We start from the raw sequence: 109430 nt of genomic DNA on the forward strand, positions 1-109430 counted from the left end.
AGCACCAGCCGGGTCTTTTATTCTGCGGCTGCGACGAGCGGCCCCCCTCGTGTCCGTGCCCGGAGGCGCAGCGGGCCCCTCGTCCCCGGCCCGGCGGCCGCGTTGTCCGGGCAGCGGCGCTCCCGGGCGGCCCGAGCCCCGCGCGCCCCGGGAACGTGTGTGAGCGGCCCGCGGGCTCCGGGCGGCAGGCGGCCCGGCGCCCTTCCGCCTCCATCGCTCCTGGGCGCGCCCCCTCCCCCTCTCCCCGGAACCCGCGCTCCGCGCCGGGCGCGCCCCCCCGGCCGCGCTCCCGGAGGGCGGGGCTCGCAGTTATCCAGCTCGCGGGGCGGCGGGCGGGCGGCGGCGCGGCCCGGGGCTCGGGGTGGCGCCGCGGCGGCCGGCGCGGCGCGCGGCCGGGGCCGGGCATCCAGGTTGCGGGGCGGGCGGCGCGGCCCGGCGCTCTGCATGGCGGCCGGCAGCGCGCAGGCCGCGGGGCGGCGCCGGGCGGCTTAGGCAGGTTCCGGGGCCCGCCGCCCCCCCCCCCGCCGCCCCGCCCCCCTGTGTTGTCGCCTCTCCCTCTCGCTGCTTCACTTCACGGGGCGAACATGGCGCACAGCTGTCGGTGGCGCTTCCCCGCCCGACCCGGGACCACCGGGGGCGGCGGCGGCGGGGGGCGCCGGGGCCTAGGGGGCGCCCCGCGGCAACGCGTCCCGGCCCTGCTGCTCCCCCCCGGGCCCCCGGCCGGCGGCGGCCCCGGGGCGCCCCCCTCCCCCCCGGCCGCGGCGGCCGCGGCGGCGGCGGCGGCGGGAAGCAGCGGGGCCGGGGCTGCAGGGGGAGCGGCCGCCGCCTCGGCAGCCTCGTCGTCGTCCGCCTCGTCCTCGACTTCGTCATCGTCCGCAGCCTCCTCCGGGCCGGCCCTGCTCCGGGTGGGCCCGGGCTTCGACGCGGCGCTGCAGGTCTCGGCCGCCATCGGCACCAACCTGCGCCGGTTCCGGGCGGTGTTTGGGGAGAGCGGCGGGGGAGGCGGCAGCGGAGAGGTAAGGGGGCGAGGAACCCCCAGGCCCGGGGTCTCGACCCTCTGCGAGCCTCCTCCCCTCCCCCATCCGGCTTGCGGAGCATCCCGACCCGGGCACCGGCCTGGGGTCCCTGACCCGGGCAGATGGCGCTCCCATCCCGGGACCCGCGGCAGCGGCCCGGCCCCAGGCGCCCTCCGCGGGGCGGGGACGCATCTGGCGGAGGGCGCGCGCCCCCGCCTCCCCCTGACCCTGGCCCGAATGCCTTGGCACGGACCCCTCGCGGGGCTTCCCATCCCGGGACCGAACCCCTCCTCCCCTGCGCAGATTACCTCATCCGAGCCCGATCCTCCCACCGCCCTGCTCGAGACCTGCTCCCTGCGCATCCCGCCGCCCGCTCCGGGCAGATGCTCGCCTCTCGGGCGGTCTCGCGGGCATCTCGGCCGATGGCCGCGTCCGGGCCCCGCTGCCCTCTCCGGGGCCCGGGCCCTCCCGGCACCACGCTTCTGGGGACCTGCGAGTCCCCGCTCCATCCCGGGGCCAGGTCCCGCACCCCGGCCACTCCCCCTTCCTTCACCTCCACCCCGCCCCCCGCCCCCCGCCCCAGCGGTAGGTGCTCGCTCCTCCCGCCCTCCCCCCGCAGGAAAAATCCACTTTCCTTTCCTGCTCGCTCCCTCCGCTCCCTCCGCGGGCCACGGCGAGGAGCCCTCTGCCGCGGTGTTTCCCCGTCTGGGGCGCGCGTCTCGCCCACGGGCAGCGGGGCCTGACTCTTCGCTGCACCCTTCCTCCTCGAGCGCGAGGGGTCCGGGGCATCTTTGGGGGGAGCGTCCCCTGTCCCCGGGGCTCCGAGGCGAGCAGCCTTCCCCCAGTCCCCTGCGGAGGAGGCAGGCTTGGCTTTCCCTCCGGCTCGGGGGAAGGGGCCCCTGCGCGGGGAGGTGTTCGTGGGGGGCCTGGGGCAGCTCCCCCCGGGGGAAGCAGCTGCTCTCCTGCCCCACCCACCGCGCCGGAGCGCGCCGTCCCCAGCCCGCTGCTCCCGGCTCCTTAGCGCCGGCATTCCATCCTCGGGCCTCTTCCTAGGCCGCCCCGGGGCGGGGCGGGGGCGCGGGGCGCAGCGGCGACGGGGCAGCTCTACTGGACTGTGCGGTGGCGGCTGCTGGTGGCTGGGGAGGGGGGCGCGAAGCAGAGTCCCTCCTTAGAAAGACGTAGGGTTCTCTCTCTGACTCACGATCTCTGCCCCTTCCACCCTGGGACTGGGGTGAGAGTGGGGATGCTTTGATACGCACTGCTCAGCCTCGCTCAGCCGAAAGAAAGTTGCCCCTGGGAGAGGAAGTGGAGTTCGGGTTCGGCCGCGGCCTTCACGCCTTGACTCCCCCCTGGATGCGGCAGGGAGAGGTGGAGTGGCAGGGGAAGGGGAAGAAGAGGATGAGGGATGCAGGAGGAGGAAGAGGGGCTGCTGGGGGCCAGAAGGAGGGAGGCATGGGGCTGCTGTTCTGGAGTGCTCTTGATTGAAACAGAAAGGGAAAGATAACCAGGCATTTCCTGCGTGCTCTGCCGTTGGTGCACACAGAGTATCCTGGGCAAACCCCTACCCCTATTGTGCCCCACACCCCTTTAGATAGATGCAGAGGTCCTGGGAAGAGAGGGGGGGGGGGAGACCCCAGCTATCCTGGCCCCTCCTTGCAAGGAGCTGGCATTTTTCAGTGGTTAGTCTTCCTGCCTCCTTTTTTAAATCCTTTCTAAGGCAGCCTGATCAGGAGGCTGACAGCCACCCGCCTTGTGATGGAGCAAGGAGGACATGATGGGGGCGTGTTCCTTGCTATGTAGCTAGCTGCAGCTCCTCTCTTCCTGCTCTCTGCTCTCTCTCCACCTCCTTTCCCAGCCTTCAGGAGGCAGCTGCAGGCAGCAGGGTTGCTTGAGACTATTTATTGGTTGCTGTAGATTATTATTTTTTTTTGAAAGGCCAATTCTGTATTTTTTAAGCTAACAACACAGATCCCAGGTAGTTGGAGAACCAAAGGCCTCATACATGACAAAAAGACTGAACCGTTCAGGTTACTTGCATGGAGTTGGTGCTTAAATGTGAGTTGATTTTGCTTTTCTAAAAGATACAGCAGCAAAAAAAAAAAACAACAACAACATTTCATTTACCTGCTTATTTTCAAAATTGAGACTTGCCTGGTTATTTATAGAATTTTAGCCCCATGTATATATTTCAGTATAATGAGAAAGTCTCCTTTAGGAGAAGTCAGTCTATTTTAAGGGGATCCTGAGAAGCATTTTCTTGTGTAGCATGTATGTATTTCCTATTGAAGGACCAAGTGTACACATTCCAAATGTTATCACATGTTAAAAAGCAAAGTTCTACACCGAGTTTTCAATTATAGCTTTTTAAGAGACTGGTGAGAAAGAGAGCCACCTGGATTCAGGGACCTAATGTCTGGGCACCAGAATATGTTATCTGTTGGTCTTTGATAAATCACCTTTCAAGTTTTAATCAGGTACTAACACTGTCTTATCTACTGGCATTATTTTGCTTAGCCGTAGTATGTAGTAGGTAGAGCCGGTTAAGGAATTGCAGTTATTTCAAAGAAGGTCATATTAGTAAGTTTTTTCTTCTTTTAAAAGTTTTGCCGGAACAGTAGTTGCTACTTCATTATGAGAAGAGTGGTTGACTGCTTACTTAAACTTGAGTAAATTTTCTGAATTGGGCTTAAATGAGCTGTTGTTTCATTGGTAAGCTATTTATGGGGAAGCCTGAGGCAGTCCAGTATGGGTCGGCGGTTCTGACTCGGGCTGGCTAACCCATAGTATGGTTTTTCACTAACTCATAATGATGGTGTTCTTTGCCCTGGTAGTTTCCAGTGTAGAACCCAAGCATTTTGTTACAGGGTCTTACAAATCAATAATAAAGTTCCAGAAGGGAGGTTTAGGATGTCCCTGTACCAATATACTTACAGCGTTCTAAAGATTGTCAGAATCCACACACAGCTCTGTATCAAGTCTTGCCTGGATTCATGGGCATGGTTTGTGACCCACGAATAATGGCTGTAATTGTCCACAACAAAACCTCAGTTAATACTTGTAGAACTGATAAGTTAAGGTGGTTGAAAGGTAACAGGACTCCCAGATCACTTCCCTGTGTGAACTCCCTTAGCCACAGGCTTGTCCTCCGCTGCTTGCTCCTAATTTCCCTCGTTGAATGGCCGTCTTCATAACTGCATGGAAGAGTTCTTCACGGCCAAATCCTGTCAGGCTGGGCTCATTACAGACGTCGGTGTTGCTGGCCTCCTGTTCTGGCTTTTGTGTGACAGGAAGTAGAATTAAAGTTGGATTTTTAAATGTTTTTATTGAGCACTGTAAGAAATCACAGCGATCTGCTTCTGTGCCTTCCTTCCGGCCTGGTCAGGGCCTCCCTTTCCTGGGGACGGTCTCGCTAGTGTTGATGTTGTTCTACTTTGCCATCTAAATAAACAGCACAGCATCTTCTCTGTTCGCTAGAATTTGGGCTGTTTTCATATGAACCCCAGAAATGGTGTATCCGCCACTAGTCTTTGTTTATTAATTTCGTAATCCACTTACCTTCCCTACCGCCTCACAAAATGTGGAAAGCAGACTTTCCACCCTGATCATAAACTGTGGCGAACTTGAACTAGAAATAAATGGAAACTGAATTGCATGTGTGTCTAAGAGAGAAGCACTGATAGGATGGACACTAGAGGGAAATACACACGTTGACGTGTATTTGCCTTCATTTGAAGTGGCGGTTTAGTTGAGGTAGACTGAGGTGGGCTCTCGGGTTGGGCTTCGAAAAGATGGTTCTGTCGTGGACGAGTTCTGTGATTTTTTTTCCATTCCTGTTTATTGGGCACATGTACCAAGAGTGGGAGTTGCTCCTTCATTGCCTTCAGGGCCAGTCCTGAGCCTGGCAGAATGCAGTGGAGACCCCAGTGGACCAGAAGAAGCCTTGCAGCGGGAGTCAGCCGATGGGGACTCGCACGCACCTCTCACTGTTCAGTGGGGGGATCTTGGGCAGCTCACTTTTAACCTTCCTTCTGATCCGGACAATGAAAGGGATGGCTTAATAGTAGCTCATTCATTCTTTTCCACTCAGTGTTAATTTGTTGGTCAGGTCAAAACTACTTTTTCTGAGTTTCTTTAAAGAGAGTCAGGACCTCGCTTTGGTTATTTTTAATACCAGGTTGTACATTTGCCCATATCGCCGGCATTATTGGGACGGGAAATAATCAACGTGGTGGGGAAGTGTCATTGTAGGAACAAAATATAAGGATTTGACTACGTGGAAAAAGTTCTTTGCTGAAGTTGACCAATTTTAATTGCAAGAAAAACGAAGATCAGATTTTAAAGATAACTCATCTGGTGTTTGGAGTCCCTCTTGTTTGGCTGAATTTGTTTTCATTTTTCATTGTAGTAGATTTATGGTTCAAAAGGGAAGTTATTTTCAGACTAGGTGTTGTATTCCTCTAGTTGTGTGAGCTTTTAAATGTGCTTTCAATTATTTTTTGAGAGAAACACTGATGTGAGAAACATCTATTGGCTGCCTCCTGCACGCCCCCTACTGGGGATCAAAGCTGCAACCGGACATGTGCCCTGACCAGGAATCTAACCAGGACCTCTCAGTCGGTGGGCGGTGCTCAGTCCACTGAGCCACACAGTCTGGGCTAGATGTGAGAGCTTTGAAATGAACAGGAAGATCCAACATACTCGTGTATTTATAAATCCAAAGTGACAGTACCTACATTGCAAGGAGTGATTATTATGCTGTAAAGTGTAGTACTTTCATTTGTACTGAACTTTTTTCATTTAGAACTTTTCCTCTGTCACTGAAAACCATGTGAATGTAGTTTACCTTCCATTTAGTTGTCTTAAGGCACAGGCTCCTAACGTTGAGAAGAGGAAGTCCTTGCATCCTGCCTCACTTCCCACCTGTTCGTTCACCTTGGCGCTGTCTCTCCATTGAGCTGTGCCGACTCGTGCCCACTGCCTTCCCTGCCCTGTGGCCAGTGAGGTTGCTACAGTGCTTTGCCTGCTCTGAGGCATCACTTTTCAGTGCCTCTCTCTTTTGGAGACTCACTGTATTTTCATTGTAAGTCTCCTAATTAAGCTCTCTTTGCACCTGCCCACGTTCCACTGGTGTCGGCGGAGAACTTCAGCTTGCTTCTGGGTTTAACTGAAGGCCTTCTTGTCTCTTTCCATTCTTCCTCTGCCAAGGTGGAGAGCCCAGTGGTACAGACCTTGGAGAAAGGGGGAATCGTTGTCACTCCTTTGGGGAGGAGTTTATCCTAGGCTTGCTGGGATGGAACCTCCTTTTGCATGCCTATGTTATCTTTGGTATTAAGAAAGGTACAATTACTAATGACTTGGACATGTGGCATCTACATTTTAATCAGATTCTTAATCCTGCAGGTACGAGTTGGAAAGGGAAGCCGGAGCTCACTGTTAAAAGTGTCTGGGTCTTATCTGGAGGACTGGTTGGAAGCTTGATAAGTAGAACCTGGTATGGAGTAAATCACAGACTTGTGATTTTTGCGGACTGGTAGGTTGTGAAGACAATCAGCGAGATACGGCTTGCTCCTGAGTTGTGTCAGATTTTAAAACATTGAATGAAAGTCGACTGAGGTTTGAATGGACTTTTCTATCAGAAAAGACTTCGGGAAGTTCTGGAAATCATTGAGCTAATGAAGAATACTCTTGTCCACGCCAGGATTTCTTGGGAAGTGTGGGAATTGGCTAGGTTTCTAGAGCAGTGTTGGAATAGGTAAGATGATTTCTCTGGAAGACGGAGCCCCACTTCGTTTTCCATAGTATTAGTGCACAAAACAGCACGTCTTGAGTGGATCGATACGTGGCGTGCTCTTTGTCAGGGAGAAGGGATCCTAAATCCTTCACCTGGGCCCAGACGGTTGCATTGATCACGCCAATATGAGGCAGGCAGACAAAGGGCCACTTTTTTAGTTGTCCTTTCCATGGGTTGTGAAGACGGCCTGAATGAATGGATGGACCGGCCTTTATGGCCTACATTTAAAGGAGCCGGAGGCCTGCACAATTACACCTGAGGACGGGTGGGTTTATGGCCTCATTCCCCAGCTGCTGGCGTTTACGACAGCGTGGGTGCCACTGGCCCTGTGGCCGAGGTGGATTATGTTGGGACTGGAGAGAAAAGGGGTCCTTTGTTGGCCTTTTCGTTTTCCTCCTCAATACGGTCTCCCCCGAGGAAACGCAGACACTTGGACCGAGGGAATGACATCCCATAAAATGGTTCTTTATGTTTTTAAAACGGATGAGCTGCTTTTCTTGACCTATGCAGAGAAATCCATACTGCCGCTGTTAAATATTTCAGGGCGCTTCTGCCTCGTCAGGTTACACAGCAGCCGGCAGCAGCCTCTGGAGGCACGCACCCCAGCGCCCCGGTGGACGGGGGAGAACTTTGCCGAGCGACGTGTAGTTGTTTGGATGACCCGAATGCCTTGTTAGCGTTAGTGTAACGCTTGGTAGAGGCCAAACTTGGTTTCATCTTTCAGATGTTGAGTGTACTACGCTAATGAGTTTTAACAGTTAACTACATAAATGTAAGAGTTAGTAGGCAGTTTTCTGTGCTGTGTATGAAAATTCCCCTTTCTTTGAAATGAGTAGTTGTTTTTCTATTTGACAAATAGCCCGAAGGGATTTCCCCTGATATCTTACCTTTAATTATTGCCATAGCAATGCCTTGCATGGTACCCAGGGTAGGATCGTCTATTCCATTGGCATTATTTCTGGAGTTGGAATTTCTTCCATATGTTTTACCTGTGTTCTTGCATTTCTGCTTCTGTGTTTGGTGAGAATGTTTGGGCATAGATATTTTGCTGTCTCTCAGCAGTGAGAACTAGGAACCTTCCTAACGTTGGAACTGTTTTAGAGAGATCCCACCCTTAGGATTCATGCTTTGCTGAAGCATAGTTGTTTCTTACCTTATAGCATCAGAGTAATTGTGGCTTTCGGTCTTGAACTAGGAAAGTAATGTTATTTGTGAGGAATGTTTTTGGAGAAAATTTTTTTCATTAAGTTCTTTGTACTATCTCAACTCTAAAAACTGGGGAGAAGTTAATCACAAATATCTAGAATAAATATCTGTACTGAAGAATAAGTATTTATACATGCCTGTATTCAACTTCTGTTCGTCTGTGAGTATTAACACATTTTTAATTCAAACACAAGCGTGCCACATTGTCCCTAGATTATTGCCTTTAATTATAAGCAGTAAAACCATGTGGATAACATCTCTTTAAGCTTAGTTAATGAGGAAATCCTTTTGTAATCTCTCCAGCTAGGATTTTTATTTATGCATATATAAATACCTTCACAAAGGAGGGGAGAATCTCATGCTCTCATCTGTAGTCGTATGAGACAATATACACAGTAGTATAATTAAGATCTATTAAAACCATGGGCTCTGGATCTAGACTGCCTGGTTCCGGCCTTGGCTCCGCCCTTTATTAATTGAGTGACATTTGAAAAATTTCTTAACCTCTACATGCTTTAGTTTCTTCATTTGTAAGTTACCATCAATCACGCTTATTAAGATTATTAAGATTATTGTGAAACGCAATTGAAATTATGCCTGCAAAGTACTTAGCATTTAGCCTGATACATAGGAAGTCCTAATCATTACGAGGACTCAGATTGACATGATGTTGCCGCTATAATCTTGTTTTCACCAAAATAACTGGTTTTCATCATTTTGAGGTATACATCAATATCTGCTTGAATGCTATAATCTTGACGTTAGAATGTTCTTGATTTTAGTGTGGGTATTACGTTCATCCGTAAGCTAGAACCAAACTGAAGGCCAGCCGTTGATCTTGGTAACAGTAGGTATCCTTGGTCTTCACCTGGAACACAATCAGAGATACGGCGGCAGAAAAGGGACAAGGGAGCACTAGACAGCGAACAGCAAGGCGGACCACCCAGGAGCACAGTGCGCCCAGGAGCCAGGGCAGCTGGCCTGGAGTTGCTCCTTCGGTCTCAGACCAGCTCTTTGTGTTGTTTTGAGATGGTGAGCGCTGGGTGACCCCTACAACAACACGGAGGCTCTTCAGGGTTCTTGGCCCCCAGGTTCAGATCCATTGGTCCGTCCTTGGGAACTATTTGACATTTGTGTTCAGGTTTCTGCTTGGGAGAATAAGTCCACAGAAATCAGTGCAGTTAATAGTTTAATTACAGAAGAAATTCTGAGTTGTTGGTTACAGTTTCTGGTGGTTGTAACTTAACTTGAGAAATTAAAAATAACCACAAAGAGGACAGTCAAAAACAGGTAAATGTTTTTTGTTTATTTTTCAATTATAGTTAACATTCACTCTTATATTAGTTTCAGGTGGATAGTATAGTGGTGAGATGTTTGTATGACTTATGAAGTGATCCCTGTGATAAACCTAGTACCCCTGACACTGTAAATAGTTATAATGAACTGGCTACATTCCCTGCACTGTGCTTTATACCCACAGATTAAAGTTTAGGGATAAAATACAGTTCTGCTTTATCGCTCTTCAATAAAAAGTTTGCTCAGATGTCTAATGTACCATCTTTTACAGATGAAGAAAATGAGACAGACAAGTTCAGCTGTTCTCCTTAAGTCACGTGGCTAGTGAGTGGCTAGGATGGAAATCCGAACTGTATTTATTTGAAAGCTCATTCATCCTGTCTGGACTTTAACTTCTTTCTCTTCCCACGCAACCCAGTCAATATCGGAGGCTCCTCCGTGATATTTGTGTAGTGTTTATTTAATCTGGCCGTGCTTTTCTGTTTTCAACACCCTACTGTAAATTTCCATGACCTTTGCATGGGTGATTATCATCATCTGCCTGTCTTCCTGTTCACTGTATACAGTGTTACTCGTGGTCCTTAAATTCACAGCTGATTATGTCACCTCACTCTTAAACTCCTTTGACCTCTCACTGAATATGAAACAGGACTGAAAGTCCTGCCTTCGCAGTCTGGCTAGCCTACCTTCACTACCTCCGTGCGTTTCGAACATCATCTCTTGAGCACATACTCTCGTGTATGAGCTTCAGCCAGGTTGTGCTACCACAGTGCGTGTACCTGCTTTCACACCTTGGCTAATGCCTCTTCTCAAAGCTTTTCCAGTCGCGCCCTCGGGCTCCGATCCTCAGATGCCTGCTCTCCTAGGAAGGTTTTACAGAAACCCCTACCAGCTGAGACTCGGCTTCTCACTTCCTGGGGTTTTGTTTGTTTTGTTTTGTTTCTTTGTACTTTACACTCACCCTTAAAGCATTTACTCCAAGATATTTTTCTTTCTTTTTTTAAAATTGGTTTTAGAGAAGTAGGAGGGGGAGGGAGGGAGAGAGAAACATGGATATTAGGCAGATACATTGATCGGTCGCCTCCTGCATGCTCCCTGAGGGGATCGAACCTGCGACCCAGGAATGTGCCCCGACTGGGAATTGAACACATGGCCTTCTGGTGCACCTGACAGTGCTCCAACCAGCTGAGCCACACCGGCCAGTGCTCCGGGGTATTTTACATTGTAAATACTTTTCCTCTCTCCTTCCCCATTTAGACTGATTTCTTTAAGACAGGGGCCATTTCTAAGTCATCATTTATGTTTTATATTTGCAGTGGACGCATGGAAGGTTATCAGTGAGCGTTGAATTGGAAATTTGATATACTTACAATTTTTAGGAATGTATTGCAAGGGCATACTACATGTAAGCTATTCATGTAGTACAAGTCTATTAGCAGGACAATTTTGAGAAAAATAATTATTTTTTTTTATTTGAGAGAGAGCGAGGGGAAGGGAGGGAGGAGGAGAAACATCAATTTGTTGTTCCGCTTATTCGTGCATTCATGGGTGTCCTGGGGCAATGCTCCAACCCACTGAGCTACCAGGCCACGGCGAGAAATTAAAAAAAAAAAATAGTGAACTCACTTAAGTATCACAGAGGGAAGCCCAAGAGCCACCTCAGGACATTATGTACAAGTGCGGATCAGGCTTTAAAAGTGATGAGTGATGTCCTGATGGGATGGCGTCCTTTCTTTTATAGGTACCGCTGGGCCCTCGGCTCACAGGGGTTCAGGGGACCTCGGAGGCGGTTCCGGGCTCGCAAGGTGGTTACAGGGTTGGAAGTGCGTCCTGTGAGGAGGGTTGGGAGAAGGAAAGGTTGAGAGGCAACTTAATAACTCTTCCAAAAACATGAATGGGTCCGTTATTAGGAACGGTAACCAGCTGTTTTCCAGGTCCACTGATACTAGAATAAGAGGAAAATAGATCAGAACTGAAGCAGAGGGTAGCTGTGCAGATACTTGCTGCTGATGACGGTGGTAGCGAAGCGATGGTCCAGAGGGTACCAAAATAATTTTTTGATCTTCTCTGGAGGTGAATTTTACAAACACAGTTTTATTTATATATGTAGGTATATAATGACCTTTCAAGCTACCTTCTCATTCTGTGGATCAGTGAGTGTGTTTCTATTCAGATCCTAGAGGGCTCGATCATGTTTTGTACCTTTTGATGTTACACAAGGGGTCCCAGGGCCTCTTTGGCTCCCCAAGAAGTATTTGATTTGAATTGTCAATTTATGGCAATAATTAACTTTCAGTAGTAAACGCCAGAGAAATGTCGTTATGAAATGATTTTATAGTGGTTTTATAGGAGAATAAAATTTTAGTAGATGGAGCTAAGAGAGAAGTCCTCAGCATCAGGAGAAACCAGGGAAAACAGTAGGCGTGGTTTCAATATAGGAAACAAGTCAGCGTTTGTAGCTTTTTGTCCATTTTCAGTGGTAGTTTAAAGAGATGTGCTTCAGAATATTGCTTGTCAAGGTTCTCACTGCGTGAGGACGTATGATTGCCAAGCGCTTTGTAAACCCTTCCCCATCCAAAGTAAGTCTGCTTCGTGTGAATGAGGATTACCGAGTTCTCTGACCCCTAGCTTTGGAGGCTGTGCGGAGGGCTTGCATCATTCAGAATGAAACCTTTGAGATATGTTGGGTTGCAGAAAGCATTTCCTGTACAGTCAGAATGAAAACTGAATTGGGATTATTCATGTAGAGTACCAAAAGTCTGGGCAGGCTGCTGTTAATACCAGCTCTTAGTTCTCAAACCTTGATTGAGTTACTGAAGCTTTAGGACTTTTGCATTTAGTCCTGGAATTGTGTCTAAATCCCTTCTTTTACGTGAACTGATACTTGGTTTATTTAAGGTTATTTACACATGATGACTATTTGCTACGTTTCATTATAGGAAATGCTGTTCACTCTTAACCAGTTAACCTCATAAAGTGACGCGTTCTGAGCTGCAGGAATTCTGCAGGTGGTGGCAAAGCGAAGGCAGCTCGGTCCTGATTGTAAAAGTGGGTGTCATTGGAGAAACTCTGGGAACTGGGAATCTAAACGATTCGTAGTTTCCCTATAGCCGAATTGCTGCTGGTCATACAGGTGTAATTCAGAAAGCAAGAGGTTATAAAAGCAAAGAATAACTCATATGCTTCTTCATTCTACTTGACAGACCAGTGCTGGACGAATAAAAAGCACCAGGGACTTTTTAAAAATAAAATAGGTTAATGCCACATAATGTGGGCTTCTCAGAATGTGATGGCAACCTTCCAAATACGGTTTGGTGTCAGGAGAGAGAGTCCTTCGGTTTCTGAGATATTGAGAACATAACACTTCCAAACTCATGTATTGACATTCATCCCTAAAGAATATCGGGTCAAGCCTGGCTGGTTTTGCTCAGTGGTTAGAGCGTCGACCCGAGGACCAATGAGTTGCAGGTTCGATTTCAGCCAAGGGCACGCACCTCAGTTGCAGTTTGTCCCCAGCCCTGGTCAGGACCCTGGTTGGGGTCCTGCGGGAGGCAGCCAGTCGATGTTTCTCTCTCTCCCCCTTTCTCTCCCCCTCTCTCCTTCCCACTCTATCTGAAGATAAATAGTAAAATATCCTTGGGTGAGGATTTAAAAAAAAAATTTTTTTTTAAATTGGGTCAGTTTTTGTGTTGGCTGACTTGGTAGCTTTGTTTTGTTGTCCAAAGAAATGCTCGTTTTTGTCGTCTGACTTAGCCAGGGCTCCTTCAGAAAACGGACTGCGGGGAACCCCACTACCTGCAGAGGAAAGGAGGCTGTGGACTCCTCACTGTCGCTGTCGGTCATTCAAAGCACATCTCCCAGGACAGAGCAGCCTGAGTTTTGCACCGAGAGAACAACAAGCTGGAAGAGAAAGATAGAAAGTTATGGTAGGACCTTGTCGTTGAATGAACACACAGTGCAAAATGAAGTTAGCTATGTACAGGTGGCATACGGGGGAGTAAAACCTCTCATCATAAAAAGGACCATCTCTGAAAAGTGTTGGTGGTGTTTAATCTTCCCAGCCTGCTCAGGTGGGTCCGGCCCCTTTGTGGTGCTTCCCTGTTAAACAGCAGAGCGCACCCCGTGAGTGTGCAGATAGAGCAGGTCAGGCCTGAACCTAGGAGTCTGAAATAAGCCTTTCTTGCTATTTTGTTTTGATTTTTGAGATCCTACAAAGTGATTTGAGGCATTGCCAAGAATCTGCATAGCTTTCCATCTGATGTAGTGAGTTTCTTTTGCCGTTGCTTTTCTCTAAGACAAATGAGCAACTTCGTGGCTACTCCTTTCGGAAGCAGGATGGGCAGAGCACACCTGTGTCATTGACGAGCTGTGTGGAGCATCTCTGCTGCTTGCTCATGTTGACATGGAGGGAGAATGAGGGGGCGCGGGGCAGTTGCTAGGCAGAATTCAGTTAAATATTTGGAAACAGATTTCACTCTTGTGTGGGTGAAAATTTCACCAGCCATTGTTATTGAACAACAGTAGGTTGCTTTTCACTGTTTAATTCTAGGTGACTCTTTGGGTTCTCATTTCTCAGTATCAGGCAGGAATTATATTTAAAACTATTTCAGTCTCTTCTTGTCTGTTATGTGTTCAAACAAGCACTGTTCTTTTTCATGCACCAGTAACAGAACCTGGGATTGACCTGCCCCTGCCCGCCTGTTGACTAGACGGGTGTTCGTTCAGTCACTGCGAACCTCTCTCGAGGACCTGGGTTTCAAAACTCTCTTGGCTTAAGAAGAGTTTAAGATGTCCGTGCATTTGACTGTGCTCGAACATATCATACTTTTCCTTTCTGTAGATTCAACCCCATTGTTATATTCCACTGTTTGGAAATGACAGACAGATGTCACTATATTTTCTTCCAAAACAAAGGATGAAAGAGTGCGTGCAGAGGCTGATTTTCCCCCTAAATGGCATTCATAAATAGGGAACTCTACAAATTAAAAAATGGAGCCGGGCTGGTGTGGCTCAGTGGTTGAGCGTTGACCCTGCACCAACAGGTTGCAGGTTTGATTCCTGCTCAGGGCACACGCCCATGTTGTGGGCTCGATCCCCAGTGGGGGGCTTGCAGGAGGCGCCAGTCGATGTTCTCTCTCATTGATGTTTTTCTCTCTCTCTCTCCCCCTCTCTTTTCCTCTCTAAAATCAATAAAGAAAAAAAATTAAGAATAAAAAGAAATGGAGAGATTGAAAACTGGAATCATTTTTTTTTTTTTCTTATCCTCACCCGAGGACATTTTTCCACTTTTTGTTGCAGATAGAATGGGAGGGAGAGAGAGGAAGAGAGAGAGAGAGAAAAACATCGACGTGAAAAGGACACATCAAGTGGCTGCCTCCTGCACGACCCAACCAGGGCCAGGGACAAACTGCAACCGAGGTACGTGCCCCCAGTGGGAACCGAACTGGGCTCTCTCTGGACCACAGGCCGACACTCCAACCACTGAGCCAAACCGGCCAGGGCTGGAATCATTTTTTTAAAAAAATTTTTTAAGAGAGGAAGGGAAAGAGAGAAACATCAATGTGAGAGAAACATCGATTGGCCCGCCTCCTGCATGACCCCCCAGGGGGATCAAGCCCACAACCTGGGCATGTGCCCTGATTGGGAATTGAACCGACACTTCTCAGTCCATGGGACAATGCTTAATCCACTGAGCCACACCAGCCGGGCTAAAATTCATTTTTTAAGAACGTATTTTGCCCTGGCCGATTTAGCTCAGCGGTTAGAGCATTGGCCTGCGGAACAAAAGAGTCCCAGGTTCGATTCCAGCCAAGGGCACGTACCTTGGTCATGATTCGTCCTTGGCCCCAGTTGGGTCGTGCAGGAGGCAATCAATTGATGTGTCTCTCTCACATCGATATTTCTCTCTCTCTGCCTCTCTTCCTCCCTCTCTTCTTCCCGCTCTATCTGAAAATAAATGGAAAAGTATCCTCAGGTGAGGATTTTTTTTAAAAAAGGAACATATTTTATGTACCAGGCGGATGACCAAGTGCCGGGCATTGGTATTGAACAAATTCTTTCCCTCATGGAACTTACTATCTAATTTCTTTTTACGGAGCTCATCTGAAAATATAGCATGACTGTTAGTACTAAAATTATAATGCTTTGCAAGATGCTTTGGAAATTGAATGTTAACAGTTGTTCTTGGGAGCATTGCAAGTAGTGCTCCTCATTTACTGACTCTTGAGGCAGTTATACCAAGTGTAGTATATGAATCAAGATATTTTTAATGTTCTTAAGGTGTTTAATAGCTTTTTCTTGCCCAGCTGGTGTGGCTCAGTGAATTGAGCGCTGCCCCATGGGCTGAGAGCTCGGAGTTCGATATCTGGTCAGGGCACATGCCCGGGTGGGGGCTCGATCCCCAGTAGGGGGCGCACGGGAGGCAGCTGATGATTCTCTCTCTCGTTGATGTTTCTGTCTCTCCCTCTCTCTCAAAAAAGTCAATAAAAACATAATTTTGAAAAATAGTTATTTTCTTCCTGTTACAAGAGAAGCTAAGTGCCACCTGGCACTCTGGGTTCCTTCCCTCCTCCTCTGCCCAGGCTGTTTCTGCGGTCTGCTCCTCTGCCCTGTGTCGCAGTGCTCACGTCTGGGTGGACCTCACCAGCACAGCACTGTCTGTCTCTGCAGCCCTTCCAACACCCTTGACCCCACATCCTCCTCTAGCTACGGCCCAGATCTCTGTTCCTTTCACAGCAGAACTTCTCGAAAATGCTGTCTCCACTCTCGCCTCTTACCCCGTGTCAGCCCCTCCGCTGGCTTTTATCCCCGTGAGTCCTGGAAAATCTCTTCTCGAGGTCCTTGAGGGCTCTGGCCAGGCTGAGTGCACCAGTCTCAGTTCTCATCCTATTAGCCCTTTGGGCGGCGTTCAAACCAGCTGACCGCTGCCTTCTTGAAACACTCTTTTCTTGGATTCTGTAACACTACACCCGACCTGCTGCTTTCTGAACGCGCAGGTTATTAATTTTCAGTATTCTGTATGGCCTCCCTCTGCTTGGGCCACCGTCTCCGTCTACACACTCTCCCTGGGAGACCTCATCCCAACGCCGAGGGTCGCTGCATCTCTCTCTAACCCTGACTGCTGCTGCTCGGCCCAGACTGTGTGCCCAGGAGCCTACTTGGCATTTCCGTTTGGCTGATAATACCAGCGGTGAGCACTGGTTGAGTGTTTGTTGTGGGCCAGGCCGTGTTCACCTGTGTTACTCCAGCTGATCTGGACCACCCTCCGAGGCGGCACCCCTGTTCCCAGGCCAGGAAGTAGGGGTGCACCTGGTCGTTGCCTTAGACTCGGCGCCTCCAAAAAGTCTTCACTTTCTCCTTTCTCCTGGTTTTGGGCTGACTTTGCTACTTACCCATTGATCAGGCCTGAAATTTAAGTTATCCTTGATTTCTTCTCTATTTATAGTCCAAAGAACCCATCAGCAAAGTCTTTCTACCCGACCTCCGAAATACCGTAAATCCAAGGTCCTCTCGTTGGTTCTCCCACCGGAGCCCCAGACGTGGGCCTTAGACTCTTGGCTACCTGGTCGTCTGCTTCCTGCGTCCTTCCCTCACTAAGGGTGGCTCTTCAACAGCAGCTGTGTGCTCCAGGAGCGAGCCAGGCAAAGATGATTATTCCCTCTCTTTTTAAATCCTCACCTGAGGGTATTTTCCATCGATTTTTACATAGACTGGGAGGGGGAAGGGGGAGAAAGAGAGAGAGGGAGGAACATCAGTGTGGGAGGGACACATCGACTGGTTGCCTCCCCCAGGACCCCGACCAGGGCCAGGGATTGAACTGCAACCGAGGTACGTGCCCTTGGCCAGAATCAAACCCTGGACTCTGACCCGCGGGCCGATGCTCTAACCACTGAGGCAAACCGGCCAGGGTGCTATTCCCTCCCTCTAAAACCATCCCTTCTCCACCCCCAGGAACTCTCAATTCGTTTCTGTGGCCAACACTGCCCGCATGGCCTGGCCTCTGCCAGGTCCACAGAGCCAGCCTTTCGGCCTCCTCCACGTCGTGTTTGTTGCTGCCTCTGGGCCTTTGCACTTGCTGTCAGGCTAGAACACCAGTAGACCTAGGTCTTTACATGTCTGTCTGCTTCTCATTGAGGTCTACAGCAGCACTCAGCAAGTTTTCTTCTGCACAGGGCCAGAGACTCTGCTTAAATGACTCAGCGCTGCTGTTCTGCAGAAGCCGCCACAGACGAAACAGGCACAAATGAGTTGGCTGTGTGCCAGTGAAACTTTATTTATGGACACTGAAATCTGAATTTCATGTGGACAAATTTTTTTTTTTTTAACCATTTTTAAATGTTAAAAAACCATTCTTAGCTCACTGGCGGAACAAAAATAGGTTCCGGCCTGTGGCACACAGTTCGCCAGTTCTTGGTTCTGTCACCTGAGAGAACCCGTTCCTGACTGCTTAGTGAAAATAACCCCACAGCTAACCCTTCTTATTCCTCATTGCCCTAGCTTCTTTATTTGTTATAGATTTACTTTCTGTCTCTACTAGCTCGTAGCCTCATGGAGCAGGGACTTTGTCATTCCTTCACCTGTGTATCTTCAGAGTATAAAACAGTGCCTGGCTGTCCTCAGTGAATACTCGTTGAGTGAGTGAGTGCCAGTCACGTTTGCGTTATGGCTGTAGACTGCTCTCTGGCCTCCCTTTATTCAGTCTCTTTCCTACCCTCATTCCGTGTGTGTGTGCACGCGCATGTGTGCATGTGTGTGTGCATGTGCACGCACCATTTCCAGAATAAACTTCAAGCACAGTTACGCTCCTGTTGTTTATGGTATCAGCCTTGGCCACGCCATCCTGGACTGAGCACGATTCTGATCACTCATTGGTCTTTTAACGTGGCCTTGCCGTGGCCACCCCTTTCCGATCAGATCAGTTTCCACAAATCCTTGCATCTGGTTTTCCACGTCTCCCCATTATTCCCCTCTCCCTTTATTATTTTTTTGTTAATCCTCACCCAAGGATATTTTTTTCCCATTGATTTTTAGAGAGAGAGAGAGAAATGTCAGTGTGAGAGACACATCGATTGGTTGCCTCCTGCATTCACCCGGACCAGGGCCGGGGATTGAACCTGCAACTCAGATACATGCCCTTGACCAGAATCGAACCCACCACCTTTCTGTTCTCAGGCCAGCACTCTAAGCACTGAGAAACACCAGCAGGACCTCCCGTTTATTCTTCATCAGCCGTTGTCCATGATTCATCCCCTTCAGGGCTACGTTTTAAGAAACTTGTAGGTTGTGAACCTTTTGGAGAAGCTGAAGAAGTCTGTTGTTTCTCACCTGACAAATGCCCGTTTTATCCAAGTTTTGATTGTGAGTTTACAGGAATGTCTAAGCTGACTCCTGCCTATGATCTGTCCTGCAACTAAATCCACGCTCAGTCCCTTTCCTAGTGGCAGTGAATTCCCCTTCATGTGCTTTGTATGCATTCCCTCCTTTTCCCTTCCCCATTTATTGCTGCTTTGCTTCGAGGGCTTGAATGTCTTCCTCATTGGACTAAAACAAGAACCCTCCCAGGCTGGTCCTTCCCACCTTGTGCTCTCTCTCCTTCCCCGCATAACTGCGGTTCTTCCAAAGGCATCGATACCTACCATCATTTTGTCACTTTCTAAACACACCTCAACCCACTGCATTTTGGCTTCTCCTGCCTCTAACAACGTGGCATTGAAATTGGCTTTGTGTGGTCAGTTGCAGGTGACCTCCGGTTTTTAAAAAATATGTTTCTATTGACTTTAGAGAGAGGGGAAGGTAGAGAGAGAGAAGCATTGACGAGAGAGAGAAACATCGATCGGCCGTCTCCTGCATGCCCCGTATTGGGCGTTGAGCCCGCAACCCAGGCATGTGCCCTGACCAGGAATCGAACCTGCGACCTTTTGGTGCATGGGTCCATGCTCAACCACTGAGCCACACCGGCCAAGGCTGACCTCCGGTTTTGCTATCCAACTCGGCCATCCCTTGGTATGTGTTCTTAGCTGTTCTGTGCTTACCTATGTGTGATTTTCCTTGGTCATTCCATCCCTGTCTCCATCCTTGGCTTACTGTTTTCATGGACATTGTCAAGTGTAGGTCTTCCTCGGGTATGTGCCGTTGACCTCCTTTTCTCCCAGTGTGCTCTCCCTGAGACATTGCGTTCACGCGTGATTCCAGCATTCATATATTCAGTGGGTCAGATGGATTTTCTCCAGATCGTTGTATCTTATAGACAACTTGCATAAGCATTTCAAGTTCAGCTGTATAAAGTGGTCTCTCTTCCCACTCCTGTATACCTCTCTTGTATTTCCAGTCTTGGTAAGTATCCCCACAAACCTGATCAGCCTGAACCAAACACCTGCAAGTCTTGATGATTTCTTTCTGTTCCCTTAACCCTTGATATTAAAACTTTGTCCATTTTGCCTCCTGGCTGTTTATGGAGTCTGCCCTTCCCCTGAGTCCCCATGGCCACTGCAGTCATTTTATAACGATTATTCCTGCATCTGGTTCACTTTTTTTTTTTTTAATTTACTTTAGAGAGAGAGGAAGAGCAGGGAGAGAGAGAAACATCGATTCGTGGTTCCACTTTATGCATTTATCAGTTGCTTCTTGTGTGTGCCCTGACTGGGGATCGAACCCACCGCCTGGCATAGGGGATGATGCTCCCAGCAGCTGAGCCACCAGCCAGAGCCGTGCATCTGGTCTGACAGACAATCTCCACTTCCCCACTGCAGCCACAGTGATCATTGAGGATGGAAATCTAACCATCACGTTTCTCTTCTGCCTAAAAATGTCCCTGGTGATCTTCAGCCTTCAGGATGAGGCCCGTACCTCCTTGGTGGAGAGCTCCAAAGTCGGGGAGGCAGTTGAGGCCTTCCGTGAGCTGCATCTTCCCCGGCCCCGTGTCTCGTGCTCCTTGCGGGCAGCAGCACAGGCCGTGGCCGTACTGACTGCTTGTACCTTCACTCCACCGTGCTCTTGTCGTCTGCCTCTTTGTGGCGTTCCCGCTGCCTGCAGCGCCTCCCTCCCAGCCCCGTCCGTCCTCCAGGAGTGAGATGAAGTTTTCATTTCTTCTGCAGTGGCTGTCCTGACCCTTTCTCCTTAACTGGGTGAGTCACCTATCTGCTGTGCTTCCGTGGCCGTTCCTCCAGCACAGAGGCACTGAACCGTGGGGCACTGATGACTCATCTGCTGTTGATAGATGACCAGGTCCTTAAAGGCGTTGTCCTTTATCTCTGTCTTCATCCCTCAACCCCGAAATGACTCACATATACTGTAAATGGGTGGACGGACGGACGGACGGATGGATGGATGGATTTAGTCTCCCCTACCAGCCTGAAGACATTCTCCCTGTCCATTCTTTTATGTTTTAATCCTCACCCAAGGGTATTTTTCGATTTATCTTCAGGTAGAGTGGGAGGAAAAGAGAGAGAGAGAAACATGATGTGATAGAGCCACATCGAGTGGCTGCCACCTGCAAGGCCAGACCAGGGCCAGGGACAAACTGCAACCGAGGTACGTGCCCTTGACTGGTATTGAACCCGAGACATTGGTCCAAGGGCTGACGCTCTAACTGCTGAGCCAAATGGGCCAGGGCTCCCTATGTGTTCTTAAAAGTGAGTGTCAAGCCCTGGCCAGTTTGGCTCAGCGGTTAGAGCGTCAGCCTGTGGTCCAGAGAGACCCGGGTTCGGTTCCCGCTAAGGGCATGTACCTCATTTGCAGTTTGTTCCCGGCCCTGGTTGGTCGTGCGGGTGGCAGCCACTCGATGTGTCCCTTTCACGTAATGTTTCTTTCTCTCTCTTTCCCTCCCTCTCTCTCCCTCCTGCTCTATTTGAACAAAAAATGGAAAAATGTCCTCGGGTGAGGATTAAAAAAAAAAAGTGAGTGTCATGTGTCCAGTTCTTTGGAGCCCACTAGCATATTCTGCTACCAGCCCATCACCATGGTAGATACTTAATATTTTTAAACTGTTAATGTGTTACGTTTTCTTTTACAAACATTTATTGAGCACCAGATTTGTGCCAGATACTAGAAATGCAAAGGCGAATGAGTGAAACTGCCCTGCCTCAGAGAGGGCGTGTCCTAGAGACGAGCACGTGGGCACGACTCCCGGCTCGTGGGCACTGACTCCGTGCTGAGCTCTGGCCATGGTGCGGCACAGCCTTGCGATGCAGATCTGTGGTCAGCGGGAGCAGATTCCCACGGGAGAGGGTTGCTCTTTCCCAACGGGAGCTGCCAAGATGCCAAAGGTGTCCTCCAAAAGGTATCGGCGCTTTTCCGTGGCGGTTATCTTAGTTCTCCCGTGGCCGCCTCGCGTGGTGAAGCCACACGTGATGCCACAAAGCTGGAAGCCTCCAAAGCAAAGACTGTCGAACAGGATCAGGGTGGTTCTGATGCTTCGTCGTGTGGTTATTGATGTTACTTTCAGTTGATTAGTCAATAAGCCTTTGTAGTTGAAGAAATTTGGCCCTGGCCGGTTGGGCTCAGCGGTTAGAGCGTCGGCCTGTGGTTCGGAGAGACCCGGGTTCGGTTCCCGCTAAGGGCACGTACCTCGGTTGCAGTTTGTCCCCGGCCCTGGTTGGATTGTGCAGGTGGCAGCCACTCCATGTGTCCCTTTCACGTCGATGTTTCTCTCTCTCTCTCTCCCTCCCGTTCTATCTGAGCAAAATATCGAAAAATGTCCTTGGGAGGATAAAAAAAAAAGAAATTTGGTTTTTCAAACTCTGAAGACTAACATTTCATAGACACAAGGATGCGGAGATAGGTTGCCAAAGGGCATGTCCGAGGTGCCCTCGGGGTGCCCAGGGGGCTCTTGTGGAAGAAGAAAGAGGGGGTGGGTAGTCCCCGCCTTTTCTTGTCTGAGACCAGAGCGGCGAGCTCTACGGGAGGAGTTTGCCAAGTGGTCTTGGAGCCGCGTCCTCAGCCTGGGGGGTGACGAGCTCCCGGTGAGGGGTTTCGCTCTGGGTCTGGGACAGGGGAGGAACTCAAGTTGGTGTCCTTTGGTGGAGGATCTGTCAGATCACTGGCAGAATTAGGAACTGAGTCACCTCCGATCACTGCCTTCGATTTTGATTTCGATGACCTGACTGCGTTCTAGCACCAGGGCGGTGCCCGGTTGCAGCTGCGCCGTCGCGACACGTTGCATTTTGAAAGGTGTCGGCTGTTTCTCGCGGACCATGTACGAACATTAGAGGAAGAATGAACTCTTCCGAGACTTAAGCAAATTTTAAATTCCAGAATAGGAATGACATAGTATTTTATCTGCGCTGACACTTTTTAAAAATATTTTTAATTGGTGTTTAGAGAGAGGAGGAGGGAGAGGGAGAGAGAGTGAGAAAAACATCCATGTGAGAAGAAAGAAACATGGGTGAGCTGCCTCCTGCACAACCCCCACTGGGGATGGAGCCCGCACCCCAGGCCTGTGCCCTGACTGACCCCCAGGAATCCGCCAGCCACCGGCAGGGACTTCTCACTGACATGTACTGTGACTTGGGCTGTTCAAGACAGGCTGAAGTTGTGCGTGCGCCTGTTCCTTCCGGACAGAGAGTGTAACTTCCACTGACCGGTTTCTAAATGGCTTTTTAACGAATGAACAAGTAAAGAAATCGTGCTTTGTTTGAAAAGTTGTCCTAGTGGTACGTAATTTTTTTAAACACAGAATTTTATGTATTTTCCTAAAAAGGCTTCATTTTATTTTATATGTAAACATTATCTTTAATCCTTATTTGGGCCCTGGCCGGTTTGGCTCAGGGGTTAGTGTGTTAGCCCATGGACCAAAGAGTCCCAGGTTCGATTCCAGCCGAGGACACATACCTCGGTTGCGGTTTGTTCCTGGCCCCGGCGGGTTGGGTCATGCAGGTGGCAACCAGTCGATGTGTCTCTCTCTCCCTCCCACTCTGTCTGGAGATACATATAAAAATATCCTTCGGTGTGGATTTAAAAAAAAAATACTTATTTGGGGTTCTCTTAGGTTTCCCTGTGGAAAAAAATATTTCTAGTGCTTCATCACTTACAAATATAACCAGCTACTAAAGAATTAAAATTCTGTGTTAAAATAAAAATCCTCAAATGTTAAGATATTTATGAGTACCTGGCTGGTGTGGCTCAGGGGCTGAGCGTCAACCCTGCACCAAGAGGTCACCAGTTCAATTCCCGGTCAGGGCACGTGCCCAGGTTGTGGGCCTGATCCCCAGTGGGGGGCATGCGGGAGGCGGCCAGTCGATGTTCCCTCTCATCGATGTTTCTATCTCTCTCCCTCTCCCTTCCTCTCTCTCTCTAAAATCTATCAAGAAAAAAATTTTTTAAAGATATTTTGAGTGAGGTAGAATTGAGTAATCAAGCTACACTAAGAAGCTCTCAGATAACTGGCTGCCCTAGAGTTAGGGGTAGGAGTAACAAAGAAAGACATTCTATACATTTGTTATTTTCACAGTAAGACTTCAGTGAGGGAGTGGCATTAGATAGCTCCATTGCATTTTTTTCTTTAAAATATTATTTTTCAATTACAGTTGATGTATAATATTAGGTTCAGGTATACAACTGCGTGATTCGACATTTATATGACTTCCGAAGTGATCGCCCCATTAAATCTATCTCTATATAGACACTGTAAATAGTTAATACGATATTATTGACTATATTCCCTTTGCTGTAGGTTTTTTTTTGAGGGGTGACATTGATTAATAAAGTTGTATAGGTTTCAGGGGTACAGTTCTATATCCTGTATATTGCGTGTTCATCACCTCAAGTCAGCTCTTCTTCTACCACCATTTATCCCCCCTTGAACCTCTCCGACATCCTCTCTCTTCTCTGCCTTCACTTCTGGTGACCGCCATACTGTTTTCTACCCATGACGTTGAGTATTTGTTTGCTTGGGGATTTTTGCTTAATCCCTTCACCCTCCCTTCCGACAGCTGTCAGTCTGGTCTCTGTCTATGCGTCTGTTTCTGTTTTTGTTTGTTTGTTTTTAGATTCCACATTTAAGTGAAATCATAAGGTACTTGTCTTTCTCTGACTGGCTTATTTCCCTTAGCATAATGCTCTCCAGATCAGCCCTGGCCAGTGTGGCTCAGTGGGTAGAGCGTCGGCCGGTGCACCAAAGGGGTTGCGGGTTTGACTCCCGGTCAAGGGCACGTACCAGGGTTGCAGGTTCAATCTCCAGTGCTGGTAGGGGTACGTGCTGGAGGCAGCCAGTCGATGTGTCTCTCTCCACATTGATGTTTCTCTTTCCCCCTCCCTCCCTTCCACCCACTTTCTAAAAAAAAAAAAATCAATGGAAAAAATTTCCTTGGTTGAGGATTAACAGCAGCAGCAAAAAGCATCCGTGCTGTAGGGAAGGGTAAGATTTCTTTTTTATGGCCAAGTAGCATTCCGTTGTGTGAGTGTACTGTCCCATGACTGCTCTGCATCAACCAGTTTGTGCTTCTGAATCCCTTCACTTTTTTCACACATTCCCAGCCCCCTCCCATCTGGCCACCGTCAAAGTGTTCTCTGTATCTATGAGTCTGTCCCTGTTCTGCTTCTTCATCTCTTTTGTTTTTCAGGTTCCAAATAGAAGTGAAATCATCTGGCATTGGTCTTTCTCTGACTTGCTTCAACCAGGACTGTGTCCTCTAGGTCCATCCATGTCGTTGCAGATGGCAGGATCCCGTTCTTTCTCATGTCTGAGTCATTGTCTGTGTGCACTTTATCCATCTCTCGATGGACACTCAGGTTGCTTCATGTCTTGGCTGTTGTAAATAATGCTGCAGGGAACATATTGCTGTATGTTTTCTTGAATTAGTGTTTTGGGGTTTCTTTGGATAAACACCCAAAAGTGGGATCGCTGGGTCCTTTCTCTCAGTATAGCCTTTGTTTTATTTTATTTCTTAAATATTTTTCTTTATTGATTTCTAGAGAGAGAGGAATGGAGAGGGAGAGAGAGATAGAAACATCGATGAGAGAACATCAATTGGCCGCCTCCTGCATGCCTCCCACTGGGGATCGGGCCCACAACCTGGGCATGTGCCCTGACCGGGAATCGAACCGGCAACCTCTTGGTGCAGGGTCGATGCTCAGCCACTGAGCCACGCCAGCTGGGCTAGCCTTTGTTTTAAAGTCTATTCTGTCTGATATAAGTATTGCTATCCCAGCAATTTTTGTTTGTTTGTTTCCATTTTCATGAAATATCTTTTTTCCATGAACCCGTTTCTTTCGGTCTCTGTCTTTCACCCTGAAGTGGTGAGACTCCTGTAGACGGCGTGAGTAAGGGTTCTGTTTGTCACCCACACAGCCACCACGTCTTCCGAGCCTCCAGACCATTTGCACGTAAAGGAATTGTTCATAGATATGTAGTTATTGCCGTTTTGTTCATATTTTAAAATATTTTTTTCTCTTTTTAAAGAAGTCCCTTTAACATGCTTTGTAATGCTTGTTTGGTGGTGATGAGTTCCTTTAGCTTCTTCTTGTCTGGGAAGCTACATTATGTGTCCTTCGCAGGGTAGAGTAATCCTGGTTGTAGGTCCTTGCCTTTCATCACTTTGAATATTTCTTGCTACTTCCCTCTGGCTGCAAAGTTTCCTGACATATCAGCTGACAGTCCTGTGGGAGCTCCCTTGTAGGCAACTAACTTCTTTGTCTTGCTGCTTTAACGATTCTCTCTGTCTTTAATCTTTGGCATTTTAATTTTGATGTGTCTTGATGTGGGCCTCTTTGGGTTCATCTAATTTGAGACTGTGGTTCTTGAACTTCTGTATCTCTTTCCTTCACCAAGTTAGGGAAATTTTCGGTCATTTTTTCCAAATAGATTTTCCGTCCCTTGCTGTCTCCCTCCGCTGCCTCCATGATGTGAGTGTTGCTGTGCTCGCCAGGGTCCCCGATGCCCCCATGATGCGAGTGTTGGTGCGTTCGATATTGTCCCAGATGCCCCTAAACTATCCTCATTTTTTAAAAAATTGATTTGAGAGAGAGAGGTAGGAAGAGGGGAGAAAGAAGCATTGATTTTGTTATTCCAATTATTTTTTTAAGATATATTTTTATTGATTTTATTTTATTTATTTATTTTTAATCCTCACCCAAGGACATTTTTCCATTTTTTTTGTTCAGATAGAGTGGGAGGGAGAGGGAAGAAGAGAGAGAGAAACATGGACGTGAAAGGGACACATCAAGTGGCTGCCACCTGCACAACCAACCAGGACCGGGGACAAACTGCAACCGAGGTACGTGCCCTTAGCGGGAACCGAACCCAGGTCTCTCTGGACCGCAGGCTGACACTCTTAACCGCTGAGCCAAACCGACCAGGGCTAGTTTTATTGATTTTAAAGAGAGGATGGGAGAGGAAGAGAGCGAGAAAGAGAGAAACATCGATCGGTTGCCTACCACACACACCCAGACCAGGGCTCGAACCCAGAACCCAGGTATGTACCCTGACCGGGAACCGAACCTGTGACCTTTTGGTGCATGGGATGGTGCTCAACCAACTGAGCTACTCCAGCCCAGGCTGCTGTTGTACTTATTTATGCATTCATTGGTCAATTCTTGTATGTGCCCTGATTCAGGAACCTACAGCCTTGGGGTATTGGGATGATGATCCAACCAACTGAGCTTGTGGGGCAGGTTAAACTGTCCTCATCGGGAGTTTTTTTTTTCCTTTTTGCTGTTCTGATTGTGTGTTTTCTGCTTCCTTATCTTCCAAATCGCTTGTTCGATCCTCTGTTTCATCGACTCCACTGTTGAGTCCCTGTAATGTGTTCTTCATTTCAGTGAATGAATTTTTAATTTCTGAGTGGTTTTTTTTCATGTTTTCTAGTTTTATTTTTACTTTTCCTGTCTCTGTTGAAGTTCTAAGTTTCTCTACTTTTTCCCCTTAAGTTCCTTGAGCATCCTTGAAAACCAGTGTTTTGAACTCTTCATCTAGTAGATTGCTTGTCTCCATTTCGTTTAGTTCTTTTCCTGGAGTTTTGTTCTGTTCTTTCATTTGGGACCTGTTTCTTTGTCTCCTCATTTTGGCTGCCTTCCTGCGTTTGTTTCTATGAATTGGGCAGAGCTGCTGTGTCTCCCGGGCTTGGTCGAGTGGCCTCGTGTAGCAGGTGTCCTGTAGGGCCCGTAGCACAGTGTCCTGTGTCACCTGAGCTGGTTGTCCCTGGTGCGGTGTGGCCTGTGTGCACTGTCCTGTTGTAACTGAGCCTTGATACTATGGGCACACGATCGGAGGGGCTTGCCCCCAGCTGAGGAGCTGCAAGGTTGCCCCACTGTGGAGGACCCTCTAGAACTGCTCCGCTGTGGAGCAGAACCCATTTCAGTGAGCTTGAGTCCACCCCTTGAGCGTGTCGCTTGTGGAGGTGTTTGGGTGGTGCTTCAGCGTGGTCTGAAGCTGTCCACTGGGTGTGCTGGCTCTGGGACCTTCCGGGAGGTGCAGGCCAAGGTCAGCTACCACCTGTGCCCTGCCTGGGGTCACCCGACATGAGCTACAAAGCGATCTGCAGGTGGCTGCTACTTGCGCTGGCGTGGAGGTGCCCCGGAGAGGCCCAGCTGCGAGTCAGGGCAGGCTGCTGCTAGTGCCAGGCCTGGGGCCATGTATGAGAGGTTCAGGACAGGGTATGTGGAGGCCAGAGGCAGCCTGCATGAGACACGTTAGGAAAGTTGGCAGCACAAGGCAAGACAGACTGTCCCTGTGGAAAAGCCACCGGGGAGGGCTTCGGGGGGCTGGCAAGTTGGGTAGGGCGGGGCAGATGAGGAGCCAGGTTGATGGAGACTCAGACATGGCGCCCGCTGCCAGCTCTGTGGGTCCGGGCTCAGAACAGGAACGATGGGCTCTGCCTGCAGTCCCTGTGGGGGAAGCTGCCCCTCCAGCTCTCACCCCGACGCCGGACAGTTCAGCTCCTCCCCGCAGGTCCCTGGTGCCTTTCGAGCTGCCGTCCCCATGCTGGGGCTCAGAGGGAGTGAGTTCGAGTAAGTCCGTGCGCGGGCCCTTTAAGAGGAGCAGCCTGGGGCTCCAGCAGCCTGCCTGTCATTCAGCCTCAATCTCTTCCTGGCACTGGAACCCTGGGCTGGGGAGCCGTTGTAGGGCTGGGACCCCTTGCTTCTCAGGGGGGACCTCTGCAGCTGGAATACCCCTTTTGATATAAATATATTTATTGTGTATTGATTTTAGAAAGAGAGGGAGAAAGATAGAAACATCGCTGATGAGGGAACATCGACTGGCAGCCTCCTGCACGACCCCTACTGGGAATCTAGCCCACAACCCGGCCATGTGCCCTGACTGGGAATTGAGCTGGAGACCTCCTGGTGCATGGACCGGTGCTCAACCCCCGAGCCTCACCAGCCGGGCTCCTTCCTTGCATTTTAATCGCTGGAAGCTAATTATGACTTAACGGGATTTTATAGTGTTCAACTTGACAAGGAGATGAGAAAGTGTGGAAGTATTAGAGACCTATTCTCCAAGGCCGTCGAGGAGTAGGTGTGATGGCTCGTGCGCGTGCCCTGTGTTCGAATGCTGTGGTCCTCAGCCAACGCGGTATTAGACGGAAAGTATGCGTGCAGAGTGGCCGTTGGGGTCCGGCTCCCAGGAAGACTTTGTTATGTGAAGCATGGTGTCTCCTGTACCCTGTCTCCTCAGGGTACCCAGAGTTAGGGTGTTTGCCACAATACCAAATATGGATTTAATTGGGGCTCCTTTTGTTGTTTTTTGTGGACATTTTGCAATAGTCTGATTTCTAGGCAAGTCGAACTCCTCCAGAAGCCAGAGCTCAGTCTTCCAGGAGCCCCAGGGGTTAACGTGAATGGTGGGGTCAGGAGGAGACGCAGGGACAACGTCCCTGCTGGCCCCTCTCACGTAATTCTCTCCCTTGCTTGCTCAGCTTGGTTCTTCTTTAAATTTTTAGTGCTCTTATATATGGCTTGGAAGTTGAGGTAGAAGCCTGGAGACAGCTCTTCAGCTCTGTGATGGCTTTTGTTTTTGGCCAAACCGTCTGGATTACATAAACAGTGGGTACTTACTATTTTAAGCATGCTTCAGGAATTCAACTGATATTTAAAGAGAAAAAGTTCTTGGGTGGAAATGGAGTCTTTTTTGACTACTCATTCTTCTCTTATTTCAACTGCACGACCAGGGAAGGAGTTCGTGGCTTCTGCTGTCTTGGGAAGCACGGTGCTTGCAAACCTTGGACATCGCAGAGTGGCTGAAACCGCTGCGGGCAGCCCAGTGGCCCTCGGCTTGGAGCACGTTGCAGTCAGGGGCGCGGAGTTCCATTTTGCGAAAGTGTGCACTGCATAAAGGTTACTGGCCGAGGCTGCTGATAGTAAACCTAGCAGTGCGGGTCTCTTACATTTCTTTTACAGGATAATATTTCCCTTTCATCCTCACCCGAGGATATGTTTTTAATGATTTTAGAGAGACAGGAGGGGGAGAGAGAAACATCGATCAGTTACTTCCTGCATGTGCCCTGACCAGGAGGCAAACCGAAACCTTTTGGAGTACGGGACCACGCTCCAACCAACTGAGCCACCCAGCCAGGGCCAGAATAATAGTTTCTTATTACCTCACCCTGTTTCCTGTTGGTTGTTGTATGTATAGCTGATAGAACTCTCTCTCATTGCAGTGTTTGGCGCATAAGATTCATGCGTTTAGCAGTGTGGTTCCCTGGCGAGTGTGGGAAACCCTCAGGTGTCTTTGAAATGCATACATTAGCAGGTCCTTCCACGAGGATGGGGCAATGCAGGAAAAGGATGAATTAAAGCAGAAATTTCAGATATCTGAAAATGGGGATCGTGCTACTTTACTAGTAGCTGAAAGAATAGCAGATTTTGCTCTGAAGATGGTTTCTTTGATTCCTTTAAATATTTATTTGTAGTTTTTTAAATTTATTTTATTATTATTTTTTTAATTTTATTTTTGTTACAGATGTTTCTCCTTTTTTTACCCCATTGACACCCTCCTCCCCATCCCCCCCACCCCATCCCCATCTTTGTTGTCCATGTCCATTGGTTATGCGTACATGCATATAAGTTCTGTGGTTATTTGTAGTTTTAAATAGTAACTCTTTTGGTAGGAAGTTCATTGTAACTAACTGATGTTAGGCAAGTCATTTGGTCCCTCAGAGCTAAAACCATGTCAGTAATAGAACTGCGATAGGGATATTGTCTTATAGTTTACTGGGTGATTTTACATAAATTAGATAACTTACCTAATTCATTTTATACTCCAGTGAAGAAATTGAGGTATAAAAATAGTGAGTGAGGTGACTGATGTCACAGAGCCCGCACGTGCCAGAGCTGAGGCCACGGACTGTCCTTCACTCCGTGGTGCCCGGGCTGAACTCTAACCTGCTGTCGGTTTTTGCTGTTTTCTTTTTGTTGTTGTTAATATTGTTGTTGAGGGTATGTTTCCACTGATTTTTTTTTTTTTTTTTTTTTTTGAGTGGAAGGCAGAGAAGGAGTGAGACAAAGAGAAAAACATCGATGTGAGAAAGACACATGGATTGGTTGCCTCCTGCACAACCCTAACCAGGGCCCGGGATTGAACCCTGCAACCCGTTGGTCCTCAGGCCGATGCTCTAACCTCTGAGCCAAATTGGCTGGAGCTATTGTTTTTTTTTATTTCTTTAATCCTCACCTGAGTATGCCCAGCAAGTGGCTCAGTGGTTGAGCATTGACCCATGCACCAAGAAGTCGCCGGTTTGATTCCTGATCAGGGCACATGCCCAGGGTGTGGGCCCGATTCCCAGTGGGGGGCATGCAGGAGGTGGCCAGTCGGTGTTCTCTCTCATCGATGTTTCTGTCTCTCTCTTCCTCTTCCTTCCTCTCTCTCTCAAATCAATAAAGAAAAATAAATAATAAAATAAATCCTCACCTAAGGATATTTTTTCATTGATTTTTTTTTTTTCCAGATAAAGAGGGAGGGAGAGAGACATCGATGTGAGAGAGACACATTGGCTGCCTCCCACATGACCCCAACCAGGGCTGGGGACCGAACTGCAACTGACATACATGCCCTTGACCAGAATCGAACCTGTGACTCTTTGGTCCGAGGGCTGACACTCTAACTGCTGGGCCAAGTTGGCCAGGGCTATTTTTTTTTTTTTTTAAAGCATCTGAGGCAATTTATGGCCTATTTTATTTGTCTGCTTTTTTCTTAAAGTACATTATAGGATTACTATTTTAAATATCTTTTCTCCTGCCCAAAAGTACATTAAAAATGTTTGTTTATTGATTTTTTAGAGAGAGCAGAAGGGAGAGGGAGAGAGAGAGTAAAAAATACTTTCGCCTGCCTTAAATTTAGGCTTAATTCTTAAAATTATAATACTGTACAAAGAAATCTCTTTGAAGAGGATAATTATAGTGTTTTTTTTTAAATAGTTAAATAATAATTTTAACAGTCTAAGAGCAAGAACCTTTTTAGATTCTAATGAGAATTGTCTCTCAGTTGTATTATAACCCAGGTCTTGGCCCCAAATGTTTTGCTCTTTAAAGCATTTAAATTTAAGAGCCGAACCTGCTGATTTGTCTGAAAGGGTGTATGTGTCTTTTCACGTGTTCCTGGTTAGGACATGTAAACCAATCAGCACCTTCTCAGGCTTCACCCTCACTGGGAAACAGCGTCAGAAAATCCACAAAGGTGTCCACACATGTGTGGTCTCTGCTCCTGGGCTTTGTCGGGACTTAGTTTGGGGCTTATCAGTAGACATTGGAGGTTCAAGAATATCTGTCTTTCATCCTCTATTTTGTTCTTGTTTGTGTGGATTTTGTTTCTGGAATCTGAGCTCCTCATGGCTCTGGAAGGAACTCTTAGTCTCTGAATCAGGGAGCTTCAAGTTCATCAGTGTGTTTAACCAGATCATCTTTGTGACAGCTTGTTCAGAGGAGGTTCAATCCTTGGCATTATTTTAAAGGGCAGGTTGCAAGTTAGAAATAAGGTTTTGCCTTTTGCCTTTTCTCAGTATAACCGAACATAAGATGCTTCCCTGCATCACTTCTGAACGAATCCCACCCTCTGTGGTCGGTTCGTGGTCCTCTCAGGTGCTGCTGCCCACCATTACGTCTCTCATCACAGGGCACTTTCAACGAGGCCATAAGCTGCATGTTGAGAATCAAATGTACAGAAATCACATCTGGCTGTCAGTTCCTGAGTTAAGGACCTGACGATTATGGCAACTTCAGTCTCTATTAATATTCAGTAAACCAGAGATCATGATACTGTTTACGTTACTCCTTATGTGTTTGTAGATTTAACTACTTGTTGAAAAGATTTGTTTTATTGGGGCTGAATATGTCTGCCATTGTACTGATTTGATTACTTGAATTAAAGTTGTTCTTTAATTGTTTTGGGCCGCATCTATAGTTTGAAATTTAGGACTGTTCCTTGGGTACTATGCACGGAAGATGACATTTCAGTGCATTGTTCCTGTTGTCTGTAATGAAGCTGTAATGCCTGGGTCCATTGATTTCAATAACAGTTACTTTAAGTATCCATGACAACGATGATGGTTAATATTTAGAGGCTAATTTTTCAAATTCATTTGTGTCTCCTCTGGGCATTTCTTTAAGATTTGTTCACATTCATGTTTTGGTTTCTGATTTTAAAATAATTTTCCTTTGTTGTAGGATGAGCAGTTCTTAGGTTTTGGCTCAGATGAAGAAGTCAGAGTACGAAGTCCCGCAAGGTCTCCTTCAGGTACGGCCAAAGAAGTGCATGGTGCCTTTAAGTTCTGTTTGCTAAGAGACTGGCATCCCCCCGCCTGTGTGCATGTAAAGGATGTTCTTAAATACTTGGGCTTTTTTGTGTACATCCTTCCTTCTCCCTCACACTAAGTAAGAAGTGGCTTATGAAACAGACCTCTTCCTGGGGGAACCACTGGAGTCACGGGAGGTCGATGTCCACGGACTGACTGGGAACCTGGAGAGCAGCCTCGGAGTCACATATTTTGAAGTATATGGTAGTCCGCTCCGTGGGCAAACGTGGTTTCCAGTTGTGAGCACACAAAACACTGCGTTTCTTCTTACATGATTATTTATTATTGTATTATTTTCCATACAAACAACTGGAAACCTCCTTTTGCCCAGCCCCGTATATGACTTTGGGAATAATTTGACCGTTGTTTTTCACAGATGAAATTTGGTCCATATTTGTCAAAGGCTTCAAAACAAAATGTTAGCGCTGTGTGAATGTTTTACCTCATTCTTGAAAGACTGTATTAAAATTTTTAAAAAGATAGGGTGCATTTCCATTTATAAGCAATATTTTTGTCATTTTCTCACCAAGAAAATATCTAGAATGTTTTGAAATTCTAGGCTTACAGCAGGTTTCTGACAGACAGGTCTTAGTGGAAATAACATCTGATGGCTTGCAGAATTCCATTCGAATAGGAGATGGCTACAGAACTTTTGCTGAGGACAGTGAATGTTCCCTGTCTCTGCTGCTGTTCTGAATTCTTGCATGATTTTCTGTGGGTAGACTATCTAGTTAGATAAGATGTTGCCAGCTGTGCTCTTGCTCTTTGAAATTGACTTAGTTTGTGATGTTTATTAGCATTTGGGTTGTATGTGAGAGTCATTATATGTTATATAGTAATCTAATTCAAACATATAAATTGACAATTTTTCCTTTCCCAGATGGTGGTGGCATTGCCATTGGTCGGGAGGAATTAGCCAGTGGGCTGCCGGTATCTGTGCCATTTACACAGTAGCAATGTTCTCTTTAATAGGTAGTGAAATCTTAAAACTTTGTATCAAAAAGTAACTTTAGAGATCATCTGGTCTTACCCTTCATTTATAAGTGGCAAAACAAGGCCCAGAAGATGCACGATGAGTAATTACTTATAACCGATGTGTGCATTCTTTGAATGTGGATCATGGAAGTTGGCAGCAGACTGGACTCTTGTCTGTTTTGCTTTTTCTACTTCTCCACCAAAAGCTCTTTTAAAAGTTGGATTGAAGAGGGCTTCAGAATGAATACAGCCCTATGAGTGGCCAGGTTCAAGTCTACTGTGAGGATAAGGAGTCTTGTGACGTATTTCTGGAGTAGGAGTTTTATTTTAATTCATAACCCTTTCTTAATGGTTTCCCCTTAAGTGTTCTTGGCTGTCAGTCTACCTTGAATGTTGGCTGGGTTGTTTAAAACCATCTGGATATGCTTCATTGTTAAGAAATGAAACATAGTTTCTTTGCTGTCTCCTATTCTGTTACTTTTGTTGTAATTAGTGAGTATTGAGAATGGATTTGTGAACCCTTAATCCACTGAGGGAATCATTTCTCTTTAGAAAGCTCAGCAGTAGCCCTTTGTTGGTTTTTGGTCTGTTAGAAAGCTGGTTCATCCTAAAGGCAGGGCACCTCTTGTAGTGTGTGTTAGGGGAGGTGTTAGTCTCAGAAGAATGTTGAGTTATATAAAGCATTAAAAAGTCACGAGGGAAAAGAAGATATGATAGACTAGGCAACTCTTAGTACATTTTGAAAATACAGGTTTATACAAAGAATTTTAAGAAAATGTTTTCTTGAGTATTGATAAGTAGCAGATTGAGCTGATTTATAAATTGGAAACTTCCTTTTTTTTAGAAGAAATCTGATTTAATAAATTGTTAATTTGCTCTCACATCAATTAAGATTAATTTTTTTTTTTTTTTTGGTAACTTGAGACTAATTAGTTCAAGAACCTGTAGGTAGGGGAATAGATTAGTGAGTGGGTACATCATCATGTCACTTCACTGATGAGTTCACATGCTGCTGAGTTCAGTGATCGTATCTGAATGCCGCACGAATGAGCATTTTTCTACCCAATACAACTTTCTTGGTTTGCTAAGGTAAAACAGATTGAAATATAGGGGGCTGAGCTGCTCAGGAGCCTTTTTCTATAGAAGTTGGTATGTTATTGATCAAAGAGCACATTGTTCAGATTTACCGAAGCCCGAACTCTGAACTGTAAAGATGGAATAAACACGTTCTCAAATATTGATCTTGGTGGCTTAAGATGTGGTAAAGGTAGTACGGATTTTTTTTTTTTTTTAACATATTTTTTGAATTCAGAAAAAACTCCTTGCTGGCCTGATGTTGTAGGGAAATCAGTTTTGTATAATATAAATTGCTCAGTTGAAAACCTTTTATTATTATGTTAGGTTTCTTTTAATAGAAAAAGTTGTTAAATATTCTTTTAGGTGGAATATTATTTAGTTCAGTTCTTTGAGGCAAGATTTTGGGGGAAAGAAGCTAAAATTAAGATGTCATATTGACTCCTTGGACTCACCAAGTAGAGTTCAGTGCCAAGTGGCTTGTGCTAAATTATATTCAACTTAGTTAAGACCTGAACCGCAAAGCTAAACGTGTGCTCTTCGTTGTTTAATCTCTACACACAGTTAAAAGTAGCCCTCGAAAGCCTCGCGGGAGACCTCGGAGCGGCTCTGAGCGCAGTGCGGCCGTCCTCTCGGGCCCGCCTGTATTCTCCCCTCTCAGCAAAGCGGAGCCCAAGTCCGGAGACAAGGTCAAGAAGAAAGATTCTAAAAGCATCGAGAAAAAGAGAGGCCGACCTCCCACCTTCCCTGGAGTAAAAATCAAGATCGCGCACGGGAAGGACATTGCAGAGTTACCAAAGGGAAACGAAGACAGCCTGAAAAAAATCAAACGGACCCCTTCCGCCACGTTTCAGCAGGCCGCCAAGATCAAGAAACTACGCGCAGGCAAACTCTCTCCTCTCAAGTCCAAGTTTAAGACAGGGAAGCTCCAGCTAGGGAGGAAGGGGGTGCAGATCGTCCGGCGGCGGGGGAGGCCGCCCTCGGCCGAAAGGGTCAAGGCCCCCGCGGGCCTCCTGCTCGCCCCGCCGCTGGAGAAGCCCCAGAAGGCGCGCAAGGACAAGGAGGGCACGCCCCCGCTCCCGAAGGAGGACAAGGCAGTGGTCCGACAGAGCCCCCGCAGGATCAAGCCGGTCCGGATCATCCCTTCTTCCAAAAGGACAGACGCCACCATTGCCAAGCAGCTCCTGCAGAGGGCGAAAAAGGGGGCGCAGAAGAAAATCGAGAAGGAGGCGGCCCAGCTGCAGGGGAGGAAGGCGAAGACGCAGGTGAAGAACATCCGGCAGTTCATCATGCCCGTGGTCAGCGCCATCTCCTCGCGGATCATCAAGACCCCCCGGCGGTTCATCGAGGACGAGGACTACGACCCCCCGATGAAGCTCGCGCGCCTGGAGCCCGCGCCGAGCGGCAGGTTCGGCGCCGCGTCCTGCGGCTCGTCCGAGAAGTCCAGCGCCGCCTCCCAGCGCTCCTCGCAGGCGTCCTCCGACTCCTCGCGCTCCAGCAGCCCCAGCGTGGACACCTCCACGGACTCGCAGGCCTCCGAGGACCTGCCGGGGCTCCCCGAGGAGCAGGGCGACGCCCCCGACGCCCGCCCTCCGCTGCCCGGCCCCCCGGCCCCGGAGAACGACGGCAGCGACCGGAGGAGCCGAAGGTACTCCGTGTCCGAGCGGAGTTTCGGGTCGAGAAGCGCGAAGAAGCTGTCGGCCCTGCCCAGCGCGCCCCCGCCGCAGGCCTCGGCCTCCCCGCCGCCGCCCCTGCTGAGCCCGCCGCCGCCCCTGCAGCAGGCGCCCGGCCTGTCGGACCACACGCCGTGGCTCATGCCGCCCACCATCCCGCTGGCGTCCCCGTTCCTGCCCGCGCCCGCGCCGGACAAGCGCCGCTCCATCCTGCGCGAGCCCACGTTCCGGTGGACGTCGCTGAAGCACTCGCGGGCCGAGCCGCAGTACTTCTCGTCCGCCAAGTACGCCAAAGAGGGCCTGATCCGCAAGCCCGTCTTCGACAACTTCCGGCCGCCGCCGCTCACGCCCGAGGACGTGGGCTTCGCGCCCGGCTTCGCCGCGCCCGCCGCGTCGGCGCGGCTCTTCTCGTCCCTGCACGCCGGCTCGCGCTTCGACGTGCACAAGCGCAGCCCCCTGCTGCGCGCGCCCCGCTTCACGCCCAGCGAGGCGCACTCCAGGATCTTCGAGTCCGTGACGCTGCCCGGCGGCCGGGCCCCCGCCGGCGCGGCCCCCGCGGGCGCGGCCAGCAGGAAACGGAAAAGGAAGGTGTTCAGCCCCCTCCGCGCGGAGCCCCGGTCCCCCTCGCACTCCATGCGCACGCGGAGCGGGCGGCTCAGCGCGGCCGAGCTGTCCCCGCTCAGCCCGCCGGCGCCCGTCTCGTCCTCGCTCAGCAACTCCGTCGGTCCTCTCGCCGCTAGTGCCTTAAACCCGACGTTCACCTTCCCTGCGCACTCCCTGAGCCCGCCCGCCGACGCCGCGGAGAAGGGCCAGCGGCCGCGGAAGCAGAGCGGCGCCCCCGCCGAGCCCTTCCCCTGCGGCAGCCCCGGCCCGCTGTTCCCCTGGTTCGCGCCCGGCTCGCAGCCCGAGCGCGGCCGCAGCAAGGACCGCGCCCCCGAGGAGCCGTCCAAGGAGCGCGATGCCGACAAGGCCGCCGACAAGGACAAGAGCCGCGAGAGGGACCGGGAGAGAGAGAAGGAGAACAAGCGCGAGTCGAGGAAGGAGAAGAGGAAAAAGGGCTCCGACGCGCAGAGCAGCTCCGCCCTGTATCCCGTGGGCAGGGTTGCCAAAGAGAAGGCTGTCGGGGAGGACGTGGCCACGTCCTCTTCCGCGAAGAAAGGGACGGGGCGGAAGAAGTCTGCAGCCCTGGACTCGGGGGCGGATCTCGCTTCCGCGACGCTTGAGGACACGACCGCTGTCAAAACCAAAATACTTATAAAGAAGGGGAGAGGGAACCTGGAGAAAAACAACCTGGACCTCGGCCCGGCTCCCCTCCCTCTGGAGAAGGAGAAAGCCCTCTGCCTTCCCACCCCCTCACCTAGCACTGTTAAACACCCCGCTTCCTCCGTAGGCTCCATGCTGGCCCAAGCGGACAGGATGACGGACAAGCGGGTCGCCAGCCTCCTGAGGAAGGCCAAAGCCCAGCTCTGCAAGATCGAGAAGAGCAAGAGTCTCAAACAGACCGACCAGCCCAAAGCACAGGTACTCTGCGTGCCGCCTGTTCCCGTCCTGTCCAGCCCCTCTGGGAGCAAGTTTTAGGCGGAGTGTTTCGGTGACAGCCAGTCTCGGGAATCAGGAAAAGGGTAGAGGAAGTGGACCGGTAGGGTTTTGGTGGGTGGACATCAATAAGGGAGAACATTCTAAGTAGAGGGAACGGTGCGGGTAGAGAAACATTTCAGGGACAGTGAATACTGGACCGGAACACACAGGCAAGTGTGAGCTAAGACTGGACAGTGGGTTGGAGCCATGCTACAGAGAATGCCCGGTTGGTACTTAACGGCTTTGGTGTATTGGAATCCCTGACTCAATTTTGAGGGTGCATTTCTGCCGTCAAGTTGTTTTACTGTTGTTCACAGTAGAAGGCCCCGGGGGTGGGCGCAGGTTCTCATCCCCTGACCAGTGTGCGATTAGAGCAATAAATAAATAAGAGGTGTTTGCAGAATACATATGGCCGTAAGTGGACAGAAAAGCGGTGGAACTGAGTTAGTTAGGATGAAGACAGACAGATTTTATACAAAGAACAGCATGGGTTTTCTTTTTACACGGTGACGTAGGCACTGGTCTTTGAGAAAACCTACTGATCTTTAGGTTCTTTAAAAAAAATTGTCCTGTAGTAGATGCATATTCATGCCAACATCTAAAGTTAAGTTGCAGTGACTGCAAACCTCAGTTTTTAATGGTATTCAACCTAGGGCCTGATTTTAGTAATTCTGCCATTTGAGAGTTCAAGCAGGGACTCACTTCTGACACCGTTAGGGATGTTTTCTGGGTAGCCTCCCAGCTGTAAGACCAGTGGCTCTTTGAGATGTGAACCATTTCTATTTGGACTCATGGCCTTTTCACTTTGGTAGTAGGTTATTTCCTCCTCCTTCTCTGTTGATCAGGGAAATACAAGAAGCAGTCTGCAGTTAGACTGAACTTTCAGTAATACACTGGCACCTTAACTTTTGAAGGGGATTTTCTAGAAGTAGTGTAATTAGGAACAGGAACTTAGTTGATTTCTGGTTTTTTTTTTCCCCTGCCAGTTGCAGGATATAGAAATAGTCGATTCCTGTCCATTGATAGGGCTTATCAGCTGGACATAACTTGGATGATTCCAGATTATAATAAGTTAGCCAGAAAGACCTTGGCTTCATTTAATGATGTTGTCAACATGGATGGTGTTGTTTATCTGGCTTACCTCATATCTAGGGTCAAGAAAGTGATTCCTCAGAGACCTCTGTCCGAGGACCCCGGATCAAACACGTCTGCAGAAGGGCTGCTGTCGCCCTGGGCCGAAAGCGAGCTGTGTTTCCCGATGACATGCCCACCCTGAGTGCCTTACCCTGGGAAGAGCGAGAGAAGATTCTGTCTTCCATGGGGAACGACGGTGGGTTGGGTCAGCCTTGAGGTCGCAGCACACATTCTTGGGATGCCCAGGAGGTTCTTCATAGCACTCGGTGTGGGTCTGGGTCCTCCACACAGATGGCAAGGGGGGTTCAGTGAGCGAGGGTTTCATTCGAGGGAATGCCTGGGAGGGAACGGGGAGGGAACGGGGGAGGCTGGGCGAGTTGTCCGACTGCTCTGCAGGCCCGACTCCAGTGAAGGGCGGGGGTCTTCGGGCAGAATCTTCCTAGACTGCCGTGCCGGGTACAGACGTTCCGCAAGCCTGTCCTCGAGCAGAAGTGGGCGGCCAGGGGACTCTGGTCTCTCAGCCCTGCCATGCTCATCACTGCCTGGGAGCAGCCCCTGCGGGGAGGGACCGCCCTGGGTCCAGAGCACAGAGCGGGGCCCTCGGGCGGTGCTGCCCCCTGCGGCTGCAGGTGCCGAGGCACATTCTCTAGGTTGGCGTCCAGTCTTAGATGACGAGCGACTGCTCACTGAAACTTGGGGGGATAGACAGTCCAGAAGCGTTCGATTCCTCTTCTTGAACTTTAGGTCAAACTGTGTTCTGTTTTCAGTATTTGGATGGCTACTCTCTTTTTTTTTGTTGAAAAGTTAGAAATTCCTTAATTTTTTATTCCTGGTACCACTGCCACAATGTACAGGGCAATATACCTGATGTAATGAAAAGAAAAAGAAAAGGGAAAAGCTACAACAGATAAAAGACCTCGGGAATGCACATCCAGTTGACACTACGTTGCATTAATCAATGGCTGCGCTTTTTGCAAACTGTGGCTATGACAGTCCTGAACAAGAAGGGTTTCCTGTTTAAGCTGCGGTAACTTTTCTGGCTGTGGACCATCGCTCCTCCTGTGGCAGATTTTTACAGGTCCTCTAATGCATTTGGGACGACTGTCCCAAAGCAACCTGCAGCTTTCCTGACAGCTCCTCGCTCTCTCCCCTGCTAAGAACTGTAGCCCTTTGCTGCTGAGTTTCTAGAACCTTCTGCCACCATATCCACCACTTCCACCACCAGATCCGTATCCACCACCCTAGGGGCTGCCCGAGCTTCTTCCACCAAAACTGCCCCCCTTCCTGGGTCCATAATTTGATTGCTGTTGTCCACTGTAATTTCCAAAATCATTATAGTTCCCACCGCCGCCATAGTTGCCTCCAAAATTTCCCCCTTCATTGTAACCATCATATCCTCCACCACCACCATATCCACCTCCTTGGTTTCCATATCCTGGTCCTTCACCACCACCATAACCTCCTCCACTACTAGAACCAGGACCACCGCCATAGTCGCCACGGATGGCTACTTTCATTGAGCTATGTTCTAGGCATGGAAACACATTTCAGTAAGTATTTCAACAGGCTCTGAGTTCTGCATATGGCTGTTTTTATTATACTGCACTTCACTTCTGGGGTCCCGATAAAACAGTTTGGATGTGTATAGTGATAGAGACTGATTTTGAGGCCCTGCACCTCTGCTCCCCAGAAGGAACTAGATGCCCCTCTGAACTAAGACATTTCTTCACAGACAAGTCCTCCGTTGCTGGCTCAGAAGATGCCGAACCTCTTGCTCCACCCATCAAACCGATTAAACCTGTCACCAGAAACAAGGCCCCTCAGGAGCCGCCGGTGAAAAAGGGACGGCGATCGAGGCGGTGCGGGCAGTGCCCCGGCTGCCAGGTGCCCGAGGACTGCGGTGTTTGCACTAACTGCTTGGACAAGCCCAAGTTCGGTGGCCGCAACATAAAGAAGCAGTGTTGCAAGTGAGTGTGTCCCCTCCGAGCGCCTCGCCCCGGGGCTGTCCGCTCAGGGTCCTTCAGTGCTGCAAGTGAGTGTGTGTCCCCTCCGAGCGCCTCGCCCCGGGGCTGTCCGCTCAGGGTCCTTCAGTGCTGCAAGTGAGTGTGTCCCCTCCGAGCGCCTCGCCCCGGGGCTGTCCGCTCAGGGTCCTTCAGTGCTGCAGTGAGTGTGTCCCCTCCGAGCGCCTCGCCCCGGGGCTGTTCGCTTAGGGTCACTTTGTTGCAGGGATGATCCAAAAAACAGGAGGCCAGGTTGGAGTTCTTGGGCTGCGGGGTTAGTCCCAGCGTTGGCGTTTGGATGTGGCTAGGTTTGGGCTGGGCGTAACTCAGCGGGCTCCAGGGCGGTGCTGTCTGGTAGGACTGTGTAGGGGGTGCTCTTCGCTGCCCTGTTCCCTTTAGCCGTTAGCCCGAGGTGGCTTTTGAGCAACTGGAATGTGGCTAGTGACATTTGTTTGTTACATTTAATTTTAATTAATTTAAACTTAATCACCACATGTGCCTGGTGACTGCCGTGTCGGTGCAGCTCGGGGGACTTTCTATTTGAAAACTGACAAATTTAGGCAAAATATTTACTAGGTCAACTGAAATTACCTGTATTTGTATGGCTTTCAGGAAATATTGGCGATAATCTTGTACACATCTCTTTGCCGTCTCAGAATATTTCCACACATACAGGATCTTGATGAGGAAGTTTTGATCATCTCTCTCCCTCCCTTTATCAGTTTGAAGGCACACTTTCTGCCAGGGTGACTTGTTTAGAGTGGATCAAAAGAGTTGCACAAATAGAAATTGTGGTAATTGAGCATCTCATAAAGTACCTGGAATAAGGAACAGACGTTAGCAGTAGACATTTCCTGAATGAATGAATGACTTGAAAGTGATTTCTGTAAAACCTCGTTGGGAGAAATGCGCTCTTACTTACTCATGTAAGTAATTCTGTGCTGTGGTTTGGACTGGCCTCAAGCAAGAATCCTGTCTCGGTCCCATGTGCGTCCAGGAGCAAGGGCTCCCAGATCAGCAAACGGTACAAGATGACAGCAAGATGAATTGTGCTAAAGTTAGGGGTTCAGGTTCACAGGCAGAGCAGTTTGAGTGCCCTTAGAGCAGGGGCAGAGTGTGTCTCAGCCTGGCGCAGACCTGTAGCAGTGATGGCACACAGCACTTGCCGGGTCATTGTCGTTCATTTTGTACTCAGGTGACTAAACCAGTATCGGTCTCATACGGGAACAGAACTGATATGAGTGTAAGAAACGTCAACCAACCGTCTTGTGTGTGGTGCCGACTAGTACTAGGTTATAAGAAATCTGAGTCTCATTTTAAAATTTGATATTTGGCCCTGGCCGGTTTGGCTCAGCAGTTAGAACGTCAGTCTGCGGACCAAACAGTCGCGGGTTCGATTCCGGTCAAGGGCATGTACCTCGGTTGTGGTTCGCCCCTGCCCTGGTCGGGGTCTTGCAGGAGGCAGCCAATCAGTGTGTTTCTCTCACGTCGATGTTTCTCTCTCCCTCCCTTCCTCCTCCTCTATCTGAAGATAAATAGAAAAATATACCTGGGTGAGGATTCAAAAAAATAATAATAAAATTTGATATTTGCTCTTTTTGGATGTAAAGGTAAGTAAACTTGCTGACTGAAGGATTCAAAGGCTCAGATTTAATCTGAGTAATGAGGCCCTCCTTATTTCAGCTCTCAAATGACCCCGAATAAAGGGTCACTGATTCTTACAGACAAATTAACACTTGTTCAAACTGCTTCTCTTCTAAACATCGTTGACGATATCCCTTGTTATCCTAGAATGAGGAAATGTCAGAATCTGCAGTGGATGCCTTCCAAAGCCTACCTTCAGAAGCAAGCGAAAGGTAATGTGGGAAGCCCCTCCCCGATGCTTCTTGCTCTCACACCAAGCAGTCGTGTGCACCTAGTGTGACAAGAACACTAGTTTGGGTTTTTTAAGTACCATTCTTTCCCAGGGAGCTGATGGTTGAAGCTGGGTGATGCGTACCGGGGTGCATTTTACAATTCCCTGTACCTTGGAGTGTGTTTGAAAATGTCCCTAAGAAAACACGTGATAATTCATATACAAGTCACCTGTTCTCCTGTTCCTGGAGCAATAAGACTGTCGCTGTTTACTGACCAGCGGGACTTTCTCAGGCTTCTTCAGTGCCCCGTAGCACAGGAGACTGAGGGGCAGATCGTGTTGCGTTCTGATGCTTCTGTTTTAAATAAACCGGTCTTGCTTATAGATAAGGAATCATGTTTTTCCCTAGCTGTGAAGAAGAAAGAGAAAAAGTCGAAGACCAGTGACAAGAAAGAGAGCAGTGTCGTGAAGAACTTGGTGGACTCTAATCAGAAACCTGCCCCGCCAGCAAGAGAGGACCCCGCCCCTAAGAAAAGCAATAGTGACCCTCCTCCGAGGAAGCACGTTGAGGAAAAGAGCGAAGAAGCGGCCGCCCCTGCTCCAGGACTTGAATCCAAACAGGGCAGCGCCCCCGCCTCCAGGAAGTGCAGCAGGCAGGCCTCCCAGCCCGCCCCGGCCACCCCCCCGCAGCCCGGCACAGCCCCGCCGAGGAAGGAAGTCCCCAAGGCGGCGCCCAGCGAGCCCAAGAAGAAGCAGCCCCCGCCGCCGGAGGCAGGTGAGTGCGGGGCGGCGGCCGCCCGAGCGCCGGTGTCTTGACAGCGTTCGGAACCGACACGTGCGTTTCCGAGTGTCCGTGTGAGGGAACTAGCGCTGGGCCTCTGTATGTAATAAAGAAACAAGCGAAAACCAGTGAGGTCGGAGATGCTGTCTTACTTTCCTGTTGAATGCCTAGAGTTTAAACAGCTTTGTCTCTTTGATACCCTTTCCCTCCCAGGCCCGCCAGCCTAACGTAGTCACTGCGCGTTAGCGCTCACGGTGAGTTCAGCAGCATCTGACCGCAATGTATTTTGGATTCTTTAGGTCCAGAGCCAAGCAAGCAGAAAAAAGTGGCTCCTCGCCCAGGTATCCCTGTAAAACCAAAACCAAAAGAAAAGGTGAGAGATGTGTTTGCCATTTCTCAGGGGCGTGTTCTGTTGTGCAGGGAAACAGCCTTGTTCTTGGCGTTCACGTAGCTGAGCGAATGCAGTGCACTTTCGCTTGTGTGCCGGCCGCGGAATCCAGGCTGTGGCTCCTGCCTTCTTTTGTCTCTTTCCCCTTGTTGTTGGTCCTTTCCTTGTGGCCCTACATACTTATGCTTGTGCTGTAGGCTGCTTAGCACAATCGTTTTTTGCCCTCAACATCCTTTAGCAATATTTGCCTGTAATAATCCCCCTTCCCTTTGGGCACTGTTTTTATCGTGTGGAGAGACAGAGAGAGATCTTTAAGGATCCTCTGGCCCTTTCGCCGTCTTTCCGTGCCACTACCATGGCACACCAGTGCTCGGGCCGACTCTGTTCAGAGCGTCAGCGATGCCAAAAAGAGGCAGGTGCTAGGTTTCTATTAGATCATGCTCCAGAGCCGTTGTCTGGTTCCTAACTGACGATGAAGCATTGGCAAATGTGAGATCATCAAGAATCGCAGAGCTGGGGAAATTGTTGTGAGCCTCACGGGAAGTTAGACCAGTGTAGAGTGATCAGCCCACATTTGATGTGCAACTGGAAGGTGTAGAAGATGGCAGAAAAATGTGCTCCTGCCCCGTTAGTTTGGTTTCGTTGTAACTGCCAGCCTGGCATCGTGGACCACAGAGAAGCAGCAGGATGAAAACACGCAGCCCAGGAGGAAAGACCCTGGGTTCTTCTTCCGGGAATGTAACACATACATGCAAATAAAATGCCTTAATGGAAAAATACCTTCCGAAAAGTATTTCACTATTTCTATAGGATACTTAGGCTGGAAACATGTTTCCAGTCTGTTAATAAGATTTGTCATTTGCGTTATTTTCTGTTGCCATGCGAAGGCAAGCCCTGGCCGGGTGGCTCAGTTGGTTGGGTATCATCCAGTGCACCGAAAGGTTGCCGGTTCGGTTCCCAGTCAGGGCACATGTCTGGGTTGCGGGCTCCATCTCTGGGGGGCATGCAGGAGGCAGCAATCTGTGTTTCGCTCTCACATCGATGTTTTTTTCTCCCTCTCCCTTTCTCTCTCTCTAAAATCAATAAAAAATATACATATATTTTTAAAAGTGAACGCAAGTAGAAGAGGGTGGTTTTGTTCTTTATTATCTTCTGTTCCTGTAGGAAAAGCCACCCCCAGTCAGTAAGCAGGAGAACGCGGGCGCTCTGAGCGTCCTCAGCACTCTGTCCAATGGCAGTAGTTCTAAGCAGAAAGTCCCAGCGGATGGGGTCCACAGGATCAGAGTGGACTTCAAGGTAAGAGTGTCTAGTGACAATGGAGTATATTGAGAGTTGTGGACTTTTTTATTTTTCAATTACAGTTATCATACAATATTATATAAGTTTCAAGTATTTAACCACGTGATTAGACATTTCTGTAACTCACGAAGTGATCACCCTAATAAATCTCGCATCCCTCCGGCGCCATATGTAGTTATTAGAGTATTGTCCCTGTGACTACTCTGTAACTACCAGTTTGTGTTTTTAATACCTTCAGCTTTCTCGCCCATCTCCCCAACCCCTCGTCCCTCCAGTCACCCTCAAAATGTTCTCCGTGTATGAGCCTGTCTCTGTGTCTTCGTTTATTGTGTTCTTCAGATTCCACACGTGAGTGGAATGCTCTGCATTAGTCTCTCTCTGCCTTATTTCAATCAGCGCAGTACCTTCTAGGTCCATCTGTGTGTTGCAGACGGCAAGGTTTCGTTCTTTTTTGTGGCTGAGTGATGTTTCACTGTGTAAACGTACCACTTCCTCTTGGTCCGTTTGTCCACGACGACTCCCGGGCTGCCATACCTCCGCCCTTGTGAACGATGCTGCCGAGAACACGTGGGTGGGCACGTCCTGTGGGTGTCTTCTGACCAGTCCCCGGAGGTGGGACTGCCGAGCCCTTTGTCTCCTGTCACCACCTTTGTTGTACAGTCTGTTCGGTTTCGTAGAGGTAGTGCCGCTGGCTTTTTTAGTTTGTTCCATTTTCATGAAGTGTCTTTCTCCATCCCTTTCCGTCTGTTTGTGTCTCTCCCGCTGACACGTGTCTCTTGTAAACAGCATGAAAGGGTCTTGTTTTGTTTTCCACTCAGCCACCCTGTGTCTTTCGATTGAGCATTTAATTCATTTGCATTTAAAGTAACTTTTGATTCGTATATACTTATTGCCATTTTATTATTCATACTTTGACTTTTTTCTTCGTCTTGTTAAAGAAGACCCTTTAACATTTCCTGTTAATGCTCATTTGGTGGTCATGAACTCCTTTAACTTTTTCTTGTCTGGGAAGCTGTTTCTCTCTCCTTTGATTCTAACTGACAGCTTTGCTGTATAGAGTGATCTTGGTGGTAGGTCCTTGCTTTGCATCACTCTGAATATGTCTTGCCGCCCCTTTCTGGCCTGCAAAGTTTCTGCTCAGCTGACAGTCTTATGGAAGCTCCCTTGTAGGTAACTAACTGCTTTTCTCTTGCTGCTTTTACGATTTTCTCTTTAGATTCATCTTGTTTGGGACTCTCTGTGCTTCTGGGACTTGTGTGTCTGTTTCCTTCACCAGGTTAGGGAAGTTGACTGTCATTTAAAAAAAAAGTTTTTTATTGTTGACAGTATTATAGTTGTTGCCCAAGTTCTTTCATTTTTTCCAAATAGCTTTTTAATTCCTTGCTCTCTCTCTTCCTTTCTGACACTTCCATGATGTGAATGTTGTTATGCTTGAAGTTATCCCAGAGGATACTTACTGTGTCCTCATTTGGGGGTATTTTTTTTCTTTTTGCTGTTCTGATTGGATGTTTTTTCCTTCCTCATTTTCCAAATCTTCGATTTGATTCTCTCCATCAATTCTACTGTTGCTTTCCTAAAATGTATTCTTCATTTCAGTTAGTGTGTCCTTTGTTTCTGACTGTTTATTTTTCTAGTTCCATTTTTATGTTTCCTGTCTCTTCGTTGAAGTTCTAAGTTCCTCTACTCTTCCCCTAAATCACTGAGGATCCTTATAACCAGTGTTTTGAACTCTGCATCCAGTAGATTGCTTGTCTCCATTTTGTTTTGTTCTTTTTCTAGAGTTTGTTCTGTTCTTTCATTTGGGACGTGTTTCTTTTTCTCCTCATTTTGGCCGCCTCTCTGTGTTGTCTCTGTGTATTAGGTAGACCTGCTGTGTCTGTGGTCTTGGTAGAGTGGACAAATGTGGTAGGTGTCCTTTGGGACCTGGTGGTATAGCCTCCCTGGCACCAGAGCCTGGCACTCCGGTGGTGTCCCCTGTGTGGGCTCTGTGCTCCCCTGTTGTAGTTGGGCTGCTGTGCGGAGACCCACCCCACCGAACAGAGCTTCCTTCAGCAGGGCTCTGGTGCCTGCCCAGTCTACCCCTTGAGTGTGTTGCTGGAGGGTGATGCTTTGACGTGGTCTGAAGCTGTCCACAGGGTGTGCTGGCTCTGGGGTCTCCTGGGAGGTGCTGGCCAAGGTCAGCCACTGCCTGTGCTCTGCCTGGGACCATCCAGCAGGAGCTACGAAGTGACCTGCAGATGACTGCGACTCGTGCTGGGCTCAGAGATGCCTGGGAGGGGCTGCTTAGCAGCAGGTGTGGGGCACGCTGGGCCAGGTGCTGTTTGTTTGGGTGTGTGGACCTTCGAGAGATTTTAGGAGAGTCTGCAGCATGAGCCAGGGCAAACTGTCTGTGGGAAAGCCACTGGAGTCGTCTGGGTGGGCCTTCCAGTTGGGTCACCAGGATCTCAGGGCATCACTGAGGCAGGCAAACCTGTTAACCTAACCAGGTTGGTAGAGACTCAGCAGTGGCACCTGCCTGTGCCTGCAGGGGGCGGGCTCGGCAGAGCTGGAGCTCAGAGGGAAAGGCTTCCGAGGAGTCTGTGTGTGGGCCCTTTAAGGGGACTCCTGGAACTCCAGACGCCCTGTGTCTCACGCAGCTGTGACCTGTCGGTTTTCATAGCCAGAAGTTAGGGGGGCTCCTCCTGGTCCCGAAGCCCTCACTTCTCGGGGTACCCTGCACAGCCAAGACATCCTTCCCCATATTTAACCTCCACACGTGGCTGTGTGACCTGGAGTGGAAGCCAGTGGTGTTGACTTTATTTTACATCAAGACAATGATGTTCCCAAAGGTGTTAAAAGCAGGGAAACTCAGCGCTAAATGGGAAATTAGTGTGAGGGCGTCGCCCTTGTCTGCGAACCGGCTGAGGACCGGCCACGTCGAGCAGGCTCGGCCCGTGACAGAGCCATCTAGGTGAGGACGGTGTCTGAGGACATGGTTCTTCACGTGGGAATTCTCCGACGAGGAGGATTGCTTCGATCAGCAGTTCAGTTCCGGGGCAGCTTTGCGTTACAGTTAACAGAATTGAGCCAATAAATAGGTGAGCCTGTTAACAGTTTGCATCTGAGATTAAAAATTTCTAAAGCACAGTTATTTTTGACTCCTCGAATGAAGTGTTCTTGACCTTCGGGTGTCATTCTAAATACTGTTTTCAATCCAAGGCTGGGCCATTGTGAAACTCTCGTCAACGATTCTTCTCTCTCCGCAGGAGGATTGTGAAGCAGAAAGCGTGTGGGCGATGGGAGGCTTAGGCATCTTGACCTCTCTCCCCATAACCCCCAGGGTGGTTTGCTTCCTCTGTGCCAGTAGTGGGCGTGTAGAGGTAAGGCCTTCTGCTGTTCTGTGCCCTCCAAGTGTAATGGCAGATTATTTTTCTGTCATGAAAACAGTCATTGTATTCCGTTTCGTTGGTATGAAACAGGTACTGCCCCTGTATAAACCAGTTCATGAAATGCTTTTGAGGTTTTTTAGAGACTCCAGGAAGGAACCTGCTGCTTTTCAGAGGAGCAGAGTTCCTGAGTGTGAAAACGGTAACGGTCCAAGCTGCTAACTTGACTCTGTACTCGAGGTCTGATTTTTCTGCTGGATGTTCAAACGCGGAGGAAAATAGTCCAGTGCTCCTGTAGAAAGGGGTGCATTTGATGGTGGTTTTATATCGAATACCAAAACCCCTGGTCTCTGAAGAGCTCTTAGCAATGATAAAAAAAACAAACAGGAATAGCACCCAGTAACAATAGGCTTAAGGACAGGAATATATAATTCACGAAATAAGAAATAAAAACATTGTGGGAGGAGGCCTTGAGCTTTCTGATAACCAGAGTGGGAAATAAAGCAGGAGCGGGTGGAAGGGGCCTCTTGGTGGGCATGGAAATTAGTTCCATCCTTTCTTTCTGAGGCTTGTGGGGAAGTATGTTTATTTTTAAGATGGGTATACCCTCTAACCCAGCGACTGCACTCTAGGCATTTATCTTGCGGGTACAGTGAGATACATTGGCACATAAGTAGATGTATGTGTATATATATGTATGTGTGTGTGATACATATATATAAGCCTCTCTCTACATGTGTATATGTATAATGAACAGAAGGGTTTCTTTCAGTGTTGTTTTTGCTGGGGTTGCTTTAGATATCGTTGAAACTAAAAAGATTCTGTCTACAAGGCCGAGGGCGACCGTATGTCTTCCTACTTGATCTAATGCTTTGCAGTCACACATACGCTACCCACAGGAATAACTTACACACAAGTACTTCAGCCTTTGTGAAAAACGTGGTTTTTTTTTTTTCAGAGTATAGTCGCTCATTTAAACTGTTTAGGCTCAGCAGTCCCACAGGGTCCCTAAAAACTGAATCCGAGGGCAAAGGACACCGGCCCTCAGTGCCCCGGTTCGCCCGCCGTCCCCATCGCACAGAATGTTTCCGTTGACACCATGTCAAGATTTGCAGAAAAGTTACAAGAGTAGAACAAAGAATTCCCATATCCCCTTCACCCAGAGTCCCCACGTGTTAATATTTTCCATTTGCTTTATTCTTTTCTCTTTGTGTATTTATATTTTACAAAATGAGAAATAAAATAGACATTTTTATAAGTAGATACATTTTTGTCTAAATATTTGAGAGCAAGTTACAGATATGTGCCATCTTACCTCTAAATATTTTACTGTGTATTTCTTAAAACCAAGGACATTCTCATAACCATATTAAATGATCAAAATGGGAAATAACATTGGTACATTATTCTTATTTAATCTGTGGACCTTATTTAGGGTTGACCCGTTGTCCCAATAATTATTTTAGGGCAAAAGAAAATTCTGGGTCACCTTCATTGGAATTTTTAAAAATATTGATATGGAAATAACTTATTTCTAAAATTGGACATGGAAGGGATAAACCGGAGCTTGCCGTTGTTTGGAATATTGTAGAAAACTTTTGAAGCCCTCCTTGTTCCCCTCCCCCTCCTGTACATCCCCAGGGCTCTGTGTCCACACCTACCGATGTCACTTAGCATACCATCGGAAATCTTGGATTGTATCTATTCTGTTACTTCATAATTTCATTATGATCTCCACTTTAGTTCCCCGAATCTCCTGCATCGCCCAGAATCATTGCTTAACAAACACATGTTGACTGAAATACAGATAGCGCTGTATTCCTGAAGCTCAAAGTGAGTGTGTGGGATTCGGTTGATGTTGCCACATGTTCCTTTACAAATACTGTTTCTGCCTCCCCCAGTTCGTGTATTGCCAAGTCTGCTGTGAGCCCTTCCACAAGTTTTGCTTAGAGGAGAACGAGCGCCCCCTGGAGGACCAGCTGGAAAACTGGTGTTGCCGTCGCTGCAAGTTCTGTCACGTTTGCGGACGGCAGCATCAAGCCACCAAGGTACAAGCCCCGCAGCGGGCTGCTTAGAGCTCTGCTTTTACTGGAGGGCTTGGTGTCTACATGTTTCCTCTTGGCTTAGTCCGTGTTGATTATTTAATTGGGTATAATCAGTTGCCTATTTGGGGGAAGATAGCAGCAAACATGACACTGGATAAAGTCCCCCAAACAAGTCCAGTCCACCCGGTAAGAATATTCATCACTGAGTTCTCGGGTGGGAAGGAAACCCCGTGCTTTCGTGGAGGGTGAGTTGCCCGTGAGGAAACTAACTGCGTGTGATGTGCTGGACTCAGGCGAGAGCCCACAGAGGGGGCGGGAGTCGCCGGTGTTCAGTGGAGGTGTGGCGCCCACCCTTCTGCCTTCACATTTTTCTGCAGCAGCTGCTGGAATGTAACAAGTGCCGAAACAGCTATCACCCCGAGTGCCTAGGACCTAACTACCCCACCAAGCCCACGAAGAAGAAGAAGGTCTGGGTGAGCGCACCGTGCTGTTCGGGAGGGAGGCCCCGGGCTGGGCTGGGGCCACTCGTGGGCATGCCTGGCTCGAGGTGCCAGTGTGGCCGCCTTGTTTCGGCCTCATCAGAAGAAGCCATCCCAGTAGGGAAGCCGGCTGTGGACGCCGGTGGCCTCTCGCAAGCAGAGCACTGGCTGAGCCGCCCCTCTCCTTCCAGATCTGCACCAAGTGCGTGCGCTGCAAGAGCTGCGGGGCCACGACGCCCGGCAGAGGGCGGGACGCGCAGTGGTCTCACGACTTCTCGCTCTGCCACGACTGTGCTCAGCTCTTCGCTAAAGGTACTGCGATGCCGGCCCAGGCCTGTCCTGCCTCTTGTGGAGGCGACCCGCACCCAGTGGAGTAAGATGAGAGTCTTACACGCCTCAGCAAGCACACCCTTGAGACACAGCGACTGCTTCTGGCCCGGCTCCTGTGCACAGTTGGAGCGCTAGACAGCTGCGTTAGGTCGAGGGGGAACTGAGCAGGTTTCATAAGGGTTAGCTCACCATAAAGCAAGCTCTGAGCCAGTGCCTCCCAGAGCCAGGGACAGCGATAGTCATTGTTTCCGAAGTGAGTTTATGTGGTACCGAGGCAAACAGTTCACTTTAATATTGATGCTAGAAAAAAACATACGTAATACATTAAACTCATTTAATTGACTAAGGATAATAATGATGTAAAAGTTCACCATCGAAGCTATTTAAAATAAGTAAATCAGTGTGAAGTCTATTAAGTATAAAATAGTAGGGGATACGTGGATGAAGCAAATTATTGAAGGTACTTCATTGTGCTGAATTTTCGGAAGTGCTCTGCTGGGAATAAGGGAGAGTGTGAATTAACAAATGGCTTTTACCCCCATGTCCTCACCTCTTCTTAAAAATTTAAACATTTCTTTTGAATGTTTAAGAGAGAACGTTCTCTTCCGTTCTCCTATTCCGTTATCTCTAAAATCGACCTCATAAGCTTTGAGAATGGGTCTAAAGAGAAGTAGTGGCATCGTCGGAGAGCTCAGAATGATCTGGACGCTCCGCAGGTGTGTGGACGCTTGGTGGGTGCGTGCTGGCAGGTGTGAGTCGTTCCAGAAGCAGGCTGTCGGGCTGGCTGTCAGATGGGGCCTGGGGGTCGTCGGTGTGTCAGCCCAAGCGCTGCTGACACCTTGGCTTTGCTTTCAGGAAACTTCTGTCCGCTCTGTGACAAGTGTTACGACGACGACGACTACGAGAGTAAGATGATGCAGTGTGGGAAGTGCGACCGCTGGGTCCACTCCAAATGTGAGAATCTTTCAGGTACAGAAGGTTGGCGTCTTTTTATTTCCGTTTCCTTCCTTCTTGTTTCTGCTACATTTCTAGCCCCCAAAGTGCTACCAGTGTGAAATTACGGCAGTGTTATTCGAAGTCTTTTAAAATTATTTCTTTAGTCTCTAGAATCAACAACATTGTGTGAAGTTTGTGGTCATTGATCTTGAGCATATGCCCCTGAACTATTTACCTGCTGTCTTTGCTGGTACTATAACCTGTTGATTCCCCAGGAACCAGATCCTAGGTTAGTGTTAATGATGTCCCTTTAAAGATCAATGTGAGTCCCCAGGGGATGCTAGTCTCACTGGGGTTCCTACCGGGGGTTCCTGTTTCGCTCAGTGGACTAGTCCTCTTTTCCCTCTCCCACTCTTCAAAGCACCTCATCACTGTAGTTTTTGCTTCCCTAGATGAGATGTATGAGATTCTGTCTAATCTGCCAGAAAGTGTGGCCTACACTTGTGTGAACTGCACCGAGCGGCACCCTGCGGAGTGGCGCCTGGCCCTGGAGCAGGAGCTGCAGACATCGCTGAAGCAGGTGCTCACGGCCTTGCTGAACTCGCGCACCACCAGCCATCTGCTGCGCTGCCGGCAGGTAGGCCGCCTGCGTCCTGGGAGTCGGGCTCCGCGGTTGGTGCTGCTAACAACGGTTTGGGGTTGGTTGGGGTTTTTTTTCTTTTTTAAAAAAAATTTGCGGGTGAGAGAGAAACCACAGGACTTATATGCATGAACAATGGACATTGTTCATGGACAACAAAGCTGGGAACAGGGCGGGGAGGGAGGGGAGGGGGTATCAGTGGGGGGGAAAAGGAGAAACACCTGTAACATAAATAAATTAATTAATTTCAAAATAAAAAATTGCTTCAGCTCTGACCAGTTTGACTCAGCAGTTAGAGCTTCGGCCTGTGGACCGAAGGGCGCAGGTTCGATTCCTGGTCCAGGTCGTGTACCTGGGTTGCAGGTTCCGTTCTAAGCTCCGGTCGGGGTCGTGCAGGAGGCAGCTGGTTGATGTGTCTCTCTCTCATTGATGTTTCTATCTCTCCCTCTCTCTTTAAAATCAATAAAAACATATTTAAAAAAAAATTTTTTTTTTTTGCTTCATTTAGTTATTTAGGTTACTTGCTTTGACCTAAAAGCATTGAGAACATTTTTAGAGCCAAGAATAGGACCTTCTTTGGGGTAAGAAACAGGAAGCGGCCATACCTTGAAAGGCCTTACTGTTGTTGTAAGACATTTGGACTTGTGCTCTGAAGGCTGTGGGGAGGCAGTGAAGGGCTCCCCCAGGAGAGGGGCCCAGCCCGCCAGGTGGCTCCGCTGGAGCGCCGACCCGTGCACCAGAAGGTTGTAGGTGCCGATCAGTCACATGCCCAGGTTGCAGATTCAGCCCCTGTCGGGGTGCGTTCGGGAAGCAACCAATAGATATTTCTTACATCGATATTCTCTCTCACTTGCTCTCAAAAAAAAATCAGTAAAAAAATAAAAAAGAGTAACCTGATCAGAGTTGCTGTTCAGAAAAGGAATGATTCTGACTGGAGAGAGGGAAAGGGTTGGAGAGGTCTGAGCTTGGAGGCTGCAACAGCGGGTGAAAGGAAGGCGTGTAAGTCTAGGTGAGAGCGAGCGTGGCCGCCTGGTCTAAGGAGAGTAGGCTGGAGGCCCTCGGCTCCGGGAAGTCCCTGGGGCTCCTCAGGGCACGATTTGAAAACCGCTCTTTTTCCCAGACAAGTTGTGGCTGCACTTCTGTAAGCAGTCACTGGGAGGGGACACACGGTGTGATGGTCGGAAGGACCACGTGGTGATAGCGCAGAGTCAGGCTCTGTCTCTCGTAATAGAGCTTAATATTCCCGATGAGAAAGGTGGCTGCCGTCGGCGTCTGGCTCAGAAGCACCTGGACAGTCTCTATGTCTTGATGCTGAGTTTGGAAGTTACCGGCGAAGCTCAACTCCCTAGCGGAGCTGTTAGATAACTGACCCATTTTAATTCCTTTTCTGTAATTGGAGAAATCTCTTATTTTCATGTTAAGTTTTAGAATATGAATTATTCAGTACCCACTTTATTAACTTTAATATAATTTGCACAGATGCCTCATTTTCGGTGTTAGATCAATGAAACCTGTCTTTCCTGGCAACAGGCTGCCAAGCCTCCAGACTTAAATCCCGAGACAGAGGAGAGTATACCTTCGCGCAGCTCCCCAGAGGGACCCGATCCCCCAGTGCTCACTGAAGTCAGCAAGCAGGAGGACCAGCCGCCGTTAGATCTGGAAGGAGTGAAGAGGAGGATGGACCAGGGGAACTACACGTCTGTGGTACGTCTACAGCAGACTCCCAAATCCCAAGTGCCGGTTCCGTTTCCTCAGGGGTGACTAGTATTATGTTTGGAAATGTCATGAGGCTTTAAATACCTACAAATAGGTGAGTTGTTTTAGCTCTGTGTTTTAGAAGTTAGTTGTGATAGGGAAGTGGGGTTTTAAATGGTTCTTCTTATTTGGATTTCATCTGAGTTCTCTAAAGATTATTTTTATATTTAAATCACTTTTATATTAAAACTGCTGATGGCCCTGACCAGTGTGGTGCAGATGGTTGAGTGCCATGCCGTGCAGAGGTTGCTGGTTCAATTCCTGGTGGAGGCAGGCACATGGCCAGGTTTCAGACTTGATCCCCAGTGGGCATCGATCCCCAGTGGGGGGCATGTGATCGATTCTCTCTTCCTCCCTCCCCCAGTCTCTAAAAATTAATAAAAAAAAACTGTTTATGGGGGAAATGACAATGTGAAGTTAATTGGTTTTACCTTTTTGAGATAACGCCTGAATAACGCCTTTCTGTTTTCCAAACTATACAGGAAATGATTGTTATCTTGCCCTCCATGTTTGCTAGTCAGTTGTTAATTCATTTTAGTCCAAATAGAGCACTCTGGCCCTGTTTGGGTAACTTACCATGATACAACTAATTGAGTTGCATTCTTGCTTTGTTGTTAGCCTTGCGTCTCTTGACTTCCAGAGCTCACTGTGAACTGACTCCGAATGCCTCCTCTAAGGAGGGACCACACTGTATGAAAAGAAGGTGTTGGTTTCCTGTTGGACCCTGTGCTGGATGTTTTAGGAGAGAAAGGGAAGTGGTTTTGAGAGCACACTGCTTTATGAATAATTAATGCTTTGTTTCGTCTGCAGTTGGAGTTCAGTGATGACATCGTGAAGATCATCCAAGCAGCCATGAATTCCGACGGGGGGCAGCCAGAGATTAAAAAGGCCAACAGCATGGTCAAGTCCTTCTTTATTCGGGTGAATGATATTAATAGTTCATCTTTCTAATGCTCATCTGTGGGTAATTACCCCAGGAACAGAACACCTTTTCTCTTCTGCACTTGGCTTTGCTCTGTGTATAAGACATCTTTTGGATTAATTCATCCCTCGAATTCTTTGGGGGGAAATGGGTGAGGACGCCCGAGTGGATGGATCTTTCTCTGGTGGTCTGGCATCATCCTCGTCTTGACAGAAGCTTCTGTGATGTTGTTGGCTTTTAGGTGGTTTCCAAGTGGACATTCACATGTTTATATTTTATTTGTTTGTTTTTCTGTTAGCAAATGGAACGTGTTTTTCCGTGGTTCAGTGTCAAAAAGTCCAGGTTTTGGGAGCCAAATAAAGTATCAAGCAAGTAAGTAATTCTGTATCACACTTTTTTCTCATCAGCTAGCAACCTGAGAGTTCTCATATATTTAGATTGAGGTTTTTGAAGACTATGTTTTAATACTAAAAAAAGTAATCAGTTGAGCCCTGGTCAGTTTGGCTCAGCAGTTGGAACATCGGCCTGTGGTCCAGAGAGACCCGGGTTCGGTTCCAGCTAAGGGCACGTACCTCGGTGGCAGTTTGTCCCCGGTCCTGGTCGGGTCGTGCGGGAGGCAGCCACTTGATGTGTCCCTTTCACGTCGATGTTTCTCTCTCTCTCTTCCTCTCTCTCCCTCCCATTATCTGAACAACAACAACAAAAAGTAATCTGTTGAAATGCTTTTTTAGTGCTGGCTTAGAGACAAAACAGTGTTGTTATAGTCTGTTGTTATCATTGGGTTTTATTTTATTCAGTTCAAATGGTGTTCTCTACCTCTCTTGAGTCTCTGTATTTAATATCACATAGTAATATATAATAATACATTTTAATTCCAGTGAATTAGTTTGATTCTTTGATGAGATTATCATCTGTTTCTAGAAGTTTAACCAGGAGTCAGACATCAGGATTGTGTTTTCCAACCTAACATGAAGTCCTGTGTGTCGGGGCAGTTTTCAGATTGTGGCTTGTTCTTACACTGTGAATGGCTCGTGCGCGGGGCCAAGCCCCGATGATGTCGAGAATGTCGTTGTTGTGTACGGCTCTGCGCCCGTTCCCGGGCTCAATAAAGACCTGTCGAATCGATTATTTCCAGCAGTGGGATGTTGCCCAACGCAGTGCTTCCACCTTCACTTGACCATAATTATGCTCAGTGGCAGGAGCGAGAGGAGAACAGCCACACTGAGCAGCCTCCTTTAATGAAGAAAATCATCCCGGCTCCCAAACCCAAAGGGCCCGGAGAACCCGACTCGCCGACTCCTCCGCACCCTCCCACGCCGCCAGCTCCGAGTAAGCCGCCCCGCGAGGCGCCGTCCGGCCGGTGTCCGCGGCCACTTCGCGCGTCCAAATGTAGTGTCCTTCGTGTTGGGCATTTCGAGGCGATGCTTAAATGTGATAGAATCATTATTTTTGCTTTACTTGGCATGCTAATGAGGAATTCATATCAATACTCGTAACAGGTGGTGAGATAGTATAACTTTGAGCAGTTTCGAAAGTGTTCGTTTTATAGGCTGTAGGCTATTTTTGCTGAATTGTTTTCTCTTTCCTGGAAATCAGAATTAGTTTGCCAGTTTTAACGGGATGTCTTTTGGATTCCAAGGTACTGATAGGAGTGGAGAAGATAGTCCGGAACTGAACCCACCCCCAGGCATCGAGGACAACAGGCAGTGTGCACTGTGCCTGATGTACGGCGACGACAGTGCTAATGTAAGGACCGCGGCTCGGCCTGCTGCTAGCCGCTCAGAACGAACTGGCTGTCCTGTGTGTCCCAGCCTGACGCTGAGTTTCCTTTCTTTAATGGATGTTGGTCACTTAATTTGTGGAACTTGGGGTTTTGTTTTGTTTTGTTTTTCTATAACTGATTTAGTTTATTTAAAAGATGATTTGCGCCCAGCCGGTGTGGCTCAGTGGCTGAGCGTCGACCCAGGCACCAAAAGGTTCGATTCCCGGACAGGGCACACGCCCAGGTTGTGGGCCTGATCCCCAGTGGGGGACATGCAGGAGGAGGCCAGTCGATGTTCTCTCTCATCGATGTTTCTATCTCTCTCCCTCCCCCTTCCTCTGTGTCTAAAATCAATAAAGAAAAAAAAAATTAAAGATCATTTGCCTTAAATTAACCTGGTGATGTCTAGTAAATTTCCCCAGGAAGTTGCTCAAAAAGATTGTGTGAATGTCAGTAACATGTAAGTTGCATATTAAATAACCTGTAAGTCATGTAATGTGGCGGTATGGTTACGCTCCCCGGTTGGGACAGACTGCCTGCATCCATTCCTGTGCTGCTGACCTTAGCAAGGAGCTTAACCTCTCTGACCCTCAGTTTCATCTTTAAAATGAGGATACTAACGACAGTAATAATATTCACCTCAGAATGGTTATGAGGACTAAAGGAAACAATGTATATAAAGCCTTACTTACTACCTGGCACATAGTGCGCTTACAATTAAAAAATTTTTTAGGTTTTTTTAGTGCAAGCTGAGGGAATTGGCTTTGAAATATGGTTTTAAAGAAGTCAGTGCATTTTTATAAAGTAGCCCCAGTCTGTGGAAGAGGTCATCAGAAAGGAGAGTAGAAGCAGAAACATTGAGAAAGAAGTGTGATTTTTTTTTTTAATGTGTATGTTCACTGAAAGAATTTTGATTAGTTTATTGAAGATGTCTTGACTGAGGGACAGCAGACACCAAGGAAAACTTTCTTTGACGTAATATTCTTTAAAGAAAAAGGAAATCCCTTTATTTCACAGGATGCCGGCCGTTTGCTGTACATTGGCCAGAATGAGTGGACGCACGTGAACTGTGCCCTGTGGTCAGCAGAGGTGTTCGAGGACGATGATGGGTCCCTGAAGAACGTGCACATGGCTGTGGTCAGGGGCAAGCAGCTGGTGAGCGCTGTGGGTGGACCCCATGGAGGAGACTCCCTCTGCGCCCAGACGTGCTCCCTGGGGCTCAGTGCAGCCTCGCGGGTGCTTCTCGGCGCCCACAGGTGCCGGCCAAGAGCAGGCGCCGGTGTCCGCTGCAGGCGGATTATTGTTATCCTGACTGGGACTGTGGGCGCAAAAGCAAAGAGTGTCGCCCCTGGAGCAGGGCCCAGATGGTGATGTGGCAGAACACGGCAGTGACGCACAGACTAGTTCCAGGAAATGCCCGTCCCGTGATAGGTTTGCTGAGCGTGGCAACTAGGAACCGTCATGTTTCTGACTAGCATAATCTTTCTAGAACTGAGTTCTTTCGGACATCATATGTTTTGGTCCAAACTCTAAATCAAATTGTAATATTTAAATGTAGTGGAGGCAGCATGGACGGTGGGCGAGGGGGTCTGCAGAGGGGACCTGCTGGCTCATAGCCCTGTTCTGTGACCGTCAGACTGTCCCTCAGTAGAACGAAGGGGAGGAAACCCAGAAGGGGGGATTCTGTTGGAGGAGATGGGAGAAGGCTTAAAGCTCGGAAGTCTGACCCGGACTCTGTTCTCTGGATTGTTAGAGGTGTGAGTTCTGCCAGAAGCCAGGAGCCACTGTGGGCTGCTGCCTCACCTCCTGTACCAGCAACTATCACTTCATGTGTTCCCGGGCCAAGAACTGTGTGTTTCTGGATGATAAAAAAGTGTATTGCCAGCGACATCGGGATTTGATCAAAGGCGAGGTGAGAGGTTTCGTTGCGTTTTGAATTCTCTGGGAATCCGGGGACACGTTGCAAACAGCAGGCGTGGTGTGAACTTGGTCACACTGGGTGTTGCTGGAGTCTGCTCCTTTTGGAGGAGCCCGGAAGGCGGTTCCGAGACGTGCTCTGGACTTGCCGAGAGAGGCGCAGCGTGGGAATCGCTTCCGGAGGGGCCGCCTGAGCACCGCCCTGGGTTCTCGTTTAAGGTGGTTCCTGAGGACGGATTTGAAGTGTTGAGAAGAGTGTTTGTGGACTTTGAAGGGATCAGCTTGAGAAGGAAGTTTCTGAACGGCCTGGAACCAGAAAGCATCCACATGATGATCGGTACGACGTGGCCTTGGCTGCGGGGAAGGCTGGCGGTGTCGCTGGAGTTGCTTCCTCGTCTTCGTTCACACAGACCATGGCACAGCCCCTCTAACGCATTCTTCTCTCCTGCTCAGGCTCCATGACAATCGACTGCTTAGGAATTCTGAGCGATCTTTCTGACTGTGAAGACAAGCTTTTCCCTATCGGATATCAGTAAGTAGCTCTGCAAACCACGCCACCCTGCAGCAATGACCAGACTGTAAACGCAGAGCCTGCTTGTTCGCTGCTTTGACTGCTCTTAGGATTAGCTGCTCTGTTTGCCCTGTCCAGCTTGGCTCAGCAGTTAGAGCGTCGGCCCACGGACCAGAGTGTGGGTTCGAATCCAGCCAGGGGCATGTACCCCGGCTGCTGTTCCGTCCCAGCCCTGGTTGGGGTCATGAGGGAGGCAACCAATTGATGTGTTTCTCTCTCTCTCTCCCGCTCTCTCTCCCCCCCCCCTTCCACTCTATCTAAAAATCAATGGAAAAATATCCTTGGGTGAGGATTAAAAAAATTTTTTTTTTTTTTTACTTTTTTGCTACTTCTCTTGATTAGGACTAAAGTATTTTATGTCAGCTGAATCCAGTTATGGAAGAAAAGCATTGAATAATATTGTGATAAGTTTGCACAGTGGCAGGTGATCACATTGTAAGGTATAAAAATGTTGAATCACTGCCCTGGTTGGTCAGCTCAGTTGGTTAGAGCGTTGTCCTGATCCGCCAAGGCTGTGGGTTTAATCCCCTGGTCAGGGCACATGCAGGAATCAACCAGTAAGTGCATAGATACGTGGAACAACAAATTGATGTTTCTCTCTCTCTTGTTTCCTCTCTCTTTAAAATCAATGAAATTAAATTAAAAATTTAAAAAGTATATTGAATCACTATATTATACACCTAAAACCAATATAACTAATATTGTATACCAACTACACTTTTATTAAAATTTTTCCAGAATTATTTCTAAATAAAATCTAAATAGAAAACACAATGTCAGTTTCTTGAGATGCCACTAAATCCCATCATTTGGATTCAAAAGTCCAGCTTGTCATGGACCACACACGCCCTGTGCCTCTGTCCTCAGTTTTACATTGTATAGGTCCTTCTAAAAATAGAACCCCCACAAAAATAATCAGATTCTCCAGTAGGAATGTATCATCTTTCCCATATGAAGTAAGTTGTTTAAACTTCTAGCAAGCTGACCATATGAATTAGAAATTCCCTCTCTCCCCCTTAGAGTCTCACTTTGCTGTGCGCACTTGATCCGACTCTGCACCCCGCTCTGACAGCAGTCTAGACCCCGCATGGAGCTCTGGCTCCTCGTGTAAGCTAGGGCCCTCGGCAGCCAGCCAGCTGGAGTTGTCCCCTGGGGCTTCCCACTCGCACGTGCTGTGGGGCCGTCCTCCCTTGCTGGCGGCAGTGACTGTTTGTCGCGGTACTTTCTCTCTCTGCGTTTTAGGGTATTTTACTATTTCTGTCCACTGTTTACAACACAATTAAAAGAAAATATTTTGTTGCTGGTTTCTAAGAGGCTAGAAAAAAAAACAAGGACTTTCAAAGAGCTTGGAACCTCCTAACTTGGGAAGTCCATGAGAGTCCATGAAATAAAACTAAATTCTATCAGTCCAGGGGACCAGTCACCCAGGATGAGAATCGGTTGTGACAGGTGTTAGTCCGCTTCTGTGTGCTCACTTGTGGTTTTCACACGTCTGCCCGGCTAGGTGTTCCAGAGTCTACTGGAGCACCACGGATGCCCGGAAGCGCTGTGTGTATACCTGCAAGATCGTGGAATGCCGCCCCCCGGTGGTGGAGCCGGATATCAACAGCACCGTGGAGCATGATGAAAATAGGACCATTGCCCATAGCCCAACATCTTTTGCAGGTTAGTCTGTAGTCCAGATGTCCCTGGAATTCGGTTTGTGGGAGGACTGTGAGTGGAGCATGGGGAAAACATCCTTTCTTTGGGAGGTCTCATTGGATATGTTACCTAATAGCTGGCTTTTTACGGGGTCATTTGTTTGATACTTTAATTGGACTTTTTTTTAGTAAGGGTCTTTATATCCTACCACAGAAATTCCATCTAAAGAAAGTCAAAACACAGCTGAAATTGTAAGTCCTCCATCTCCAGACCGACCTCCTCATACGCAAACCTCTGGTTCCTGTTTTTATCATGTCATCTCAAAGGTTCCTAGGATTCGAACACCCAGTTATTCTCCAGCACAGAGGTCGCCTGGCTGCCGGCCACTGCCTTCTGCAGGTAAAGGACGCCGCTGGCCCCCGGCCAGGCCTGAGCACGTGGTTCTTTCGGGCGGCTTTGTGCTGCGACTTAGCTTATTGCAGGTGCTGACTTTTAGTCACCTGCGCATACCGATAGCCGAGTCATTGAGACCCGTGACGACCACACATTTGTTCTGTCTGTGATAGACTGTTCCTTTCTCTCTCCTGTTCAGGGAGTCCTACTCCAACCACTCATGAAATAGTCACCGTGGGGGATCCTTTACTCTCCTCTGGGCTTCGAAGCATTGGCTCCCGGCGTCACAGTGCTTCTTCCTCATCACCCCAGCAGTCTAAGCTCCGGATAATGTCTCCGCTGAGAACTGGGGGCACCTACTCCAAGAATAGTATTTCTTCACTCTCCACCACGGGGACCACTACAGATCTCGACTCAGGTACCAAAGCAGTCGATCATGTCCTAGGGCCACTGACTTCAAATAATAATTTAAGGCAAAACACTCCCACCTCTTCGAATTTGCAAAGGACAGTCGTGACCATGGTCACGAAAAGCAGCCACGCGGACGGGTCTTCAGCTGCGGAAGCGCAGCATTCCAGTGCGTCCGATTCGGCGTCCAGCGGCGCCTGTCTGAAGGGGGAGAAGGCGAAGATGCTGAGTTCCAGGAGCGCAGAGGGGGCTGCCCATGCCGTGTCTTACCCTGGCATCCCCAAACTGGCGCCCCAGCCTCATAATGCAGCGTCTGGCGAAGTAAATGTGAGTAAGATCGGCGCTTTCGCTGAATTCTCTTCTGTGCCGTTTTCTCCTAAAGAGGCCCCCTCCTTCCCGCCGCTCCGGCTGCGAGGGCAAAGGGGTGGCCGAGACCAGCACACGGACTCCAGCCAGGCGGGGAGCCCCCCTGCCGACGAGGAGGCGGAGGCCAGGGCCTCGAAGCCGCCTGCCGTGAGCAGCAGGTCCTCTCTGGTCAGCGAACACGGGGGGCCCAGCCCCAGGGACAGGAGGCAGAAAGGGAGGAAGGCTTGTGGAGAAGCTCTCGGGGAAAAGCACCCCAGCAGACCCTTTCTGGGGCCTGGCCAGGCGGCAGCTGCTGAGGAAGGAGACCCGAAGTCCGAGTTTGTTGATGAGGTTTTGGCTCCTGAATTTATGGGACGACGGCCGTGTAATAATGTTTCTTCTGATAAGAGTGGGGACAAAGCCCTCTCTTCACCAGGAGTCCCCAAAGCCTCGTCCATGCACGTGGAGGGCCCTGCCAAGGAATTGCAGACACCCCGGAAACGCACAGTCAAAGTCACACTGACGCCACTGAAGATGGAAAGTGAGAGTCGGTCCAGGGACACCCTGAAGGACAGTGGCCCTGCCTCCCCTTTGCAGGTAGAGTCCGCGTCTCCAGCAGAACCAGTTTCAGCCTCTGAGAGTCCAGGAGATGGTCTAGTGGCCCAACCAAGCCCCAATAATACCTCAGCCCAGGAGTCTCAGAGTAACAGCTACCAGAATCTTCCAGTACAGGACAGGAGCCTCATGCTTCCCGACGGCCCCAAGCCGCAGGAGGACGGCTCCTTCAAGAGGAGGTACCCCCGCCGCAGTGCCCGCGCGCGCTCCAACATGTTCTTCGGGCTCACCCCGCTGTACGGAGTGCGGTCCTACGGCGAAGAGGACATCCCGTTCTTCAGCAGCTCGACCGGGAAGAAGCGAGGCAAGAGGTCGGCCGAAGGACAGGTGGACGGGGCTGACGACCTGAGCACGTCGGATGAGGACGACCTGTACTACTACAATTTCACCAGGACGGTCATTTCCTCGGGCGCAGAGGAGCGGCTGGCGCCCCACAACTTGTTTCGGGAGGAGGAGCAGTGTGACCTTCCCAAAATTTCGCAGCTGGATGGTGTTGATGACGGGACAGAGAGTGACACTAGCGTCACGGCCTCCACCAGGAAAACCAGTCAGATTCCAAAGAGAAACGGCAAAGAAAACGGAACGGAGAACTTGAAGATCGAGCGCCCCGAAGACGCCGAGAAAGAACATGTCATGAAGAGTCCTGTCGGCCACAAAAACGAGCCAAAGATGGATAACTGCCACTCCGTGAGCAGAGTGAAGACGCAGGGCCAGGATGCTTTGGAAGCTCAGCTCAGCTCCTTAGAGTCGAGCCGCAGGGCCCACACCAGCACCCCCTCAGACAAAAACCTGCTGGACCCCTACAACGCGGAGCTGCTGAAGCCCGACTGCGACAACAACAACAGCGACGACTGCGGGAACATCCTGCCCTCCGACATCATGGACTTCGTGCTGAAGAACACCCCGTCCATGCAGGCCCTGGGGGAGAGCCCGGAGTCCTCCTCGTCAGAGCTGCTGAATCTCGGCGAAGGCTTGGGCCTCGATAGTAACCGTGAGAAGGACATGGGGCTTTTCGAGGTGTTTTCCCAGCAGCTGCCGCCCACGGAACCCGTGGAAAACAGTGTCTCTTCTTCCATCTCAGCAGAAGAGCAGTTTGAGTTGCCTCTCGAGCTACCGTCTGATCTCTCTGTCCTGACCACCCGGAGCCCCACTGTCCCTAGCCAGAACCCCAGTAGACTAGCTGTGATCTCAGACTCAGCGGAGAAGAGGGTGACCATCACAGAAAAGTCTGTGGCCTCCTCCGAAGATGACTCGGCACTGCTGACCCCAGGAGTGGACCCGGCGCCTGAAGACCACATGACTCCGGATCATTTCATCCAGGGACACATGGATGCCGACATCTCCAGCCCTCCCTGTGGCTCAGTGGAGCAAGGTCATGGCAACAATCAGGACCTCACTAGAAACAGCAGCACCCCTGGCCTCCAGGTCCCTGTGTCCCCTACGGTTCCTATCCAGAACCAGAAATACGTGCCCAATTCTACTGACAGTCCCGGCCCGTCTCAGATTTCGAATGCAGCCGTGCAGACCACTCCGCCCCACCTGAAGCCACCCACTGAGAAGCTCATTGTTGTCAACCAGAACATGCAGCCATTGTATGTTCTCCAGACTCTTCCCAACGGAGTGACCCAGAAAATCCAGCTGACCTCTTCCGTGAGCTCTGCGCCCAGCGTGATGGAGACAAACACTTCGGTGCTGGGCCCCATGGGCAGTGGTCTCACGCTGACCACGGGGCTGAGCCCGAGCTTGCAGACCTCCCCGTCCCTGTTCCCCCCTGCGGGCAAGGGGCTGCTCCCCATGTCTCACCACCAGCACCTGCATTCCTTCCCCGCAGCCGCTCAGAGTAGTTTCCCCCCTAACATCAGCAGTTCTCCCTCGGGCCTGCTCATTGGGGTGCAGCCGCCTCCAGACCCCCAACTTCTGGTGTCAGAAGCCAGCCAGAGGACAGACCTCAGCACCACAGTGGTCACTCCGTCCCCTGGACTCAAGAAGAGACCCATCTCTCGTCTGCAGACCCGGAAGAATAAAAAACTTGCCCCCTCCAGCACCCCGTCGAGCATCGCCCCTTCCGATGTGGTTTCTAACATGACGCTGATCAACTTCACGCCCTCCCCGCTTCCAAGCCACCCCAGTCTGTTAGACTTGGGGTCACTCAATGCTTCATCCCACCGAACTGTCCCCAACATCATAAAAAGGCCTAAGCCGGGCCTCATGTACTTCGAGCAGGCGCCCCTGTTACCACAGACGGTGGGGGGCACCGCGGCCACGGCAGCGGGCGCAGCAGCAGGGAGCCAGGACACTGGCCACCTCACTTCAGGGCCCGTGGCTGGCTTGGCATCCGGTTCCTCTGTCCTGAATGTCGTGTCCATGCAAACGACAACAGCCCCTACAAGCAGTGCGTCTGTCGCAGGACACGTCACGTTGACCAGCCCCAGGTTGCTGGGTGCCCCGGAGACGGGCTCAGTAAGCAACCTGCTCATCACGCCGAGCCAGCAGGGCCTGGGGCTTCAGGACCAGCCTGTGGCGGTACCGCCAAGTTCAGGGATATTTTCGCAGCTGGGGTCGTTACAGACTCCCTCGACCACTGCGATGACCGCAGCGCCGAGCATCTGTGTCCTCCCCTCGACGCAGGCCGTGGGCATGGCGGCCGCTTCCCCTTCCAGGGACGCTGACGAGCACTACAAGCTTCAGCACGTGAACCAGCTGCTGGCCAGCAAGACCGGAATCCTCTCCTCCCAGCACGACCCCGACGCCGCTCCCGGGACCCAGGGGCCCAGCTTCATGCAGGCGGGAGATGCTCCTGAGAGCGTGCGGCTGGAGCAGAGCAAGGCTTTGCCTTCCGCTCGACAAGCCAGCTCGGCCTCTCCCGCAGCCTCGCCGCCCTCTGCTCAGCAGTCGGCAAGCCCCCCCGTGCCAGGCCCCACGAAACCCAAACCAAAAATCAAGCGGGTTCAGCTGCCTGCGGACAAAGGGAATGGCAAGAAGCACAAAGCCGCCCACTCGCGGACCAGTTCCTCCGAAGCACACGCTCCAGACCAGGAAGCCAGCGCGTCGCCCCTGGCCGCCTTCACCGGGTGAGAGCGAGCAGCGCGCGGGAGGGCTCGGGTTCGTGCCCTGGAGCAGGCCCTCTACGGGGTCATCTCGGGGCAAGGGCAGTCTCCCATCCAGGGCGCAACATTTGGGTATTTTCTGGGTTTTTTGTTTGTTTGTTTTTGTTTTTTGTTTTTTTGGTGCACGCCCTTAGCGGGAACCGAACCTGGGACTCTCTGGTCCACAGGCCGATGCTCTAACCGCTGAGCCAAACTGGCCAGAACATATTTTCTGGGTTTCAACTTGGAGGTTTTTGTCCACTCACAGCAGTGATTTATAGAGCACAGTTCCGTTCGTGGGCGGTTCGCCTCTTGCGTGTCCTGTAGTCTCTCTGCTCCGCTCTGAAGCGGTGCTGCTGTGCCGAGGCCCGAGGACACTGAGGGCGATTGTCCCGTGTAGAGTGCGGCAAATAACGTGCACAGGTGAACTCTACACATACGTGCACCCATGTAGCCCCCAGGAGGCCCCTCCTCGCGCCCTCTTGGTCAGTACCCCACAAGGTGACCGGCTTCTAACCTGTATCGCCACAGGTGTTTTCCAGGCTCATGAGTTCACTAGATCCTGACGGTGGTTTCTTTACACTGGCCCCACACGGGTCCGTGTTCACTGACTGTTCTGTTCCAGGCCCCCAGACGCAGAGGCCGAGCCGCAGGGCGCAACGGGCGCGGAGCCGCAGGCACAGGAGGGCGGGCCGCCTGCAGGGTGAGTGTGGGGAGTCCTTCCCGGGGTGCCCGCGGCCCTGTCCACCTCGCGTCACAGCAGGTCCTCCTGACTGGTGCGGGTGTTTGAGGCCACAGTGCTGATGTTTTTGTTTTCGTTTTGAATCCTCACCCAGGGATACGTTTATTGGTTTGAGAGAGAAGCATTGATCGATTGCCTCCTGCATGCAGCCCAACTAGGGATCGAACCTGCAACCAGGGCATGTGCCCTGACCAGGAACTGAACCTGCAGCCCTTCGGTGCTTGGGATGATGCTCCAACCAACTGAGCCACACTGGCCAGGGCACCAAAGTTTTTTGTTTTTTTAAATGGAAGTAATATATGCTCATTAAAAAAAAAAGGACAGCAATAGAGAATTATGTAAATAACGGATAATGGTTCCCTGTTTGTCCTGCCTAACCCCCTCCCGAGCCGTTCCTTAGAGGTGACATTACTAATACTTTGTTTTCACTCATGGAGATGTTCCTGTACGTGTACAGATGCACATGGGGTGGATGTGGATGTGTCTGTACTTTTTTTCATCCTCACCCGAGGACATTTTTGCATTTATCTTCAGAGGGAGGAAGAGAGAGAGAGAAACATCGAGTGGCTGCCACCCACACAACCCCAACCAGGCCGGGGACAAACTGCAACCGAGGTACATGCCCTTAGCGGAAACCGAACCCGGGCCTCTCTGGTCCGCGGGTCGAGCGCTAACCGCTGAGGCAAACCGGCGAGGGCCGGCTGTGCTTTCTGACGTGAGGTACTGACGCTCTGCGTCCTGTTCTCTGCTGGGTGTCGGCAGTCAGTGCACGGGCGTCTCGGGGCAGCATTTCCAGGACACTTCGCTTTCAGAGACGGCTGAGTCCTAGGGGTGGCTCGCCGCTGATTTAGCCCCTAGAGGTATGCATTTGGATGGTTTCCAAGTAATTTTTAAAAGTGAACATTGATGGTGTTCTGGTAGCTCATCTTTTGTCTTTACTTAAAGCAGCCACTCCCCGGCGGGTGGCTCAGGCGCCCTGTGCACCGAAAGGTTTGGTTCCCAGTGGGGCAGGTGCGGGAGGACCAGTCGATGTTTCTCTCCTTCTCTTCGAAGTCAGCAAACGTATCTTTGGGTGAAGACGTGAGATAAACAGTAGCGTCCTGGGCAGCTTGTAGCAGGTGTCCTTTTGTGTCCCCGAACTCTGAGGGCGTGAGAAAGACTTAGGGGCAGTCTAGAACTTCAGAGGTACAAGCTCACTGTCGCTGTTGGGGGATCTCATCAAAGGTGGTTTCTGTCAGGTGCACGTAGAGGCTCAGCGTGCCCCGGGGCCGGTGACGGCAGCTCTGGCCTGCGGGCGAGGGGCTGGCCGATGCTGCATCTCACGGGCGTGTTCTGTTTTGTGCGTGTGTTCAGGCAAGCAGCAGTTCCTCCTGAGGCGCAGACGGCACAGAGTCCAGCGGACGAACACGAGGGCACAGGTACGGGGACGGGTGACAGGGGAACAGGCACTTCCAAGCCAAACGTACTGTAAACATCCCGTCACCTACATCACCTACTGATTCTTCTAGATTTAAAAAAAGAAATCTAAGCCCCAAAGAAGCTAAGTGATTGGCAGTTGTAGGCTGAAATCGGAGCATGTGCCTCGTGGCCCCGTGCTCGTCACTGCGTCCCCTGGGGCATCCGTCAGGCAAAGGGCACGAGGCTGACCTTTCCATAGACTCTGCTCGGCTTGCTTTCCTAGCCGGACGGTCCAAACAGCCGGTGGTACCCGACTGCGTTCGCCCCTTCCTGTCACCGAAGAAAACCCAGAGGTATTTTATCATGTGAGACAGACAGATTCTGGTCACGACACCAGGTCCCTCTCCATGGCCCTGTCTGTCTGTCGTGGCGTGTGTGGTCACATCAGATTAGAGAGCTCTGGTACCGGGCTTTGCCCGTTTATATCAAGGGGTTTGTCTTCTCAAGAGAACCAGGTTGGGAAAATGCTGAGACCCGAGGTCGGGCTGTGACCACGTGCCGCTGACGCGCTGGGTCCTCGAGAAGACCGGCCGTGTGTTTGTGCGAGAGGATGTGGGCCCTGGTGTGGGCTCCGGACCAGAGCCGTGGAGAGACCCTGCTTTGCTTAGCAGCTGTGTGACCTGGGGCCACCAGGCTGCTCGCCTAACCTCGCCAGCGCAGATTCCTCACCTTCAGACTGTCGGGAACAACACCCACCTCGCTGGACGGGGGCGAGGTTATGAGTTCGTGTCTAGGGAGCTCCCAGAAGACTGCCTAGTGCATGTGGTCATACACGTTAACATCGCTCTTTCTTGTTGCTGTTAATCCTCACCTGAGGACGCTCTTCCATTGATTCTTCAGATAGAGTGGAAGGGGGGAGGGGGAGAGAGAAACATCGATGTGAGAGACACCTCGATTAGTTGCCTCCCACACAACCCTGACCAGGGCCGGGGATCAAACCTGCAAACCAGGTACGTGCCCCCAACTGGGAGTCGAACCTGAGACGCTTCGGTCCACGGGCTGATGCTCTAACCACTGAGCAAACCCGGCCAGGGCTACTTTACTGTTTTTCACTTTAATCCTATAGAAGACAGTTACTTATTGAAAAAGCATCAAATTGTTCTACCAGAAACTCTACCGCAAAGACAATATGACTTTCAAACAAAAATTCTAGCTTTACCATTTGTAGCTGTGACCGAGGTGGGAAGCTGTCCGCCTGCCTGAGGCTCAGTTTTCTGGTCCGTGGGTGGGTGTCGCCGGGGTCGCGCGGTCGGTGGGGCCGGCGCGACCTGTCCGCTGTCCTCTGCCCGCAGGGCCCAAGGCTGCCGAAGAAGAGGACAGTGGTTTCAGCTCTCCGCTGATGCTCTGGCTGCAGCAGGAACAGAAGCGGAAGGAGAGCATTACTGAGAAGAAGCCCAAGAAAGGACTTGTTTTTGAAATTTCAAGCGATGATGGCTTTCAGATCTGTGCGGAAAGTATCGAAGGCGAGTAGATGACGTGAGGTGGGCCCCTCAGTCCAGGTCCTGTGCCAGCTGTTATGGAAGATATTTGGATTTCACTTCTCCTTAAGAAGTCAGCGTTCTTGGGAAATAGTCCATAACTCGTGTGAAAAGGCAGTGGAACGGCCTGTCCAAGACCACACGCACCCTAGCATGGCCCCCGAGACCTCGGCTCCCCTCCGCCTCTGCCGTCCTGGGCCCCCGGAACGTGTGCGTCCTGCCCTCTCCCCTCGCCCGCAGGCTTTTCCCTCCTGCGTTCCCCGGACTCATCCTCCGGGCTCAGTGCAGGGTCCTCTGACCCAAGGCCGAGAAGCCGTCCCCGCCCTCCTTCCTGCCCCTTTTTCTTCTTCAGTGTTTCTTTCTCGGAGCTTAAACGTTGTTCTGTGAATGTTTGTTTACTTTTATGTCCTACTCAGCAGAGAACTTCCCATAGGGGCTTGAATTTTAGTTTCTTATTATTTTTGTACCCCAAACATAGGTGTTCGTTAGCTGTTGAAGGACTGGTGGAGATTCTGTAGGAAGTCGGTACCGGAGGAGTGTGAAGGAAGGAGGGTCAGCGAGGGTTACCAAAGAAACACGCAAATGAGCAGAATAGAAGATTCTTTAGAAAGATAATAGAATCTGGGTTATACGGAGGGCTGGGGAGGCTTTCTAAGGCGGGGTGTCAGCAAAGTTAGCGAGACAGGGCGAGGGGGGCCCGGTTCTGGAGCTTGGAATCAGCGCGTAGTGTGGTGGCCTCGTGCAGGACAGTCGGAGACGGTAGACGGCAGGGGAGTGTTGCCGCAGTGAGAGGTCAGGAACAGCCTGTTTCCAGGAGGAAGGAAGGGGCGGCAAGGGCGCACCCGCCGGCTGCTTGGGTGAGAGCAGAGGAGTCGAGGAGGCTGGAGAGTCAGGCCGGGCGGCTGCGGAAAGGTCAGCACCAGTCTGAGCCGTGAAACCCGCAGAACTCCCCTTCTCTGAGCCCGAGGTCCCTGCAGAGGTTCTCTCCCATGGTCTCCCCACAGTCCTGCTCACGTTGTGAACGCTGCTGTTATCCTGTGAGGGCACAGGGAATGGAGTTAAAACGTTCAGGTTTGGGACCCCGATGGCCATCAAGGGTGTGAGTGCGTCAGGGATTCCGAGGTCGCCCTCGGAAGACGTGATCCCCTTACTGCTCCTGTGTCCCTTCTAGAAACGCTGCTGGTAGGCAGCTTCGCTCTCACGCACTGAGCTGGTTAAAGGGACAGACACCGCCCCAGCAGCCTGTCTTCCTGCTGCGTGCGGCTGAGCACGGCGCTCACCACACCCTGTGCTAAGGTGTGTGCTGGAACGTTCTATATCCACAGATGCCTGGAAGTCGCTGACGGACAAAGTCCAAGAAGCCCGATCAAACGCCCGCCTGAAGCAGCTCTCGTTTGCAGGTAACGGCTCGAGGGGCCCTTTTACTCCGGGCTCGGGATGTTCTGGTGGCTTGTTGGTGTTACACAGTTGATTCTACCGAGAAAAATCAACGTTCGTCACAGCTTCACTGCGATACGATTCACACTGTGCAGTTCACCGGCCTTTAGTGCGTCGCGGGTCTGAGCGGCGTCCCCGCTGTGTACCCCGGACACTGTCATGACCGCGGAGAGAGCCTCACACCATTAGCAGGCATCGCTGAGCCCCGGCCCCTGGCAGCCACTAATCCACGTCTGTCTGTGGATGTGCCAGTCGGTGCGTTTCCCATCCGCGGCCTCGGGACCTGCGGCCTCTGGGAACAGCCCCTTCATGGATGCCGTGCTTTGGAGAGTTTGCTGCCGCACTGGGTCAGACCCCATCCTTTGTTCTTAGACACAGGCATCGTGTATAGTTTTGGTGAAACACACAAACTTTACTGTCTTCCCAGGTTCGAGTTTGGTGCACGTGCTTAGTGGCGTTAGACACACTCTGTGCGGCCGTCACCACCCGTAACTCTTCCCGCGTAACTGAAACTCTGTCCCCGATCGCAGAGACCGTACACGTTCTGTCTCTGTCGTGGGACTCGTCCGAGTGCCTCGTGCCGTCGTGCCAGCCTGTCCACTTCGCACGAGGTCCTCGAGGCTTGTTCATTCGTGCTCAGCATGTGGCAGAATGGCCTTGCTTCTAAGGCTGAGTTCCAGCTGGTGTGGGAGCACGTGGGGCGTAGCTGCTCGTCTGCCACCCCCCACCGGCCGCCGTGAACGTGGGTGTGCAGGCAGCTCTGAGGCCTGCTTTCGGGCCTCGGGGGGCTGAGGAGTGGGTTTGCTGGTCGTGGGCTAATTCTGTTTTTACGTTCTGAGGAGCCCTCACGCTGTCCCCAGGGCTGTGCCCAGGGCCTCGGCCTGCCCCCTGGCGCCGGCACTCGTTCTGTTGGGCAGCGGCTGTGCCTGTGGGTGTGAGCTGGCATCTCACAGGTTTTCACTGACACCCCAAATGATTTGCGGTATCAGCATTGTCTCCTGTGCTTGTTGGTCCTTTGATGCTGCTTTGGAGAAGTGTCTGTTCCAGTGCGTTGCCTGGTTTTTAATTGGGTTGTTCTTTTCATTGTCGAGTTTTTGAAGTTCTCTACACAGGGTGGGGCCAAAGTAGGTTTGCGTTGTGAGTATGCCAAACAGTTTGTTCTTATATTGTTATTTATTCATTGTTTTATTTTTCATGCGAACAGCTGTAAGCCTGCGTTTGCACAGCTGTGTATGTTCTGTGTTAACCCCTTACGGGTCTGTGCTTTGCACATAGGTTCTCCCATTCTGTGGGCTGACATTTCGCTCTGGATTCCCCCTTTTTGCAGATTGGTGAGGGAGATACTTTGAGGGCAAAAAAAAACATGGTTCATAGGTCATGCTCTGACCAACTGTGGTTGTCATTGGGTGAACTAAAATTAATTCTGGAGCCCTGATGGGTTTGGCTCAGTGGTTAGAACGTCGGCCTGTGGTCCAGAGAGACCCAGGTTCGGTTCCTGCTGAGGGCACGTACCTCAGTTGCAGTTTGTCTTCAGCCCTGGTTGGGTTGTGCGGAGGCAGCCACTCTTGTGTCCCTTTAACGTCGATGTTTCTCTCTCTCTCTCTTCCTCTCGCTCTGTCTGAACAAAAAATGTCTTCGGGTGAGGATTAAATAAATAAATAAGTAATAAAATTAAATCTGTACATAGTCGTTCTGAACTGGTTATTGATAACATATAAAATTCTGCACCTGGAGGATTTGGCTTGGTATACTCAGCCTCAAGTTAAATAGCCTAGCCTTTTCTTGTTCCAGCGGCAAAAAGATTTCTTTGGTTTATCTAGTCCTTTCCTGCCATGTGCAGTGGTCAGAAACCATGAGCCCTGGGGACAGAGGGAGCCGAGTTCAAGCTCTGCTCCTGCCCCGGTGCTGCTCATGTAAAAGCAGGTGCCGCTGACCAGCTTCTGAGTCTGACCCCTCTCCAAAAAGCCATGATACTACTGTGACCTTCAGTGTTCGTTGTGAGGGTTAAATAATGAACTTGGCGTGATTGTAGGTGTTCATTTATTTGTAGCTATTTATTTGCATTCTAATATAACTAATGTACCCAATTAAGAACATTATCTTGATATAGGGATTTAAGACAGAATTCAGAGAAATTATTGAATGCTAGAGAGGAAGGAAGAGGGAGAGAGATAGAAACATCAGTGAGAGAGAACATAGACTGGCTGCCTCCTGCATGCCCCCCACTGGGGATCGGGCCCACAACCTGGGCATGTGCCCTGACCGGGAATCAAACTGGCAACCTCCCGGTGCAGGGTCGACGCTCATCCCCTGAGCCACACCGGCTGGATGAATACTGGCATTTTTTTATAGTGCCTTTTGATGCACAAAATTTTTTAATTGTCATAAAGTCCAGTTTGTCTGTTTTTTGTTATCTATGCCTTGTAATGTCATAGCCAGTGTTAGGAAGATTTGTCCTGTGTGTTCTTGTGAGAGTTTTATAGTTTCAGGTCTTCCATTTAGGTCTTTGACTCATGTTGAGTTAACTGTAGTATGTGGTGTGAGGTAAGGGTCCGACTTCATTCTTTTGTGTGTGGATGCCGAGTTTTCCTAGCCCCTTGTTGCAAAGGCTGTCGTTTCCCCGTTGGATGGTCTGGCAGCCTTGCCAGAGTCATCTGACCGAGTACGTGGCGGTTTATTGCTGGGCCGTCTGTTCTGTGCCTTTCTGTCTTCATGCCGGAGCCCCACTGCATCGACCCCCTAGCTTTGTGTCAGCTTTGCAATCAAGTGTGCGTCCTCCAGCTTTGTTCTTTTTCGAGACTGTTTTGGCCATTCGGGGTCCCTTGAGATGCCACAGGAATTTCAGGATGGGTTTCTCTGTTTTTGCAAAAAATATCATTGGTATTTTGATAGGGATTGCATTGAATCTGTAGATTACTTTGGCTGCCACTGACATCTTAATATTAAGTCTTCTGATCCATGAACATGGGCTGTGGTTCCATTTTCTTTTCTTTTTTTAATCCTCATCCAAGGATATTTTTACATTTATCTTCAGACAGAGTGGGAGGGAGAGGGAGAGAGAAAAACATTGATGTGAGAGAGACACATCAATTGGTTGCCACCCACATGACCCCACCTGGGCCCGGGGACAAACCGCAACTGAGGTATGTGCCCTTGGCCTGAATTGAACCCAGGACTCTTTGGTCCGCAGGCCAACACTCTAACCGCTGAGCCAAACCAGCCAGGGCTGTTTCCATTTTCTTATGTCTTTTTAAAATTTCTTTCAGCTGTGTTACGTAGTTTTCATTGTACAAGTCTTTCACCTCCTTGATTAAGTTAAATCTTTTTTTTAATCCTCACCTGAGGATATTTTTCTATTTATCCTCAGAGAGGGAGAGGAAGAGAGAGAAACATCAACATGAGAGAGACACATCGACTGGTTGCCTCCTGCTCAACCTAGACCAGGGCCGGGGACGAACAGCAACCGAGGTATGTGCCCTTGGCCGGAATCAAACCTGCAACTCTTTGGTCTGTGGGCCGACGCTCTAACCGCTGAGCCAAACCGGCCAGGGCGATTAAGTTAAATCTTAAGTATTTTTCACTTTGTGATGCTGTTATAAATAGCATTGTTTTTGAAATTTCCTTTTCAGATGGTTTGTTATCCGTATGTAGAAATGCAGCTGATGTTTGTGTGTTGAGTTTATATCCTGCTACTTTACTGACTTTATTTATTCTAATAGTTATTTTATGGAATCTTTAAGGTTTTCAACATATAAGATAATATCAGCAAACAGATAATCTTGCTTCTTCCTTTCTAATTTGGGTACTTTTACCGATTTTTTATCCACTCGCCCCGTGTGGGAGTGAATACGAGGGGTGAAAGCGAGCACCCTGGCCTCGTCCGCGCCCTGGCCTCGTCTGCAGTCTTGGGGGGAGCGCGCTCAGTTTTTTACTGCTGAAGCTGATGTTTGCTGTGGGTTTTCATGTGTGGCCTGTGTTCGTGTTCTTTTCACTGACATTGCCAAGTAATACCCCATTATAGGCTGTACCCCACGTGTTTCACTCATGCGTCGACTGATGGACGTTTGGTTTCCCTACCTCTGCTGTGACGAGCAGCGTTGCCATGAATGTTCATGTACAAGTTTGTGTGGGCACATGGCCACCTCTCCCGGTGTGCACCTGCAACCGCGGTATGGCTGGGTCACGTGGTGACTGTCTGACTTTCTGAGCAACTGCCAAAGTGTTTTCCCAAAGTAGCTGCACCATTTGACATTTTCACCGACAACGTACGGCGGTTCCAGTGTCCACATCCTTGCCGACACTTGTTATTGTCTGTCTTTTTTATTACAGACATCTTAGTGAGTGTGACATGGTTTCTCGTTGTGGTTTTGTTAGACGTTTTTAAAGTTGGAAGTTTCGTCTGGCTGGTGTGGCTCAGTGGTTGAGCATCGACCCTGCACCAAGAGGCTGCGGGTTCGATGCCCGATCTCCATTGGGGGGCATACAGGAGGTGGCCAATCAATGCTCTCCTCTCATCAATGATTCTATCTCTCCTTCTCAGTTCTTCTGTCTCTAAAATCAATAAAGGAGAAAACAGAGAAAAAAAGAAGCAAGTCCTTTTAGAAAGCCTTCTCCAGTCTGCCAGCAGATTTATATAGATGGTTTTGTAAAATAAATGAGTGCTCGTTAATGCACAAGAGGAACGAGCAAAACAGCAGCTGTTGAGGGCGTCCCTGCACCTCCCCCCCCACAGCACCAAAGAGGGCGTCCCTGCACCTCCCCCCACAGCACCAAAGAGGGCGTCCCTGCACCTCCCCCCACAGCACCAAAGAGGGCGTCCCTGCACCTCCCCCCACAGCACCAAAGAGGGTGTCCCTGCACCTCCCCCCCCACAGCACCAAAGAGGGCGTCCCTGCACCTCCCCTCCCACAGCACCAAAGAGGGCGTCCCTGCACCTCCCCCCCACAGCACCAAAGAGCTCGTCCCTGCACCTCCCCCCCACAGCACCAAAGAGCATCCCTGCACCCCCCCCCACAGCACCAAAGAGGGCGTCCCTGCACCTCCCCTCCCACAGCACCAAAGAGGGCGTCCCTGCACCTCCCCCCCCACAGCACCAAAGAGGGCGTCCCTGCACCTCCCCCCCACAGCACCAAAGAGCTCGTCCCTGCACCTCCCCTCCGACAGCACCAAAAAGGCTCTGTGTTAGAGGGGTGCTCACATTACTTGTAAACTTTGGTGAGGTGCCCGTGTGGTGTGAGCTTGCAGACTCAGGTACCCCATTACCTGTGAAAAGGGGGAGCGCAGTTGAGTAACACAGTCTGAGATTCGGATTTGTCACACCAGCTTTGTGACCTCGAGTGTGAGATTTACGTTCTCTGAGCCCAGGTATACTTACCTGAGATGAAGCCTGTAACTCCTGTCCGCATGGTCACTGGGACCATAAAACGAAATAACACCTGTGACGTTTCTGTTCCATACAGAACATAGAAAATAGTCCCTAGTTTGGTAGCTTGCAGTTTTCACTTTACCACGTTTGTTTTCCATATTGGTAGATCTGTATCTGCATCATTTGATGAAAACGTGTTTTTGTTGCTTTTAGATAGAGAGAGGGAGAGACATCAGTAACTGCCTCCTGCACAGCCCCTCCTGGGATCGAGCCTGGCCCCCCGCTGCGTGGGCGATGCTCCAGCAGCTGAGCACCCTGGCCAGGGCGGCGCCGCATCACCGGAGTGCTGTCTGATGCGCGCCTGGCTGGTCTTCGCTCGTCAGCACCCGCAGTTCCTCCTGGCTGCGCTCCTCACGACCCGCCTTTGTCCTGCAGGTGTCAATGGGCTGAGGATGCTGGGGATTCTCCATGACGCGGTCGTGTTCCTGATTGAGCAGCTCTCGGGCGCCAAGCACTGCAGGAATTACAAATTCCGTTTTCACAAGCCAGAGGAGGCCAATGAACCGCCCCTGAACCCTCATGGCTCAGCCAGGGCTGAGGTCCACCTGAGGCAAGTGCCGTTCTTTCTGTATCCGGGCTGAGGTCCCCGTTTGTTACCTGATGATGTCGTCGTTCCCCGTGCGCGTCTGAGAGTTCCCGTGTGTGCTGGCCTTCGTGCTCACTGAGCCACTGCCCTAAACATACTCTCGTCCTCGGCTCCAGGAAGTCGGCGTTCGACATGTTTAATTTCCTGGCTTCCAAACATCGGCAGCCTCCTGAATACAACCCCCACGATGAGGAGGAGGAGGAAGTACAGCTGAAGTCGGCTCGGTGAGTCCCGAGTGGGCTGGGGTCATCCAGAGATGCTCTGCTCCAGCTCAGCCCTAGGGCGCGTCCGGCTCCACGCAGGTCCCGTCCTGGTCCCGTCCGAGGAGGCTGGTGCGGTTTGTGCTGGCGTAACGCGGGCTGGAGCAGGAGGAGGCTGTGGCAGAGGAGAGATTCCCAAACTAGACGATGTGTGTTTTCTTCTCTTTGACCGCAGTGTGCTCTGTCAGCTGCGCTGTGCCCCTGGGCCATGGTGGTCAAGTCCTGTGTGTGCTAAAATAGGCCTACTAGTGTAAGGTGCTTGCTGTGCTTGGCATTGAACAGAGGGAATCGTGCTGTCATATCCTCTAGGGGACTTCGGTCTAAGACTCAGAGCTGACTGGCTCCTGAACAGAGTCCACTAATTTCGTGCCTGTCTCTTCAGGAGGGCAACTAGTATGGACCTGCCAATGCCCATGCGTTTCCGGCATCTGAAGAAGACTTCCAAGGAGGCGGTCGGTGTCTACAGGTATGGCTGAGGTTCCAGAGGGAATTGTGGGAAGCTGAGGTTCTCCAGAGTCACCGTGGCCCCTGGGCTGCAGTGCCCTCCCCCAGGCCGTCCGTGCAGTCGTGTAGACAGTGTGCATTGAACCGGTGTCCTGGTCCTGCAGTGCCCGCAGCATGAGCTTCACCAGTACAGTGTTACAGTGTAGCTGCTCCCTGGGCCCTGCAGTTCCCGCAGCATCCTGTGTTACCAGTACAGTGTTACAGTGTAGCTGCTCCCCGGGCCCTGCAGTTCCCGCAGCATCCTGTGTTACCAGTACAGTGTTACAGTGTAGCTGCTTCCCGGGCCCTGCAGTTCCCGCAGCATCCTGTGTTACCAGTACAGTGTTACAGTGTAGCTGCTCCCTGGGCCCTGCAGTTCCCGCAGCATCCTGTGTTACCAGTACAGTGTTACAGTGTAGCTGCTTCCAGGGCCCTGCAGTTCCCGCAGCATCCTGTGTTACCAGTACAGTGTTACAGTGTAGCTGCTTCCAGGGCCCTGCAGTTCCTGCAGCGTGTGTTACCAGTACAGTGTTACAGTGTAGCTGCTTCCTGGGCCCTGCAGTTCCCGCAGCATCCTGTGTTACCAGTACAGTGTTACAGTGTAGCTGCTTCCAGGGCCCTGCAGTTCCTGCAGCGTGTGTTACCAGTACAGTGTTACAGTGTAGCTGCTTCCCGGGCCCTGCAGTTCCCGCAGCATCGTGTGTTACCAGTACAGTGTTACAGTGTAGCTGCTTCCAGTGGGCTACAAACGAGGAATTTTTCCCCCCAATTTTTATTAATTTATTTTTGTTATAGATGTTTTCCTTTTTTCCCTCTGGAAACCCTCCGCCCCATCCCCCCCCAACATTGTTGTCTATGTCCATGGTTATGTATACATGCATATAAGTTCTATGGTTCATCTCATCCATCCTCCCCACCCCCCTCCTCTGTCAGTCTGAACCATACTTCTCTCTATGTCTCTGGGTCTATTTTGTGCATCAGCCCACCTTGCTCATTATGTTCCACAAATAAGTGAGATTATGTGGTATTTGTCTTTCCCTGACTGGCTTAATTCGCTTAGCATAACGCTCTTCAGGTCCCTCCATGTCGTCTCAAAGGATAAGAGATGTTTCTTTCTTACAGCTGCATAGTACTCCACTGTGTACATGTACCACAGCTTTTTATCCACTTATCTACTGACAGACGACACTTGGGCTGTTTCCAGATCTTAGCGATTGTAAATAGTGCTGCTAAAACTGGAGGAATTTTTAATCCTTGTGCATTTGTTTGAAGAATTGATATACTCAAATCAGCTGGATCCAGATTCTTTCTTCTTTGTTTTACAAGTGTCTACCCCTCTTGGGGGACTAACAGACATGGGGATTTTATTCATTTATTATGTGTTCACACAGTTAACGTTATTGCAAAATGTGTGGCTGTTCTCTCGTCCATCTTCATGCCCTAGATCTCCCATCCACGGCCGGGGGCTTTTCTGTAAGAGGAACATTGACGCAGGGGAGATGGTGATCGAGTATGCCGGCAACGTCATCCGCTCCATCCAGACTGACAAGAGGGAGAAGTACTATGACAGCAAGGTGGGCCCCCGCCGTCGCTCTCCCATCCTGTTGTTTCATCGGAGGAGTGGCCGCCAACTAGAAATATCCCTAGATGAAAGAATAAAGAGTACACAGCCCTGGCCGATTTGGCTCAGCGGTTAGGGTGTCAGCCCGTAGACCAAAGAGTCTCGGGTTCGATTCCAGTCAAGGGCACGTACCTCGGTTGCAGTTCAGTCCCCAGCCCTGGTCCAGGTTGTGCGGGACGCAACCAGTTGATGTGTCTCTCACATCAATGTTTCTCTCCCCCCACCCCCACCCCCTTCCTCTTTTTCTAAAAATCCATTTTTTAAACATAGTATTTTATTGCTTCAAAGGCACTTTGTTTTAAACATTTTAACATCCTGTGGAATTTGTGGTGGGCCCAGTAGAAGTTCATAATCCACTCTAAGGGTTAGTATACAAAAGACTCTGAAAGTTTGTCTGCATAGATCTTGGCATCAGAAGCACATTAGCAACACAATTGTCAGGTTTCTTTCCTGCAGAGACGTTAGGAAACCAGTAGGCTACCCTGGCCGGGTGGCTTAGATGATTGGAGCGTCCAACGCACCAGAACATTGCAGGTTTTATCCCGGTTGGTCTGGGCATATGTGGGAGGCAACTGATCAATGTTTCTCTCTCTCTCTCTTTCTCTTTCTTCCCTCCCTTCCTTTCTCTCTAAAATCAATAAAAACATATCCTCGGGTGAACATTTTAAAAAAGAAAAATTAGCCCTGGCCGGTTTGGCTCAGCGGTTAGAGCGTCGGCCTGCGGTCCAGAGAGACCCAGGTTCAGCTCCCGCTAAGGGCATGTGCCTCGGTTGCAGTTCGTCTCCGGCCCTGGTTGGTTGTGTGGGTGGCAGCCACTCGATGTGTCCCTTCACGTCGATGTTTCTTTCTCTCCCTCTTACTCTCTCTCCCTCCCACTCTGTCTGAACAAAAAATGGGGAAATGTCCTCGGGTGAGGATGAGAAAGAAAAAGAAAAATTAAAAAAGGGAACCAGTAGTTCTAGTACCTATAATCTAGGAATTCATTGTGGAAGCGTCTTGAGAGTTGGGAGAAATCTGGAGATCTGACTAGAAGAATTCCCATTAGCAGCTGTAAGTCCCATGAGGAGAAGGTTGGGAAAGGCCCTCAAGCCTGAGCCGCGGTCAGTAACGGCCCCTCCGTTCTCCGCCGCGCAGGGCATCGGCTGCTACATGTTCCGCATCGATGACTCGGAGGTGGTGGACGCCACCATGCACGGGAACGCAGCCCGCTTCATCAACCACTCCTGCGAACCCAACTGCTACTCGCGCGTCATCAACATCGAGGGGCAGAAGCACATCGTCATCTTCGCCATGCGCAAGATCTACCGCGGGGAGGAGCTCACCTACGACTACAAGTTCCCCATCGAGGACGCGCGCAACAAGCTGCCCTGCACCTGCGGCGCCAAGAAGTGCCGCAAGTTCCTCAACTGAGGCTGCTGCCGGCACCCACGCGGCACCGAAGCCTTGCGGCGCAGTTCAGGATGGGGCACCCCTGTGTCCCTAGTCCCTGTGTGATCACAGTCCCGGGGAGAAGAGGTCTCGGAGGAAAGACCCGCTCTGCCTTCTGCGCGGGGCATCACAAAGGGGGAAGGGTCCCTGTGGACTTGCCTGGAAGGAGCAATGGGTTAGTTACATGGGGGGGTTGCCATCCTCGCCTGACCCCTCCCCCGCACAGTCAGCAAGGGTCAGGCAGAGCCCGAATTCGGGGTGGTGGGGAGACCCAGCGGTTTGCCAGTGGGCCCGGCCTGGGGCCATCTGTTGAACAACAGACGGTCTAGTGGTTTTCTCTCCCACTCCCCTCCCCCACCTGAGAATTCACTCTGGTGGGAAAGCAGGGTTCTGAGCACCTTGGTGTGAAAGGCTGCCTGGGGCTGTGGCAGTCACTCAGCAAACAGCAGCCTGTGGCTGTCAGCAGCCTTGTCTCAGCCAGTCCCCTGGACAGCCAGCGGAGCGGCTCCTCCCTTCTCCTCGCTCCTGTTCCCGTCCTTCCCCCACTGCGTTCCGCTCGTCCTGGGTGGTGGGAGCCAGTGACTCCCTGCTCGGGACTGTCCCTGTTGGCAGGTGTGTGCCCACGACCCCGTCCCTGAGCCTGTGAGCCCTCCCAGCGGGAAGTGGACAGGCGCCATCGGCCATGACCAGACAGTTAGGGATTTCCTTAAAGCTCGCTGAGGGCCTTGAAGAAGTAGGTGTGGCCTGGTGTGGACGAGGAAGCGATTATTGAAACGTTGGATCATGCCACAGCCAGAGTATCGTGACCAGGGTGACCTGGGCCCCTCCCAGGACATGTCACTTCATTTTCCCGTCGCTAAGACATAGGAAGACTTAATGTTTAAATGGTCAGTGTCCAGTCGAAGGCACAACACTAATCAGATTTCAAGGCCCAAAACTTGGGGGCTGGAGCGCCCGGCACTGAGGATTCTGCCACCTGCGCAGACGCACGGACAGAGCGATGAGACCTGCTGCCCGAGGGCCCAGGCGTGGTCGCAGCATCACACGTCCCGACAGTGTCCTGAACCCATTAAATTAAGTCATCGGATGTTACTCTGTTCTGTTTACAGTTTACTATTTAAGGTTTTATAAATGTAAATATATTTTGTATATTTTTCTATGAGAAGCACTTCGTAGGGACAAGCACTTATGACAAGGCTATTTTTTAAACCGCGGTATTATCCTAATTTAAAAGAAGATCGGTTTTAAATAATTTTTTATTTTCATAGGATGAAGGTAAAGAAAATATTCAGCTGTACACGCAAAGTCTGGTTTTTCCTGCCAACTTCCCCGGGAGGTGCACTTCCCGTAGCTCCATGTGTTTGTGCCCTGTTGACGTAGCAGTTCTGGGTTTGCTCTTTGACAATAAATGGAAAGGAAGGTCACCCACTCCACTGGGCCACTCCTCTTCTTTCCCGCACTGCGTCCTCCCGGCCCGCTCAGCGAGGGGCAGCGGGGCCCTCGCCCACAGCGCCCACGCCCGAGTTAGCGCCAGGGGGGCCCGGACATTCCCGTCGCGTCTGCCTCCCAGACCACCTCGGCCCTTCCCCTCTGCCCGTGAGTCCTCATCCTCCTCACCCGCCAGGCGCCTACAGGTCCGGCCCTGTGGGGCAGCCGCTGAAACCGAAGCACAGTTGGCCCCCGCGGACAAGCAGGCCGTGGAGGCCCGGGAGGCCCGGAGGCGGTGACCCGGGCCCCAGGTGGCGACCTCGGCCCCAGGAGCCCTGCCTCGGGAAGTCCGGCAAAGCAATACGCCCGGCCCAGCGCCCTCTGTTCAGGACTGTTCCCGGCTCTGCTGCTGTGCCTTCCGCCCCGGGCTCCTGCTCTTCTGTGACTTCAGGACTCTGTCTGGTGGCTCTGCTGGGACAGCGTCACTGTTCCCACTGCCGCGCAGGGAGCCCGGCACTGTGGCCAGGATGGCAGACAAGTGCCAGCAGGGGAAGCATGCAGACCTCACCTCCCTCCCCGCCCCTTTCCTTTGTTATTGCACTGTGTGAGGTTTGTTTATAAATCCTTGAGTTCCTTTTTTTTTTTTTTTTTTTTTTTAAGAAAAAACCTTAAGCTGCATTTGTTACTGAAATGATTAATGCACTGACGGGTCATGAATTCACCTTGAGAAAGACCCAAAGGCCAGTCTGGGGGTGGGGAAACAGCTAACCTAGTTCCTGCCCTGCTAGGCCCTGCTGTACTGTGAGCCCTCATTCTCTGTCCATCCCACACCCCGAGGCCGGGGAGAGCCACGCCTCTCCTGCCCGCTGCAGGGGGTCTGCCTTGCCTCTCTCTCCTCATGACCACAGAAACGAGAAAACCCCTCACGGCTCAGCCTCGAGTTCATTGCCAAACTCCAGCACACCTGCCAGCAACTTGGGGCCTGAGCGAAGGCAGACGCTGGGGCTGCTGCCTTCAAAACGCCTCTGAGCTTGATTTGAAAGTGAGCTAAGGAATCTGCACAAGAGGGCACGCCGAGGAACTGTGGTGGGCCATCCCTAAGACACCCCAAGGGGCACCCAGATTCCTGCGGAGTCCTGGGCTCAGACCTGGTCAGTTCTCAGTGAGAGAGCCAGCTCCCTACAGCTTTGCTGCTAGAACCTGTTGTGGCTGCATTTCCCAGTGGCCAGTGACAGCTGTGTGAGCAGAAGAGCTGCATGGCGCTGACCCTTTGGCCTGTCACTGTCCACCACCTCCAGCACAACCCCTCCCGTTTCTAGACCAATCGTGAGCTAAGGGGGGACCCTGGCAGCTATGTCCTCGACCAGACCCCTTTGCCTGGATCCAGTCTTCCCTCCGCTTGCCTGTCAGCCCCCGGCCAATGCAGTGAGCACCATGCAGCTCCCTTGATTTCCAAAAAACAGAATCAAAAATAAAAAAACCTTTTAATGAATGTATCTTTCTAAAGGACTGAGGTTCAATCAAATATCCGAAAATACTAAAGGTCAAAACCTTGTCAGATGATAACTTTTAAGTTGGATTTGGGATATTTTAACTAGAAATCAATGTTTCTTTTTTTAAGGAAAAGCGGGTCATTGCAAAGGGCTGGGTGTAATTGTGTTTCATTTCCTTCATTTTAAAGCAATACAAGGTTACCGAGCAGATGGTTTTATGCTGAGTCATGAATACCAGTCAAGTTTCACACTCGGAAAACTCGCAACTCCTATGTTTTGGTTTTCAACTAAGTATAAATATGATATATATAGGAACTAATATAGTAATGCACCATGTAACAGCCTAGTTCAGTCCATGGCTTTTAATTCTCTTAACACTATAGATAAGGATTGTGTTACAGTTGCCAGTGTTGGCAGGAAAATGTCAGTCTGGCCCTTCTCTGATCCTGCGATCCGGGGCGAAACCCAAACCCCCAAACCGCAAAGGGATGGCAGACAGCCCCTTCCCGGGATCAGAAAGATGCAGAGATGGTGTCACCTGGGTGGTTTCTGCCAGTGAGTGTTGCCGGGCAGTACCTGTGCTCCTTGTTCTATTTTCGGTTATGAATGTTGGGGTTACCACCTGCATTTAGGGGAAATTGTGTTCTGTGCTTTCCTGGTATCTTGTTCCGAGGTACTCTAGTTCTGTCTTTCAACCAAGAAAATAGACTTGTGGTGTTTCTTTTATTGAACTTTTAACAGTCTCTTTAGTAAATACAGGTAGTTGAATAATTGTTTCAAAAGCTCAACAGATGACAAGCTTTTCTAGAAATAAGACATTTCTTGACAACTTTATCATGTATAACAGATCTTTTGTTTTTTGTTTTTTTCTTCTTCCTTGTGTTCTTCCAAGCTTCTGGTTAGAGAAAAAGAGAAAAAAAAAAAGGAAAAAAATGTGTCTAAAGCCCATCAGTGTTAACTCCCTGTGACAGGGAAGAAGGAAAATAACTTTAATAGTTCAAAAATAATAATGCTGAAAGCGCTCTGCGAAAGACTGAATGTAAAAGTAAAAAGTGTACATAGTTGTAAAAAAAAAAAGGAGTTTTTAAACATGTTTATTTTCTATGCACTTTTTTTTATTTAAGTGATAGTTTAATTAATAAACATGTCAAGTTTATTGCTGCACCTGTGGAGATTTCTTTTGGCTTTGGCTGGGGCGGAGAACTGGGGGAGGGGTGGAGAACGGGGGGAGGGGCACAGCACCTTAAACGCCCTTTCTTTTAAGGTGGAATCGTTCAATCATTCCTCCTGCCTTCCACACTGGCTCTCAGCAGTATTTTCTTTCCTTATCAATGATGTACACTCAGGACCTCGTCCTGCGTTTGAAGAAGGGCTCAAGACAGCAGAAATCATCCCTTGACCGCCACATGCGCCTCCTTTATCCGTGGGGGACCAACCACTGGCTCCTAGTGAGTTCCTCCCATCTGAATACAAGAAAGCTTTTAGTGTTTGGTTAACCCTCACCTAAGGATATTCTATCCATTGCTGTTTAGAGAGAGTGGAAGGAAGCTGGGGGAGAGGAAAAAAGACCTCAGTTGGTTGCCGCCAAGCCCGGACCTCGACCCCCTGGTGGTGGGCTGACACTCTAACAACAGCCAGGTCCGACCCCCTGGTGGTGGGCTGACACTCTAACAACAGCCAGGCCCCGGCTGAACGCACAAGCGTTTCAGGGGGGACCTGGACAGCGCCGGCTCTTTGCTCCGCTCCACCTTAAGGCTGAGGTCTGACTTATTTACTGTTTCTCCTAGGACTGGGGTGCCGGTGGGGAGGCGGTTGAGAAATCCCTGTAGATGTTCTGCCAAGCCAGGGTCACAACCCATGGCCAAAGGAGGCCCAAGGTCCAAGTTTGCACTCCAACCAAAAGAATGAGAGACGCCCCTCTTCATGGGGGATGGTTCTCAAACAACCTCCCTGGAATGATCAACAGCTGCAAAGCTCAGCCCCCACCCACTGCTTCTTCCTCCCGCTCTCAGCCTCGGTCCCCTTTTTGGACTTTCCCGGTTCAGCACCATGGGGACTCTAAACGACCAGGCAGTGTTACAAGCCATCTTCAACCCTGACACCCCATTTGGAAACGTCGTTGGGTTGGACCTGGGAGAGGAAGCTGAAGATGAAGAAGTAGATGAAGGTGAGTATTTAACCTGAGAAGAGAGCTCTCCACATCGGCTGAGCTGCCCCGCCTTCCCGGGGAGGTGGTCTGACAGCGCCCCTTGTTGGCCCCCCACCCACCGGCGGGATGGAGAGTGAGGTCAAGGTTGGCTGATCCTCAGCGCACTGATGCAGGCTTGGAGAGTCACTGGAGAGGAGAGGGCTGGGGTTTGCCGTCCTTCAGCGCTCACACCTCTGAACTGACTTCGGCCCTTAGTGCTCCCCAGGATCCAAGCCTAACTGTGTTGGGGGGTAGGAGGATGACATGAAACTCTCACATCATTGTCCTAACAGAGTACATCACCCCACAAAGAACGGGCAGAGCCCCGGCGGGGCAGGGCCCGGCGAAGGGCTCCAACCTCAGCAAGCCCTCGGGGTCACATACCGGCCAAGCGCCCAGCCGAGCCTCCCACAGCGTGTGCTTGGCTTTTCCATCGGTCCCCGTGGAGACCGGTTCTCCACCAGGAGTTTTTGATGTCCTTCGTTTCTAAGGGGGCGGAAACGCCCAGGGCTACATGGGAGGGCTGTTCATGACCTGGGTTTGTCATGGTGGCCTCTGTGTCGGAGGCAGCATGGAACCCCATGGGGACGGGCTAAGGGCGTCTGACTCCTGGGACCCACCCCCCAGCCCGGAAAGTTCTGGCTCAGGCTCCCAAAGCCTGGGGTGGCTTTTGCTTCTCGCCCCCGATCGCACACCTGTGCTCCCTGCGCCCTCCCTCCGGCCCAGGTGGAACTTTCCCTCAAGCCCAGCTGGAGCAGTGCAAGGCCCTGGAGCTGCAGGGGGTGAGAGCGGCTGAGGCTGGTAACCTGGGCACCGCCCTGGAGAGGCTCGGCCGGGCCATCCAGCTGCTGCCAGAGAGGGCTTCGGCCTACAACAACCGAGCCCAGGCCCGGCGGCTCCAGGGAGACGTGGCAGGTGAGGGGAGGTGACCTGGGGCCCCTGCAGAGATGAAGTGGTTGTGGGGCTGCGGTGTGGGGGTGAGGAGTCGTTAACTCTCCCTGGAATCTGTTCTTACCTTTAAGAGATACACTGTGGGCCCTGCTAATCTCTTGGGGGCTATTGTGGAAGTCAGAATAGACTGCATTTCATTTATTTATTTAACATTTAATGAGACTCTGCTATGGTAATAGTGGGCCAGGAGCTGAGGACACAAAGATTAAAGATGCAGCAACTCCTATGTGCCAGCTAATTTAACCCTCACAGCACCCCCGAAGGCATGTGCTGCTGTTATCCCCAGTTCACAGATGAAGCATGGGGGTTGGGCAGCCTGCTCCTCGTGCAGTTGAGCTGCGGCAGAGCTGGGATGCGAACCAGGTGTCAGGACTCCGGAGTGATAGCTGGCAGTCTGGGGGATAGGACAGACGTCATCAGGATCCCACCGTAACAGGTGGGAAGGGATCTGCTTCTGAAGGGTGGGTTTTGGAGGAGGAGGAGTTAGCTGGGTGGAGGGAGGAAGGAGAAGGCACAGACCAGAGGTCCACAAGGCACGGAAGGAAGGTATAGGAACTTCGGATCTCCAGGCTGGTAGAAGGACCCGGTAGGGCCTGGAGATAAACAGGAATCACCGGAGGGTTTTAACTGGGCAGTGACTGGATCAAACCTGCGGCATTCAGGTAGCTCCAGCTGGAGTGGGGACGGCGGGGCAGAGGGGCCTCGCTAGGAACTGGAGAGCAGTGGTGTAAACCACAGAGGTCTAGCGACTGCTAAGAGTCTTGGTGGGGAACATGCTTCTGGGACCAGCAAAGCCAGGCTGGGGAGTTGAAGGCTTTTCCAGGCTTGTCTGCCACCTGGCTCTGGCCGGGCCGGGCCAGGCCGTAAGGGTCCTGGAGACAGACTGCAGACCAAAACCCCAGAAGGGATGGGGCAGTTCCCCTGGAGGTGGCTTTCCAGTCCTCCAGAGCAGCTCCTCGCGGGACACCAAGAGCTGCTGTCCCCCGCGAGCCTCTCAGAGGTCCCGGTACAGGTCGGTGGGAGCAGAGCCCTTGTTAGATTCCAGGGATCAAAACAGAGACAGAAGGCAGCTCAGCCTTGCTCTAGGGTGACAAGCTCCCCGGCCACCCTGGAGGCTCTTTAGACGACGGAGAACAAGAGTGAAATGAAAAAACATAGAAAAAATGCAGCACAGTGGCCCCCACAGCAGATACCGGCAGGCTTCGGGGGGCTGACTTCAGATGTCTAAACCCTCATTTTACAGGGACAATAACAATAAAAATGGGGCGGGCCAGCTCTCGCCCCAAGACCTGCAAAAAAAAAAAATCAGATACAAAATGATGAAGATTATGGACATAGAGAATGAGGAGAGGTGGTCAGTGGAGAACACAGGTGACCGGAACTGATTTAAAAACCACGAAGGAGCCTGGCCTGGTGGCTCCGTGGATGGAGCACCCCCCCCCCCCCCAGCTCCGGAATGCCCGGGTCCCGCTCAATCCTGGTAGGGGGCGTGCAGGAGGCAGCTGATGGCACATTGATGTTTTTTCCTCTGTCCCTCTCCCTAAATTTCTATTTTTTTATTTTTTTATTTTTTTTTATCCTCGCCGGAGGACACTTTTCCATTTTTTTTTGTTCAGGTAGAGTGGGAGGGAGAGAGAGGAACAGAGAGAGAGAGAGAGAAACATCGATGCGAAAGGAACACATCGAGTGGCTGCCACCCGCACAACCAACCAGGGCCGGGGACAAACTGCAACCGAGGTACATGCCCTTAGCAGGAACCGAACCCGGGTCTCTCAGGACCGCAGGCCGACGCTTTAACCGCTGAACCAAACCGGCCAGGGCTAAATTTCTATATTTAAAAAAAAAAAAAGGCACTAAGGAAGGAGAACCCTTCCTCACTTTAAAAAAAAAAAAAAATCACACAATGGAAAAGAGAGAAAAGTCTTCCAAATGGGAAGTCAGAGAAATGGACCTGACTGTATTTGTAAGAAACAGTCGTCAGTACGTATAATTATTTGGGGCGCTGGGATCGGTCACCTGGCACGGGACAGAGGGGTAACAGCGCACGAGCGGGATGAGTTGCCCGCTACGAGCCAGCAAGGGGCCGGGACCCTGAACAGGGACTCTGCCCCCGGCAACTCCCAGGCCCGGTGGGACGGCGGGGCCCTGGCGCCGGGCTGTGCGGCCTTGCGCCCCGGCCTTCGGGGGGCGGGGCAGCAGGGCGCGGGGGTCCGCTGAGCCCCGCCTGAGCCGGCCTGCCGTCCGCAGGGGCGCTGGAGGACCTGGAGCGCGCCGTGGCGCTGAGCGGCGGCCGGGGCCGCGTGGCCCGCCAGGCCTTCGTGCAGCGCGGGCTGCTGGCGCGGCTGCAGGGCCGGGACGACGACGCCCGCGGAGACTTCGAGCGGGCGGCGCGGCTGGGCAGCCCGTTCGCGCGGCGCCAGCTGGTGCTGCTGAACCCGTACGCCGCGCTGTGCAACCGCATGCTGGCCGGGGTGCTGGGGCAGCTGCGCCGCCCTCGCGACGGGTGCTGAGCGCCCGCCCAGGGGCGCCTGGGCCCCGAAGCAATAAAGCTGCGCTCGCCCGACTCCCGCCTCTTTCTGCGCCGCTGGGGTCCGGGCCGGGGAGCGGGAGGCGGCTGAGCTTCAGGGACCGGCGGGCGGGCGGGCAGGTGCCTCGGAGCCCCCGGGAGGACCGGCGGGCGGGCGGGCAGGTGCCTCGGAGCCCCCGGGAGGACCGACGGGCGGGCAGGAGCCCCGGAGCCCCCGGGAGGACCGGCGGGCGGGCGGGCAGGAGCCCCGGAGCCCCCGGGAGGACTGGCGGGCGGGCAGGAGCCTCGGAGCCTCGGAGCCCCCGGGAGGACCGACGGGCGGGCAGGAGCCCCGGAGCCTCGGAGCCCCCGGGAGGACCGACGGGCGGGCAGGAGCCCCGGAGCCTCGGAGCCCCCGGGAGGACCGACGGGCGGGCAGGAGCCCCGGAGCCTCGGAGCCCCCGGGAGGACCGACGGGCGGGCAGGAGCCTCGGAGCCTCGGAGCCCCCGGGAGGACCGACGGGCGGGCAGGAGCCTCGGAGCCTCGGAGCCCCCGGGAGGACCGACGGGCGGGCAGGAGCCCCGGAGCCCCCGGGAGGACCGGCGGGCGGGCAGGAGCCTCGGACCCCCCGGGAGGACCGGCGGGTGGGCGGGCAGGAGCCCCGGAGCCCCCGGGAGGACCGGCGGGCGGGCAGGAGCCCCGGAGCCCCCGGGAGGACAGCGCAGGCAGGTGTCGCGGAGCCTCGGAGCCGGCGGGAGGACCGCATTGGCCCAGGGGTGGCACCGCCCTGCAGCCTGCGCGCGTCACTGTCACTCCCGCGGTGCGCTGGGCTGCGCTCGGGCAGACGGCGAGGTGAGCGCCGGGAGGCGGCCTGGGGGTCCCTGGCGCCCCAGTCCGCAGGATCCCCTCCCCTCAGCCCGCCTCCGCCACCGGAAGGATGGGAAAGGGGGCTACGACCAGAGGTGGGGGTGGGGCGAGAGCGAGCGCCGGGCGGCCCTGGGGGAGGGGCGCGTGTCCGAGCGCCTGCGTGGGCGCCTGGGCCGCTGCGGGGCTGGGGCCCTTTGGCCCTCGCAGCGGCGAGTCGGTTCGGGCCCCAGGCCTTGCGTCCTTGCTTTCACCTTGTGGGCGGATGCTGCGTCCGCGCATGTTTATTTTTGCTCCTGGAGAGTTCCTACCTGGAGGAATTACTCAATTGGCCTCATCTCCCCTGGCTAAGGTCGGGGCCGCCCCCTCCTCTTGGCAGCCAGGCCGGGGCCGCCATGGCGCTGCCCCCGGGCCCAGCTACCCTCCCGCACCTACTGCTGCTCCTGCCAGCCCTTCTGAGCTCAGGTACCCCCTCTTCAGGCCTCGCTCGGCACTTCTGGGGTCCTGTCTTCTCTCCCCTCCCTGCCTGCTCCTCGGTTTGGGGACCCCTTCAGTCCCTGGGCACAGAGCTGCGTTTGCCCTGACCCACCCACCCAGGATGCGGCCAGTCCCCGGTGAGAGAACCCGGTGCAGAGCCGGCCAGCCCTGCCCAGAACGCCCTGTCGTGTTCCAGGTCGGGGGGAGTTGGCACCACAAATCGATGGCCAGGCCTGGGCTGAGCTGGCACTTCGGGAGAATGAACGCCGCCCCTTCACCTGCCACGTGGCCAGGGGGTCTGGCACCCCCCGACTGGCCTGGTACCTGGATGGACAGCTGCAGCAGGCCGGCACCTCGAGACTGGTGCGTGTGGGCGGGGAGGCCTTCGCTGGGGGCACCTTCACTGTCACTGCCCAGCGGTCCCAGCGTGAGCTCAACTGCTCCCTGCAGGACCGGCGCAGTGGCCAGGCAGCCAATGCCTCTGTCATCCTCAATGTGCAATGTGAGTGTCCCTGAGGTGGGCAGGGAGAGGGGTGCTCTGCCCAGGGACCCCCAGCAGCTCAGCACCTGGTCTGATAGGTCATTTAACAAACGTGTAAGCACTTTGCACATATTCGCCAAGGCAGCCTCACCATGGGAATTCCTGCTGCTATCCCCACCTGACAAACGAGGAAACAGCTCCACCCGTGTGGCTCAAGGGTTGAGCATGGATCCTGCACCAAGAGGTTGCGGGTTCCATTCCCAGTCGGGGCACATGCCCAGGTTGTGGGCCGATTCCCAGCAGGTGGCATCAGGAGGCTGCCAGTCGATGTTCTTTCATCGATGTTTCTGTCTCTCTCTCCCTCTCACTTCCTGTATAAATTTTAAAAAACAAACAAAAACAAATGAGAAAACAGGCACAGAGAAGCTAAGCAATCTGACCGAGGCTGCAGAGCTGGTAAGTAGCCAGCATTCGGATCCGGACATTTTGGTTCTAGTGTTTATACTCTTTTTTTGTTTGTTTTTTATCCTCACCCGAGGACATTTTTGCATTTATTCTCAGAGCGGGAGGGAGAGAGAGAGAGAGAGAAACATCGATGTGATAGAGACACATCAACTGGCTGCCACCCACACGACCCCAACCAGGGCCAGGCACAAACTGCAACCAAGGTACGTGCCCTTAGCGGGAACCGAACCCAGGACTCTCCGGTCTGACGCTCTAACCACTGAGAAAAACCGGCCAGAGCTAGTGTTTATACTCTTGATCACTGCCGATTGCTGCCTCTCAGGTGGAAATAGCCATCGTATCTCCCAGTGTCCCCTTGCGGAGAGGTCCCTCGGGTTGGGGACGAGCGGGCAAGGACTGTGGTGAGACCTACTGGCCTCTGCTTTGCAGTTAAGCCGGAGATTGCCCAGGTTGGGGCCAGGTACCCGGAAGGTCAGGACCAGGGCCTCCTGGTGGTTCTTTTTGCCCTGGTGCGTGCCAACCCACCTGCCAATGTGACTTGGATCGACCAGGATGGGCCGGTGACTGTCAACACCTCAGACTTCCTGGTGCTGGACGCCCAGAATTACCCCTGGCTCACCAACCACACTGTCCAGCTGCGGCTTCGCAGCCTGGCACACAACCTGTCTGTGGTGGCCACCAACGACATAGGTGTCACCAGCGCCTCGCTCCCAGCCCCAGGTGAGCGTGGACTCGGCAGAAACGGGAGGACGTGTTACCCTTTGCATGAGGCTGAGATGAGCTGTCCCAGCCGCCTTGGGCGAGGAGGACGGAGTAGCACCTGTGGCATCTCAGAGTTGGGGGCCCTGCCCACTTGGAACCTAACCAAAGGACTCCTGCAGGACTCCTGGCCACTCAGGTGGAGGTGCCGCTGCTGGGCATCATTGTGGCAGGAGGACTATCCCTGGGCACCCTGGTGGCGTTCAGCACCTTAGTGGCCTGCCTGGTCTGCAGGAAAGAGAAGACCAAAGGTAGGGCCACGGTGGGGGTGGGGCGGAGGGCAGAGGGTGGCTGAGGGGTGGAAATGAGGTCATGGTGAGCAGCAGGGCAGAACCTAGGGCTGTGCGGAGCAAGTCACTTCTGACAGGTGGAGGCAGGTGTCTCCGGCTGTGGCCTGGGTAATCCCTGCATCCCAGGGGGCAGGCAGAGCGAGGCCAGGGCATTGGAGAGAGCCCTTGCCTGCCTGGGGGTCCTGGGTCTGAAGGGGCAGGGGCCAGGGCCGGTGGGCACACTGAGAACTGGTGGTTTCCTCCTCAGGCCCCTCCCGGCGCCCGTCTCTGCTCTCTAGGTAACCCCCTGGGCTGGCTGGGCGGGCGGGCGGGCGGAACGGCGGTGCAGCATGGGGACGGGTTCTACAGCTGGTTCCGAACCGGCCCCAAAGCAGGAGCCTGCCTGCCTGCCTGCCTGCCGGGCCAGGGCGCATCCTAGGCTCTGTGTGTGCATGTGTGCGTGTGTGTGTGTATGTGTGTGTGTGTCCCGCAGTGACTCCAACAACCTGAAGCTCAACAACGTGCGCCTGCCACGGGAGAACATGTCCCTCCCGTCCAACCTGCAGCTCAACGACCTCACTCCAGATTCCAGAGGTACGTCCAGGACCCTCTACTCCCCCCTGTTCTGTCTTCAGAGGTGCTTCTGAGAAAAAGAGAGCCCTGGCCAGTTTGGCTCAGCGGTTAGAGCGTCCGCCTGCGGTGCGGAGAGACCCGGGTTCGGTTCCCGCTAAGGGCATGTACCTCGGTTGCAGTTTGTCCCCGGCCCTGGTTGGTCGTGCGGGTGGCAGCCACTCGATGTGTCCCTTCACGTCGATGTTTCTCTCTCTCTCTCCTTTCCTCTCTCTCCCTCCCACTCTATCTGTACAAAAAATGGAAAAAATGTCCTCGGGTGAGGATTAAAAAACAAAAAAAGAAAAAGAGAGACCTTGGCACTTGGAAGGGCGAGGCCCACCTGGCCCACTCCCAGCCCTGGCACCACCTCTCTGTCACCAGCAGGGAAACCAGCGGACCGGCAGCTGGCTGGGACCAACAGCCATCCGGAACTTCTGGGTGCAGAGCCCGGGGGCCTCCTCACCAGCCGAGGTACCCTCCTCCTCCACTGCCCCGCCCTGTGCTGATGCCTCGGAGTCCCCAGGGGTCGGGGTCTGCTGACCTCCAAGGACGAGGGTCACGAGCTTCCTGGGCATCTCTGCCCGGCAGGGTTCATCCGCCTCCCCATGCTGAGCTACATCTACCGGGTGTCCAGCGTGAGCAGCGATGAGATCTGGCTCTGAGCGCAGGGCGAGCGGAGGGTGCCGCGGCCTCCGGGAACCCCCGCTCCTCCGAGGTGCCCTCTGCCCGGCCACCAGTGAGAAGATGCCACTTCCTCTTTTGCTGGCATCCCGGCCAGGGTGCCCTCTCTGTCATCCACACGGTGGTTTCACTGGGATCTGACCCTGAGGGGCACAGGCATCCTTGGCAAAGCTGCCAGCTGGACCCAGGCCCGTGTTCTGACTCGGGGTAGGGCCTGCACGGGTGCCCGTGCCCGGGCGGGTGGCGCTCTGCCCGTGTTCCGATGCCGTCCGGCGCCTGTGAGTGGCGTGGCCCTGCTGACAGCCTGCCCTGCCCTCACGCGGGTGCCCCTCAGCACCCCGGGCACAGCAAGCACGGGGCTGCCGGTGTGGGACGGGAAGGCCCTGCCCGTCTGGAATGGCCTCCCCGCTGTGCAGCTTTGCTCCCTCAGGGAACACGTAGGACCCTGCTCACCTGAGAAACACGATGCCCTTTGCACAGGAACCGATGGCCTGGGGCATCGGCCGAGCACAAACTAGCCCCTTCTGCTTTATACCGCTGCACCTCTCTCCCCACCGTCTGGGGCATCGCAGGTTGGCTTTTTCCAGTTCTTCCCTGGGCACTAGACTTCCCCCTGGGCCTCTGGGGTGAAGGCCTGGTGTTCGCACAGAGCAGGAGGGACGCAGGTGGGCATCCAGGACAGCTGGTGGCTATGCAGCTTTTTCTTCCGATGTCAGCACTTTAAGCACAGCCCTGCGGAGGGGCGGGTGCAGGTCCCAGGCTCAGGGGCTTCCCCCGTCCGGCCTTCCTGTGATCCACTGAAGCACACTGAGGGGGAGCTGATGGCTTCCCTGTGACATGTCCCCCGAAGGGACCTCCGCTCTGCCCAGCCCCCGATGGCCCAGCAGCAGGAAGCCGTTCCTCCCATCCTACCCTCTGTTCAGGCGGCGGTCCTAGTGGCACGTGATCCGACAGGGCTGGCCGCTTTCGGGGGACATGGAGAAGGAGGGCGCTACATGCTCCCGAAGCGGCCGAAGGACACTTCACAGAGCAACATGGAGATGACCTCAGACTAAGGCAGGGCAGAGTATATTCTCCCTTGTTACCTTGCTTTGTGACCTTTCTCATGTTGCAGCCTACAGCGCTGAGCACAAAGTCAATAAACGTGACTGGTGAATGTGACCTGTTTCATTCCTTCCCACGGGCCTCTAATGACTTCCTTAAGTCACACGGTGGAGGAGACACGGCCAACACCTGTGGGCACACCGCTCTGTTGAATCTTTTTTTTTTTTTATCCTCACCCGAGGATATTTTTCCATTTTTTGTACAGATAGAGTGGGAGGGAGAGAGAGGAAGGGAGAGGGAGAGAGAGAAACATCAACATGAAGGGACACATCGAGTGGCTGCCACCCGCACGACCAACCAGGGCCAGGGACAAACTGCAACCGAAGTACGTGCCCTCAGCGGGAACCGAACCCGGGTCTCTCGGACAGCAGGCCGACGCTCTAACCGCTGAGCCAAACTGGCCAGGACCGCTCTGTTGAATCTTAACCTACTTCATTTGCTTCAGGTTTTTTGTGTTTTTGTAATCCTCATTCAAGGACATTTTCCAATTTTTGGTTCAGATAGAGTGGGAGGGAGAGAGAGAGAGAGAAACATGGACATGAAAGGGACACATCGAGTGGCTGCCACCCACACGACCCAACCAGGGCCGGGGACAAACTGCAACCGAGGTACATGCCCTTAGCGGGAACTGAACCCGGGTCTCTCTGGACCACAGGCTGACGCTCTAACCGCTGAGCCAAACCGGCCAGGGCAGATTTTTTATTTTTAAAAATAAATAATATTGCCCTGGCTGGATAGCTCAGTGGGTTAGAGCATCGTCCTGCTACACCAAGGTTGGCGGGTTTGATCCCCAGTCAGGGCACATATGAGAGTCAACCAATGTGCCCTGGCTGGTTTGGCTTAGTGGTTAGGGTGTTGGCCTGTGGTCCAGAGAGACCTGGGTTCAGTTCCCGCTAATGGCACGTGCCTCGGTTGCAGTTTGTGCCCGGCCCCAGTTGGGGTCGTGTGGGTGGCAGCCACTCGATGTGTCCCTTTCACGTCGATGTTTCTCTCTCTCTCTTCCTCCCTCCCTCCCTCCCTCCCGCTCTATCTGAACAAAAAATGGATAAATGTCCTTGGGTGAGGATAAAAAAAAGAAGAATCAACCAATGGCCCTGGCCGGTTTGGCTCAGCGGTTGGAGCGTCAGCCCACGAACCAGAGAGACCCAGGTTCAGTTCCCGCTCAGGGCGTGTAGCTCGGTTGCGGTTTGTCTCCGGCCCCAGTTGGGGTCGTGTGGGTGGCAGCCACTCGATGTGTCCCTTTCACATTGATGTTTCTCTCTCTCTCCCTCCCACTCTATCTGAAGATAAATGTATCAAAAAAAGAACCAATGAATGCGTAAATGAGTGGAACAACGAATCAATGTTTCTCTTTTCCTCTCTAAAACCAATCAATAAAAATAAATAATATTTCTCAGATTACACTGTTCCCAGTGGCAGGGCTGGCATCTGCTGTTTCGGGAGTGCCAGGTGGGGATCATAGCTGTACGCAGTGACTGAGTCTCTAGGTCACTATCACGTGGCAGACTGTCCCCACTCAGGACTGTGGCTAAGCAACACAACCACGGCAGGCTCAGCCTGGGCTGTCATTTTCCCCAGAAGAATGGGGGAGCACGAGGGGAAACAGCAGAAATGGGGTCAGGCTTATAGGCTCCTTTCCAGCGGCAGGTCGCCTTGGCGTGCGTGGTTCCGGGTTCTAGCCATGGCCTCTCACCTCTCACCTCTCTTGTTCAGTCTTTTCTTGATCTTTTCTCCTACTTAATACATCTATGTTTTTATTGATGTTTTTTTAAAAAATTGTTTTTCCTCTATTGATTTTAGAGAGAGAGGAAGTGAGAGACAGAAACACCGATGAGAGAGAACGTCGGTTGGCTGCTCCCCCCGCATGTCCCTCGCTGGGGATCGAGCTGCATGTGCCCTGACCGGGAATCGAACTGGTGGCCTCTCCGTGCACAAGGTGATGCTCAGCCTCTGAGCCACACCTGCCAGGCTCCTTGGAGAATTGGATGAAAGTTAAGTCTTTTCTGAGAAAATGCAGATTCATTTAAAAAACAAAGACAAACCCTGCTCATTACACAGGGCAAAGTCCATCAAATTACAACGTGGAGGAAACTTGAGAACACTATGCAAAAGAAGCCAAACCCAAAACATACGGTCTATGACTCCATTCGTATGACATGCCCAGAACGGGCAAATCGATGGAGACGGTGCGTCAGTGGTGTCCAGGGACTGGGGGGAGGGAAGAATGGGGAGTGACCGCTGACGAATACAGGGTTTCTTCTGGGGATGATGAAAATGTTCTGGGATTAATGGTCATCCATGCTCAACTTTCCGAATAGACAGAAAACAGTGGAATGCACACTTCACAAGGGCGACCTTCATGATTCGTGAGCTATGTCTCCAAGTTCTGGTGTGGGCGCGGCAGAGGATGCTGGGAGGGGCAGCAGAGGATGCTGGGAGGGGCAGCTGCTGCTCCTGCAGTCGGGCTGAGCTCCGCGGGCTCTGGGCTCCAGCCTGGGCAGGGCCACCGCAGGACCTGCTCAGGGCGCCTGGGACTTTCTCTACATCCTGCTCCTCCCGTTCAGCCTCCGGCTCCTTCTCAGCCCCCCTGAGTCCAGCAGAACTGTCTCCGCCATCCAGCCAGCTGGCATCAGAGTTAGCAGGGTTGGCGATGAGTTAGGCTGCTGCGCACCAAGCCAGGATTTGTCTAACGACCTTGAAGACGTTGGGCCGATTGACTGAGGAAACAGCAGTGACAGGGCCACCGAGCCAGGCGATTACACCTGCGCCAGTGAGGGCAGGGCAGCCGTCCGACCCGGTAGCCCAGGTGCGCCTCGTCCGCGGCGCCCTCCCCCGTGGAAGCGTGAAGGCTCCATCAGCCTTTCCTGCGGCGGGGCCCCTGTCAGCGGGGGAGAAAGTGCAGGCCTGGTTGCGGGGTACAGGGCGCGCCCGAGAGCGACGCCTTCCCTGAGAAACCTGAAAGTAATGCCAGGTTTGTACGTGAATTAAAAGGGACCGAAGGAGCCACTGACATGTCCCTGGGGGCCAAGTCTGATGTCGAGTCTCCCATGACATTTAATGTTTACGTGAACGCTGAGCCGAAGTTCTGGTTCACGAGAGGCTCGCGAGTGGCCTGCTCGGGCGTGTGGCAGGAGGGTTCCGGGGCCGCAGTAGTTGGTGTTCTTGCTCAGGAACTGAGCAGAGATGTTCTGTTTGCATTAGGCCAGTGGATATGCAGATACGAAACTCTGTATCTGCAGTCCACAGTTCCATCGATGACGGCGTGATCAAATTCAAAGGCTCGGTGGCGTGTAGGACTTATAATGATGTGGGCAAGAGTTCTGCCTTTTTCAACTTTGTATTTAAACAACAAATCCAGTCTGGCTGATGTGGCTCAGTGGGTGAGTGTCGACCCTGCACCAGGAGGTCACCAGTTCGATTCCCGGTCAGGGCACATGCCCAGGTTGTGGGCCTGATCCCCAGTGGGGGGCATGCAGGAGGCGGCCAATCGATGTTCTTTCTCAGCAATGTTTCTATCTCTCTCGCCCTCTCCCTTCCTCTCTCTAAAATCAGTAAAGGGAAAGAAATTTAAGAAAAGGAAGAACAAATCCATCCTGCGTATTGTCTGACATCTCATGGAGGCTGCAGGGGTAGCAGCTGCTCCTCGATTTTCACCATGCCCCCCAAGAAGAAAGAAGAAGCTGGAAAGTTGGCCAAGAAAGACAGACCCAGTGAACAAATCTGGGACAAAGCCAAAAAGAAGACGTGGTCCATAGGCAGAGTCTGGGACAAGTTCAACAACCCTGTCTTGTATGACAAGGCGACACATGACAAGCCTGTAAGGAGGCTCCCAGCTATAAGCTCACCCCGGCTGTCATCTCCGAGAGACTGAGGATCGGGGGCTCCTTGGCCAGGGCCGCCCTTCAGAAGCTCAAGCAAAAGACTCATTAAACTAGTTTCAAGGCACCAGAAACACCAAAGGTGGGGATGCCCCCGCTGCTGGAGAAGATGCAGGAGCAACAGGTCCTACCAACTTGCATTTTGAAAAATAAAACTTCATTAAATTAAGAAAAGAACAAGTCCAATTCGGCAAAGTAGCAGGATACAAAATTTAACGTCCAGAAATCGGTGGCATTTTTATACACCAATAATCAACACTCAGAAAGAGAAACTAAAAGAACAATCTCATTTACCACTGCAATAAAAAAATTAAGATACCTAGGAATAAACTTAACCAAGGAGGTAAAAGACCTGTTCCCAGAAAACTACAGGACATTGAAAAAAGAAATAGAGGAAGATGTAAACAAGTGGAAGCATATACCATGTTCATGGAGCGGAAAAATGAACACCATTACAATGTCCATACTACCCAAAGCAATGTATGGATTGAATGCAATCCCTTTTAAAATACCAATGACATATTTCACAGATCTAGAACAAATACTCCAAAAGTTTATATGGAACCAAAAAAGACCCCAAATAGCCACAGAAATCTTGAAAAAGAACAAGCCCAGCCGGTGTCGCTCAGTGGATGGAGCGTCATCACACGGACAAAGAGGCCCCAGTTCGATTCCTGGTCAGGGTATGTGCCCTGGTTACAGGCTTGATCCCCAGTAAGGGGCATGCAGGAGGCAGCCAATCAATATTTCTCTCTCACATCGAGTTTCTATCTCTCTCTCCCTCTTTCTCTAAAAAAAGAATATCCCTGGCCTCTTTGGCTCAGTGGTTAGAGCATTTGGGCCTGTGGACTAATGAGTCACAGGTTCAATTCTGGTCAAGGGCATGTACCTCAGTTGCAGTTCATCCCCGGCCCTGGTTGGGTCATGCAGGAGGCAACCAGTCAATGTGTCCCTCTCACATCCATGTCTCTCTCTCTCTCTTTCACACTCTATCTGATGGTAAATAGAAATATATCCTCAGGTGAGGATTTAAAAATATATACATGGATTCCTGTATCCTACCTACAGAGACTGTGACTTAATTAATTTGGTGTGTTGTCTGGAGAGGAAACTTTTCTTTAAAAGATCTCAAGAGGAGAAATAAAGGGGGAAAAAGTAAATATAAAAGCCCTAGTTTAAAAAGAATCAAACGGTAATTTGATTTGTACAGTTCAGTGAATATAAATTTCACCTGACAAATAATCATAAATAAATATTGAACTCGTTAATTATATACATGCTAAAGTGTCAGTTGTCACCCTGGCTGGTTTGGCTCAGCGACTGGCGCGTCGGCCCGCGGACCAGGGAGTCCTGGGTTCGGTTGCTGCTAGGGTCATATACAATAAATAAATAAAGTGTCAGTTGTCAAACACACTCTTGGTAAAAATCTCCTTTTGTAACCTATGAATTTGCTCTATAGATTCTCCAGAGGAACCGACCAGCTTCAGAATGGCCAGGTGCTCAGTGAATTTGATGCCATTTGAAAAAGACCTACTGCTCGACTCCAGCAGGAGAGAGAACGGATGTCTTCCTTTGGATTCTTCTGTAGCAGGAAATACAATTTCAATTCGGCTCCTTTGCGGTGCATCCCGGACGCTGGGCCAGTATCCCTGGGTGTGTGCATGCCCTGGTGTGTCTATATGCTGCCTGGCCAGAGTGGCTCAGTTGGTTGGGGTGATGGGCTCCAAAAGGTTGCTGGTTCAGTTCCCAGTCAGGGCACATACCTGGGTTGCAAGTTCAATCCTGATTGGGGCATGTGTAGAAAGCAACCGATTGATGGTGTTTTTTTCTCTCTCTCTCTCCCCTCCTCTCCAGTGAAGATTTTTTAAAAAGTGTGAAAATAAAAATTAAATTAAAAAAAGCCCAGCGGTTGGAGCGTTGGCCCGCAGACAGAGTCCTGGGTTCGGTTCCTGCTAAGGGCAGGTACCTTGGTTGCAGTTTGTCCCTGGTCCCGATGGGGGTTGTATGGGTGGCAGCCACTCGATGTGTCTTTCTCGCGTGGATCTTTCTCTCTCTCTCTCTCCTTCACTCTCTCCCTCCCGCTCTATCTAAGGATAAATGCAAAAAGTGTCCTTGGGTGAGGATAAAAAAATAAAAAGTGTGTACGTATGCTTGTAGACAAATCTTTGGGGGAATATTTTTCCCTGAGCCCAGGAGTCCTTCAGTACCTACGGAGTGTCCTTCAGCACCTAAGTGGCTTGGCTTTTCATCTGTACCACTCCTTCCCTTCACCCGGAGTCCCGACACACGAACGCTTACACAGAGGCACATAGAAAGTGGGGTGCCTGCCTATGTACCTACTTATTTTCAGTCTTAAGACGCTTAACATACTGTACTCGTTCCTTAGACCCTATTAATGCTACTCTCCCGATAAGACGTATTTATTTATTTATGTATTTTTTACAGAGAGAGGAAGGGAGAGGGAGAGAGATAGAAACATCAGTGAGAGAGAACAGTGATTGGTCGCCTCCTGCACACCCCCCACTGGGGATCGGGCCCACAACCTGGGCATGTGCCCTGACCGGGAACTGAACCGGCGACCTCCTGGTGCAGGGTCGACGCTCAACCACTGAGCCACATGGGCCGGACGCGGTGAAACGTATTTAAATTTGACCCTTTAGGTTGTAGCCTGTATATTATTCTTGGCATTCACCTTCTTCGTCGCTGCCTAACCTTAGAGGCCCATGTGTACTCCGTAAGGTTTGCGTGCTGCCTCCTGTCCTCAGGTGTACTGCCTTCAGTGAGCCCCGCGTAGGTCCCGTGGACGACACGGGGCACTGCGGACATCTGTCTGGAAGTGACCATGCCCAGGTTCTGTGCTCTTGCAACTTCCCACAGCGAACAGGTTTGCGGGAGTGTGGGCAACACCAGAGATTGTCACTGTTTGCCATTAGTCTCTGTGTTTCTATTGACGTTGATCAGAGTAAGAAAAGTGGTCAACTGAAGCTGTCTCGGCCCTTCGGGGTGCTTCACTGAGGGCTTGTCTTGGGTATTCTTGGAAGTTTTTATTTATGCATTTATTTATTTATTTATATCCTCATCTGAGGACATTTTTGCATTTATCTTCAGACAGAGCGGGAGGGAGAGAGGGGGAAAGAGAGAGAAACATCGATGTGAGAGAGACACATCGATTAGTCGCCACCCACACGACCCCAAGCGGGGCTGGTCACGAACCGAAACTGAGGTGCGTGCCCTTAGCAGGAACCGAACCCGGGTCTCTCTGGTCCGCGGGCCGACGCTCTAACTGCTGAGCCAAACCAGCCAGGGCTATCATTTTTGTTTTTTACACCAGATGTTTCTTTGCAGTGGCTTAATGTTTGAAGTTACTTTTGGCTTTTTGGTAAATACTGAAATGTAGCAATAATGTCTTAGGAATATCACCAAGCCTATGAGTCCTTGAAAATATTTTTTATATACGCAGTAACTGCCCAGCCGGTGTGGCTCAGTGGTTGAGCGTTGACCCATGCCCTGAGAGGTCATTGGTTCAATTCCTGGTCAGGGCACATGCCCAGGTTGTGGGCCTGATCCCCCGTGGGGGGCGTGCAGGAAGCGGAGGGTCGATGTTCTCTCTCATCAATTTTCTTCTCTCTCTAAAATCAATAAAGAAAAAAAAGTAAATACAAAAGTTCTAGTTTAAAAAAAATCAAACGGTAACTTGATTTGTACATTTCAGTGAATATAAATTTCAGCTGACAATCATAAATAAATATTGAACTCCAATTAATTATATGCATGCTAAAGTGTTTAGGGGGTAAAGTGCATTGATGTCTACAATTTACTTTGAAATGTATCAAAAAAACCAAAATGGATTGATGAATGAATAGAGGGACGGGCATGTAAAATGCAGCAAATGTAGCAAAATGTTACTTGTAGAATTTAGGTGGTGGGTATATAGGGTTCATCATACAATTCTTCCAAAATTCTTTTATTTGACCATTTTCATAGTAAAATATTGGGACAGATCCCTGATCTAGTCCCTTCAATATCTGTGACATCTTTTTGGTCTTTCTAAGGCTTATGGGATTTGCAGCATCACTGATGCCCCTGAAGTGATAGCTCTCTCTTTCCTGGGAAAGAGCACCAATTCTTAATGTTCTAGTAAATTAAATCTTGACTCTGAACCCTTCCATAATAGGCAGGGTGCTTGTGACCCTGAGCTTAAATGGGCCGCAGTCCAACATTTGGGCAGACACCGTTCAGGCTGCATTCCCCACTGAGACGGTGTCTTACGGAATTCCTCCATGCGCAATAGACTGTCCGATAGAACCTACGAAAGGCGACGTTCGACTCTGCGTTGCTGGTAGGTTGCTGGTAGGTATGCAGAATGGCACGGCCGCGGTGGAAGACAGCATGACAGTTTCTCAGAAAGTTAAACCAGTGACCCAGCAGCTTTGCTTCTGTTTATTCCCCAAAGAACCAGAAGCAGGGACTTGAGCAGTTACTGGTACCCCAATATGAGGGGCAGCACTGCCTGCAACAGCCAAAAGGTGGGAACAACCTGAATGTCCACTAAAGAATGAATGGATAAATAAAATGTAGTATGTATATATACACACACAAACAATGGAAAATATTATTCAGCCATCTGTTTGCTTATTTATTATCATTATTTTTGTTCCTCCTCACCCGAAGACATTTTTGCATTTATCCTTAGATAGAGCGGGAGGGAGAGAGGGAGGAAGAGAGAGAGAGAGACATTCCATGTGAGAGAGACACATTGAGTGGTCGCCACCCACACGACCCCAACCGGGGCTGGGGACAAACTGCAACTGAGGTATGTGCCCTCAGTGGGAACCGAACGCCGGTCTCTCTGGACCACGGGCCCACGCTCTAACCGCTGAGCCAAACCTGCCAGGGCTATTTGTTTATTCTTAATCCCCAGTAGGGCGCAATCAATGTTTCTCTCTCACATTGAGTTTCTATCTCTCTCTTCTCTCTCTAAAAAAAAAAATCAATAGCTCTGGCTGGTTTGGCTTAGCAGTTAGAGTGTTGGCCCACAGACTGCTGAGTCATGGGTTCGATTCCAGTCAAGGGCATGAACCTTGGTTGTGATTCATCCCCGGCCCTCGTTGGGGTGGTGAGGGAGGCAGCCACTCGATGTGTCTCTTTCACATGGATGTTTCTCTCGCTCTCTCTCCTTCCCACTCTATCTGAACAAAAATGGAAAAATGTCCTTGGGTGAGGATAAAAAAAGAAAAGAAAAGAATGTGTACCCTGCCCTGGCCGGTTGCTCAGTGGTTAGAGCATCGGCCCGTGGACAAAAGAGTTTTGGGTTCGATTCCGTCCAAGGGCTTGTACCTTGGTTGTGGTTTGTCCCCAGCCCTGGATGGGTCATGTGGGTGGCGACCACTCGGTGTGTCCCTTTCACATCGATGTTTCTCTCTCTCTCCCCCTCTCTGACTCTATCTGAAGATATTTGGGAAGATATCCTTGGGTGAGGATTATTTTTTTAAAAATCTGCCCTGGCCGGTATGGCTCAGCAGTTAGAACTTCGCCCTGCGGTCCGGAGAGACCCGGGTTCGGTTCCCACTAAGGGCACGTACCTCGGTTGCAGTCTGTCCCCGGCCCTGGTTGGGTCATGTGGGTGGCAACCACTCAATGTGTCCCTTTCACATCGATGTTTCTCTCTCTCCCTCCCACTCTATCCGAACAAAAAATGGAAAAATGTCCTCGAGTGAGGATTAAAAAAAAAAAAAAGATCTTGAGTTGAACCATCAACAAAATGAAAAGATAACCTACTATATGGGAGCAGATATTAGCAAATGATCCATCCAAAAAAGGGTTAATATCCAAAATATATAAAGAAATCATACAATTTAACACCACAAAACCCCAAACAATCCAATTAAAATATGGGCATTTCTCCCAAGAAGGACATGCCGACTGCCAATAGACATATGAAAAGATGCTCACTGCCCTGGCTGGTTTGGCTCAGCGGTTAGCGCGTCGGCCTGTGGTCCAGAGAGACCCAGGTTCAGTTCCCGCTAAGGGCACGTACCTCGGTTGCAGTTTGTCCCCGACCCTGGTTGGTCGTGCGGGTGGCAGCCACTTGATGTGTCCTTTTCACATCGATGTTTCTCTCTCTCTGTTCCTCTCTCTCCCTCCCACTCTACCTGAACAAAAAATGGAAAAATGTCCTCAGGTGAGGATAAAAAAAAAGAAAAGATGCTCACTAATCATTAGGGAAATGCAAATTAAAACATCAATGAGATATCGCCTAACACCTGTCGTCAATAAATCAACAAACACAAGTGTTGGTGAGGACGTGGAGAACAGGGGAGCCCTGGAGCTGCTGGTGGGAATGCAGACGGGTGCAGCCACCGTGGGGAACAGTGTGGAGACTCCACCTCCGGTCAGGGCGGCGGGGAGGTAACCGCGGTCTCCCCTCCTCCCATAACCATGTCAAAGTGACAACTGGACTGGCTGGTGTGGCTCAGTGGTTGAGCATCCACCCTGCACCAAGAGGTCGCCAGTTCGATTCCCGGTCAGGACACATGCCCAGGTTGTGGGCCTGATCCCCAGTGGGGGGCATGTAGGAGGCGGCCAATCGATGTTCTCTCTCATCGATGTTTCTATCTCTCTTTCCCTCTCCCTTTCGCTCTCTCTAAAATCAATAAAGAAAAAAAACCCTTGTTTTTAATGACAACTAAACTACAGAACAACCGTCCTTCAGAACCGCCTGAAATCAAGCTGAGTGGAAGTCCTACAACTACAAGATTAAAGAAGAACCACATGGAGACAGTAGGAGGGTGGAGGCGGACGGGCTGGTCCCACACCCACATGAGGCGGATAAAAATCAGAGGATACCTTGGCTGGGAAGGTCCTCCCTGAGGACTGAGGGGTCCCCGTCTCACACCAGGTGCCTCGCTCAGGGTTCCAGTGCCAGGAAGAGAGTCCCCATCACTTCTGGCTGGAAAACCAGCAGGAACTGAGGCTCAGGGAGGCTGATGCTGCTGGAGTCCCAGGCAGCTCCTCTTAAAGAGCCCGCGCACGGACTTACTCTGACTCGATTTCTTCAGGCTCCAGAGTGGGGGAGGCAGCTCAAAGGGCACCAGAGACACATGGGGAAGAACTGAGTCGTTTGCCATCGGGGCGAGGGCTGGAGAGGCAGCTTTCTCCTGGACAGACGTGCTGATGGAGGCCTTTGTTCCTTTGGTGAGCCCTTCCCCCACGGGCCAGCAGATGGGCCCCATATCTGGGACTCCAGCAACCTGGCTCATACTGGTTGCCCCGCCCTGGTGATTCCCTGAGGCCCTGCTCCACCCAACTTTTAGACCCACCCAAGCTGTTTCCATGGCTTTACTGTAGGATTGGCCTGTCTTGGCTCCTGCTTCAGATTTTCCTATATTCTCTCAAACAAGCAGCATCTGGTCTCAGAGAGCCCCACACCCCTAGCTAACTGGCCCCAGGCCTGGCACTAGCAGCAGCCAGCCTTGGTTCACAGCTTGGCTTTGCCCGGGCACCTCCAAGCCCAGCACAAGAAGCAGCCATCTGCAGATCACTTTGTAGCTCATGCCTGGTGGCCCCGGGTAGAACACAGGCACAGGCTGACCTTGCCCCAGAGCCAGCACACCCAGTGGACAGCTTTAGACCACATCGAAGCACCACCACCCAACCACCTCCACAAGTGACACACTCAAGGAGTGGACTCAGTGGGTCCCAGAGCCCTGCTGAAGTAAGTCTTGCTCTGTGTGGTGGGCCCTGCACAGCTGATCCTCCAAGGGAGTCAGAGGCCAGTGGTCAGTGGGCACAGCCAGTCCTTGCAGCTGATCAGCCTGAGTAAATCCCTCCCACTGATGTGCCAACAGCAATCAAGGCTCAATTACAACAGAAAGGTGTACAGTCCACATGAGGGCCCAGCTGGAGTGACCAGGGAGGCTGTGCCACTGGACCCTCCAGGACACCTACTACAATAGGTCACCCTAGGAAGCCTAGGAGACATAGCAGCTCTGCCTAATACATAGAACAAACACAGGAAGCAGCCAAAATGAGGAGACAGAGAAACATGTCCCAAATGACAGAACAGAACAAAACTTCAGGAAAAGAACTAAACGAAATGGAGATAAGCAATCTAACAGATGCAGAGTTCAAAACACTGGTTATAAGGATGCTTAAGGAACTTAGTGAGGACCTCAAGAGCATAAAAAAGAACCAGTTAGAAATGGAGGCACTAACTAAAATAAAGAATAATTTACAGGGAATCAACAGTAGAGTAGGTGAAGCTAAGAAGCAAACCATCAGTTTGGAATATAAGGAAGCAAAAGCCCAATCAGAACAAAGAATAAAAAAAAAAAATGAGGATAGTGTAAGGAGCCTCTGAGACAACTTCAAGCGTGCCAACATTCGCATCATGGGAGTGCCCGAAGGAGAAGAGAGAGAGCAAAAAGTTGAAAACCTATTTTAAAAAATAACGACAGAGCCCGGCCGGTGTGGCTCAGTGGTTGAGCATCAACCCATGCACCAAGAGGTTGCCTGTTCAATTCCCGGTCAGGGCACATGCCCAGATTGTGGGCCCAATCCCCAGTGGGGGGCATGCAGGAGGCGGCCAATTGATGTTCTCTCTCATCGATGTTTCTCTCTCTCTCTCCCTCTCCTTTCCTCTCTCTCTAAAATCAATAAAGAAAAAAAAATTAAAAACAAAACAGGAAACTTCCCTAACTTGGTGAAGGGAACAGACACACAAGTCCAGGAAGCACAGAGTCCCAAACAAGATGAACCCAAAGAGGCCCACACCAAGACACACCATAATCAACATGCAAAAGGTTAAAGACAAATAGAGAGTCTTTTAAAAAAATCTTTTTTTTCTTCATTGATTTTTAGAGAGAGAGGAAGGGAGAGGAGAGAGAGATAGAAACATCAATGAGAAAGAACATCGATTGGCCACCTCTTGCATGCCCCCCACTGGGGATCAGGCCCACAAACTAGGCATGTGCCCTGACTGGGAATCAAACCAGCGACTTCTTGGTGCATGGGTTGATGCTCAATCACTGAGCCACACTGGCCGTGCCAAAGAGAGAATCTTAAAAGCAGCAAGAGAAAAGCAGTTAGTTACCTGCAAGGGAGCTCCCATAAGACTGTCAGCCGATTTCCCACAGGAAACTTTGCAGGCCATAAGGGAATGAAATATTCAAAGTGATAAAAAGCAAGAACCTACAACCAAGATTACTCTATCCTGCAAAGCTATCATTTAGAATTGATGGACATATAAAGAGTTTCCCAGATAAGAAAAAGCTAAAGGAGTTCATTACCACCGAACCAGTATTACATGAAATGTTAAAGGGTCTTCTTTAAGAAAAAAGAGAAAAAGACAGATTGAAAAT

General features: G+C 51.0%; 3 protein-coding genes across 4 annotated transcripts; all 3 read left to right on the top strand.

The window, feature by feature from the left end:
- The first annotated feature begins 584 nt into the window (after positions 1–584).
- Positions 585–83992, top strand: KMT2A (lysine methyltransferase 2A). The gene is made up of 36 exons (XM_036260227.1): positions 585–1016; positions 32902–32971; positions 35643–38272; positions 39482–39659; positions 41196–41430; positions 43255–43319; positions 43728–44093; positions 44399–44472; positions 45652–45783; positions 49032–49145; positions 51053–51199; positions 51574–51669; positions 51867–51987; positions 52861–52974; positions 53394–53578; positions 55112–55285; positions 56147–56257; positions 56557–56630; positions 57394–57587; positions 57898–58004; positions 59038–59175; positions 59774–59932; positions 60157–60274; positions 60391–60469; positions 62013–62173; positions 62363–62548; positions 62742–66981; positions 67622–67699; positions 69092–69156; positions 70489–70659; positions 72000–72074; positions 77912–78086; positions 78239–78346; positions 78765–78848; positions 80310–80439; positions 81621–83992. Exons 1-36 carry the CDS (start codon positions 585–587, stop codon positions 81894–81896), a joined length of 11862 nt encoding a protein of 3953 aa, XP_036116120.1. The 3' UTR covers positions 81897–83992.
- A 2674-nt stretch (positions 83993–86666) lies between these two features.
- TTC36 (tetratricopeptide repeat domain 36) lies at positions 86667–90484 on the top strand. Its single transcript, XM_036258251.1, has 3 exons — positions 86667–87002; positions 87750–87938; positions 90222–90484. The coding sequence occupies exons 1-3, from the start codon at positions 86885–86887 to the stop codon at positions 90482–90484; spliced, it is 570 nt and encodes a 189-aa protein (XP_036114144.1). The 5' UTR covers positions 86667–86884.
- A 1220-nt stretch (positions 90485–91704) lies between these two features.
- TMEM25 (transmembrane protein 25) lies at positions 91705–95195 on the top strand. Of its 2 annotated transcripts, none has more exons than XM_036258755.1 (8): positions 91705–91810; positions 92019–92324; positions 93198–93488; positions 93650–93778; positions 94065–94095; positions 94290–94390; positions 94790–94879; positions 94997–95195. In XM_036258755.1, the coding sequence occupies exons 1-8, from the start codon at positions 91741–91743 to the stop codon at positions 95068–95070; spliced, it is 1092 nt and encodes a 363-aa protein (XP_036114648.1). In that variant the 5' UTR covers positions 91705–91740; the 3' UTR covers positions 95071–95195. The 2 variants fall into 2 exon arrangements, with proteins under 2 accessions (XP_036114648.1, XP_036114649.1); XM_036258756.1 differs by having other exon boundaries at positions 94793–94879.
- Positions 95196–109430: the final 14235 nt, after the last annotated feature.

Source organism: Molossus molossus, unplaced genomic scaffold (genome assembly GCF_014108415.1).
Source record: "Molossus molossus isolate mMolMol1 unplaced genomic scaffold, mMolMol1.p scaffold_m16_p_13, whole genome shotgun sequence".
Classification (NCBI taxonomy): Eukaryota; Metazoa; Chordata; class Mammalia; order Chiroptera; family Molossidae; genus Molossus; species Molossus molossus.

What these genes read in the sequence shown, in the direction of transcription:
- KMT2A (XM_036260227.1), top strand. Translation starts at nt 585, where the DNA reads ATGGCGCACAGCTGTCGGTGGCGCTTCCCCGCCCGACCCGGGACCACC. An exon ending in GTCTTCCATGGGGAACGACG is followed by an intron (nt 39,660 to 41,195) that starts GTGGGTTGGGTC and finishes ATTTCTTCACAG; the next exon opens with ACAAGTCCTCCGTTGCTGGC. An exon ending in GAGGCGGTCGGTGTCTACAG is followed by an intron (nt 78,849 to 80,309) that starts GTATGGCTGAGG and finishes TTCATGCCCTAG; the next exon opens with ATCTCCCATCCACGGCCGGG.
- TTC36 (XM_036258251.1), top strand. Translation starts at nt 86,885, where the DNA reads ATGGGGACTCTAAACGACCAGGCAGTGTTACAAGCCATCTTCAACCCT. An exon ending in AGATGAAGAAGTAGATGAAG is followed by an intron (nt 87,003 to 87,749) that starts GTGAGTATTTAA and finishes CCTCCGGCCCAG; the next exon opens with GTGGAACTTTCCCTCAAGCC. An exon ending in GCTCCAGGGAGACGTGGCAG is followed by an intron (nt 87,939 to 90,221) that starts GTGAGGGGAGGT and finishes TGCCGTCCGCAG; the next exon opens with GGGCGCTGGAGGACCTGGAG.
- TMEM25 (XM_036258755.1), top strand. Translation starts at nt 91,741, where the DNA reads ATGGCGCTGCCCCCGGGCCCAGCTACCCTCCCGCACCTACTGCTGCTC. An exon ending in TGTCATCCTCAATGTGCAAT is followed by an intron (nt 92,325 to 93,197) that starts GTGAGTGTCCCT and finishes TCTGCTTTGCAG; the next exon opens with TTAAGCCGGAGATTGCCCAG. An exon ending in CCTCACTCCAGATTCCAGAG is followed by an intron (nt 94,391 to 94,789) that starts GTACGTCCAGGA and finishes CTCTGTCACCAG; the next exon opens with CAGGGAAACCAGCGGACCGG.